Below are 103,735 nucleotides of genomic sequence, written 5' to 3'. Positions count from 1 at the left end.
TGTTCCTGAGCATTAGTGCATGTATATACACAAGTGTGTGTGCACGTGCGGGGGCACAGGACTCGTACTGCCCTGGGCTGTTTCCATGGCTTTGGAACTGCGCTCCAGGAACAGATGGCCACGGACATAAAGCCGCTGGGCGGTTGCCATGGCAAGCAGGGCTGGCCTAGGCCACCCATCAGCAGAGGGAGGGGCGCCCCAACAGAACCATGAGAGGAAGGCAGAGACTGAGTCAGTGTCGCAGGCTCGGGGTGAGGAGATCCCTGCGCTGACCCAACCACACCAAGGCCTGGACCCCGAGAGCCAGCACAAGGCCAGTGCCATGTTGTGGGGGTAGAGGGCAGCTTCCCCAGAATGTGAAGGGGACCCAGCCACACCTCAGCCCTGGAGCAGGAATAGGGTCTGAACCCAGGACCCTCCTACACCCACAGTGGGCAGCTGGGGCCAACACAGGCCAGGAACAGGTCTCACTACCAGCTCCCTCACCCCAGCAAACTCACCCAAACCCTGGTGAGTGACCAGACTCCAGCAAGGCAGCCCAGCTGGAGGACTCGAGGGTATCTTCCACACTGAGTGTGGAGTGCCTTCTGACAGAGACAGGTACAGATTGGGCCCTAAGACAGCACACAGCCAGCAAGGGAGCCAGAGCAGAGCCAGCCCTAGATGAGCCAGAGAAGCTGGGCAGGTAGACCCTGGGCAGAAGTCTGAAGGATGTGCACCAGCCAAAAACCCCACAGTCTACCTGCAATTACCCAGCCAACCAGGGCCCTGAGTGCAGCAGGGCCTCTCAGCTTAGCACAAGGCTCCAATCCCACCTTTCACAGACAGCAGCTTAACCCAAGCTCCAGGTGCTTTCACAGATACACACACAACTGCTCTCTGCCCTCAGATACACACATACACACCTACACAGATACACCCATGCACACATGGGTACATACACAAAAGCACCTTGGTCACCCCAGTTCAACCCCTTTCCCCGGGGGGAAACAGCCCCATCATGCATACACCCACATACCTACACATCTGTGCACAAGGACACATGGATACATGAGATGCTACAGGAGGCCCAACCCCAGCTCCAGACACCTCAACCACTGGCACCACCACAACCCCTTCAGGTCAGAGTGAGGTTATCTGTCACAGATGCAGACATGGTCGCCTAACCCAGTGGCCAAGGAAGACGTTTGGCTATGGGGAACACATTGGCTCCTCAGTCACAGACACCACCTGCTACCAACACATCCACCTCTATATACAAGTGTGTACACACATCTCTATGCATGTCTGCATGTAGGTGTGTGCTTGTGGCTGCGTATCTGCCTGTGTGTGAGAGCACCTCTGAGTGTATGCACTGCTCTGGCCTCTCTGAAGGGGCTGGGCCTGGGGAAGCACAAAACCTCAGGTCAGTCCTTAAGCCCTGCAACAGCCCATGGACCAGGCCCATCTGCTGCCCAGAGAGGCCCCAGCCCTGCCCTATACCCTCTGCTCAGACCACAGAGCCTTCCTCCAGGGGAGCAGGTGCACTCTCATCCCAAGGTTGCTGCAAGGGTTGCCAAAAGATAGAAAACCCTCTGAGCCACAGCTCCCACAAAGGCAGACACCCAGATCCACCCCAAGTGGGGGTTCAGGGCCCCCTAGAGCCTCTGCCTCCAGCAACCTAAGTGGGAAAATTGGCAATGGCAGCTGCAGACCACAGGTGGAGCCTTAATCAGGCTCTGTTCTGACCTCAGCAACCAGGGCTCACGTCCGGGGTTCTCTGGGGCCATTCCCACCAGGGCTCATGGAGCCTTCTGAGCCAAAAGCACCATGTTGCAGCCCTGGGCACAGACATGAGGGACACAGGATGCAGATAGCAATCCTAAGCCTAACCCCATACCTCCCGCCCCCGTTCCTCAGCCCTTGTCTCACTGTAATGAACTTCACCCTTTACCAGCCAGGGACTGACTGGCTCTGCCCCACTGACCCCAGAGCCAGCCCTCAGGAAGCACTGGACCAGTGTAGACAAGGCAGGCGGGAGGATGCTGATGCCCACGCGTCTGGGGAAGCTGAGCTCAGAACAGCACTCTTTTGACAGCAGCTGAGTGGGGAGGGGCCAGGCCGGAAGATGGGAACCCCACACAAAGGCCCCGTCTGTGAGACCAGCCTGCACCTGCCCAGGCACCTGGAGCCCCCTTCGGAGCAGCTCCAGGGGGCTCAGGGAAGAACACGCATGTGTGTGTGCGCTCTGAGGCTTCTGCCAAGTGCAGGCCAAGCTGAGTCCACAGCACTGCCCAAAGATCTGCCAGCACCAGCTCACCATGGGGGGCCCCAGTCCCGCCCCAGTGCCAGAGACTTCCAGCCCCTCTACTCACTTTCTTGGGCCCTGCCTAACCTAGAGTCTCTCCCTGCTGCCCTCAGCAGATCCTGGGAGAAGGTGAGATCTGAAGCTAGCTCTGGAGGAAGAAGGCGGCAGAGGTGGCCAATGCCTGCGTCCTGAGCAGCTGCTGCCCCACCGGGGGAGGGGCATGAGGGGTGGGACTAGGGCATAAGTGCCTTCAGCATCTGCCTCTGCAGCTTGCCACTTGCCCTAATTGCTTTAAAGTTGCATTCATCAGCTAGTTTGAGGGGGGGTGCATCCCACAGCCAGCAGCCCACACCAGCCCTAGCAGACCCCCAAGGCAGGGTTAAAGCCTGGAGGCAGGGCACAGGGAAGAGTACAAACGGGGGGAGCCGCCTTCAGCCACTAGCGCAGCCCCCACCAGAGCCGAGGTTGGGGCTGGTGTGTGCTGCAGGAGAAGACAGCTCTGGCCTCCCAGGACAGGACCCTGTGGGGCTGGTGTGCACAAAGGGCTAGGCACACAGCCTCTCCCACCCCTTTCATCCCATGTCCACCTCCTGACCAGTCCGAGGTCCAGGGTGGCCACCCACACAGAGCTCAGCAACACACAGTACAGGTCTCTGTGTGGTGTGTGAACACATACCATACACAATACACTTACATGTAATGTACACACACACATATGTTCATGTACTACCTGCACATGTGTAAATGCACACATATCACTGCCACATACCATATGCACACATGTAGGTGCACTAGCCCATAAAACATGCGTACTTGGGGTGTATTCCTCACAGGTACACACATGACCTCATTGCTACAGCACACACAACACACAGGTGAGCCTGAACATGCCACTTGCATGCACACATGTGGTCACGAAGACAGCTACATGTTCATGACCATCGACCACACCTCTGTCCCGCTCACTGCAATGGGTGGAGCTCCCTTCTGTCCAGAAAATCTTCCAACTCCAGCCCACCGAAGGCCAGTCTAACAGTAGGGACACATGAAGGCAGGAACTCACACATGAAGGCAGAGGAGGTGGACACGGGATGATTCAGCAGACCATCTCAGTGACAGGGTCAAGGGACTGGGACACCCACATGGACAACAGAAAGCCTGTCTCAGGGGGCAAGGCTCCTGGCCATGTGTTGGGGAACGCCATCTGTCCTTCTCAGGCCAGCCAGGGCAGCATGTGGAAGCAAGACACAGGGTGACCAGCAGAGTCCACAGCTTCAGTAGGGGCCACAGATGGACAGCATGGGTCAGCTGCAACGGCACAGTGCCAGCTCCCAGTGTGGGTACTGATTCGAATCCCAGCTGGCTGTCTCACTTCCAATCTAGCTTCTTGTTAATGACCTGGGAAAGCAGCAGAAGATGCCCAAATCTCTGGGCCTTTGCATCCCACGGGAGACTCATATGGAGCTTCTGATTCCTGGTTGAGACCAGCCCAACTCTGGTTGTCGTGGCCATTTGGAGGGGTGAACCAGTGGATGGAAAGATGGAATATCTCTCTTTCACTCTCTGTCTCTCTCTCTGTAACTCTACCTTCCAAATCCACCAACAAAGAAATTTGTTAAAAAAAAAAAAAGAAGAAGAATATAACACATATAACACAGAAGTGTCCCCACGGCTATTGATGAGAACATTGGCAGGTGCTGGATTTGGTTCAGAAAACGGTTTATGCCGGATTTTACTTCAAGGAATATCACTAGCCTTTTCACAAGGACTCCTCACCCACACGTGCCAGATGAATGAGTAACAGATTGAATGAAAAAATGAAGAAATAAATGACAGAATGGATGTACCTGGCCCAGCAAGCCTCTCACTACCCCAACCTTACCCACAGAGAGCTCATCCCTTAGGACCTGGATGCAGCAGGTCCTAATCCATTGAATCCACTGGTTCTGGGGCCTCTGTGCCACCTTGGTCTGCAGACTACACCTCCTGAGCACAGTGGCCTGAGGGAGATCTTGGCCTGGAGGACAAGGCTGTCTTGGGCAGGCACTGGGGCGGGGCCAGGAGAGGGCCAGGCTAGACAGAACCCTGGGTTCCCCGGCTCACACACCCCACTCCACCCAAACACTGAGGGACACAGCACTGGCCAAGAGCACAGCCTGGGTCCCAGCCTCCACTGGGAGTCCCAAGTCCCACCTTGTACCCCTGGGGCTGTTTAGGGTTCCTGGGCACCCCTCACTTGAATTTGCAGACTCCATGGCTGGCCCAAGACCTCATGGCGCCCTCTGCTGGACATGGCTAGCACCATCCTTACATCCTACTTGTGGGGGCTGGGGGTGACCCCAGGAGATAGCTCCTGGTGAGCGGAGCCCTGAGTGAAGTGATCCCCCAGCGCGCCTGAGAAAACGTCAGATTTCAGAGTTCATTCCCCCACTACGTGACACAGACACTCCTCGAGGATGCAGGCTACACAGTCTGCAGACCCTCACATGGGAGCTTCCCAGGTATTTACATAGCTTTGCATTTTAATTTAAGAGGCAGGCACCCCCACCCAGCCTGCCTGGGACTCCAGGCACCACCCCTGCCACAAGGGTGGACACCGCGGGGAAGTCAGGCCTGGACAGGGGAGCACCTGGACTCGTGGCCTGCAGCGGGACTCAACACAAGCTGCTGCCTAGCCCTTCTGCCTGGCTTCTGTGCACCCAGGACAGAAACCTCACAGTGGTTCTACTGTGTGCCCAGGACAGAGACTTCAAAGTGGTCCTACTGTGTGCCCAGGACAGAGACGCAGAGTGGATCTACTGTGCATCCAGGACAGAGACCCCAGAGTGATCCTACTGTGAGCCCAAGACAGTCAATTCACAGTGGTCCTACTGTACGTCTAGGACAAAGATTTCATAGTGGTCCTGCTATGTACCCAGGACAGAGATCCCAGAGTGGTCCTACTGTGTGCCCAGAGAGCCACAAAGCTCCTCTGAAACCAGCACAGAACCATAATACCAATTTCACTTTTGTCTGGTGTGTGATTTGTGCACACACTTACCCCAGGTTTAATTTGCTCTGAGCAGAAACTCAGGCCTCATTAACTGCTGGTGTGTTGAGAACAAACTGCTACCTTGCATTCTGAGGTCATCATGCTCCTGCAGCTGTCCCTGCCCTTGGCCCTCTTCCTTGGCAGTCATCCTGCCAGCCAGTGCTGTCTCCTTGCTTTGTTCCCACCTGCTTGCACAAAGCTCTCTGCCCTCCTCCTCTGATGACCTCACAGTCCACCTATCCTCTCCACAGAACTTGTGACTGCTCCTTGTGCTAAACTCAGTTTCCAGGATCAGGTGAGTATATTGGGGCAGGCTTCATCAGTCTGGAACTACAATAAGGAAGATCATCTTGGGCCCCTACAGTGGAAACAGGAACAGGAAAAGAGCCAGGGCCCAAGGAGGGTGGTATTCCAGGTGACATCACCTGGATGACTGAGTGAGTGTTGCAGTGATAGGGGTTGGGTAAATGGGTAGTTGGAGTTGGGTGATGAGTGGATGAGACATTGGTGATTGTTGATGGCAGATGGGTGGATGGATGAATGAGGGATGGATGAGAGATGGATGAGAGATGGATGAGAGATGGATGAGGGATGGATGAGAGATGGATGACGAATGGATGAGGGATGGATGATGGATGACGGATGGATGACGGATGGATGAGGGATGGATGACGGATGGATGAGGAATGGATGAGGGATGGATGGGCGATGGATGAGAGATGGATGAGGGATGGATGAGAGATGGATGAGAGATGGATGAGAGATGGATGAGAGATGGATGAGGGATGGATGAGGGATGGATGAGGGATGGATGATGGATGACGGATGGATGAGGAGTGGATGAGGGATGGATGGGCGAGGGATGAGAGATGGATGAGAGATGGATGACGGATGGATGAGAGATGGATGAGAGATGGATGACGAATGGATGAGGGATGGATGAGGGATGGATGAGAGATGGATGAGGGATGGATGAGAGATGGATGACGAATGGATGAGGGATGGATGATGGATGACGGATGGATGAGGAATGGATGAGGGATGGATGGGCGATGGATGAGGGATGGATGAGAGATGGATGAGAGATGGATGAGGGATGGATGAGAGATGGATGAGAGATGGATGAGGGATGGATGACGAATGGATGAGAGATGGATGAGAGATGGATGAGGGATGGATGACGGATGGATGAGGAATGGATGAGGGATGGATGGGCGATGGATGAGAGATGGATGAGGAATGGATGAGAGATGGATGAGAGATGGATGAGAGATGGATGGGTGATGGATGAGAGATGGATGAGAGATGGATGAGGAATGGATGAGGGATGGATGAGGGATGGATGAGAGATGGATGAGGGATGGATGAGAGATGGATGAGGGATGGATGAGAGATGGATGAGAGATGGATGGGCGATGGATGGGTGATGGATGAGAGATGCGTGGATGGAGTGGGTGGATATTCTTTCTCATATCCCAGGACATAACACCAAGATGATAAAGACATTTTGCAGACATGCACAGGTGTAAAGCTGCTCAGGCTCGTGCAGCCAGCAGATGGCGGTGGCACAGGTGTGCTCTGAGCCAAGGTCTCCCCATGTCAAAAATGCATCTCTGATGCCACCTTCCTGGGAGCAGCCTGGCCCAGCCCTCTCACAGCCAGGCTGGGAGTGTGGGGCTGTCAGCTGCTCAGGTGCTCTGGCCACCTCCTCTCCTGCAGCCAGGATAACTTGGGTCCTGCTGTCTCAAGCCGGCATCACCCACACCCTTCTCCCAGGGTCCTGCATGCCCCTCATCTTACCCTCAGAGGCTCCACTCAGGTTGCCCTCTCCCCAGGAAACAGCCCTGAACCCCTCAGGTCTGGGGCCAACCAGTGCTGACTGAGGCCAGAGTTGGGTCTGGATCTAGCCACAGCCTCAGGGACCAAGGCTAGTCACCAAGCAGGTGACCCTAGGAGGAACAACCAGGATCTGAATCCAACCATACCCACTCAGAACTGACCACAGTGTGGGGGCAGTCACTCAGAGCCTGCTCAGCCTGAGGCAACCTAGCTAAGAGACCCCACTCCTGGGAGTCCCACACACCCCATCCCAAGTCTTCTGGCCTGCCTCCTGTCCTACCCACTGCTGACCTGGGGTCAGCACCCCTCTAACCTGTCCACACACTGACCAACCCCTAACTAGCCTCACTTTGCTCTAATCTTTTCCACACTCCAGCCAGGGAGGACATGGAAGCTCAGAGAGCTTGAGTAACTTGCCTTAAGTCACACAGCAAAAACAAAGTAGCTACTGGCCTGTGCAGGCCACAACAGCACAGGTGCCCAGCACAGGACAGCAGGTGGTTGTGGATGTAAGGTGGCCCAAAGGCAGATAGGAGGTGACACTAAACTTGGGCCCACAGTCACTGTGACAATACGTGCTCTATTCCAGGCCCAGGGCAGTTCCCACAGGGTTCAGCTGAATCTGGGGGGCCCTTTTCTCCCAGGGCCCAGCCCTGGGCTGAGATCCCAGAAGCTGAAAGCAAGCTGCAATGGGACTGGCACTGCCTGCCAGGTGACCGGCAAGGGGCGCTCAAGGCAAGGCACCATGCCCTGCCCCCAACCCCCAACTGTGCTGGTGGAGAAGGGCAGGATTGCAGGGCCTCAGAGCTGCCTGGGCCCTGGCGGTCCAGGATAGAGGTGACTTGGTGAGGGTTGGGGTTAAGAAACCTGAGATGTCCCATCTCCTGAGAGTTCTGTTTTTAAACCTCATCCCAGCCCTTTGGACACCACACAACCCAACTTACCATATATACCTGTGCCCCAAACACAGAGGACAGCAGATCATTGTGGAGCTGGGGTCACAAGCAAGGACACTTGAACCCTAGGCAGGCTACTGCACACCTCACCTGACCATACCTGAGTGGGCAGCCAGGGGAGGGGCAAGTGATGGCCGTCTGCAGACCCGAGGGAAGGGAAGTGGCTATGTGTAGACACAACAGCCAGCTGGGGAAAGGAGTTTCAGCATGGCCTGTGTGGGCGAGATGCCATGAACCTGGCTAGGAGCACATGCGTTCACACACGAGTGCAGTGGGACACAGGCCAGGGTACATGTAGCTGCATGGGGACCTGGGGGGCTGGGATCTACAAGTTGCTGCCAGTCCATGTGGATGCTTCCAAGAAAAGAGGATCTGGGAGACTGAGTCCTCCTCACCCTAAACCCTTCAGAACCTTTCCTGCTCCACTCCCTCTGCCCATGTCTATAGGCAGAACCAACCTGAGATCTCCTGAAGCCACATCCATACCCTGGCCTGGGATCTGAGCCTGAAAATCCTGACTAGGACAGCCAGGTCCGCGGGAGCTGGCACATGGTTGTCCACACTCCCCTCCCCCCATGGCTGGCACACCCCCTTCATACTCCCAATACTTAGCGAGTTAGGGTCTTCCCCTCCCTGTCTCACAGCCTTTCTGTCCAGTGGCCAGACAGGGTAAGATACCCACAACCCCCTGTACATCAACCTCACTGACTACCACCCCTTGTGCACCAAGATCACCCAGGATGTGCTCAAGGCCAGCACTTCCTCCAGGAAGCCCCCTGGCACTGAGCTGTGGGGTGGAGGCCTGGGCCAGGGAGCAGGTGGCCCATGCCCTGTGCCTGCAGATGGCACGCCTCCTCATGTGAGGCTGCCTCCTTCCTGTTTGTGTGCAGTCACGCTGCAGTAGCAGCTAAGCTTGAAGCCGGGACCCACCTACTCTCTCTACCCCGCACACCCCCATGCCAGGGGACTCAGCACGGCCACTGCCCCTTCCAAGAGCCACCACTCCTGAGCTGCTTTCTCCATAGGCCCTTGTGGCCCAGCCCAGCTCATTGGGGTGAGAGGACATTCATACAGCAGCAGGGGACCTGGGCAGGAGCCCCTAGACTCCCATGGCCCCCAGCTCCTGCCCTGACCACAGGGAGAGTGGGGTCAGATCCAGGTAGGGGTGAGAGTGGTTCCCAACCTGAGCAGACAGCAGCTAATGACAGCCCCTCCCCACATTCAGGCCAGGAGCCCCCCAGGTATGGGCAAAGCTCATCTGCTGCGAGCAGGTGATACAATAAGACACATACACACACATACACCAAGCACACGCAAGGCTCAGGGTAAGCCCCATGAAGACACCTACAAATGCAGTGGCCCTGGACAGACACCAGTGCCCTCCAGACCCACCACAGGCTTGAGCACACCCTCCCTCAACACACCTATGTGCACAGCAAGGGCAGCAGGCTCTGGGAGAGCCACCTCAGCAAGGGCACCTATCCCAGCACCAGCCCTGCCTGCGTCAGCAGGAGGCCCCACCTCCTTCCCACCAGCCCTGCACCTACCCACCCATCCTCCCCCACACCAGCCAGGCACCTCACTGGGAACTGCAGAGGCAGCAGCGACTGGGCTGCTCCTGGAACCTTCCCCAGCGTGGAGAGCAGCAGAGACCCCCTGCCCAGAACCCAGGCTCTCTCCATGCACCAGGGCTGCAAGTCAGAGCACTGGCCAGTGTGGAACACAGCAGGTGAGGCCCCTGGCCAGCACCAAGGGCAAAGGTCCCCCTGGGTTGTGTCAGGGAGTGACCAGGGATGGTGCAGGGGTGGACAGATCTGTTCCCCTCTTTTCTGAATAGGGGCAGCAGTCAGCTGTCTGCTGGAGCAAGGGTCATGGGAAGGGAGCTGACAGGTGGCACAACCTGGAAAAGGCTGGCATAGGCAGCCCCAGACCCCAGGTATCCCTGGCTTGGCAGGGAACTGCCCCCCTCTACAAGACCCCTCCGGCCATACCCCATGGCTCTTTGTCCTGTTTCCCAGTGTCGTTCCCCAGGTCACACTTCACCATGCAGGTCCCCCGAGACCCCGGGTCCCTGGCTGGCCTCCCCAGGACAACAGCACCAGACCCAACGCCACCTCCCCAAGCCTCTGCCAGATCTGTATGTGCTGTGCTGATAACTCAGCGATCTGCACTATGAGGCTGATGGGCAACACGGCCATCATTCATGTGATCTTAAGAGCACCCAGCATGAAGACCGTGACCAACATGTTCCTCCTGAACCTGGCCGTGGCCAATGGGCTCTTCACACTGGTGCTGCATGTGAACATTGCTGAACACCTGCTGCAGCGCTGACCATTTGGGCAGCTGCTGTGCAAGCTGGTGCTGGCCATCGACCTCTACAACATCTTCTCCAGCGTCTATTTCATGGCTGTCATGAGCATTGACCGCTACCTGGTGGTGCTGGCCACGGTGCACTCCCATGGCCTGCCGTGCCATACCCACCATGGTGCCAAGGTGGCCAGCCTGTGCGTTTGGCTGGCCATGGCCCTCTTGGTGCTGCCTTTCTTCTCCTTCGTCAGCATCTATAGCAACGAGCTGTGGCCTGAGTTTCCCACAGGCCAAGTGAGCCTGGTTCAAGGCCAGCCATATCCATACACTGGTGCTGGGCTTCTTGCTGCCTGTGTGCGCCGTATTGTGCTATACGCCGACCTGCTGTGCTGGCTGTGGGCCATGCAGCTCTACTCAGGGGCCAAGGTGCTGGGCAAGGCCAAGCACAAGGTCATCATCCTGGTCTTTGCTGTGTTGGCCGACTGCCTCCTCTGCTGAATGCCTTTCCACCTGGCCTCAGTCGTGGCTCTCACCATAGATGCGCCGCAGGCCACCCTGGTCATCAGCCAGTCTCAGCTATGCCAACTCCTGCCTCATCCCCTTCCTCTACGTATTCCTATATGACAACTTTCCCAGGGGCTTTCATGTCCTATCCCCTTGCTGGAGGGCCTGAGTTCCTGACTGCTTCCTATCCCCTCAGTAGTGTCCATGTTGCCAGGGGAGCATCCTGCCTCCTCACATCCCACTGTTCCCATTCCCTTTTCCAAGTAAATGCACGTGTTTATTTTACTGGAAAGACAGGGAGTGTATCCACCTGCTGGTACCCTCCTCAAAGGCCACAGCAATCAGCTCTGAGCCAGGTCAAAACCAGGAACCAGGAGCTCCATCCGGGTGGCCCACATCGGGGCGCGTCAGAGCCCAAGCCTGTGGATCTCTGTCCACTGCCTTCCCAGGCACATCACAGGGAGCTGGGTGGGACATGGAGCAGTTGGGACTCACCTCATAAGGACGGCTCCAACCCTGCTCCCTCAAGAGACCTGAGGTCCTCCAGCAGCTGGCTGCCACAGGCTCGGCCTCTGCCATGCCTGTCTTCTGGACAGCCCCTGGGAGGAAAACAGCAACTGAGGATCCACAGGAGGAGCTGATACAACAGGCACCTGAATCAGGCCAGAAATGTATGGAGCAATGCCACTAGACCCCATCTGCCTTGTCACAGAAGCAGGGACCTCTGGAGGGCTGCGTTGGGTTCTACCACCAAGAGCCATGTAGGGAGGGTGTGATGCTGGGCACCTTGGGCAGTAGCCAAGAGTCTGCAGAGGCCAGAACCCCTGGTCCCAGTTGGCAGGAGCTGCTGCTAGGCTCGGGATAGAAAAGGCTCCTGGGCCCAAGCCAGAGCCCATCAGTTGCCAGCTGGGAGGAGCAGGACCCTTTGGCCACATCTGGCTTCCCAGCTGCATCCCTCGGCCTGTCAGCAGCCCAGACTGTGGTGAGCCTGACACCCAAGGAGGGTGCCCACCCCACACACCCCAGCTTGTCAGCCCAGAGTTGCCCCTACCCACCAGCCTTCTGGGGGTCATCTTCCCACGACAGCCCCCTCTACCCCCAAGTGGCTCCTGGGATGGTGCAGGCTCAGCCTGGCTGTGGGCTGAGGCTCTGGTCACCTAGGGGTCTGACAGGGGCCTGCAGGACCTCATGGTGTCTGCAGAAGCCTGAACAGCTGGGCACGCGGACACCGCATGGGGGCTCAAGGCTCCCAGACCAAGCTGTCTGAAGTGGCAGGAGAAAGGGTCCCAGAGGGCACCAGCCACCCTGGCTCCACCTCCGGGTCTGCTGCGGCTCGAGGTCCAGGGGGCTGTGCTTGCTCCAGCCCCCACTCCCACACCTGGGCCGGCAGGACGTGATGTTCCAGCCTCACTCCCTGCTGTTACACCTTCGCTGGAGCTGCCTAATTACCCAGTGGAAAGGCTCAACATGCGAGTATGAGGTGTAGAGCCAGTAGGAGAGCCCTGGGTGTGAGGGGTGAAGAATGAGAGGAAGAGGGTGATGTGTGGAGCATGAGGGGCGGGATGAGGAGTGGGATACGGTGTGGAGAGGAAGGGGGTGAGGTGTAGAGCATGAGGGGAGGAAGTGAGAGGTGGAGAGTGAGGGGCGGGTGAGGAGTGGAGAGTGAGGGGCTGGGTGAGGAGTGGAGAGTGAGGGGCTGGGGTGAGGAGAGTGAGGGGCGGGAGTGAGGAGTGGAGAGTGAGGGGCTGGGGTGAGGAGAGTGAGGGGCGGGAGTGTGGAGTGGAGAGTGAGGGGCTGGGGTGAGAGTGAAGGGCGGGTGAGGAGTGGAGAGTGAGGGGCGGGGGTGAGGAGAGTGAGGGGCGGGGTGAGGAGAGTGAGGGGCGGGGTGAGGAGTGGAGAGTGAGGGGCTGGGTGGGAGGGAGAGTGAGGGGCGGGAGTGGGAGGGAGAGTGAGGGGCGGGAGTGAGGAGTGGAGAGTGAGGGGCTGGGTGAGGAGAGTGAGGGGCGGGTGAGGAGTGGAGAGTGAGGGGCTGGGTGAGGAGTGGAGAGTGAGGGGCTGGGGTGAGGAGAGTGAGGGGCGGGAGTGAGGAGTGGAGAGTGAGGGGCTGGGGTGAGGAGAGTGAGGGGCGGGGTGAGGAGTGGAGAGTGAGGGGCGGGAGTGTGGAGTGGAGAGTGAGGGGCGGGAGTGAGGGGAGAGTGAGGGGCGGGGGTGAGGGGGAGGTGGAGAGTGAGGGGCTGGGTGAGGAGTGGAGAGTGAGGGGCTGGGGTGAGGAGAGTGAGGGGCGGGAGTGAGGAGTGGAGAGTGAGGGGCTGGGGTGAGGAGAGTGAGGGGCGGGAGTGAGGAGTGGAGAGTGAGGGGCGGGAGTGTGGAGTGGAGAGTGAGGGGCGGGAGTGAGGAGAGTGAGGGGCGGGTGAGGAGTGGAGAGTGAGGGGCTGGGTGAGGAGTGGAGAGTGAGGGGCTGGGTGAGGAGAGTGAGGGGCGGGAGTGAGGAGAGTGAGGGGCGGGTGAGGAGTGGAGAGTGAGGGGCTGAGTGAGGAGAGTGAGGGGCGAGGGAGTGAAGTGTGGAGAGTGAGGGGCGGGTGAGGGACTGAGGGAGCAGGGCTGGGTGAATTGAAGAGATGGACCGCGGGGTGAAATGAGGAGTGTGAGGGGCTGACTGGGCTGCGCAAGGGCCGCACACCGACGGGTGCCTTTGCCCTGTGCTGCCAGCAGAGAAGCGCCACTGAGGCCTGCCCCACAGACCCAGATTCCCGCCCCTCAGGAGGCGCCTGTCCACCTGGCCGAGCGGGAAGGCAAGAACCTGGGGCGCAGCGGGGAGTTGGGAGTGGACACAGACCAAGGCCTGGAAGCCTCCGGTGTCACGAAGGTCGGCTGCTATTCTCACCAGGGTCCTCTCTGCTTGAGCCGCTGCCCTGCTGCCCTGCTGCCCTGCGGTCTTCGGGGTTCACGGTGGCGCCTTGGGTGTGGGTGGAGCCTGGGGCGTGGGGTGGCGCCTTGGGTGTGGGTGGAGCCTCGGGCGTGGGTGGGGCCTGGGGCATAGGGGTGGAGCCTCTGGCGTGGGTGGAGCCTCACGTGAAGGGACCCCATCATGGGTAGGACTCAGAAGCTTCCAGCTTCCCCAGGGGGCCCCACCCAGCCCTCAGACATGACCAGTCAACACCTGGACTGAGCTGAGTCGGTAGAAGGGCCCGCAGAGACAGTCAGAAATGCCCGTGAAAAAGAGAGCAGTCGCTGCAGGGGAGGTTTACTGAGGCCCTTCCCCTGCCCAGGGAGCCAAAGCTGGCTGCATGCTGCATGCATGAACGGGGCAAGACACAGACGCCAGCACAGGCACACAGAAGACAGCGCGGGCAGCACCATGCCCACGATCTGCAGCTGAGGCATAGCCAGTCCTTCCTGATCTTTCCAGGGGCCTGAGGTCACCTGGCCAAGGTTTCATTGATGGTAGAGGTCCTTCCCAGGTTGCAAGGGTCAGTGCCTCATTCACAGAGAAGCTTCTGCACGGTCAGCAACTGCTGCCCCAGGGAAAAGGACCCCCAAGGTTCAGCTGGAGCACATCTTTCCCAAGGCCGCTGGTCAGCAGGAAGCTCAAGTTTCACCCGGACACCCCAGGGCCTGGGGCTGAGGCAGTTGACAATAGAGAACCGCATGGAGGATGCTGTACCATCCTACCCTGAGCCAGAGGCACAGCTCCCGGCCTCCACCTGCTGGATCAGCCCTGCCTTTTCCTGCATGCAGCGTTCAGCTCAGTCCCAGAAGAGAGGCCCACTGAGGAGTCACCAGTCAGGCTCCCGAGGACAGGTGGACGTGGGGGACCCTGGACTGAACCACAGGTGGGGGTACACAGGGAGCAGCAGGCTGCACAGGTCAGTAGAAGCTTCTTGCCATGGCTGGCAACCCCTGCAAACATCCTCCCAGGGTGCCAGTAATATGGGTGCAGCCAGATGGGCAAGCTCAGAGGAGTGCCTATATCGGGCCTGCTCAGCAGTCCAGAGGAAAGGCCACAAAGCTGACAGCTGGCAGACAATTCACGACCGACACGTGGAGCACACGACTGTGAGGGGCTATTCCCGCTGCAGGCATGTGCCTGTGCAGCACTTGGCCACCACAGCAGATCACAGGCCAGTAACATGGAGCTGGGAGCATGCACATATATACTATAGAGCTCTCTGCTCCAGAATGGCAGCTTGGTCCAATGGGGTCACAGTGGCAACCTCAACACTGTCCCATGGTGCTGCAAAGTGCCTGGGCCCAAGGTGAAGCCCGTCGGCGGCTCAGGAGTCAACCTAGAGAGCAGTGACCTGTGTGAGCTCTGTGTTGGGTGTGGATGGGCTCTGGGGACTGATGGGCCCCATGGGCAGGTCCACGCCTAGTCATGCGGGCCGTGGCACTGTGTCTGGCGTCTTGCAAGCTAGGGCCACATCCCTGGCAACACTTCGCACACGGTCTGACAACTGCATCTCGCGGCGCAGGGTAGACGCGCAGCAGAACCTGCGGAAGCAGGCTTTGAAGTTCTCGTCCAGGAAGGCATAGAGCACAGGGTTGAGGCAGCTGTTGACATAGCCCAGGGCTGTGCAGAAGCGCAGGGCAGCCACAGCAGCCTCGCTACCCGGCTGCACGCCCAGCCCCTGCACCAGCACGAACACCTGCACTGGTGTCCAGCAGCCCACAAACACAGCCACCACCACCAGCACCAGTCGCGTGATGCGGCGCAGGTTCCGGTCCTTCTCCCGTGAGCCGGAGAGCAGGCGCACACCTCGCAGCCTCCGGATCATGAGGCTGTAGCAGACAGAGATGATGAGCACGGGGATGACGAAGGAGAAGAGGAAGATGCAGACAGCAAACACTGGGCCCCAGTAGTCCTGAGGGGCAGGAATGTCCACCAGACACTCGATCTCTGCCAAAGAGAGGTGGGGTCAGAGGGGGAACCCCTGCACCTCCCCCCTCCCCCAAGCCACCCAGCAACTCCAGGGCACCCTGCTGACCTTCATCCTCCACCTGTGCCGAGCCCATGATGGCAACGGGGACACCAACCACAGAGGCCAAGGCCCAGATGGCCACATTCACAGCCTGGGCTTTGCTGGAGGTGCGAACATCCAGGGCTCGGATGGGATGGCAGATAGCCACATAGCGGTCGACACTCATGGCAGTCAGGGTGAAGGTGCTAGTAAACATGTTGTAGTAGTCGATGGCAATGACGGCCTTGCACACGGCATTGCCGAATGGCCAGAAGCCCAGCAGGATGTCAGTGCCCTGGAAAGGCAGAGTAAGCAGCACCAGGGTGTCTGCCAGGGCCAGGTTGAAAATATAGATGTTGGTGGCTGTCTTCATCTTGGTGTGCCTGCAGGGGCCAGGGTGGCAAGACACGTGTTGCTAGGACAAGGGCAGACACCCACCTTGGCCCCAACCCAGTGCAGTGGCCCCCCAGCCCTCACCCAGAGGTTGGTTCCTGGACCCCACCCACTGTGGTGGCACCACAAGGATGGAGTTGGGGGCCAGAACCACTGTGGCTCCATAGGGGCTCTGCTGAGCACAAAAGAGTCCCAAGCAACAAGACTGGTCTGGGTGGACCAGTGGAGACACAGGCGCCAGCACACCTGACACTGCCTGGGCCAGAAAAAAACTGATTTCCTCCCTGGTAAGACACTAGACTGCCCAAGGACTTCCCCACCAACACCTACCTAGCAATGGAGATGGAAAATGATGACAGGATGGAATGCATGCAGAAGGGGTTTGAGTGGATCCAAGCTCCAGTAATATGGCTGGGACAACTGTACATAGCAAATACTAATAAAATAATTGAATGATAATGCTGGTGTTAAGGGTAGTGACTACTGCAAGGAGGAGGAGGTGGAGGAGCAGGTGGAGGAGATGGAGGAGGTGGAGGAGGACATGGAAGAGGAGGTGGAGGTGGAAAAGGACGTGGAAGAGGAGGTGGAGGTGGAAGACGAGGCTCTGTGTCGAGGGCTAATTTGTTCTCAAGGCTCAGCCCTGGCTTGAGAACCACATGCTGCCGCTCTTGGGGTATCTACCCCTGGCCATCAGATCTGAGTGTCCACCACTACTTCTGGTACCAGCACGACAGGATCTGAACTCGCCTCTGCCTCAGACACCCAATTGGCCACAGCACCTTCCCTTTTCAAACACAGGAAGTGACTCTAAGAGGGTGTGATCCAGAGCAGCCAGAAGTGGTTACACCACATGGACTGGGGATCAGCCCTGGAAGGGGCATTGCTCATTTTCAGGCTGGCATCTCACATACATACACTCACTCATTCACTCACATTAGTGTGTGCACACAGCACACACAAGGGTGACCATGTGGCCTTCTATCATTTTCCACTGGGCTCAGGGGGGGATAGGATTTGCTCAGGAACGCATGGGATGGTGGAGAAGAGAGGCAGGGCCTGAAGATTTCCAGCTCTGTCCTGGTTCCCCAAAGTTCCCGCCCTGATACCTCCACCGGGTCCATGAAGAGGGGCCCCGAGTTCAGGCATTTAACCCAAAATGGTGAGGTGTTTCCATCCTGGTCACCTTCCTTCCATCCTGGATCCCACTGGCTAGAGAACAAAGTCTTCCAATTTGGCATTCAAGCCCCACGCTAACTCTGTGCCCAGGTCACTGGGCATACATCAGGGATCACCACAGTAGGGTCAAGGCTCACCATCGTACACAGTGGCACAGGGCCTGCCCCCCTCCTGATAATCTCCCCAACCAAGGAGTTGGCAACCAGGTCTCAGCTGCAACCCCACCCTCTGGACAAGGCCCGGAGGACTTCACGGTTGGGGGTGGAGGCAGAGCCAACCACCTGCTGGGCTTCCCCTCAACCTACCTGAGGATGACATACATGACGAGGCAGTTTCCCAGGAGCCCACCAACACACACGGCCAGGTAGAGCCCTACGATGGTGGTCTGGAGCCCCAGGGGCAGGAAGGCCCCGTGGCTGGCGTTTGGCAGCAGGTGGGCAGGTGGCAGGCTGTGGTTGGGACCCAGCAGAGATAGGTTGCCCTGCAGGTGGCGGCCATACAGCTCCTCCCAGAATGGAGCTGGGAACAGGGACTCCATCAGCGGCACCTGTGTTGGGGCACAGTACCAATGTCTGCCCAGACAGCACCATCCAACACCACGGCACACACCATGCACAGAGACATGAGACATGCTGACACAGACAGACAGACAGGCATCCCATGCAGTCATGCCAGGGTGCATGTCCAGACATAGCCCACACACGTGAACACACAGGACACACAGCTGCTCATGTGTTCCCTGGCATAGCCCACAAACATGAACACACAACACACACAGGCTGAGCCTCCGCCTGTGCCCTTCTTCCCCTCTCCCAGCGACTAGAACCCTCACCTTGGCAACCTCCTTGGGAGCCAGGAACACAGACCCCACCCCTCAGCTCTGAAGCAAACCAGATGAGGAGACTCCTCCTCACAGGCCCCCGCACGGGTTGGAGACCCTTCCTCGCTGGTCCCTGAATGGGTCTGGATGCGGCTGTGGCGGCTCCTCCTCAGCTGACGCCAGGCGCAGCGACGCAGCAAGGAGTGCGGCAGCCAGGAGTGGGGGAGGGGAGCAGGCTACTGCTCAGGATGGGAGGGGCTGCGCAGGCGGGAAGAGGGGGCCCAGGGAAAGTGGGTCACATGGGGCGGGACAGGGCAGACACAGATCCAGACACAAGACATACACAGCGCACACACACACAACACACATGACAGACATGCATGACACATACCAGACACGCACAGCACACAATAGGTCACAGAGCACATGCTCACAGAGCACACAGAATACACACAACAGCATAACACATGTATATAAGCACATGCAGCAAACACATGACACACAGTGCATACAGCACTCATGTATAAGCACACAGTGCAAACACAGCACACACAGCAACACAGGACATACAGCGCCACGCACAGCACATACAGGACACACAGTGGTCACACAGGACATGCACAGTGCAAATACAGCACACACAGGACACACACAACAGCATGCACAGCACACACATCACCTAGGTGACAGGATCACATCCAGAGGCATGACACTGCCCATCTAGGTGACTGACAAGAGGGCATCTCCCCCAGAGCTGGGCTTCACAGATACCATAATCCTTCACATCCTGGACCATGGTCACTGGCAGTGGTCACTCTGAGCAGAGGACATAAGCCAAGGCCACATGGGCAATGCTCAAGTGCAACAAGATTGTCCTCCCTGCCTGCACGTAGGCGCAGCTCAGACTCTCGCCACCCAGGAAGACCCACAGCTTCCTTAGAGGGGTATGGTTGCCAGGCAACGGAAAGCTGTGTCACTAGGATACTTGGTGAATCAAGCGAGGTTCAGGGTTCAGGTCCCAGCTGCTCTCATCAGCCACTCAGCATCCTCCCTGCAGCCACCACAGTCTAAGAACTCACCCCCACACACAGGGAAGCAGAACACAGGCCACAGCAGGCACAGCAGGCACAAAGTACACCAGGAATGAGGGGATGTCTCGGGGGACAGGACCAACACCAAAGTCTTCATGCTTATGGCCATCAGCTGCCTCCAGCCCAGAGAAGGTCCTGGTGGCACCAAAAGGGCAGACAGAGTGAGACCTTGAGCCCAGGGTGGAGAGGGAGAAGGGGGAAGGATTATGGGGAGGGAGGGAGGGACAGGAAGCAGAGGGGAGAGGTAGCCAGTGCAGTCAGATCAGCCAACAACACAACCCCAGTCCTTGTGCCTGTGAGCACTGCCCGCCCCTGCCCAGTCCCTGTGCCTGTGAGAACTGCCCACCCCTGCCCGGTCCCTGTGGCTGTGAGCACTGCCCACCCTTGCTAGTCCCCAGGAGTGAGGCCTGGTTGCCCCCATCCCAGCATGCATTGTCATGCCAGGTTTTCCTTCCAGCCACAGAACACGGATGTCCCAGGACACACCTGTGTTCCTTTTCTGGGTATAGAACCTGCTCTCCCCCTGCCCCAGTCCCAGTCCTAGCCCGGCCATGATGGTGTCCAATGCAAACCAGTAGAGCCCAGGCAAAACCTTGCAGGTGTGTCGGCCAGTGCAGGAGGCCAGGACCAGGTCCCTGAGTCCAGCCCTGCGCCCAGGAGGAATCCTGGGACCTGGAGGTCAGGCATAAAGGGAAGTCCTGTCTTCACCCAGTCCAACAGAGGGTCCAGGGTCTGACCCAGGACATGTGGCTCAGAAGGCACAGCTGGGGACATGCATGTGTGTGTACACCACATGGCACAACCATCCCAGAGCACGTATGCACTATGGGTAGCCCAAGGAGGCCAGTACAGAACTCTGTGCACCTGGGACATGCCAAGATGGGGCTCTCCAAACTCATGCTGGTGTGCAGACCAGCAAGCGGACTTGGGTGAGGCAAGGTCTCAGGGTGCTGGGCAGAGTTTGGGGCCAATTCCTGAGGCTCCAGCAGAAGAGGCCCGGCATAGTCTTTCCCCCATCCTGTCCCTGTGGAGATAGATAGCCCCTAGATCCCTGCCTGCTTGGCCTATGTGGGAGGTCAAAGGCAGACAGCACACCATATCCCGGGGGAACCCACTGACCGTGGTTTTGACTGACTGAGACCTCAATCTGGCCTGATCACTAGTCATACAGGTGAGAGTGGTAGACTACATCCCAGTCTCTCTTCTCTGTTCTTGGACAAACTGTGCTGAGACTTCCTTGATAAACACCTCTGAGTAGTCAGGCACAGTCCACGTTACCTGCCAGCTGTGTTGCATGTGACCTGTGACATGATCGGAGGATCCAGAGAGCCAGACATGCCTTTTAGCCAATTACAGTACCATTGTTAGGTGGGAGGACTGGGGGTGATGCCCTTCTGCCTTCCTCTTTCTTAGTCTTTATAAGATTGTGTTTGCTTCACAATAAATGAACATGCTCAATCAGACTGTCCCTGGTGGTTTATGCTGCTAAACACTGATTCCTCTCCCCCTCAGTGGTCATGGGGGCCTGCTGGTCAGGAAACTCCTGAGAGATCACCCACCTCAGATGGGGTTATGAGCCTCCAGATTACCTCTCTGTGGCTTACCTCCAGGACTTTAACACGACAAAAGTGGCCCCACAGACTCTAAGGTCCTAGGATGAGGTCCACACGCCAGTGTTGATGGCACACCAGCACCCACAGCACATGTCAGCACCAAGGCACACACCAGCACCCTGCAGCATATTTCCTCTTTTTTCCCCACATTCTCTTTTTCCCTTCCTGTATCTAGGGGAAGGGGAGAGATAAAGAGAAAAGCCACACCCACCCTCCCAACCATCCCAAGGTCCCCAATGTGGTGGGGACTGCTCAGGTGGTTTTGATAGTTCAGCTGTTCTGAATTGATGCCAATCTTGCCATTCCAAGCACGATGAAATCTCTTCAGAATCCACTGGCTGACATAGTCCACCTTAGCGTCTCCACTTGCCCAGTTTTTCACTGCCAACACTTGGCTAGGGTTGTTGATCAGTTTGTTCTGTCCTCTGTTGTGGTACGAGATATCTTCTGCAGGCTCCAATGTACTTCCATATCTTCCATGTGCACCTGGATATGCTGTCCACTGCTCTGAGCCACTGAGGAGGCTCAGCTTTGATTCACGCACTCCACGGTCAGACCATGGAACCTGCAATTCTCATTCCAATTTTATTATATGTGCTGCCGAAGTGAGCACAGAACCTGCAGTTCTCTTCATGGTTGGGGTTCTGAGTCCAGCAGTTCAATTGGGGTTATCCCCAAAGAAACTTTGTTTAAAGTGATCCCAGACCAGATTCTTGTGTGTGCTTGCCAGTACAGGATCCGCCACAGTCCATCACCCCATCAGCTTATGCATATGTTGGTGGTTGTAATTGCTGGGTCAATTCTGCCTCCAGCCTCAACTTCTACACAAACCAATGAGTGATGGAGCCCATCCCAATCCTGCCCACCACACACTTAGCCACGTAAATCCTAATAACCCTCACCAGGCCTGCCCCCTGCCCTGGTTCCCATGCTTGTCACTATGTACAGACACTGGTTCAGTTTGTCAACGGACATTAAAGCCTAGTTCATGGGCACGATAGCATAGCAGTTAAAGTTCTGGCCTTGAACATGCTCGAATTACATATGGGTGCCAGTTCTAATCCAGGTGGCCCCGCTTCCCATCCAGCTCCCTGCTTGTGGCCTGGAAAAGTAGTCGAGGATGGCCCAAAGCTTTGAGACCTTGCACCTGCATGGGAGACCTGGAAGAAGCTCCTGGCTCCTGGCTTTGCATTGGCTCAGCTCCAGCCATTGCGACTACCTGGGAAGTGAACCGTCAGACGAAGATCTTTCTCACCGTCTCTTCTCCTCTCTGTATATCTGACTTTCCAATAAAAATAAATAAATCTTAAAAAAAAAAAAAAGAAAAAGAAAAGATAGGCCTGGCAGCGTGGCTTAGCAGCTAAAAGTCCTCGCCTTGAACGTGCCGGGATCCCATATGGGCAACGGTTCTCATCTAGCTTTCCATCCAGCTTCCTGCCTGTGGCCTGAGAAAGCAGTTGAGGACGACTCAAAGCCTGGGGACCCTGCACCTGGGTGGGAGAGCCAGAAGAGGTTCCTGGTTCCCGGCTTCGGATCGGCATAGCACCGGCCGTTGCAGTCACTTGGGGAGTGAATCATCGGATGGAAGATCTTCCTCTCTGTCTCTCGTCCTCTCTGTATATCTGACTTTCCAATAAAAATAAATCTTAAAAAAGAAAAGAAAACATGAGGGGATTAGAAGCCACTAGAATGCCCCCACCCCAAGTCCCAGGGCCTGGACTTCAGCCCCAGCCCTGCTCCCTGCTCACGTGCACCCAGGACGGCTGCAGTCCATGGGATCCAGGTAGCCTTCTGCCGGACCTGGAGGCATTCCCAGAGTCCAGACCCTGGGGCCCAGCTAGCCTTGTGGAGGATCTCAAGGACTTCCCAGAGCCCAGCTTCAACCTGGCCCAACCCCAGCTGTTTGGGGAATTTGGGGAGTGAATCAGCAGATGGAAGCATTGCTTTTTTTCCAAAGTGAAAATAAAATTTAAAAAAATTTTTAATTAGGGCCCGATGCAATAGCATAGTGGTTCAAGTCCTCACCTTGCACGCACCAGGATCCCATATGGTCACCAGTTCTAATCCAGGTGGCCCCACTTCCCATCCAGCTCCCTGGTTGTGGCCTAGGAAAGCAGTCAAGGATGGCCCAAATCCTTGGGACCCTGCACCCGCATGGGAGACCTGGAAGAGCTCCTGGCTCCTGGCTTCAGATTGGCTCAACTCCAGCTGTTGGGACCGCTTGGGGAGTGAACCATCGGAAGAAAGATCTTCCTCTCTGTCTCTCCTTCTCTCTATACATCTGCCTTTCCAATAAAAATTAGTAAATCGCCACAACCCTCCTTGCCCCTCCCCTGTATCCGGGTCCCCCGTCCAAACAGCACACACAGAGGAGACTCCAGTCCGCACTCAGACCCCAGATTAAGAGATCCAGAGCTCAGAAAAACACGAACTAGGTCTTGGGGTTCCCTAAATCCCTGAGTTCCCAAACCTGTGTTTGAGAAGTGCCCTGACTGAGAGTCACCAAGCATCTCTCCAGCCCCGCCCCCAACCCTAGGCAAACGACCCCGGCTCTGCCCCACCTCTGCCCCACCCCTGCTTAGAGCAGGAGCCCGACTTCCGGTTGCCAGGCGACCACGTCACAAGCCGCAGGAGCTTGGAGGCTCCCAGTCCAGGGAAACTGAGGGTCTGGGGCCGAGAACTCTAAGGGAGGGGTCGGCTGGCTGGCGGCTGCGCGTTTTCCTGCTCCCCCGTGGGTCCCACTCCATCTGCCCACCCCAGATTCAGGTCAGAGAGTGGGAGCGCTCTTGCCCGTATACACACGCGGAAACGTGCAACCCACACGGGCTTACCGCGTGCTGGCGCACACAGTGGAGCCCACCCCGTCCTCCCCTGCAGGCTGGCGTCCGGGACTGGCGCTGCGGGGATCCCCAGCGGCCTCCAGCTCTGAGGCTGACCTGAAACCAGGGGGTTCTCGGCATTTTCTCAGTTCGAACAGCAGCTGGTAGGGCAGGGAGGGGACAGAGATCCGAGACGGCAGGTGGGACCTCAAGTGGGATCGCTGATGGAACGGCAGGTGAGGCTGCAGGTGGGCTGGGGCCGCTGCCAGGGTGCTTGGCAGTGTTGGGGCCATCCCGGGCACCCACGGTGCCTATGCTCCCCTCTGCAGGGCCGAACAATGCAGCGGCGGCGGTCGACGGAGGCCGGAAAAAAGGGTCCAAGGGACCACACCAGGGGGAGCGCACACGCAGCACGGCGCGCCAAGGGGGCACCCTCGACGGAACCCCCCAAGCCCCGCTGGTCCTTGACGCAGGAGAGCTTGGCCGCCATGTCCCCCGCACAGCGCCACCGCCACCTGCTCTTTGGCGACCTGCTGCACGACGTGGGCCTGGCCCCCTCCATCTTCCCCCGCGAGTCAGTGGAGGTGACACACCGTATACCTGATCCGCGCGCCTGGACACAGCCGCTCGAGCCGCCCGGCGAGCCTCAGGACCGGCTCGTCGGCGTCCTCAAGGCGGCAGAGGCCCGCGGACGCGTCCGCGCACTGCGGCTGCGCTACAACCGGCTTCGGGTGAGGCAACGGGACGGCGGGTGGGCGCGGAGCGGGGGGGACGCTGCTCGCGGCCCTCCCTCTGCACCCTGGGTCCGCACACCCTCGCTGAGCGACCTCCGCGCCAGCAGGCCGAGGAGATCCTACTGCTCATCCAGCACCAGCGGTCTGCGCGCGCCGCCATGCGGCTCGAGGTGTTCCTGCCGCCGCAGCTGAAGCCCACGCGGATCCCGGACCCGCTGGACCGTCAGGAGGTGCCCGTGAGCCCAGGGAAAGGCGAAGGGGGCCCCACCAGAATGCACACGCGACCCCAACCTCTGTCCCCACAGCGGCGGCGCGTGGAGACCATCATGGAGGACAAGGCCGAGGGCGGCAACTTCCTGCGGTGATCCCTGCGCACACCCCGCACATAAAGTTCTCTTCTTCGCACATGGTCCGGTCCTTCCGCAGAGCCCCAGAATCCCGCATGCACGGTACCTTCGCAGCCCAAGGTTCCCAGAGTGGCCCCTTATGGCGAAAGGAGATGTGGGGCAGGGGCAGTGCAGCCCCACGATCCTATCCCCCAGAAAGGGTCACTTCCCCAGCAGCCACACGGCCCGTGGTGGGACAGGTATTCCAGACAGGGCAGTGCCCCCACACACACTCAGCAGGGGGCACAGGGCTTACCCCTCTCCCCCCAGCTAGCTAGTGCCCACTCCTCTCCTCAGAGGTCCCAGAATCCCCCCACCCCCTGTGAACCTCTGCTGGACTGAGCTGGGGAAGAGAGGAGAGAGAGTAGGCAGGGAGGGTATGGGCTTGGGTAGGAAACATGGTGGTAGGGGAGGCTGGTCCCTCCCCTCAGACAAGCTCCTGTGATCCGAACACCAACTTCCGCTCTGGGGACTGCTACGTGCCAGTCAACCAACTGCTCATTACCGTTACTTCTCATTTCTTCACCTATAAGACAAGGTCTGGGGCAGTGCCTCCCACCCACCCATGAGTACCCAGGACCCACCACTCTGGAAGCTGGAGGCCAGCAAGAGGTGGCCAGGGTGGCTGCATCAGGGGTCTGCCTGGCACCAGGGTCCTCTTTGTCCCTAGCCAAGGAGAGATCGGCCACTAGGGAAGCTGGGGTAAGGTAAGGGACTGTTCAGTTCCGGGCCCACCATCCTCTGCCCTGCTCACCAGGTCTTGCCTGAGAATTCAAAGGAGTGGTGCGCAGCCTGAGAGGCCAGAGGATGGGAGGTGGGCAGTGGGGGGTGGACGCCAAGTGACCCAAGGGGGAAGGGAAAGCTTGCCCCTATCGTATCAAGTGCCACAGACTGGGGGCTGTGTGTCCTCAGCCTTTGCCCAGCCTCCTGTCCTCATCTATGGCCTCACAGTGCTGTCCTCAAGGCCAGGGAAGTGGCAGCCAATATCCTGTCCTGGGGTGCAGAGCAAGAACCTACCTGGCCTCCTGCGTTCTGGCAGAGCTGCACTTGGGCAGCCTCTCCCTGCCACTCCCGGCCTCTCGTCTGGTCCAATTCTGGCTCTGGCGGTCCAGTTGGTCAGTTGGTCCAGTTGGTCTGCCTTGCTGTTGGACTGGTTGGATGGGGGCCGGAAAGGATGGGCAGCTCTCGCGGCCTGCAGGAAACGTGCTGGGAGCAGCGGTGCGGGTGGAAAACGTCTGTGGGAAGGAAGTAGACTCCCAGAGCCGGCCAGGTCATGCGGAGGCAGACAGGAGCAGTCCGCAGGTGGCAGCGTACACTACTAACCACTTCCAGAGCAGGATCGGGCTCACCCGTACACTGAGTCAAAGCCTGGGCATTCGTGGTTTCACGCTGGGGTCCCTGCAGGAGCCACCGGGAACTCGGCCCGTTCCCCCCCACCCACCCCCCGTCCACGCGACTCCGAGCTCGAGAAAGCCTGCGTCTGCTGCCCCCCCCCCCGTCTGGAAGCGCCCTGGACCCGGGGGCGCCTCTGCTGCCCCGACGCTCTGCCGGCGGCCGCCCTCCTCCGAGCAGACCGGGCTGCACACGGGCCAGAGCCCGTTGTCCACGCGCATCGCGAAGCGGACCACACCACCACGCGGCGCGGGGCCCGCGGGCACACCCCCCGCACGCCACAGCGCCATCTCCCGGGCCACCGGGCCGGCTCGGGGGGCGCGGGGCGGGGCGGGCGGCGCGAGGAAGTCCCGGCCCGCGCTTTGGGGAAGTCCGGCCCGCGCCTGCGCGCTGCGCCCGCGCCCCCTCCCCGCCGCCGGGGCCGGAGCTCGGAGCGCGCAAGGCGGCGGCGCTGGCGGCTCGGGAGCGCGGCCGGTGAGTGTGCGCGCGGCGCCGGGGACGCCGGCCCTGCCCTCCGGCCCGGGCCGGCAGCGCGCGGGCGATCCGCCGCAGCCGGCCACGCGACCCGCGCCTGGGGTGCCGCAGCCACGGGTCCACGTGGACCCCGGGCCGCGGCGGGACGGGCACCCGCCCCGCGCCTGGGGGAGGGGCGCCGCGGCGGGTTCCCTTTTTGTGCAGCTCGCGGGCCGGGGAGCGATTGCCTCAAGGCGGGGGCGGAAGGACCCAGGCTGCCCGGAGGGGAGCGGCTCCACCCGGCCTTACCGCGAGTCGGACGGGAGGCGCAGCGCTCCGGGCCGTGACGGCCGCCCTCGGGACCGCTGCGGGGGACCTTGGCCGCCCAGCCGGAGCGCTGCCGCCGCTGCGGGGCACGCCCCTTCAGTCTCCAGGGTGGGGCCACTCGAACCGGGCCCCCTCCGCCCCCAGCCCTTCTGGGGTCGTGGTGAGTGGGGGTGCCGGGGCGGGGTGGCAGAGTCTGGAGGATACGGCGTCTGCACCCACCCACCCCCGCCTCCCCGCGGGACCCTCCCGGTGATGAGAGCGGACGACTCGCCCCTCCTACTCGCGGCGGGGCAGGAGTCGCGGGTGCAGCGCCGTGGGGAGGGCAGTGGTCGAGCCGAATGCCTGTGCACCCCCTCCCAACACTGGGCCCTCTGCCGAGATTGTCACATTTTCTGGATCTTTTTTTGGTCTGGTCCGGCTCTAGGCCGTCCCCTTCTTCCTTCTGAGGAGCACAGCGGAGCCGCTCTCGCGGGAGCCTGGTCCTTAGGGACTGAGTTGCTGACTGGCTGGGGCGGGGAGTTGGGGCGCTGGGCCCCTCCTGTAGGACAGGGAAGTGGCCACCGCTGGCTGAGAGAACAGGCGACCCCAGCTTTGGCCAACACATACCCGACCCCATTCTGGCCCCCTGAGGTGCCATGCACAGGGAGGGGCCTTCAGTCCTAGGGAAGCTGGGCCCCAAGCTGCTGTCTGCCTTCTACTTCCTTCAGGCCTTGGACTGCGTCCCGCCTGAGCACCACTCCCAGCTCCTGTAGTGTGAACCAGGAGTAGACATGGCTGGAGGGAGGAGGGATTTGGGGTGAAAACCAGAAAAATCAAAAGCAGATCCTGCCTCTTGGCCACATCCCCGCAGCCGGAAGCCAGAGGGGCCCACCTGGTGGAAGGTGGCTCTGCCGAGGGTCTTCAGGGGTCACCTTCCCTGCAGCGACCCCCACCACCTGGCTGGCCCTGTGTGCAGTGGTCTCTCAGCCTGGACATGCTGGGCTAGGAGGCAGGGGAACCAAGGTGCCAGTGCGGTGTGGCGGTCCTGGGGCCGGAATTCCGGCACTTCACTACTCCTCAGCCTACAGCCTTGCCCACTCTCAGGCCTGGCTATCTGGCTGTGGCAAAGATCACCGCTCACCTCTGCACCCTGCGTGGACAAGGGCAGGGGGAGCCATGCTGAATGTTGTCACCCCTTGCACCAGCCCCCTTGGGAGGGGCCCAGGAGCCGGAAACCAAGAAAGAGGAACGCAGGCTTCCGGCTTCCCAAGGCCCCAGCCAACAAGGCGTCCCAGAACCACCTGCGGGGGCCTCATCCGGGGCCCACCTCTGGGGCCCCTCGCCACATGGGGTGCAGGCCACAGGATTGGCCCAGGGTCCCAAGTTTGGCTAAGGACCTGGACCCCTCTTCCCAGGCCCCCAGGCTGTGGTGAGGGCCTAGGAGCTGGTGTCTCGGAGCCCGGGCAGCCGGTGTCTTCCACCCATGCCCACCCCACATGAGGCTGAGAAGCAGGTACCTTGGCCCCTGGGTAGAGGGTCTGCCAGGGGTGATGGGAGCCCCTGGGTGCCCGGGCTGTGTGCTTAAGGGTCACAGGGTCCAGCATGAGGCTTGATGTAGCCCCTTTATCTGCCCCTGTCCCCAGCACACCGGGCCTGAAGAGGCAGCGCAGCCTCCGTCCATGTCTGTCCGCGATGGGGCCTCTGCGGTGGCCCCTAGCCGCAACCCCTGCTGCCTGTGCTGGTGCTGCTGCTGTAGCTGTTCCTGGTAAGTGTCCGGGCTGGGTGAGTGGGACCACCGTCTCACACAGGCCCCCTGGCATCAGGCACACTCATCTGCTCTCTGTATGTACCTGACTACTGTTGGCTGGGGATCCAGGAGCTCAGGCCTGAGTAGGGCTCCAGCCAGGGCAGGGAAGCTGCTGGACTGGATGGTCACCGAGGCCCTGAAGGGAGGCAGCTGCAGCTTGCCAGCCAACCCAGCAGGCATGAGGCAGAGGATGGGGCACAGGCAGATGCCCCTGACACTTGCTACCCCAGGCGTGGTCCATCTCAGAGGTACACGTGGTCCAGGTGCCTGAGAGGCTGGCAGGCCATGGAAGAACCAGCACAGGCCTAAGAGGCTGTCCTGGGTGTCCTCGGTGTCACCTGCTTGTCTACGGCCCCGCAGTGCAGCCCTCGTCTCTGCCTCAGGAACCAGCAGCGGCGGCGAGCCTGGCAGGCCTCCCGGGAGAGCAAGCTACAGCCCCTGCCCAGCTGCGAGGCATGGTGAGTTGTATCTGTGCCTGTACCCAGTGCATGTGTGAGCCCAGTATGTGCACGTGTGTGTGTGTGTGTGTGTGTGTGTGTGTGTGTGTGTGTGTCGGAGTCACTGGGCTTGGGGCCCCTTCCTGAAGTGCCCAGGCCCCACCCACAGTGCTGCCCCGAGCCCAGAGGAGGTGCAGAGCTGGGCACAGTCCTTCGACAAGCTAATGAACAGCCCGGCTGGCCGCAGCGTGTTCCGCGCCTTCCTACGCACCGAGTACAGTGAGGAGAACATGCTCTTCTGGCTGGCCTGCGAGGAACTCAAGGCCGAAGCCGAGCAGCACTTGGTAGACGAGAAGGCACGGCTCATCTATGCCGACTACGTGTCCATCCTGTCTCCAAAGGAGGTGTGTAAGGGATGGGGCAGAGGGCCAGGTCTGACGGGATCCAATGCCCAGGGAGGTAAAGCTGTCTGCTCTGTGTAGTGGGGCTTCTGCCAGGACTGACTGTGGCCCACAGGTAAGCCTGGACTCGCGGGTACGTGAGGGCATCAACAAGCGGATGCAGGAGCCATCGGCCCATACCTTCGACGACGCCCAGCTGCAGATCTATCGGCTCATGCACCGGGACTCTTACCCCCGTTTCCTCAGCTCCCCCACCTACCGCGCCCTGCTGCTGCGTGGAACCCCCCAGCCCTCCTCCGAGACCTAGGCCACCGCCACTGCGCACACCCTGGACCCTGCAGACCCAGCCCTGGTACCCCTACCCAGGGCTCCTGCGCAGTGAGGAGGGCTGGCTGCTGCTGGACAGTCAGCCCTCGCCTCAGCTAGTATGACCCACTGCCCCCAGAGCCTACACTGGGACTTGATGTCTGGCGTCCATGAACTTTAAACCCAAAGGCACAGCCTCACTGTTGGTTGGGAACAAGGAGACATCTTCATCTTTACTTCTGCCTCTGCCCACCACAATCAGATCACATCACCGAAAGCATTCTCAGAGCACAAGGCCCCCATTTGTGTCTACACTGGGGGGCGGGACTCCAGGCTGGGAAGGGGGACCAACCTCACACCCGAGGCTCCCACCCAGAGCTTAAGCCCCTTGGCTGGAGATGGGCAGTTCCCTGGGTAACTAGAGGTGGCCCTGAAAGCAGGTCATAGGCCCACTGAGGGAATGGAGGCCAGCTGTACCAAGAGCATGGGCAAGTAATGCCCTGGCCCTCAGTTGCCCAGCCTCCAGCAGGCAGTAAACACGAGTGCCTCCCTTTGTGTGGCTAGACTACTCTAGCACCCAAATTCACAAAGCCCTGATCTTGGGGACCACCCAGTGCTTCAAAAGGCCCAGCCCACACCTGTGCATAAGCCACAACCAGAAGCTGGGGTAGAGAAGAGAAACGTTTAATACTGAGAAGAAGGGCACATGGAGTAGTTTCTGGGGTTGGCTGAAGCCGCATGGAGGGGAGGACATGGGTAGGTCTGTCAGGGCCAGGGGTGCAGCACCTTGACCTGGAGGCTCAACAGAACTGTAAGGGAGAAGCAAGAAGCACCCTGCAGCGTGCCAGGCCTAACTGGCCCGGCCACCCACAGCCCAGGCCCAGCAGCCTACCTTCCAGCGGTTCCCACACTCATTGCAGACGACAAAGGTGGTCATAGGCTCATCAGAGCTGCGGGTCTGCACCTGTGGGGGTGGGCAAGTGATCCCATACCACCTCAGCCCCAAGCTAGGCCTGCATGGGAGAGGGCCCGTGGCGAATGGGATCCCTGCACGGCAGGGTGCCCAGACCTCACCTGTGTGTAGGTGCAGTTCTTCTTCCGGCATTTGCTGCAGGTGAACAGGTCTGTCTGTGTGCCGCCGGTGCGGGCCATCTGGTGCTCGCGGATGGCCTCCTTCGTCATGGCCTTGCGCATTTCCTTTAGCTCATCACTGGCCATCTCCTGGGGTGAGGGGCCAGGTACTCAGCCCACCCCTCCGCAGGGCAGCCCCCACCCCCTAGGGCTCACCTCCGAGGTCATCACGGCGATCTGCTGGGGCGTGATGGCGCCACACAGCACATTCCGCCGCAGCTCGGGGTTCTTGGCATCTCTGAGGTTGGAGATGCGGCTGCGCACACGGTTCTTGTACTTCATGTCTGTGCTCCCCACGTCCAGGAAGATGCGTGCAGGCACTTAAGGACCTGTCTGAGGCAGGTGCTTCCCCCACCCACCTGCAAGAACGACCATGTTCTACCCATCTGTGGTGGAGGCAGCCAGGGGCCTGAGTGAGCTAAAGGGACCAGCAGGCAGAATCCACCCCTCTACGCACAGGCTCCCTGACCACCCAGATAAAGGCCAATAACTGCTATGGCAAGTCAAATCTCTGCCTACAACACCAGCATTCCGTGTGGGTGCTAGTTCAACTCCTGGCTGTTCTGCTTCCAGTCCTGTTCCCTGTTAACGGCCTGAGAAAGCAACAAAGGACAGTGCAAGCCCTTGGGACCTGCACCTATGTGGGAGACCTGGAACTGGCTCCTGGCTTTAAACTAGCCCAACACTGGGGGAATGAACCAAACAACGGAAGAGTTCTGTCTCTCCCTGTAACTCCAATTTTGAAAATAAATAAATTCCTAGAACAAAAGGACCTGTGGTTACACAAGGAGCTCTGGGCAGCTAGATGAAGGAACCTTGGGGTGCCCAGGCTGTCCTAACTGCCAGAAACCTGGGGTGCAAAAGGATATACTCTTCAATCTGTGCTGACAGGTGCTCGCAGTCTGTCCCCGTGGCCATGTGGTCACCTGCAACAAGTAGCCACAGCCACTGGAGAGGCTCTGCCCCACCCAGGTCTGGGTAGTGGACAGAGGATGGGGCTGCCTCCCCAAAGCAGAGCCAGCAGACTCACTGTCCGACTGCAGGGCAGCAGTCAGCATCTCACGGCACTTGGTGCGCACAGCGTCACAGGTGATGGGCACCGGCGGGAATGTGGTGATCCTCGGGGTGGATGGTGTCCTGGGCATCTCTGGCCTCCTGCGGCTGTGCAGATAGCCCCACCCACACTCCATAAGCCCATCCAGCCTGGCACTGCTGTGGGGTCTGCCCAGTGGCAAGGGTGTCCACCCTCTGGAACCACTATAGGGGAGGTGAGTTGGTGTTGTCCCAGGTCAGGCGCGGGCAGTACAGACATCAGTGAGGGCCAGTAGTTCTCTAGAGAGGTGCATACCATAGATCAAAGTAGCTGATTGTGACCCAAACCCTGCCCATCCATCACTAACACACCTCCAGGCTCTGTGTCACAAGGTCTGGCAGGAGGGACACAGGCCCCAGGACTGCCAGAGTAGGCTGGCCAAGACAGATCCTAGGGAGAGCTAGCATTGACCAGGAGAGGATGCCTCTGAGTGTGCCAGGGTCAGATGCAGCAGTACCTGCTTCCCAGACAATCCACTTCCCAGCGGTTCTACCTGGGATCCACAGCCTCGGAGGCATCCCTGGAGGCGTCCCTGGAGGATGAGGCAGGCAAAGGTGGGCCCCTCCCCCGGTCCCTGGCTTTGCCGTCAGAAGCATCTACAGTTTCCAAAGAGGATAGGTAATGAGAGGAGGGACTGGGGCCCATCCCCAGATCCTATCGCCCAACTCTTTGGAGTCCACCCTCTTGAATCCCAAGCTTTGCGCAGGGCATAGCAACGCCTGCCCTGTGCCCAGATCACGTGGCTCTCGCACAGGTGAGGATGGTGCCTGGGACAGTCTAACAGCTGGCTGTGAAGGTGCCCATCACACCACAGTCTCCCAGAAGCAGCAGCAAGATCCTGCTGCTGCCCCACCCCTGCCCCTGTTCCAGGCCCCGGTCAGCAGCTTCCTGGGTACCTCGGCTTTACCCTTGTCTCGTGTGACCTTCCCCTGCCCATGAGGGTCCTATAGCCTCCTGGCCACCTTCGGTGCCCCCTGTCAGCACAAAACCCTGACCAACTGATGGACACCCCTGACTTCCAGCCCTGAGCAAGGTGGTTGTAGGTCCATGTTTGTCCCTGCCATTCCCAGGTGACCCAGGTGGGGGTATTACTGTGTAGCCCAGCAAGAATCCAGTGTTTCCTAGGCACCCCCAGCCAAGCATTGGGCCTCACTGCCTGACCCGCACCCAGGAGCTTCTTCCAGGATTTGATGAGGGACTTGGCCAGCGTGATGACCTCCACATCCGAGCTCTGCTTCCTCAAGGCGTTGACAGACATCCCAACACGAGTGGCCTAGGAGGCAAGCCACCTGAGTTGGGTGGTGGGGACCCTCACTAGTGTCAGACCCCCGATGGCTCCCCAGTGGCAGGGGACGGGGTAGGACACCTCAACTTCTCCCCTATCCAGCCAAGCCAGGAGCAGGCCAATGCCAACCAAGGCCTGGGGTACCCTACCCAGGAAGTGCCCCAGCCTGGGGCAGGCAGGGCCCTACCTGCAGCAGGTGCAGGGTGACAGGCAAGCCCTTCAGCTCCTTCAGCAGGTCCACAGCGCCCTCCTGGAAGAAGAGATCCTCCCTGAAGGATTCCATGCTCAGTGGACAATCCCACCTCCTCCTGCCCACAGGATGGGGCAGGACAACAGGCTATCACTGCAGGTCACGTGACATCACTTCCCTAACCACAGGAGAGGTCACCTCTGTGTAGGTCAGGAGCCTGGTCCGTGCCTACTACAGAAGACGCCTGCAGCCTCCCTGCATTCCACCGTCACATTGCGGAAACCCCCAACACCCAAGGAGCCCATGACCTCTGCACAGCAGGGTAGCCTGCCACCACGGCCCCTTTCTCCACTCCCCCACCCTGTCTTTCCACGACTGCCTCTGGGGTGCCATGCTGCACCCAAACAGGGGCAAGACCCTTCAAGGCCCCACAGTACCACTGAGCCAGGCCTCTGTGCTCCTGTAAAACTTACACCAAGATGTCCACAGGAGGGGCAGGGACCATCCAGGTCCTGCAGCCCCTCCTCGGCCGGAGGCTGTGCTCCCCCGGGGGTGGCTCTCGGTGGGCTCAGCAACAGGTACGCACACAGCCCCAAACACGGTCCCTCCCCCAAGGCCCCAACCTGGGCGGGTTCCCCACCCACCTCCACCCCAAGGGTAGTGAGAGCCCCGCGGCCCCCACGCAGGGCTTCTCCATACTCCTGCTTTCTGCTTCCAGCCACCCCCACTCATGCGGTCAACCCCAGCCCAGGACCCAGACTCCTCCTGGCGGGGCCTGAATGCCGCCCCCCCGCCCCCACTGCCGAAGCCCATGACTCAGCCCTCTTGGGGCGCTGGCCCGGAGCCGGGCGGGGGGCAGGGGCCTGTCTGTGGAGCCCCTCAACGGGACGCCCGAGCCCCGCCCACCCGTCTCCCGGGAAGCGTCCGCGGGGTCGTGCAGCCGCCAAGGCCGAGGACCGGGCTCCACAGGACAGCAGGCCCGAGCAGGGCGACGGCCGGGCGGCTGAGGGCGGCTAGCTGAAGGAAGTAGGTGCTGCGGCTGCCGTCCTTCCCCTCGGGGCGGGGCGGGGGTCCCGAGGCCCGCGCCCCTCACCGCGCTCTTCTTGGTCACCATCTTTTCCAGCCTGCGGGCTATCCGCGCGATCTCCTCCTCCTTGCCCGTCATCGCTCGGGGCGGAACCCCGCGCCGGCTCGGACCGGACCCCGGCAGCCGCCTCCGCACCCGCCTCAGCCGCCGCCGGCCGACCCTCGGCTCAAACCCCCGGCGCCGTCGCCGCGCGCTGCACCCTGGGACGCGTAGTTAGCGCGCGCTCACGGCCCCGCCCCGCCCCGAGCGCTCACGGCCCCGCCCCCGCCTCGCGCAACAACGGCCCCGCCCCCGCCCCGCCCCGCCCCGCGCGATCACAGTCCCGCTCTCGTTCCGTAAAACCACGGCTCCGCCCCCTCCCCGCCCCACGCCCTCACGGTCCCACCCCGGCCCCGCCCCTCTGCAACCACGGCTCCGCCCCTCCTGCCCACGGCCCCGCCCCGCCCGCTCCGCTGAGGAGGGTCGTCCGGGCGTGGCGGCCGCTCCCGGGGCGCTCTGGTCCCGAACAGCGCCCCGAGCGAGGTCCCCGAGCGCCATTCCCGGAGCGGCCCGAGGCGCTCCCGCGGCAGGTCCGCGCCGCCAGCCTCCCCATTGCGCGGAAGTCCTGAGGGCCGCCGGTCCCCCGAGCCAGGTGTGCGGACGAGCGCGCGGGCCTGGGACCCGTGGAGAGATGGGGACAGCCTCCTGGCCCTGTCTGCACATTTTCTTGGCCAGGCCAGTTGTGGGGTTGGGGTCTGGGCCTCACCGTCCCTGGAGCAGGTGCCTCCCCGCCCCTCCCCTTGAGGCCGCTGCGTGTGACCCCAGCATGAGCGGGATCTGGTGTGAGGATCATCTTGGATCCAGCTTCTGACTTAACGACTTCTCTGTGTATTGATCTGAAAAGTGGAATACTGACAGAGAGAGTGAGTGAGATCTTGTACAAGTTCCCTGGTCCACTCCCCACAGGTCAGGACTGAACAAGGCCCAGTCTAGGATCCAAGACACATGTGGAAGCCGAGCCTTGAGTGAGGAGCCATCTGGCGCCTTCCTAGGCCCCGTAGCAGGAGCTGGATCAAAAGTGGGGCGGGGGTGGGGTGGGGTGGCAGCGATAGTTTCTCTCATTCTGCCCCTGCAGAGGGGCGACCTGGGTCCTTGTCTCCTGGGAATTAGCCCTCAGCCTCAGGGGAGGGGAGAGTTTTGGAAGGAAGGCCCACTCTCAGGAGTGTGGAGGGTACCTGGTCTTCTCCACAGTGTGGGGTTGCGGAAAGAGCAAGGCTGGCCAGTGGGCAGCATGGGCCTGAGTTCTGGGGAGCACATGACCCAGTCCCAGGCAGCAGGGCCCACAGCTGACCCGTAGCTTTACCAGGAGCCTGAGGGGCCACCTGGCCCGACCCCCCACAGGAATGTGCTGCTGTTCTTACTGGTGCTAGAGGCCCCAGGGTGTTGTCCCCACAGTGCCAAGCAGGGTTCCTGGGGGCTTCATGCACCTGCTTCTGGGGTCTCCAGGGAGGCACCAGAGGCGGGAACCCTGGAAAAGGACCCTCTGGGCCCGGCGGCGTGGCCTAGCGGCTAAAGTCCTCGCCTTGAACATGCCGGGATCCCAAATGGGCACCGGTTCTAATCCCAGCTGCTCCACTTCCCATCCAGCTCCCTGCTTGTGGTCTGGGAAAGCAGTGGAGGACAGCCCAAAGCTTTGGGACCCTGCACTTGCATGGGAGACCTGGAAGAAGTTCCTGGCTCCTGGCTTCAGATCGGCATAGCGTCGGCTGTTGCGCTCACTTGGGGAGTGAATCATCGGACGGAACATCTTCCTCTCTGTCTCTCCTCCTCTGTATATCTGACTTTCCAATAAATAAATAAATCTTTAAAAAAAAGAAAAGAAAAAAGAAGAAGAAAAGGACCCTCTGGCTACCAGACAGGAGTGGGCCCAACAGTGGTGGCTGGCCCCTAGCAGAGGTTGTTGAAGGGAAGGAAGGTATGAACAGCACAGGAAAGTCGGGGTGCAGAAGAGGTAAGGGACTACAAAGTGGAACCAGGAGCCCCCTGCCTAGCAGGCCCAGGTCCTGATGGAAGCCAGGGTGGGACATTAGCCCTGTCCTGCAGGCTGATGTGGAGCTGGTGGCCTCTAGGTGGCAGGCGTGAACCAAGGACTGGCCTGGGAGCACAGACCGCGGCTGCTAGAGAAGTTCTGCTAGTCCCCAACAAGAATTTCAGCCCACCAGATAGGCCCAGATGCAGCCAGAGTGAGGATAACATGGTGACCCAGGGAACCGGCCTTCACGGGCGGGGGCTGCAACACGGGCCAGTTCTGACGCTTCCCAGGATCTGCAAAGGTTCCCGATTTCTGCAGCCCTACTCAGATCTGTGACTCCTCAGTCCCTGCATCACAGGGAGGCAGCATCAAGACCCTCCTTGAACACCCAAACACACACATGGAGTCCTGGACACACCGCAGGCATGTGCAGACCCTGCATGCATGCACATGTGGAGACCCGGACATGTCCCAGGCAAGTGTGGATGTCTACACACATGGAGCCCCAGGCATATGCAGACACCTACAGGTGTACACGTGGAGTCCTGGACATGCCCCAGGCATGTGTGGACGTCTACACGCGTGCACACACATGGAGCCCCGAACACACCCCAGGCATGTGTGGATACGCACAGGTGTACACATAGAGTCCCCGGTATGGCTTCAGCCAGGTATCTGCCTCACCCCAGCCCCAAGAATAGCCCAGTACCTGGGGTAAGCCAGGGGGTACCACTCCTCAGTCAAACAGCCAGACTAGGAGTCCCTCCCTCCACCTTCTCTGAGCACCCGTGTGTGGTGACACTGTCATGGAGGCTCTGGGAGGATACACCCCAGTAAAGAGGGCTAATGGGGTGGACAAGGCCCTGGAGGACCAGGAGGAAGACCCAGGACCTAACCCTGGCAGGCTGCCCTCCCCTGCCCTCCATCTGGAAGCATCAGAAATGCAGACCTTTTACTCTTCTGTGTTCCCAGCCCTGCCCTCCTTGGCCGACCATGACCCTTGTTGCCCACATCAATGCTTCCCCTCTGGCTGAGCCAAGGCCATGGTGGTGGGAGCCCCCACCCTCGTTTCCTACAACCCCAGGGGCAGGGAGCTCACAGCCCAGGAGCCCCTGCCCTGCCCCTGGCACTTGGGGAGGTGCAGCTCAGCTTCCTCCAGACCCCACACCATCAGCCTTCCGCCTCAGCTGACCCCTGTCCGGTCTCTTCATGCTGCTTACAACAGACTGGAGGAGACCAGGGTTAGGGTTGAGCAGGAGGCCTCATCGCCTGCCTACAACCCACAGAGGAGTAGAGGACACAGGGGTCCCAAGGATGGGGACAGCCACCTGCTGCGCAGTGACTCCTGGAAAGTCCCCAGCCCCACCCACAGTTCTGGCCTGGGCCCAGCTCCCTCCTCCAGGGCAGTGCTGGGGGTGGGGACAGGGGGACAGGGGGCATCCCCCAGAGGCCAGTGGTGGCCCTGGCAGCAGCTCCAGCTGAGGCTAACAATGCACTTCCCCCCACAATTCCCAGAAATGCTGCCCTCCCAGCCCTCCCTGCCCGCCGGGCTGGCGGCCACACCACCCTCCCCTTCCCCAGGGACCCTGAGCAGCCATCGGGTCAGGGGGCTGTGAGTAAAGCCTGAAGGCCTGGCACACAGCCTAGGTCACTGAGGTGGTGGTTGCCTGGCAGCACCCAGGACACATTCACTCCTGCCATGCATTCCCCCACATGTCCAACCCCCCCCCCGTCCCTACTGGCTCCCTCTGGGTGCTGTCCCAACAGTAGACAGGCAGTGGGGTCCTGACCCAGGCTTCTCTGTCCAGGCCTGCAATCTCAAGCTCTAAGTGCTATGGAGGTGCAGGTCCCCTCCTTAGACATAACACACAGGTGCAGGCTCCTGCCTCTGGCAGGAGGGGCTGCCTGACACCCGGGCTGAGTTGCCAAGGCCAAGGTGGGAGGCAGCCAAGAATGCTCGGCCTCACTGTCTGACAGGGCCAGGCGGAGAGAGGGGGGTGCGTGAGGAGCAAACCCAGGCAAGACAGTCAGGCAGAACCCTGACCCCTAAATGTGCAGACACAGGGACCCCCAAGCAGTCCTCCGTGTCCCCACAGACCCTGGCCCAGGACCTTGAGACCTGCACAGAGGCACCCGGTCGGGGGCAGGGCCAGGGCTGGGGCCAGCAGAACTGGGGCAGGCGCACAGCCAGCGGGGCTGGGCAGCTGGACCGAGGCCTGGCGCCGGCTCAGCCCAGGCTGACTCCCTCCTCAGCCCAACAGCAGGTCAGCCTTCCTTCCTGAGCTGCAGTTTCCTGGCCCCGCCTGGCTGTTGCTGTGGAAACCAGCCCAGCCTCCCCACCCCCAGGCTGGTTCCCATGGAGGGCTCAGCTGGGGAGGCCCACACAGCTTGTTGCACCCGCCAGGATACAACCACTAGGCAGACAACAGCCCCCAGGGTGCACACACAGCCTGGCACCCCAGCTCCCAGCCAGCACCTCCAGCGTTTGGGCACAGCCTCTGAGACCTCACTATGCTGGAACCTTGGAAGCAGCCACAGAGCATTCCCACCACCGGGCACCTGTCCCACACCTGCATTGCTGTGCCATGGACAGCCCCCATCCCCACCTAAGGTACCCAGGGTCAAGGGCCTGGATGCCAGGGATGTTAGGGAGGCCAAGGCGGGCAGCAACGCCCACTGAGGTGGGAACCCCAGGTCCTTGAACCTCTGCAGCCTGATTCCTCCAAGTGCCTCCACTGGTGCCCAGCTTCGTCCGCCACTCTGGGTTCTTAGGACCATAGCCAACTCTGCATCCAGCCCGAACCCTGGTCCAGACACTCCATGCCACTGTCTAGGCCCCTGCCTGCCACCCTCCACCGTGCCATGTCCCAGTACTCATGGCAGGAAGTCAATAGCCAGCTTCCTGGGCAAGCCCTGGTCACTGTGCAGATGTGTGTGCCCACTTCGTTCTGGCTCATCAGGTTGTCCAGTGCTCTCCCCGGAGGCCATGACCCCAACACAGAAACTGAGGGGAACTTGGCCTCTGAGGCCAGACTAGCCCTGAGCAGTGACCCTGGAAGTGTGGGGGGTCAGCTCTGAGGGTCTGGCAGCTGGGGAGTTGGAAACCCCACCCCCGCCTGGCAGGAGGGTCCGGCCCCGCAGGGTGCAGTAATTGGTCCCAGCCTCGAAGCCCCTACAGCCGCCGCCCTGGGCTGCAGGGAGCCTGGGAGGTCTGCGCCAGGCAGCGTCTGGGAGGTCCCACTGCCCCCCGCCCAGTGGAGCTGAGCCAAGCCCCCACCCAGAGCCACCAAGGGGGACTTCCCAGCATCCTTTGCAGCCACCCGGCCCCAAGGCTAGGGGTCTTATCCTAGCCAAGGGGGGGGGGGCGGAGGTGGAGTGAGTAGAGGGCAGGGAGGGTGATGTGGACACCAACACCAACCCCACGCTTGCGGGGCCTTTGTGTCCCTTACACCTCTCTGTCTGGGGGCTGGGGCTTCCCACAAGGCCCCTCCCTCCTGACCAGGCCAGGAAGCAAAGAAGCCCCCCTGGTGGGCAAAGTGGAGCCTCAGGAATCCTGCCCTGCAGAGCACTGTAGACCTTCTTGGTCCTTGAGCCCCCTGCATCCCATTCTGTTCCTCCTGGCAGAGTCCAGGCAGCTCACCTCACACACACACACACACCAGAGGGACAGGCACACACAGACCACACACAGGCGCCGGCATGGATGCCTGCTCCAGCACAGCAGCCCCACCTATGCCAGCCTGGGGCTCCAGGGTCATGGCCACCCTGTCTGCAGTGCCCACCCGCTCACAGCCCCATCTGGACAGTAGGAGCAGCAGACAGGCAGGGGGGCTGCCCAGAGCTGCCTGATCAGCCCAGGCAGATGGGACAGGATAGCTGGACACCTGGGTCCTACGCTCATCGAAGAGGGAGGGAGGACCACTGGTTGGCGCCAGGGGGGCCGGCAGTGGTGGTGGTGGTGGGGAGGTCAGCAAGGACAATGAGGTAATGCCGGATGCTGCCGGCCACTGTGTGCACAGACTGGGCTCCCAGAGGGTGAGGCCAGGTCTCCTTAAAGACCATCAATCTTCCCTAAGGTGGGGGTTACACAAAAGGTCCTACAGGGACCCTTCCCAAGAGCCCAAGTGTCCTCTGCTCCGGGACAGCTGCTGCCCAGGAAACTGCAGCCATGGCCCCTCAGACCCATTTTCTACCCGCCCCCTGCCACACACTCCAAGATCTGGGTCCAAAGGAGCTAGCACCACTGGCAGCCTAGGAACCTAGGAGCCTGGGACATCAGAGAAGGGAGGACCCTGACACTGCCTGGGAGCTCGGGATCTGGTGAGGGGTTGACATCCAGCCAGAATTGGCCTCTGTGCCTGCAGGAGACTGAGCCCCCAGGTTCCCAGAGCTCTGAGGAGCCAGTACACTGACCTGCCTGGATCCCCACCCGGTGCAACTATCCCTGCCTGCGGGAAGACCTCCAGGCTCCAAGCCCCAGGGGAGCTGCTGCCCCGTTTTTCCCACCTCCTTGGCAGTACTGGGACCGCCCAGACTGCATGCCCCTCAGCTGGGTCCCTGGGCTTTGCGGTGGGACAGCAGCAAGTTTTCAGCCCGCAGCCCCACGAGGACCCTCCTTCAAGCCTGCCCGGCCCCCGCTGGCGGCCCTTTGCCACTCGGGGGTCTCCTTCAGAGTTGAGGGGGAAAGCAGGGGTGGGGGTGAGTTCCGAGCGGGGAGATTTCAGCGGAATCAAGCTGGGGCCTGAGAAGAAAGGGAGCCCCCGGGGAGGGGGCGGCCCCAGCCCGTCCGGCCCGCCCGCCCCGCCGCCCATTGGCCCCGCGTGGCTATATTTGAGCGCGCGAGCGGCGCGGGCCACCGCCGTCCCCTCTGCCGTCCCCTCCGCCGCCCACCGCCCGCCGCCCGCGCCGTCCGCGCCCGCAGCAACAGCCGCCGCGCTCCCGCGCTCCGTTCCGCACAGGCCGTGCCCAGCTGGAATGCAGAGATCGCCGCCCGGCTTCGGCGCACACGACGAGCCGCCCGCCCGCCGCGACTGCGCGTGGGCCCCGGGCTCCGGGGCCGCCGCCGAGCCGCGCGGCCTCCCCGCCGTCCCCGCCGCGCCCGCCGCGCCCGCCGCGCCCCGCAGCCCGCCGCGCAGCCCGCCGCGCAGCCCCGAGTCGGGGCGCTATGGCCTCAGCCCTGCGGGCCGCGGGGATCGCCAGGCGGCCGACGAGTCGCGCATTCGCCGGCCCATGAACGCCTTCATGGTGTGGGCCAAGGACGAGCGCAAGCGGCTGGCACAGCAGAACCCGGACCTGCACAACGCGGTGCTCAGCAAGATGTTGGGTGAGCCAGGGCGATGGCCAGGTCGCGGGGTCGGGGCGGGGTCGGGGCGGAGAGCCAGGGCTGCTGGGGCCTGGACGCTGGCTGGGGCGAGGGCAGGCTGGAGCCCCGACGCGGCCGTCGGGGGCCGGCTGATCGGCTTCCGCCACCCGCAGGGAAAGCGTGGAAGGAGCTGAACGCCGCCGAGAAGCGACCCTTCGTGGAGGAGGCGGAGCGGCTGCGTGTACAGCACCTTCGTGATCACCCTAACTACAAGTACCGGCCGCGCCGCAAGAAACAGGCGCGCAAGGCCCGGCGGCTTGAGCCGGGCCTCCTGCTGCCGGGGCTAGCACCTCCGGCGCCGGCGCCGCCTTCGGAGCCCTACCCCACGGGCCACGGCTCAACCCGCGCTTTCCGGGAGCTGCCGCCACTGGGCGCCGAGTTCGAAGGCTTGGGGTTGCCAACGCCCGAGCGCTCGCCGCTGGACGGCCTGGAGCCCGGCGAGGCCGCCTTCTTCCCGCCGCCTGCGGCGCCCGAGGACTGTGCGCTGCGAGCCTTTCGTACGCCTTACCCGCCTGCGGAGCTGCCCCGAGACCCCGGCGCCTGCTACGCCGCGCCCCTGGCCGACTCGCTCAGGACCGCGGCTCCCGGAGCATCTCTCACTGGCCTTTACTACGGAGGCCTGGGCGCACCCGGCCCCTACCCCGGGCCGCTGTCGCCACCGCCCGAGGCGCCGGCGCTGGAGGGCACCGAGCCACTGGGCCCCGCAGCCGATCTGTGGGCCGATGTGGACCTCACTGAGTTCGACCAGTACCTCAACTGCAGCCGGACTCGGCCCGACGCCACCGGGCTTCCTTACCACGTGGCATTGGCCAAGTTGGGCCCCCGCGCCATGTCCTGCCCGGAAGAGAGCGGCCTGATTGCTGCGCTGTCGGACGCCAGCAGTGCTGTCTACTACAGCGCCTGCATCTCAGGCTAGGCCGGCGCGTGGCGCCGGACGCGGGTGGGTTCCCAGGGGCTGCTGCTCAAGCTCCTTAGGCGCACTCCCTTTCCCGCAGTGTACCCTTCAGCTCGGGTTGTATTTTTTACTTTGCCTTCTGCACACCTAATACAGCCTATTTAATTTTGGGTTCAACTTCAGAATCTTCCTTCCTAGAGTGGCAATGTACCCACAGTGGCAACTGAGAGAACTCCACTGGGACAAGGCACATGAGCCTGTGGTTGCTGGGTTGGGGGAAGCACAGTCCCTCAACACCCTCTGCTGCACCCCCACCCCTAGGTTCCTAGTGTGGATCAGACCTCGTGGCTGAGCCCCAGCCCTCTGGTCACCTCTGGGGCTAGCAGGGCTGAGACCAGGGCTGCCCATCCCACAGTTCACTCATCCCAAGATCAGCACTCTGGTCTGTGCCCCCTCTGCTCTTCAGGGGCCAGGAGCCAGCCTGGGGCTTCTTCCTGCCACCAGCTCCCTACTGCACAGCCCTTCCTCAGGTCTCACCTGGGCAAGGTTATATGGCCGCACAAGCACCCCTCTCCGCACACACATACTGCCAGGCCTCGTAGGAAGATATTTTTTACCTCATCTGGCAGGGAGGAATTGTGTCCAACTTACACAGTCCCCATGGGACAGTTGGCACCTCCCTGGGTGTGCAGGGAGGTGTCTGAGCATCCACAGAGTCTACCACCTTGACACATGGCCCAGTTGCCTGGTGCAGCAAGAGAAGGGTTTATTTCCCAGGCAGGGTGATGTTTCCAACGGGGGGTTAGGGGGGAGGCTGCTCCTGGTCTCCCCTCCCCACTCCTGCAGCACAGCCAGGGCACACCTAGGCAGGAGAGCTTTGGGGGCTACCTTCCTCCTGCACCCAACATCCAGACACACACAAGCCCTCACTTCACAGAAGGGCCATCCTCAAGGGCAGAAGCAAAAAGCCCTGTTCCGGCTGAGGTGGGTAGGAGTGGGCGGGGCAGGGCTGAGCCTGCAGGTGCTCTCTTCTGGCAGGGGCAACCTGAAAGGGGCTCTGTCCAATCACAGCAGGCTCCAGAGTGGGGTGGGGTCCCCCCAGGACCTTCTTCCTAGGGCCCTGTCCCTCCTAGGCCCCAGGCTTCACCACAAGGCACTGAGGAATGAGGTCCCATTTCCTTGCTGCTGCTGAGTTAGGAGCAGACCTGGGGGAAAGGTTCCCACACACCCCACTCCCCCACAATAAAGGCTTCTACTCCTCTTCCAGGCCCAGAGCTCAGCCTGGGATGATGCTGAATGAAACTGATCCCACTCCAGGAAAGCCAGGGCTGCAAGCAGGTGCCAAGGACATACACTTTCCACACACACCAGGGACATGCATCTTCCAATCTGTCAGTCAACTGACAGGCTGACTATTCCTATCTTTGAGTTAGTGTAAAACACTCCTGTGAACGCATGTTTCCTGGTGTCCACCACACACTGCTGTGAATATGTGTGTTCCCGTATCCACCACACACACTTCTGTGAACACACATGTTCCTGGTGTGCAGTACATGCACTGCTATGAACACACTGTTCCTGGTGTCCACACACACAGCTGTGAACATGTGTGTTCCTGGTGTCCACCACACACACAGCTGTGAACACAAACTCCATACATTTATGTCCAACACTGAGGCTGAGGAACCCTGAAGGGGAGGGGCTGGAGTGTGCTGACCAGGAATCCTAAACAAGCCTCCCAAGCCACTTGGGCCCCAGGCTGGACCGAATCGAGGTTGTTGTTCTGGCCGAGTGGCTGGACCAAGACCTGAACTCAAGGAGTGTGGGGTGCAGTCATCCTCCTCACCTTTCACTGGGCCCCACTCCCACCTTCACAGCCTGCCCGGGGCCCACAGTACTCTGTAGCCCCGCCTCCATCCCCACGCCCGTCCCGAGCCACTAGCTAGCCATGCCCCCACCCACCCACCACGACCACCCAGGGCTCGGCCCCCACCCCAGAGCCCATGCCCATCCCACCTCCAAACCCTGCGCCCACATCCACGCTCTGCCCCCGCCCACCCGCCCTCGCGAGAAAACAGGAAGCGCCGGCACAGGAGGAAACGCAGGAAGCGCCCGGCCGCGCTTATCACAGGCCACAGCCGCGACCCCTGGCCCAGCGCCCGGCAGGGGCGCCAGGGCCGCCTGAGGCCAGGCCACTCACCTGCTGGGGTGTCCGCAGAGCCGTAATCCACACCTGAACTCCCAGGACAAATTGGGAGATGCCTGGCCGATCCTACAGACTGGCGCCCCCTTACGCATCCCCTACAAAGGCGCGCTTCTCTGGGTGATGGGCAGTGACGTCGCCAGGGGCCAGGACTGAGTGCCTTGGGTTCTCCTGGGGAGGGGCCAGATGGCGCCGCTCCACCTGCCACACAGGACAATATCCCTGCACCTGTGTGCCGCCCCCCCCAACTTCCTGGTGTGGGGACTTGTTTGTGTGCAAAACTGGAGGTACTTGCATACCTGAGGTCCCCATACAAAGCTGGGGCACTCAGGCAGGTGCTTCCTCCCGGGCAGCCCGAGTCTCTGCCTAAGCAGGGCGACTGCGCTCAGCAGGGTTCCAGATGCATGTCAAAGGCGCCTGGGGCGTGGGACCCGGGCTGCTTTCAAAGATGCTGCCCCCAGCGCTGCCCACGCTGAGGCTGCCTCCTGGTTGGGAAGTTGCATGTTGGCCAAGGCCACAGGCTGTCCTGCATGGGCGCAGTTGGGGTGAGAGGACCCTGGCTCCTGGTGCTTTGCTTTATGCATGAAGAGCCTTCCAGCAGGGGAACTCCTGACCCTGGAGACACATGAGCTGGGGTGGGGGAGGGCATGGTGGAGTCAGAGCAGGGCCCAGTTCCGCGTGTGGGACCAGCTCAGTACCTGTCCTGCCTGCATCTGCAGTGGGACTCAGGGGTGTGGGATCCCCAGAGGAGTCACACCCAGGACCCTCAGGCGGCACTAGTATGGGAGCCACACCCAGGGGACAGGGGCTGTCCCTGCTCTAAACCAGGCCCTCTTTGCTTGAACTCCGCCACACTTGGCACCCAGACAGAGCCCCCCCCCCAAATCTGGCAGCCTCCCCTCACTGGATCTCAAGGTGAGGACCCCAGCCCCGCCTCCTGTGCAGCCTCCCTCTCCCAGGCCCCACCTGAAGCTGGCAACCCCAAGTGGGAGGGGTCTTTGCACACTGAGGCCCTCACGGAATTTGCACCGGGGACGCTGTGGGCAGGGAGTGAGGGTCACATCCTAGCGTGAATGGAGCTGACTGGAATCCTGAGTCTATTCTTGGGGCCCTGGGCAAGGCCTGCCCCGCACCCGGATCCCCTCTGCCAGGATAATGGTGACTGGGCTGACAGTTGCGGGTGCAACCACGGGCAACCAGGATAATGGGTGTGGGTGGAGGTGGGGTGGGCACCACCCACGCCATGCTCCCCCCCAACCCGCCCCCCCCCCCAACTTCGGCCTCTCAGGCACCAGGAAATGGCCGGCTGAACTCGAGCCGGGGCTGTTTCCTTTTTCCGGTTGTTTTGCTAAGAATCCACTCAGCGTCCCCCACCCCATTTCCACCTCTTCCCCGGGCCCACGCCGCAGTGGACAGGACGGATGTGTGACGCTCGGCAGGCCCAGCCCTGGCCCTGCTCCCTCCCCTCGTGTTGCCCGCGCCCCCTGCCGGGAAGAGCAGGGCAGCTGCAGGCACGCAGTGAGGATGCTGGGGTGGGTAAGGATGAGGGACAGACGGGCTGGATGACAGATATGCAGGGGTGATACTACGGACCAGCGGTATGGATGATGGGTTAGATATAAACAAACAATGCTAGATGACACATGGACCGAACTTCCAGCCGTTGGTTCACGACTCAAATGCCCACCACAGCCAGGGCTGGCAGAGGCTGTAGCCAGGAACGGAAAATGACCTGTGGGGTTTTCCACACATGTGGCAGAACCCATAGAGCTAAACCAGTTTGCCGCCTCCCAGGGCACGCATTTCGGCAGGGAACTACAATGGACTAGAACCGGGCACGCAGGTGTGGGGTCCCCAGCTGTGTTTAATGAGGCTTTATTGGGCGCCTGGGAGAGGGGCCCAAGGGCTGCTCCAGACTGTGTCGTGGACCCCTTAGTCCTCCACAGGGCGCAGGACGGGTAGGCCAGACTGCGGCGCGCAGCGCAAAGAGCTTCTCCCAGCAGGTGGCAACGGCATCCAGAGCACGCAGCAGGAGCTGCCTTTGGCTGCTGCGGCGCCGCGGGACTCGCACCTGGAGCTGCGGGTGCTGCTGCGGAAGAGGAGGTGGTCGACTAATGGGCAGGGCACCCACGCCTGCCCCATGGAGGACTGGAGCCAGCCCCTAGGCCGGCGAGAGGGCGCTCACTTAAGGACGCACACCTGGCCCAGGAGCCCGCAGTGGCGCCTCATCACGGCTTCCGTGCGCACTGCCACGGTCCATGCCGCTGTCTCCAGGGTACCACGGTGACCCACGGCCACAGCTCCACGCAGGGCCCGGCCCAGAGAAGCAATCGACAGGAGAATGCTGTGCTCCTGGGGAGGTAGGAGAGGGAGTCCGGCTAGGGGCAACAGGGAGGGGTGAGCGTGGGTGTGGGTCAGGGCTGCCTCCATACCTCCTGGTCGCTGCAGGAGGCCCAGGATCGGCCTGGCCTTGAAGCTGGGTTTCTCTGAGTGGCATGGGGGAGCCGGGCACCAGGCTCCCCGCCCCTCCTCACAGCAGCCTGTAGGTCCTCTGCAATGATGGCCCGGTAGTGGTGCAGCAGGTCGGGCACACTGCAGGTATGAGGAGGGGCTCGGCCTGGCTTGGCTCCCAGCAGCGCTAGCAGGAGCGCCCAGAGCGCAGGTGTGGGGCGCACCTGGAGGTGACAGCAGGTCGGGACTCATGCTCACTGTGGGATCTTCCCAGCCCAGGACCCCAGCAGAGGCAGTGCAAGGGAACAGTTCCAGGTGCAGGTTACAGACCTCAAAGTCACACAGCTCCACACAGACTTGTTGGGTGGGAGCTGGGGGCACATGGCACTGACCCGCAGGAAGGAGCAGAGGCGTGATGCCAGTAGATGGAGCTCCCCTCCCCTGCCCTCTAAGACTGCAGGGAGTCTTTCCCAGTACAGCCTTGCCTTGCTCTGCACTCACCCATAGTGGATGCCCATCTGGGCTCCACCTGCCCACAGAAGCCTGGGGAAAAGCCTCCCCGCCCTCCCCCCACCGCAGTGAAAGGGTCAGACAAACCTCACCAAAAGGCAAGGTCCGGAGACACCCCCACCCCAACCCCAGTGACAGGAGTCAGGGGCTATCACACCAGACTGCTCCTACTCCCACCGAAAGGAGGGGAGGGGCTCTGGAGAAGTCCCAGGCTGGGAACTTGATCAAGTGAACCAAGCGAGACAGGACGCAGCTTCCCAGTCCAGCAGCCCCAACCACCACCTCCAGCTGCACCTCAGGGCGTGCCTGTATGTACAGCAAGGGGCAGGGCCTCCTCTGTGGAAGGTCCTGGCCCCTCCAGCCCACGGGGTCGGCACAGCGACAGGTGGGCTGTGGGAGCTGCCGAAAGGCTGTACATCCCCCTCCTTAGGTTCCCAGGAGTCTCTGTCATCACCTCCTATCCCTCCAGGGCCCAACATCCAATTCAGTCTCATCCTAGAACGGGCTCACCCAGAGGGGCCGAGGCCCCTGGAACCAGCTTCCCAGCGGAAACAAGGGCTCACCCCAGAGGAGCAGGGCCCCAGGACCAGCTTCCCAGTGGGAATCAGGGATTTCCCAGAGGGGTCAGGGCCCCCAGAACCAGCCTGGGGGCTTCCCAGTGGGGCAAGGGCATCACCAGTGTGCACACCCCAGCCCATCCCCTCCCCGAGGTCCCTGCCGCTCACCATGGGCCTCTCGGGTCTTGGCCTCCCTCACCCCGAGCCGGCCCTGCGCATCACCTGGGATCTGCAGGGTCCTCCACTGGACAGGCCCAGTGCAACCGGCAGAGCTGCCCTGAGGGATTGTGGGCAGGCAGAGGCAGAGGCGGGAGGCTCCTCTGCACGGGAGGGAGGGAGCTGAGAGAGAAAGCAGAGAGGCCCAGCAGCCCCAGCCCTGCCCCTCTCCCCACCCCTGCACAATCTTGTTAGCCTGACAAGGCCAGTGGCTGCCAGTCCCCAGCTTGTCCCAATGGGTCCCACTGCTGCAGAGGTGCCTGGGGGGGCAGCACAGGGCTCAGCTAATGAGGGAGGGGCTGACAAGGCTGGGGCCAACCTCAGTGGTGAGCTTCAGGTGGTTCTGAGGGAACACAGAGAGCAGCCAGCAGCCCCACCTTGGGGACACATCTCCTCCCATACCAGCTCAAGGGACCATCCCCTCTCCAGTCCTGCACACCCACGGGACCTGTCTGGGATGGACAGTTCTCCAAGAGCCAGGAGGCAGGCTTCTAGTAGAGACCTCAAGACAGATCTCAAGAAGGCTTTGAGGTGAAGCTGACCAGATGGACGCTCAGACGCATGACCAATACCCGTGAGGAAAGCAAAGCAGGAGGGACTCATGGGGTCCCTGCCACTGTGACTGGACAGTGGTGGGCCTCTCAGGCAGCCTTGTGGAAGGTCTGGGCTCTGGGTTCCGGCCTCCAGGGAGGGCTGGCAGGAATGCACACGAGCCCAGCCCAGCACAGCGTCACACAGAGGCTTTTAATGCCACTCCCCTGCCCCCGCCCCACCAGTCAGAAGGTGTTCTTGAGCCGGCTGGCCACCAGCACCAGGATCTCCCCAATCTTCCTTTGCCAGTTGGTGATATCCTTGGACACAGCGCACCACAGCTCACCGTGCCGGGGCTCCGCATTCTCACAGCGCTTCTTCACCTCCTCCTGCTGCTCCTGGGGGGGAGGGGCCACAGGGCACATCAGCCAAGCCTTGGGGACTGCACATCCCTCTCCCTAGCCTGGCCTTGAAACAAGCTGACCCTGAATGCGGTCTGGCCACAGCCTGCAGGGAGGCTGCCCTGGCCCCGTGAGCACGATTCTGCTGCCACCTGGTAGGGCAGCTGCTGCCCCGGCTCTCTGGGAAAGCCACACCCAGCTCAGACCTCAATAGACTCCAGCTCTGCTCCTACCTGTTTCTTTCCTTTTGGAAAAACCTATGTATGTAATGGGGCCAGTGCCACAGTGCAGCGAATTAAGCCTCTGCCTGTAGCATCAGCATCTCAAATGGTATACTTTGAGACTCAACTGCTCTGCTTCCCATGCAGCTCTTTGTTTATAGCCTGGGAAAAGCAGCAGAGGATGGCTCAACTGCTTGGGCCCCTCTGTCCACATGGGAGACCCAGAGGAAACTCCTGGCCCCAGGCTTCAGACCAGCTCAGCTTCAGGCATGTGGAGACCCAGGGAATGAACCAGTGGATCCAAGATCTTTCTTTCTCTGCTGTGACTCTTTCAAATAAGTGAATATTTTTAAAAATAGAAAATACTTTGACATTTTATATATAAAAATATATACAATAGAAAAATATATTAAAAATATAAAAATATATTTAAAAATTTTTTGCTTTTACGTGAAGGGCAGAGACAGGAGACAGAGAGACCTTCCATCTGCACTTCACTCTTTAGATGGGGTACCCTGTGTGAGTGGCAGGTTACACCCTTGGATCTGTCCCCTGATGATCCCAGGATGTATGAGTAGCAAGCAGGAACTGGAAACAGAGCTGGGACTTGAGGCCAGGTACTTGGGGAGTGGACATCCCAAGTGACCTTCATGGCTGTGGATGCCTGCGCACCCCCCCCCCCCCCAACTAAATTCACCAAAGTGTGCAACTATCCCCTGAACCGAATCAGGCACCTGAGTCTGGGTGTGTGTCCAAAGCCTGGTGGGGGAACTAGGCCACTCCTGAAGCTATTTGTGTCCCCCTACCCCAGAGTCATCTCACCTCGGTGCCGTGCTGCAGCTCGAACTTGTAGAAGAAGGCCCAGGCGTCCCCAAGGTCGGAGTCGATCTTCACTGTGCGGTGGAACCACTCTCTGGCCTTGGTGATCTTCCGCTCGCTCCAAAACAGTCTGTTGGGGAAGAAGCATGCTAGGGACCTAGGCCAGCAGCTGGGCCAGGCACAGCCTGCAGTTGCCCCTGACCAGCACTGGAGCTGCTCACAAGTGCTTCCACAGGTGCCTTGCTTACTCACCCTAAGGGCAGCGAGTCAGAGTCCCTTGTCTACTTCATCCCCAGTGCCCCACCACTGCAGCCCACCCTGCTGGTTAGGGTCTGCAGGATTTGAACCCATATGCTCTGGGATAGGATGTGGGGGGTGTCAACTGGAAGCCAAGCCTCTGGGCCAAATGCTGCCACAGAACTTTGCTGAAGAAAACTCAGGTGCACGGTACAGCAGCATTTTCAAATTCAACATGGTGACTCTTTGAACCAAATGGAAGGGGGTCCCTAAAGTCCATGGAAAATGGGGCTCAGAGATGTTGGCTTTGGGGTGACAGCATTCTGGAACCCATGTATGCAAGGGGGCACAAAGTCCACAGAGGGGCGGCATTTCCACCCAGCAGTCTCATGGCTGAGGGTCCCCTAGTGCAGACCCTGGGGACAGCAGTTAGGGTCCCATATGGGAGACCTGGATGCAGGCCTGGCCCCAGCTGTCATGGGCATCCAGGGAGCCCTCTCAGCAGGTATCTCGAACAGGTTTTTAGGAAGTTGAAGAAAATGCACACTAGAAGAAAGATATCATGGGTCTCAATCTTTTGCACCAAAATAAACTTGAGTTCCAGTTTCCACAAACACTAAGGAGATGTCACTGAATGTGGCTGGAGCATGAAGCCAGGATTTGGTCAGGACCCTCTGCTGCAGACGGCCTCCTATCCAACCCAAGTAAGCACAAACATGGTCCTGGGACACATTTCCATCTGGGGCCCAGCACTTAGCCTAGAGGAGCAGGCCAGAGCCCAGGACCAGGGCCACCTCCATCCTCAGCCACCTGTACCCCCATTCCACTACAGGTACCAGGGATCACTGAGACTGATAGCCTGATTGGATTTTAAGCCTTGTGGGTATCCTTAATTGCCCAGTGTTAGATAAACTGTGATTTAAAGAACACAAACCCAGATAGCAGAGAGGGACTTGTTGACTTAAGCAAGGCCTTTTACGAGGGTTTATGGCCGCTCTATCCCTGTAGAGCCCCACGCCAGTGGGAGGGGGCAGGGGCTTGATGAGACTGTCTGGGTAGCTGCACCAAGTTTTAGAGGCACCACCAAAGGAAAGAGGTGGGGGTGGGGCACATGGAGCAGTTCTTTCCAAGCTGCCAACCTCCCTCCTGACCTCAGTCCTTGTCACGCTGCAAGAGTCAGGCTGGCTCCAGGGACCCCTCTGCTGACCTGTCTACTCCTTCTGCCTCCCTGCTCCCTGCTGTCTCTACAGCCCCCAGACACAGTGAGGTGGTACCTACAGGTTCTGGCTTGGCCGCTCCTTGCACTGCCTGCCTACTGGTCACTGTAGGAACAGCTGCCACCCACACAGTCCCTGTAGCCAGGGCCAGACCAAGCCAGGTGAGCCCAGGCAAGGCGGGCAGTGGGGACAGCACATCATGGCTTCAATCCCTTGGGACCCTACTCACTTGGCCACAGCCAGCAGCACATGTGGGTCGTGCTCACACTTCTTCAGGGCATCCACGCTCTTGGTCTTCCTCTGTGGCCTCGCCTCAAGAAAGATGGCTTCAGACCACAGCACACCTGCAGTACAGGCAGTGATACCCCTTGCTGCAACCTCTCACCCTAAAACCCACCCACCTCCAGCACCTTGGCCAGGGTCCACTTGGGGAGCCACACCACAACCTGGGGCTTCAGGCTTTCCCCAGGTAGGGGCCCTCTCACGGGGACATAATTTGGCACCTCACATGCAGCACGGGTTTCCAGCTCCTACTGATTGACCCAGGACCACAGCAGGTGACAGCCCAAGTGAGACCCAGATGGAGCTCCAGGCTCCTGGCTTTCACATGGCTCAGCCCCAGCCATTATGATGATGTAGGAAGTGAGTCAGTGGATGAAAAATCTCCCTCTTAATTTAGCATTTCAAATAAATAAGTAAATAAATGAATCTTTAAAGATGCTAGTAGATTGTAATGGGAAGACGGCTCTCTCAAAACAAGATCAGAGGAAAAACAGGAAGACACTGATCATGTCGCTGCTGGCCAAGCAGGTGGGGAGGCAAATGTGCAGGCAGCCACAGAAAAATTCAGATTCTCCAAGATCCAAACATTCTCATTAAAACCTGCTTTTCAGACTGGGCAGGGGGCCCAGTAGAGTGGCTCAATGGTTAAACCCTTGTCTTGCACATGCTGCGACCCCATATGGGTGCTGGTTCATGCCCTGGCTATTCCACTTCCCTTCCAGCTCCCTGCTTGTGGCCTGAGAAAACAGTGGAGGACGGCCCACAGTCTTGGGAACCTACACCCGTATAGAAGACCCAGAAGAAGCTTCTGGCTCCAGACTGGCTCAGCTGCAGCCATTGTTACCACCTGGAGAGTGGAACCAGCACATGGAAAATCTTTCTCTCTGTAAATCTGCCTTTCTGATAAATTGAAAAGTAAACAAAAAATAAAAAATCTTCAAAAAGACTAGAAAGGAAACGGGAAAAAAAAAAAAAAAAAAAGCCTTGGTGCCATGTGGGATTCCACATCCTGCTGGCTCTGCTCTCGATTCCTGTGATGGCCCAGGGTGGGTGGGGAGACACACAGAGTAAACAGGGTTAGGCCTGCACCTGTCCCCACAAGACACTCACCCGAGTTGGGACACTCTTGCAGCGCCTTGGCCATCAGTGTGTTGGCAATGTTCTTCAGCCCGGCCCGGTATTCCAGCCGCACCGACTCCAGCCTGAGGACACAGCCCGCAGGTGCGTCAAGCCCCTGTGGCCTCCCACAGTCGCAGCTGTGCCCTGCAGCCTGTTCAGATTTTGAAGTTGTCCAGCAGAGAGGGCACCCAGGGCGAGGATACTGGCCAGGAAGGCCCGGGGTGCCCCCGTGGCCACAGTGGTGTCTCCTCACAAACAGCGGCTCACCCCAGGGCCATCAAACCATTGCTGCCCTCAGCCAGGCTATATCTGAACTCACCACAAACCAGGGTTCTTAGGGTTCTTCAGACGAGATTTCTCCAAGATGGCGCGTGCTCGGGTCAGTTGCCCAATCTTCTCCTCCAGCCGGGACAGCAAGAGCCACAGGGGTGTGGAGTGGGGACACTTCTTCAGCTGTGGCCAACAAACTTGAGTCAGAGCAGGTAGCGGGGCACACTGGTTCCAACACACCTGTGGGCATCCCCTTGCATTGTAGAGTTCCCTGGGGCCCTATAGAGCTACTCTGCTCCTGTACAGAGCTGTGTGAGGGCTGAGCAGCGCTATGCTCTGTGTCTGTGCACAGATTTGTGTGGCTGAGGGGTGCCATGCTCACATCAGCCTTCACTGAGGCGCTCCATGCTCTGCACCTGCTAACTGCAGAGGAGGAAAACCCAGCAAGGCTCAATCACTGGAGTCCAGGGGAGGACTGACCACTAGGATTCAGCCCTGCAGTGTCCAGCAGGGTGGTGAGGCCCATGCCAGGAACCCTGGTTCCGTGAGGGCCCAGCAGTGCTCACCCCCTGGGTATAGGCATCCCGGGCCTTCTCAGTCAGCCCCTGCTGCTCCAGCATCTGCCCAGTCATCATCCACAGCTTGGCGAAGTCCTCATAGTGCCGCAGGGCTTCCTCACTCAGCTCCTGGGCAGCTGCTGTGTCCCCCAGCACCCATTCCAACTTCACAGATTTCATAAACACCTGTGGAGAGCGCAGTCATGTGGGATTGAGCCCTTCCACTTTCTCTGCCTTCCTCAGCACACCACAGAGACTGTGCACACCGTATCAGGCCTCCACCCATCTCCCACCTCAGCCACCCCTCCTCCACTCACCCGAGCTGTGGGTGCACTGCTCCGGGCTTTGGCCAGCAGCCTCCTGGCCCGCTCATACTCGTTATTCTCCGACTCTAGCTTCACAGCTGCCAGCCAGATCTCCTCGCTGTTGGGGTTGGCCTGGAAGGCAAGCCGGGAAGTGCCTGGGCCAGGGGCCACCCCAGCTCCTCCCGGGCACAAGAGGCCTTCACAGCACCCAACAAGGATGTGGCCACCAAGCCCTGCACTCTGCTGAAGTCCCAGATGGACCCTCTGCACCCTGTGCTGGCCCTGAACCTGGGTAGGAACCAGGGATGCTCAGGGGTCACCAACACTGCAGCAAGGGCTCCTGGAGGTCAGGACTGGCTCCAGGCAAATCCAAAGAACACTTGGCCACTGCCCTCAAGTCTGTTAGAGCAGACCATGTGCAGTGACCCTGGGCCAGATTTGAGAAGCAGGTAATGGTGTCACCAAGGCCTGAGCAGAAGTCTCAGCCAGACCTGTTTGGCGTCATTGTGCTCACCTGGATCAGGGTCACAGATAGACACTGGGTGAAAACTACCTAACACATTGCGTGGTGGGGACTGAGAGCCACATCCACCATGGGGCTGTCCTCAGCTCACAGGCAGCTCCAACCACTTGCCAAAGTGGATCTTTATGCCCAAAGTCCCCATCAAGGCAGCCCTTCACCCACCTGGAAGGCCAGAGCCAGGATGCTCCTTGCTGCAGGCACGTCCCCTGCCAGCCACTTGGACTTGGCACCCATGAGCCACAGCACCTCTGCCTTGGGACAGTGGGCCACCGCCCTCTGCAGCAAGGCTTCCAGAGACTCCCTGCAAGATGAAGCCAGGCCATGAACAGGGCACCAGGTATGCAGGGCCACAGAGAGGGCACTGGGCACACTGCACCATGGACAAGGAACCGAGCACACTGCGCCATGAGCAGAAGACTGAGTACACAGTGCCAAGGACAGGGTACCGGACACACAGGGCCACGGACAGGGCACTGGGCATGCAGGGCATGGCCTGGGCTCGATTAGCCAGCTGCTGCTCCAAGGTTTGGCATGTCAATGATTGACGAGGCTTTATGATGGGGAGAGCAAGGGGGAACCTTCCTCTGTACATTAGCTCCACGTAAGCCACAGGCCCACAAAGCAGCACATTGTTTAGCAGCAGTGCCTGGCAGACTTCACAGGGGACGCATTTACAGCCGCATGCCCTGGGGCCAGTGATAACTCCAGTCTGGGGACAGAAGAGGCCTTTTCATCTTGGACCAGGGTGCACCCTGGATGCTCCGATAAAGATTACGGCCCCAAGCTGCCCCAGTCTCCAAAGAGGCAGACTCCCTGGAAGAAAGTAGCTCCAGACACAAGTGAGTACAACCCTGCCAGTCCCTGCCTTGCTCAGTGTTCCCCCGCCCTGTGCTTGGCAACAGGACAAAGGGCGCAGACCAGACCATGCTGCAGGAAGTGCCACCTGTAGGATAACCCAGACCCCAGGCCTGCTGCCTCCCCACATCATTCTGCAGATTGGCACATGGTGGCTGCTGGCTTCCTGTCACACCCAAGGGACAAAGACACCACACCTCAGGTCAGGGAGGTCCCAGGTGCCCTGAGCTCCCAATCACAAGCCAGCTGGTGGGAGTGGGCAGTGGAAACTGACCCCAGAAAGATTCAAACAATGCCAGAAATCAAAGCAGTTCAGCATCTCCACTCCACAGGCAGCAGGGACTGAGGACTGAAGAGGGGACAGGCAGGGGGTCTGAGAGGCACACATTTACAACAGAAGCTGTGCTACAGCCAACAGGGCAGACCCAAAATGTTTTTTCAATTAAAAAGACAATTAGCATTGTCATGCCCTCCTCCAAGCACAAGCTCCAGCAAAAACTCATGCCAGCATGGCCTAAATGAGAACCAGGACTGCAAAGTGGTGTGACCCTGCCATCGCCCAGCCAGTGTGTAGGCACCCACTGTGCCAGCTTCTGCCTCTACCGGTGCATACTGTTGTGTGAGAGCAGGTGGAGTGTACACTGCTGTGTGTGAAAGAGTAGGTGGTGTGTACAGTGTGTGAGAGCAGGTGGTGTGTACAGTGTGTGAGAGCAGATGGTGTGTACACTGCTGTGTGCGTGTGAGAGCAGGTGGTGTGTACACTGCTGTGTGTGTGTGAGAGCAGGTGATGTGTACAGTGTGTGAGAGCAGGTGGTGTGTACACTGCTGTGTGTGAGAGCAGGTGGTGTGTACAGTGTGTGAGAGCAGGTGGTGTGTACACTGCTGTGTGTGAGCAGGTGGTGTGTACAGTGTGTGAGAGCAGGTGGTGTGTACACTGCTGTGTGTGTGTGAGAGCAGGTGGTGTGTACACTGCTGTGTGTGTGACAGAGCAGGTGGTGTGTACACTGCTGTGTGAGAGAGCAGGTGGTGTGTACACTGCTGTGTGTGTGAGAGCAGGTGGTGTGTACGCTAATGGTTGTGGACATCCCAGCACAAATCTGGTAGCATGCCATTAGGTCCCTATGTGGGGTGTCCTACCACTTACCTTGTGCCATGGTTCTTCTCAAAGTAGGCTGCCCGCAGCCACACACTCTTCTTGCTGGGAAACACCTGAAGCGCGTAGGCATAGATGGCGCGTGCACACTCCAGAGCGTTGTGGGCCACACACTGAGCAGAAGACACATGCATGAGAAGGCATTCTGGGAGTGACCAGCAGATAGGAGCTCTCTGAATCTCACTTCTGTCCAGAGTAGACTCAGTGCACCATGTCCACAACGAGCCCTCACAGAGCTGTCAGCCCAGCTGGGTGTGCAGGGCGAGCCCCCACATCTATGTCCACACCGAGCCCTCACAGAACTGTCAGCCCAGCTGGGCATGCAGGGCAAGTCCCCCACAGCAGACTCACACTGTCAGCATCCTCCATCCAGGTGTGCTTCCGGTCTTCCTCCTCAATTCCGATCCCAATCACAGCACGCATGACTGCCTGGCAGGTAGCCACGCTCCCTGCCCGGTCACACTCCTCAGCATCCTGGAAGGGGGACACAGATGTGCAATTCAATGGGCTGACCAGCTCCCTCAGGAGATGTTATTTCACACACAGTGGCAATAGGGTTCTTACTCCATATGAACTGATATCCAAACACTTGAGTTCACTGGACTGGAATTCAAGACTGAAACCGACTCAAAGGGACTCACTCTTCACACACACAGTAGACTGAAGTCTAGAGGGCCAGTCTCCGGATCTCCAAGAACATGTTAGCAAGCAGACCAACCAGCGGGAAAGCACTTGTGATTTTGTGGGTGCAGAGAGGGCAACCCAGCACAAGCAGAGCATCCCCGGTGTGGGGGCAACCGCAGGTCTTTGTGCTTGGGAACCCAGTCCAGCTCCCTGCTAATGCACACCCTAAGACATCCTAAAACAGTCATGTGGGGAGAGCCAGTGAGGGTTTAAGCATCTGAGTCCCTGTCACATAGGAGACCCAAATAGAGTTCCTGGCTCCTGGCCTCACACTGCCTGTCACAAAGACTCAGGGGGGTGAAACAATGAATAGAGGAACCAGCGTGGTAACCTAGCAGCTAAAGTCCCTGTGCTGCACGTGCTGGGATCCCATATGGGCCCCACTTCCCATCCTGCTCCCTGCTTGTGGCCTGGGAAAGCAGTCAAAGACAGCCCAAAGCCTTGGGACCCTGCACCCACATGGGAGACCTGAAACAAACTTCTGTCTCCTGCTTTCGGATCAGTTCAGCTCTGACCATAGCAGCCAATTGGGGAGTGAGCCAACAGATGGAAGGTCTGTCTCTATCTCCTTCTATCTATAATCTGGTCTTCCAACAAAAATAAAAGGAAGGAAGGAAGGAAAGGAGGAGAAAAAAAACCTCAATACAGAAATGTTGCACAAGACGTAAACAAACACGTCACTGGAATAAAAAATACCCATGGATTGCAAACGCCTCAGAGGACAGCAGGTGGCAACACTCTGGGGACAGCACTGCAGCGCTGGGGGCAGCCACCACTTGAACTGCAGGCAGTGTACCCCATTCTGGAGTATGTGTTTGAGATCCAGTGGTTTTGTCTCAGAGCCCACTCCTTACCAATGCACTGGCAAGCTGCTGAGAACCGGCTCTGTAAGGCAGACCAGGATATGGGGACGGAACAAGACCCTGAGAGTGGTGGGGAGGGACAGTGGGTCCAGCCCCCCTTAACCTGCACATCCCATATGGGAGTGCCTGATTGAAATTTTGACCCCTCAGCCTCCAATCCAGCTTCCTGCTGGCATACCTCCTGGAAGCAGATGGAACTCCTGGCTCCTGGCTCAGCCATGGCTAGAGTAGGCACTTGTGGAGTAAATCAAGATGGTTCTCTCAGAGTCCACCTGTGATCAAGGAAGACCAGCACAGTACTGGACCCCTCACACACACAGCGACCTCAGAGTGAACCTCAGACCTATACACTTGCATATGCGGGTTAACATAATAAAAAACTTGGGAAACACTACACCTGAAGGTCCCCAAGTTAGAGAAGAGTTCTCAGGTATGACACCTGGTGCAGGATAAACAAAACAAAATTTGACACAGAATTTTGATACACAAAATTAAAAATGTTTGTGCTACAAACTACACAACCAAGAAATCAAAGATGAACTGGGAGTAGTGCTGTAGCAGAGGAAATTAAGCCACTTTCTGCAGCTCAGGCATTCCGTGCTGGCATTGGTTCAAGTCCGGGCTGCCTTGCTGTCAATCCAGCTCTGTTAATGGCCTGACTGTTGGGGCCCCTGCTGCCACACGGGAGACACAGATGAAGCTCTTGGCTTTGCTATGGCTTAGCCTGGGCCACTGCGACTGACTGAGGAGTGAAATGGCAAACAGAAGCTCTCCCCACTTCTCTCTATTCTGCCTTTCAAATAATATTTTTTTTAAAAAAAGAGAGCCCACAAAATAGAAGCAAATCTTCTAAATACCATACCAATTTGAGAAAAAATAAGCAATAAAAACATAAGTGAAAGCACATCCCTTAGGTCTTTCACACAAAATGTCAACCCAGAGGCTACAGCAGCCACATACTGCCGGGAGCCAGGGCAGGGGTCTCCTTGAGGATGACAAGCCGTGTCACCTTGGGGCCATGGTGCACAATTACATTGACTAAAAATGCCCAGAAGGCATCTGGGGGTATGGAAGACCTGGAGTGACTCGACATGCAGCCTCCAGCAGAGTGGCATCTGAGCACATGCCAGTCAAAATTATCCAATCTGATGAAACCCACAAATCCATAAACTCCAGCAGTTCAATGAACCCCAAAGCACAAGAAACAATGCGAGGCCTCACAAGGAATCCAAGACCGGTGACAGGACAAAGCAGTGAGGGAAGGCCTGGGCACAGTGGCCAAGACACGCTTGGGCGTCTGCATTCCACAGCAGAGCACCTGGGCTCAAGGCCTGGCTCCAGTTTCCATTCCAACTCCCTGTTAGTGACATTGTGGGAGGCAGCAGGCAGCAGCTCCCGAACGTGGGTCTAGATAAGCACTCTCTCACTTTGTTACTTAAATTTATAAAAGGAAGCTGGCACGGTGGTATAATGACCTAAGCCTCTGCCTATGGCACTGGAATCCCATATGGGCACTGGTTCATGTCCCAGCAGATCCACTACCATTCTACCTTCTCCCTGCTAATGCCCTGGGATGGCTCAAGGGCTTGGGACCCTGTACCCATGGAAGTTCCTAGCTCGTAGCTTCAGACTGGCCAAACCCCAGCCATGGTGGCTATTTGGGGAGTGAACCAGCAGATATAAGATCTGTCTGTCTTAACTTCTCTCTGTGAACTCAGACTTTCAAATAACAAAAAAATAAACTTGGAGATCATGCCAGGGGCAAATTCAGGGACCCAGTTACAACTGAAGCAGCAGCAGAGCCATGCATGGGAACCCCTGTGACCAGGACACGGCCAGCAGCAGCTACTGGGGAAGTCACAGTGGCAGCAGAAGGCCCTGGCAAAGGGAGGGCACAGCAGAGGTGGGGTCTGAAGTCCACTGAAAGCACAGACTGGCTCTGGTGGTGGTGGGGGGCACACACTCCAACTAGCCACTCTTGACCCAGAGACTCCATGCACTCCTGAAGAGCTGTCTGGATTTGTTGGCTGGGAACAGGGAGGGGAGGGACCTTCCATTGCTGCTTCACTCCCCTGCATGCCTGCAATAGGCAGAGCTGGCCAACAGGAGCCTGGAACACAATCGTCCCTTCCAAAACAGACATGGAGACCCCCAGGATGCCCCAGCAGGAAGCTGGGTGGAAGTGGACTCCATGATGGGGCTGGTGGCCCTGGGGGAGGTGATTTGGTGAGAGAGGTGTCACGGGGCCCAACCTGGATCCACTGCTCACGGTTGATCTCCACGCCATTGGCCCGCAATGAAGTGATGGCTCGGTCGATGATCTTCTCCACCATTTGTGTGTTCCCGTTGGCCTCCTCAAGTTTGGCAGCAGTGACCCAGATGTGCCGGTCTGTGGGGATGTTCTCACGTGCTTTGTTGAGGACCTTGCGGGCATTCTCATAAGTCTCTAGCCTCGCGAGAGCAAGCCAGAGCTGGGCAGAGGGAACGTCACAACAGGAGAGGGAAGCTCAGTGTCCACCCTGGAGGTGGCCTGCAGCGGCTTCACCAACAGAGTTCTTGGTCAAATGTGCCAGACCCTGGATCAAGGCATGCAGCATGCCAGCCTCAAGAGCAGGCAGTGAGTGGATAGAGGTGAGAGGCCACAGTTTCCGAGTGTCCCACCCAGACTGCTGACTCTGCAACTGGCACTCTCAAAGTGGGCAGGGGCTGTTTACTCATGTAAATGAAGTAAGATTAATTCTGTTCAGAGAATTTCACAACAGCCCTTAGGGCTAATGAAAGACATACTTGGCAACAGGAAACCACTGCACAGCACACTAGGAACTGTAGAAATCCCACCCGCTTAGTGGCTTCAAGGCAAACAGCTGACCCCACGTGGGGCCGGCAGAAGCAGAGTACCACCCTCCATCTGGACTGACCAGGCAGGCACACCCAGCCAGGAGCCTTGCACAGCAGCGAGTATCATGCTGCACAGCTCTCACCAGCAGGACCCACTAGTAGGGCTGCAGACCACCAGCTCAGCCACTGTGTTACGGGACGGAGCCTGGGGGCTCACACCACCTTCTCCAACCAGAAACCACAGCCCAGGAAAGCTCACCTCCACGCTGGTGGGACAGCACTCTACTGCCCGGCTCAGCATGATCCTGGCATCCTCCGGCTCCTCCAGCTCCACAGCTGCCTTCCATAAGCGAACTGAGTTTGGCACGTGCTCAAGAGCTGTGGACGGTCACAGCGGAAAGCAGGTCAAAGACTGGGGGGCACCTGGCCTGAGCAATCTGCCACCCCCTGGCTGACACAGGGCACCTTCCATCAGGTGTGGGGCAAATCTCCTGGGGCCATTTTCCCTGGCCAGTATCTCACTGCCCATGTCTGTAAGCGCACTGTTTGCTAGGAATTCCCACTTTCAGATGGGCAACACGGGAAGAGCCCGGCCACTTCCTAACTGGTCAGAGACTGCCCATGGGATGGTCTTCTGCCGGCTCCCACCCAGACAAAGTGGGATGCTTCCAGAAGCCCAGGGTCTGTCTCTTTCTCCTTTGGGGAGACAACACATTCCCCTATTCTTCCCAGGAGGTGCTTTCCCTTCCTTCTCTCTTTTTTTTTTAAGATTTATTTATTTTTATTGCAAAGTCAGATATACAGAGAGAAGGAGATACAGAGAGGAAGATCTTCCATCTGATGATTCACTCCCTAAGTGACCGCAAAGGGTGGTACTGCGCCGATCCAAAGCCAGGAGCCAGGAAATTCCTCCAGGTCTCCCATGCGGGTGCAGGGTCCCAAGGCTTTGGGTCATCCTCAACTGCTTTCCCAGGCCACAAGCAGGAAGCCGGCTGGAAAGCAGGCTGCTGGGATTAAAATGGGCGCCCATATGGGATCCCAGAGCATTCAAGGCAAGGACTGACATATACTCTGTATCTTAGAGACTGGGTGTATTCACCCGCAAGGACATGGGATCAAAGGTCTACACAATGGCTGGTGCTGTGGCCCAGCAAGTTCAGCTGCTACCCTCAAGAACACTTCCAATCGAGTTTCCTGCTAATGTGCCTGGGAGAGAATTGGAGGATGGCCTGAGTGCTTGGGTCCCAACACTCATGGGGAGTCCTGCATGGAGCTGCAGGCTCCTGGCCTTGGCATAGCCCAGCTCTGGCCACCGTGGCCACAAGAAGATCAGAGGATGGATGAGGAGGGATAGGACAAGGGACAAGATTGGACACAGCAAAGGAACAGCTGTCCCCATAATGACCTTACTTCTCATAAATTTGTGAACCAACCTTGGGAGTCGATCTAAGGGTTCACACTGCAAAATGTGCAGCTTACACATATCTCACATGAACTTGACACAGCCTGATCTGTCCAGTGGAGACGGACAAATCCAGGACATGGTCCCCTGTTCCCAAGAGGAAGCAATCCCTTCCCATCTGAGGAAAGGACAGCCTGTTCCAGGATACCACATCTGTCATGATGACCAACTTGGACACCAAAGCAGGCCACAAAAGGCCATCTTGAGGAGCAAGTTAGGAACCTCAGAGCAGTCTGCTCAAGGTCCACCAATCCTGACTCATGAGTCCAGTGACCCTGGCAGAGTCCCATTGCAGCTGCAGGCTCCCAGAGTGAAACAAGCTCATCTGCTGAGAAACAGCTACTGAACACCGGGCTATTGGCCCCTCCGTCAAATCCTTAACCTCCACAAGGCTTCACAGAGCACAGCCCAGAGCTATGCCATCAATTGCTTACTCACTCAACCAATGGACACACAGTCAGGAACAAGTCTAGAGTCACATCCTCACTCACCAGCATGACAGCCGTGGCTGGCCACATGGCAAGAGACAAGGTGGCAGCCTTAGTCCTGAGGACAGAGTGGACACTGTGCAGACAGACCCCAACCCATGGGGATGCAGCTCCCACAGACCCCAGTGCTCGCTCACACACGGTAGTCACGTGTGTGCACACAGGCAGGGAAGTGGAGGATATGGGGCAAAAGCCAAGGTCTCCTGACCTCTAACACACAGAAACTGAAGTAATTAAGGGATTTCCCGCCTTTACCACTGTCCCTGACCAGCACTTATGCTCTGCCTAATTCTACCTGCCATGCTCCTCAAACACACATTAGAAACACTCCCACGAGCACCCTCAACTCCCTCAGGCTATGTGTAAGAGTAAGCCAGGAGCCCAGGACACATTCTAGAGAGTAGAAGCATTGCTCTCACAATCCTGCAGGAAGAAGAAACAACTGCCCCATGGCCATGGGGGGAGAGGGTGTCTCCTCAAACACCCTTCACCTACCAGCCAGGGAGAAACGGGTGGCACGACTGCCTCTTGATAGCTACCAGGACAGTCTGACCAGCACGAGGAGGTCCAGTGTGCAGCCCCCACGGGCCAGCAGGGCCATATAACACTGGCTGGACAGCAGAGAAAGCAGCCCCTATCCACCAAGGACCCACATAGGCCGATATCCACTAAAGACCCACACAGGCCCACATCCGCCAAGGACCTGCTGTGGGCAGACGAGTCCCCATCTGGTTGCCTAACCCACCCTTCCCAGTTCACAGGTGAGGAGGATAGGACCTGCTAACTGCCCCACCCACGCAGAGCCTCACAGCCCAGCCAAAGGCAAGAGGGCTAGGAACTGCTCTCCAGAGCATTCCTCCCGTGAAGGGTCCAAGGGAAGAGGCCACCCAGCCCAGAGCCCACTGACGGTCCTTCTCAGCCCCATGAGAACGAGCGGACACCCTGGGGAAGCACACCTTTCCGAAGGACCCGCTTCTTTGCACGGATGTCAGTCTCCAGCTCTGCAGCTCTGATGTAAATCCTGACAGACTGCGGAAGGTGACGGACGGCCTGGGCCACCACAGCCTTGGCCGTGTCCCCAGGCTGCAGCCGGGCTGCTTCCAGCCAGACATCTTCACTCTGAAGAAAAAAGCAGGCAGCTGTGCAGGCCACAGAGACTAATATGGTTGCCTGAGTCCGAGAGAGGATACACATTCTGGGAGAGGCGCAGGGACAGGGCACAGGCCGTACCTCTGTGCCAGACAGCCCAGCAGAGTTACTCACAGGGCATCCTCTGTGGTCTCCAGCACTACCGTCTACACAACACAGCACTAGGGGGACTTCCTGACACATGTCAGAGCCTGTTTGACCCACCCGCAGGAAGCCAAGCACTCCACAGACCACTCATTTGACTCTGGTCGTCCACCACCAATGAGGGAAGAGGGCCTCAGCTCCAGGTGGCAAGGATCACTTCTCCTGAGTGCCCTCCGGTCGCAACACAAAGAGGCAAGCAGCTCTGGTGGCAGCAGGCACCCTGTGTGGCATGCCCGCATACCTCACCTTAGGGCACATTTCGGTCCCCTTCATAATCAGATTCCGAGCGACTTGCAGCTTTCCTGTGACTTCCTCCAGGCGGGCTGACGCAATCCAGGCTGGTGGGTGATGAGGGTTTGTCTCCCGAACAGATTTGAGCAGGAGCCGGGCCTTCTTGATGTCACTGCAGAATTGTACAGGGTCAGACCCATTTCTCAGACACCTAAACTGTCCAACCTGATGGACTAAAGATTCCACTCAGCACCACTGCAAGACTGATGGAGTAGCAGCTACTGCCTCAGCCTCCCTCGGCCTGAATTGGCTTCCCTCGGCCTGCCCGAGCCTGGCCAGGCTCTGAGACAGAAATTAAACTGCTCCACTACACACCCCTCCAAACACACACGTCATACCTCACATGTCTTCAAGACCCAGGGAGCTCAACATACTCACTTGATGTCACCACCATGGGTTGGGATCATAGAATTCAAGTCTGTCAGGTAGCCTTTGGGGTCGACGACAGTCTGCCCACTCACCGAGTCAGACACCTGAGAGGCCAAGGCGAGAGTCAGCCAGAGGTGATGGGGAGAAGTAACAGGAGAGCTCACAGGGACCCAGGGGCCCTCCCCTGAGCCGGCCCATCCGTGGTGATCAGGAAAGCAACTGGACTTCAACCCAAACACCAGCCTGTGATGATAACAAATACATTTCTTCTACGTGGAAACAAAAGAGCCTGTATAAACATAAAAGGCCGACAAATGAGCAGAACTGGGAAACCATGAAGACCGACGCTTCCTTATTCATGTGTGTATTTGTCATGTACCTGGAAGGCAGAGGGGCTTCTGTCTGCTGGCTCCCACCCCTCATAACCAAAACCCACAATGGCCAGGGCCTGGGCAGGCTGAGGCCAGGAGCCACGAGCCCCACATTGTGGAAAGTGGACCAGAGCCTGTCCCAACTGTCTGAGATGTACTTGCTGAGTCCCTCACCTCAGGCCCCCAAAGGCCCCTCGTTTCAGTTAGCTGGGACACAGTTCACACTCTCCCTAAGGTCATCTCCCTCAACTGAGCACTCAGCCTGGGAAGGGAGCAGAACTGAGGAGCAAGGAAGGAGATGTCACCTGCCAGCAAAGTCCTCCTTATCAACTGTGGTAACCAATGGGGTGACTGACCTCCTAGCCGGCTCATAAAGACCATCGAGCACAAAGGCCAGCTGGTAGTTCATTCCTCACATGTCCACAAAGGACCAGGCAGGGCCAGGTGCAAGCTAGGAACTCAGAGCTCCATCAGCATCTCCCAAAGCACTGAGTAACTGCTCTCTCCAACACACTAGGACGAACTACGCAGGTGAGCATCCCAACTGCTGCGTCAAAAACAGCCCACTTTAGCCACTAGGCCACCACACTGGGCCCTAGTCTGACTTTTTAATAAAAATAATTTTTTTAAAGGGGCCAAACTTGACATGTCTCTACTCTAAAGACAAATAGGGCCCTGCGTCATGGATCAATGGCTAAATCCTCACTTTGAAGTGCCAGAATCCCATATAGGCGCCGGTTTGAATCCCAGCTGTTTCACTTCCCATCCAGCTCCTTGTTTATGGCCTGAGAAAGCAGAAGATGGCCCAAATGGCCCAAAACCTTGGGACCCTGCACCCATGTGAGAGACCCAGAAGAAGCTCCTGGCTTCAGATCAGCTCAGCTCTGACCACTGCAGCCACTTAGGGAGTGAGCCAGCAGATGGAAGATCTTTCTGCTTTTCCTTCCTCTCCATAATTCTAATTCCACTTTTCCAAGAAAAATAAATAAATCTTGGGCCCGGCGGTGAGGCCTAGCAGCTAAAGTCCTCGCGCCGGGATCCCATATGGGCACCAGTTCTAATCCCAGCTGCTCCACTTCCCATCCAGCTCCCTGCTTGTGGTCTGGGAAAGCAGTCGAGGATGGCCCAAAGCCTTGGGACCCTGCACCCGTGTGGGAGACCTGGAAGAAATTCCTGGCTCCTGGCTTCAGATCAGCATAGCATCGGCTGTTGTGCTCACTTGGGGAGTGAATCATCGGACGGAACATCTTCCTCTCTGTCTCTCCCCCTCTCTGTATATCTGACTTCCCAATAAATAAATCTTAAAAACAAAAAGTAGCAGTTGGTGCTATGACATAAAGTGTAAAGCTGCCAGCATCCCTCATGGATGCTGGGTTGAGTCCCGTCTGCTACAATTCCCTTCCAGCTCCTCCTGGTGCACCTGAGAAAGCACATTAGACAGCCCGAGGCCTTGGGCCTCTGCTCCCATGTGAGAGACTTGCAAGGCCCTTTGGCCTGGTCCAGACCCAGCTGGAGTGAATCAGCAGGTGGAAGCTCTCTCTGTCTCTGTAACTCTGTACTTCAAATAAATAAATCCCCCCAAATTAAACAGGTCTATTTAAAAAAAAAAAAAGAGAGAGAGAGAGAGAGAAGTCTTTCAAAGGCAATTCCAAGAACATAAAGGAAGCAAGAAGTCCAGTTAGCAAAATCCTCGCTGCCCCACGGGGGTGCCAACATGTGGCAATGACAGTAGACAGAGGTCCCATGTGGGAGATGACACATGGCGACCAGGGCAGAGTTGACAGCCTCTGGATCCTACCAGCACCAAGGCCCATGCTGGAGGGCGTTTGGTGGCAGATGACCTGGGCAGGCATTCTGCCTGGAACAGTACTGCTCTCCGGAGGAAGGGTCTCCTGATGAAGCACAGAGAACACCCTGGAGGCCCTGCAGAAGTCTCCTTATTGCAGTTCCCCTGGGCCCCTTCCTGATACCCACCACCTCCAGGTCTCTGTTTCCAACAGCTACTGTCCCCAGAGTCGCTAGCCTCCAGCATGCTGGACTGTGTGTCTATTGGGGAAACCACACGCCTGCATGGACAGATTTCCCAACTAAACACCTCTCTGAAACCCCAAAGTACAGAGACTAATACAAAAAGCAAAGGGACTGGAGCTGTCATGCGTGAAGCTACTGCCTGCAGCACGGGCATCTCATATGGGCACCAGCTCCAGTCCCTTCCAGACTAGCTCCCTGTTAATGGTCTGGGAAAGCAGAAGATGGCCCAAGTGGCTGGGCCCCTGCACCTACATGGGGGCCTTGGATGGAATTCTGGCTCCTGACTCTGCCTGAACCAGCCCCAACTGTAGTGGCCACCTGAGAGCGAACCAACTGATGGAAGATCTAACTCTGCCTTTTGAATAAAATGAATTAAAATGCAGATGAAACAGAAGCTGGTTGAGAAGGGAAAGTGCAAGTCTGCCTCTAGACTGACTGGAGCCACAGCAGTGCCCACGGATGGTGTGACCACACAGCCACACGCACCAAACATGAACAGGCATGAAATGGTGCATTCCACTGCAAAAGGCATTAAGAAACGTTTACTGGGACATTCTGAGGCAGGGCCTGAGGGTCCATGTGGGTAACTAGTCAGGGAGAAACAGCAGGACAGCAGGAAGGTCCTGCACAGCCTGACCAAGACCGAGACAGGGTAGACAGGAGACACATGCCCCTAGGACAGCAAACCCCCTGTCCGTTCACTCTAATCCACAAAGGAACAGCACAAGTTTTTTTGTGCTGCTAGAAAGGAAGTGGCTGAATTCTGAATTCATTGCATCTTCTACTTCCAACCTGTGGGAGATTTCCTCACAGATCTCAGAGGCAGTGTAGTGTGCACAACACAGGCCACATGCTGTGGGGATGCCACGCCCCTTACCAGGGAGCCACTCCCACTCCTGGCACACAGGCACTTGGGAGGAGGCAGGCTCCGTAGTTCCTACCACCTGCCTGGCAGACCTGCATTAGCTCAGGGTCTCCCAGGTAGAACCCGGACCAGCCCTGACTGCTGTGGGCACTTCAGGAGGAATTCAGGCAACGGATCTCTCTGCCTTTCCAGTCAAATGAAATAAGCAAGCCCAGCAACTCAACAGAGCTCTATAGGCCCTCACACACACGCCGCCCAGGGAGGCTTCCACAGCGTGCAGGCCTGGGGCAGGGACAGAGAGCAGCCCCCCATCCCACACACACTCTACTCTGATCAGGCAACTGGTGCTGTGAACTTAAGCAAGTCTGCAGTGTCAGAGGCAGCAACGTCCAGAGCAGAGGATCTGTTTCCAGAGCAGGAAGCGAGGACTCCCCCACCGTGGGAGAACACTGTAACACGTGACCAACGCTACACGCTCACATAAGGTAAGATGTAACACATGACCAACACCACTTGTTCACATGATGAGGATCTTACCTCATGACAAGGCATTCCAAGAATGAACTCTCATGTTTCTGAGTTTGTCAGCTTTTTAAAAAACAAACACGCTGGCTTAATAATCAGAAAATTAAAACCCTTCAACACCACATGGAGGCCCTTACCTGGCTCAGCCTCATGTCCATCAGGGTGTTTCTGGCCTGGCCAATCTTCCTCATGTCCAGCTCCCCTGTGCCTGGGGTCATCAGCCCGGGCGTCATGCCGCCAGGGTACGGCGTGTTTAGCCCCCCTGGGTAAGGAGTGTTAAGACCTCCAAATTGCTGTGGGAAAAGGTGATTAAGTCACAGTTGCCATGCAGGAGCACTCAGCCCAGCACTCTGCAGGTCCCACCCTGGTGGCACGCACGGTTTGTCGAGGATCCACTGAAGTATGGTTCTCTCCAGTCTGCAGGTGCTTGGCAAAGAAGCTGTCGGGAACAGGGGTGAGCTTCTCATAACGCGGGCTCCGCTGACGCTTGTTCCTGGCATCGCCAACCTCAGGGATACTCAGCCACTCTTCTTCTGTGACTTCAGCTAACTTCCTCTGCAAACCAGCCAGAGATGTGAATTCTCAGCCAGACCCCAGACTCTCCCAAAGCCCTTAGCACCCATGCACATATGGGGTCCACAGTGAGCCATTCCTCACAGCATTCAGACTCAGCGGTAAAGCGACAGCCACAGGGGCCTGGCACAGTAGCCTAGTGGCTGGGGTCATCGCCTTGAATGCGTTGGGATCCCATATGAGCACCAGTTCTAATCCTAGCAGCTTCATTTTCCATCCAGCTCTCTGCTTGTGGTCTGGGAAAGCAGTCGAGGATGCCCCAAAGCCTTGGGACCCTGCACCCACATGGGAGACCCAGAAGAGGCTCCGGGTTTCTGGCTTCAGATTGGCACAGCTCCAGCCGTTGTGGTCACTTGGGCATTGAATCAACGGATTGAAGATTTCCTTTTGGTCTCTCCTCTTTGTGCATCTGAATTTCCAATAAAAATAACATAAACCTTAAAAAAAAAAAAAATGACAGCCGCACGGTGTGGCATGACCCAGAACAGCCAATACAAGGCGCCCATGGGATGGCCTCTTGGCTTAGCCACCAAGCATGCGACACGGCAGACCCTAGGGGACCACAGTGATGGCTCAAACTGTCGCTTCCACCCGTGGGAAGACCTGAACTGATTGCAGACCACAGCTCAGCTGCTGTGGGAGGAAGTACACACTCCCTCTCTTTCTGCCTCAAATACTCTTGAAGTGCCAGCAGTGCAGTGTAGGGGGCTAAGTTGCCACCCGTGACACCAGCACCCCAGACAGGTGCTGATTCAAGTCCTGGCTGCTCCACTTCCAATCCAGATCCTGGATGATTCTCCTGAGAAAGGAGAAGACAACAGCCCAAGCGCTAAGAACCTTGCACCCCATGGGCCAGCAGAGGCCTTTGCCTTAGCCATTGCAGCTACTTGTGGCCTAAACCAGTAACAGAAAATCAATTAATCTCTTCATTTTTGTCAACTGTACCGAGGGTGACACAATCAATGTTCAGGCTGTCTTCTCTGGGAGCAGTTACTGAAATTCAGTTTGAGGGCCAGAACTATGGCACAGTAAGCTCAGCCTGCAGTGCCAGAATTCCATACAGGCACTGCATTGAGCCCCAGTGACTGTACTTCCCATTCAGCTCCCTGCTAATAGTCAGGGAGGGCAGTGGAGAACGGTCCAAAGCCTAGGTCTCCTGAACCCACATGAGAGACCTGGAGGGAGCTCCTGGCTCCTGGCATCGGATCAGCTCAACTCTGGCCACTGCAGCCATTTTGGGAGTAAACCATTGGATAGAAGATCTTTATCTTTCCTCCTCTGTCTTTCCAATAAAATATAAAGAAATCTTAAAAAAAAAAAAAAGAAGAAGAAGAAGAAGAAGGAAACAGTGTAAATCGGGAAACAAATATCATCAAATGACAGTATCTAAGGGGCGAGAACACCCTGAAGGAGACTGCGCAACCAGGGGCTACGACTGCAACGCCACATCCCACACAGGTGCCAGTCCAGGTCCTGGCAGCTCTGCTTCCACACATCCAATACATACCCACACTGCATGCCCACCTGTGTGTAGCACATCTGTGGGCACATGTCTGTATATTGCACATCTGTATACATGTCTGTGCATAGCACACCTGTGTACATACCTGCCTGTGTACAGCACATGTGTGCACACACACAGGCATCTTTAAACTCTAGTGCAAAGGAGGGTGGGCAGCAGAGTTGCACGGCTACACATCAGGTGGCCTTGCTTTGCTGGTCCCTGGCCTGAGTGACAAAGGCTACTCTATCTACTCACTTTGAGATCTGAGAACTGTTGTTGGATTTTGGGGCGCTCCATACGATACTTCTCAATTTCTTCTTTTTCCCTTTGTTCCCTAGAAAATAAAACAAGTGCATGTGTCAGAAACCTAGACATTGGGAAAAAATATATACATATAGACATTGAGCCAATGTGAGTCCTGGCTGCCCTCTTTCTACCCAACTCCTAATCTGCTGGGAAAAGACGTGGAAGATGATCCCAGGTCTTTGGCCCCTGTACGCACATGGGAGACCCAGATAAAGCTACAGGCTCCTGGCCTCAACCTGGCCCAGGCCCAGCCACTGCAACCATCTAGGGAGTCAACTACACCTGGAAGATCTCTCTCCAAATCAGTTTCTCCTTCTCTCTGTAACTCTGCCTTTAAAATCAGTAAAAGGGCTTGGTGCTGTAGCTCAGTGGCTAAAGTGCTCACCTTGCACGCACCAGGATCCCTTATGAGCGCTGGTTGGTTTGTGTCCCAGCGGCCCCGCTTTCCATCCTGCTCCCTATTTACAGCCTGGGAAAGCAGCAGAGGACAGGCAAAACCCTTAGGACCCTGAACCAGTGGGGAGACCTGGAAGGTGGTCCTGGCTCTCCAGCCGCTGTGGCCACTCGCGGAGTGAACCAAAGGATGGAAGATGTTTCTGTCTCTCCTCTGTGTAAAACTGACTTTCCAATAAAAAAAAATCTTTTAAAAATAAATAAAATCAAGAAAAGTAAAATTAAATAGAAATACAAATGTTGCAGTGGACGCGTGGCCACACTGTAAACACTAGAATCTCACAGTGCCTGTTGCAATCTCAGCTCCAGCTTCTAGTTTCCTGGTAATGAAAACTCTGCAGGCTGGGAGACAGCTCCTATGGTTGGGATCCTGCCACCCTCATGGGAGACCTGGCTGGAGCTCCTGGCTCCCAGCTCAGCGGCCTACTGCAGGTTTTTGAAGAGCAGACCAGAGTTAGGCAGCAAACTCTCTCCACCTGTGTCCTGTTTTTAATCCAAGAAGATGGGCCCGGCACCGTAGCCTAGCGGCTAAAGTCCTCGCCTTGAATGCACCAGGATCCCATATGGGCGCTGGTTCTAATCCTAGCAGCCCCGCTTCCCACCAGCTCCCTGCTTGTGGCCTGGGAAAGCAGTCGAGGATGGCCCAAAGCCTTGGGACCCTGCACTTGAATCAGAGACCCGGCAGAGGATCTGGGCTCCTGGCTTCAGATTGGTGCAGCAACAGCTGTTGCAGTCACTTAGGGAGTGAATCATCAGACTGAAGATATTTCTGTCTCTCCTACCTTCTCTATTTATCTGACTTTGCAATAAATAAATCGTAAATAAATAAATAAATAAAACAAAGAAGACATCCCTGCACACCCAGTGTGAACCAAAATAGCTTTATTGTATGTTTCAGTCAGCCAAGAAGAGTCAGCCTGCACTCTGAGCAAGTGTACTGTATCTTCAGCCATGTTCTCCTCATAACTGCTCTCCCATGCAGGTCTGCTCTCCCATGCAGGCCTGCTCTCCCACAGGTCTGCTCTCCCATGCAGGCCTGCTCTCCCACAGGTCTGCTCTGCTAATTGCCTTTTGTCTCTTGCTGGGCTTTTGCTGTTATGGTTTTCACTTTTATATTTCAGGCCATTAAATTTGCTTTCATTCTGCTCAGAAACAGTATACATGTATTCTCAGAACTAGACGTTCACACCTAGTGCTTCACCTGCCAATGAAAACCCACAGAATAAAAGGAGGGAGGGGCCAGCACCATGGCACTGTTCTCCACACTGGCTGAGTCCCAGCTGCTCCCCTTCCAGCCCCGCCAAAGGTAGCTCATGGCCATGGCTCCTGGTTTGGCGTGGGCTCAGACCCAGGTTCTTGTGGCCATCTGGAGAGTGGACCATTCAGCTTTAGGTCTGTGTCTATTTCTTTTTGTCACTTTGTCTTTCAAATAAACAACCAACCCAAAAAGTTACTTCACATGTAGATGTTTCTCGACTTAGAGCAGGGTTGTGTCCCATAAAGTTCTTGTAAACTGAAGCGATCATAAGTTAATAATACAGTTAGCTTACTGAGCAGCAGACCCCGTTAACGCAGCACCCTGCAACGGACTGGCTGTTTGCCTCGCGGCCCCTGGGAACTACAGTCACCTCTGCTGCCCGGGCAACGGCCGAGATGCAGACCCTCTGGTGCAATCTCTGCCACCTGCTGTGGGAACCTGGAGGGTGAAGCAGCCAATGAAGGCTTCCCTCTCCTCCTTTCACTCACTCTTTGCAAATAAACAAGGAGGAAAACAAACCGAGACGTCAACTGTTACCTTCTCTTTTTTATCCTTACCTTCAGTTTCACAGTACTTTGGGTTTTGTAAGATTTATTTTAATTTGGAAGGCGGAGTCACAGACAAAAGGAAAGAGAGATCTTCCATCTGCTGGTTCACTCCCCAAATGGCCACAACGGCCAAAGCTGAGCTGACCCACAGATCAAGGGTTTGGACCATCTTTCACCTCTTTCCCAAGCCACAAGTAGAGGGCTGGATGGGAAGCGGGGCAGCCAGGACTAGAATCATTGCCATTGCTGATATGGAATTCTGCTGCCACAGACTGAAGCTTGGTCTACTATGCCACAGCACTGACTCCAATTCCTAATATCCTTTGATAAAAACGCATTTTCTCAGGGCCCGGCACCATAGCCTAGCAGCTAAAGTCCTCGCCTTGAACACACCGGGATCCCATATGCATGCCAGTTCTAATTCCGGTAGCCCTACTTCCCATCCAGCTCCCTGCTTGCGGCCTGGGAAAGCAGTCGAGGACGGCCCAAAATCTTGGGACCCTGAACCCGCGTGGGAGACCTGGAGGAAGTTCCTGGCTTCTGGCTTCAGATTGGCGTAGCACCGGCCGTTGCGCTCATTTGGGGAGTGAATCATTGTATGGAAGATCTTCCTCACTTTCTCTCCTCCTCCCTGTATACTTGCCTTTCTAATAAAAATAATTAAGTCTTTAAAAAATAAAAAAAAAGTTAAAAAAAAAAACACATTTCCTCTGTGACAAACAAGCCAGAACTTTCCCCAGCAATATAATTTTCATTTATAGCAGTACCATGTGTTCACCTCATACCAATCTGCCTAAAAAAGAACAAAGCAGTCACCCTGCTGATGGTTCTAAGGAGGGAAAGCTCCACAGGACAGGAGCACCTGGCCAGCCCAACCTGGCGCCCCAGCATCACTGCCCTAAGCCCCCTGCTCATGAAATCTCAAGTGCCTTCCACTGTCATCCACACTCACACAAGCGCATCAACACTGCCATATCCACGTCAAGAGGAAATGATGATGTGCAGGAGCAACCCAAATTCTGCGCAGCTCCAAGGAGCCCCAGGGCCTCATTCTCCACAGCCAGGCACGGAAGAACCACTCTGCTTCTGCAGTGGCCCTCCCAGCCTAGAGTGTGTGTGGAGACCATGGTCCCTGGTGTGTGGATGGCCCTCACCTTCTCTCCTTCCTTCTTTCATCCATTCTCTTGTCCAGAGCTGCATAGATGGCATCTGCCTCCTCATCGTCCTTCTCATAGGGTCCACTGGAGAAAAGGCTGCCAGCATAGCCATTAAACTGGAAGCAAACGACACAAACAAGGCTCAGAGGGGCCACCAAGGTCTCACAGTGTTTGTCTTCTGCTGAATTAACCCCCATCATGACCCTGACTGACCGTGAACAGAGGAAGGACCTCAGGAACCCTGACTGAAGGAGCGTGGACAGGGACAGGGGACGGGCCTATGCTCCATCATGCTCCCTGAGGGACCATGGACGGGGATGGAGGACAGGGGACGGGCCTGTTCTCCGTCACGCTCCCCGAGGACAGGGGACAGGTCAGCTCTGTGGCCTCCAAGAGTGTGGGAGTCATGAAGCAGCCTTGCCGGCACACACTAAAAGGGTGACCAGTGTTGGGGTTCTCGAACCTCAGCCAAGAACACTGGGCAAACTCAACCAAGGTCTCAGGCCCCGGTGCTCACGCACACACCTCATCATAGTTGGTGTCATTGAGGTCCTCGTCGTCGTCATCCGCCGCTTGGTTCTTCTTCATCTGGTCTCCGACGGTCCTCTTGCCAGGCGGCGCGTGGCGGTCATCCACGGGGTCATTGGCATCCCGTGCAGGTCCAATGTCTGAACGGGTGGTAAAACCCGTGGCTCTGCAACAAACCCCAGGTCACCTGCCACTGCTCAGCTGCCAGGGCGGCCCAGCCCTCCACGGGGTGGAGAGTGGGGGGGTGGGGGACGCAGCAGGTGCACACAAGGAGCCCTCGGCAGGGAGCCAGACTTGCGCTGCAGGCTGCAGCTCCCCACCCTACCTGTGCTGCACAGGGATGTGGCGGGGAGACGGCAGGTGCACACACCAGAAAGCTTGTGGCTAAAGACACCTAGACTAATTGCACTCCTCTGTATCCAATTCCCTGGCTAAATTAGGAGTGGAGAGGGGCGGGGAGTATATAAGGAGAGGTGAAGGAGCAATAAAGAGAGACTTGGCAGAGACTTCTACCATCACTGGCCTCCTGTTGGTGCTCCATCCCCAGACCTTCTCTCTGCCCACCTTACTGGCTCTGCTGGTCCAAACAAATGGCGCCCAACATGGGGCACAGCACAAGGGACAATCTGAGGAACCCTTGGACCTATGAAGGTAAGTTTAGTATTAAAAATTTTACAGGGGCATAAGTGATTTCATCCCCAGACCTTCTCCCTGTCCTGGGGCACTAGGGATAATCTGGGGGACCCCGGAAATCCGGAGGTAAGCTTAGAATTAAATATTTTGCAGGGGCATGGGACTGGAGTGATAGTGTAGCGGTTAAAGTTTTTGCCTTGAACGTGCCCAGGATCCCATATGGGTGCCAGTTCTAATCCTGGCAGCTCCACTTCCCATCCAGCTCCCTGACCGTGGCCTGGGAAAGCAATCGAGGATGGCCCAAAGCTTTGGGACCCTGCACCTGTGTGGGAGACCTGGAAGAGGCTCCTAGCTTCGGATTGACTCAGCTCCAGCCATTGCAGCTGCTTGGGGAGTGAGCCATTGGACGGAAGACCTTCCTCTCTGTCTCTCCTCCTCTCTGTATATCTGCCTTTCCAATAAAAATAAAATAAAATAATTAATTAATAAGATTTATTTTATTTTTATAATTAATTTAAAAGATTTATTTTATTTTTATGATAATTAATTAATTTAAAAGATTTATTTTATTTTTATTGGAAAGGCAGCTATACAGAGAGGAGAGACAGAGAGGAAGATCTTCCGTCTGATGATTCACTCCCCAAGTGAGCACAATTGCCGATGCTATGCCAATCCAAAACTAGGAGCCTCTTCCCGGTCTCCCACGTGGATGTAGGGTCCCAAAGCTTTGGGCCGTCCTCGATTGCTTTCCCGGGCCACAGGCAGGAGCTGGATGGGAAGTGGAGCTGCTGGGACTAGAACTGGCGCCCATACGGGATCAAGGGCTTGCAAGGTGAGGACCTTAACCATTGCTCCATCGTGCCGGGCCCAAAAATAAATAAAATCCTAAAAAATCTATATTTTGCAGGGGCATAAGTAAAATTTATCATGGGGCAAGAGCTCGCTAAAGTGCAAATGACTAAGGGAATTGGAGATCTGCTTCAGTCACAAGGCACTGACATTAAGCTTAAGGCCATGCAGAAGTTCACTGAAACTGTCAGCGATGTATCCCCATGGTTTGCTTTCCTTCTAGCCACCTTTTTTACTCTGGTGATTGGTAAAAAGTGCTTTGCCATCCCCTCAAGCAGTGGTGCAACCCTTCCTTGAAAAATTATCTGTTAGAAGGAGGAAGGAGCCACAAGCCAGAGTAAAAAAGGATCAGGAACCCCAAACCAAAGTCTGGAGAAACTGCACAAAGATTTGTGGTCCTCTTCTGAGGAGGAGGAAGGGGAAGAGGATGGAAGTGAGTCGTCCGAGGATCCTCCTCCCATACAGCATGTGCCCATAGAGCGTGTGCTGAGCAAAAATCTCTTGGCCAGGTATAGAGCCCTCTGCGCTGCCTGTGCCATTGGCGCCATCAAATCTGGATGCAGTGGCGAAAGATTTACAGGAGCAATGTCAGGGTCTCTCCCTTCAGTTGAGACAGGGTTAGCTATAGTCCCAGACAAAACACAACTTATTTCTCTGTTTAATTTTTTTTTAAAGATTTATTTTATTTTTATTGGAAAGGCAGATATACAGAGAGGAGAGACAGAGAGGAAGATCTTCCGTCCGATGATTCACTCCCCAAGTGAGCGCAACGGCTGATGCTATGCCGGTCCGAAGCCAGGAGCCTCTTCCGGGTCTCCCACGCGGGTGCAGGGTCCCAAAGCCTTGGGCCATCCTCGAATGCTTTCCCGGGCCACAGGCAGGGAGCTGGAAGGGAAGCGGGGCTGCCGGGGTTAGAACCGGTGCCCATACGGGATCCCGGGCGTGCAAGGTGAGGACCTTAACCACTGCGCCACCGCGCCAGGGCCCCAGAAGCAGCTTTTGTGGTTGCAAAATATGGAAGCGATCTGGGCAATACTTTTGTGCACTTTAAATGTTAATTTTGACAAACCAGGCCTAGCGGCTAAAGTCCTCACCTTGAACGCGCCGGGATCCCATATGCGCGCCGGGATCCCATATGCGCGTCGGTTCTAATCTGGCAGCTCCACTTCCCATCCAGCTCCCTGCTTGTGGCCTGGGAAAGCAGTTGAGGACGGCCCAAAGCCTTGGGACCCTGCACCTGTGTGGGAGACCCGGAAGAGGTTCCTGGTTCCCGGCTTCGGTTTGGCGCAGCACCGGCCACTGGGGCTCACTCGGGGAGTGAATCATCGGATGGAAGATCTTCTCCTGTCTCTCCTCCTCTCTGTATATCTGACTTTGTAATAAAAGTAAATACATCTTTAAAAAATAATAATAATTTTGACAACCACTATCCCAAGGACCCCATTGTACATTTTTAAAAATTTTGCATCCTATTGTTTTTCCACTTGTAATCTCTCTTCAGCCATTGCCAGAAGCATTAACTGTTTTCACTGATGGATCGTCTAATGGTCAGGTAGCTTTTGTAATAGATGCCCAGATTACCACCATCCCCACATCCTTTGTCTCTGCACAGGTTGTGCAATTGGTGGCAATTCTTGCAGCCTTTCAAACATTTTCCACGCAGCTCTTTAATTTGTAATACTGATAGTGGGTACACTGCCCATTCTCTTCCCATGCTGGAGACAGCGGATCAAATTTTTTCCCACTCTGCAGCAGTGTCTCTATTTGCAAAAATTCAAGCCTGTGTTTGGGCCCAGGAAGATAAATTCTTTGTGACTCATATTCGAGCCCAAACAAGTTTGCCTGGGCACTTGACATCAAGATATGTGGCTGCAGATACTGCCACCAAATTGGTGGCCCTAGGCCCTTGAGAAAGCGCAAAAGGCACGTGCTAGGTTTCACTTGAATTCCAACACCTTTCGATTGTACTTTAGTCTGACCAAGGAACAAGCCAGAACCATCATGAAGCAATGCTCAGCGTGCCCTCAACTTTTGCCTGTTCCCCATTATGGCATAAAGCCCAAGGGTTGTTACCCAATCATATCTGGCAAATGGACATGACACACATCCCAGTGTTTGGGATACTAAAGCATGTGCATGTTACTATCAATACTCGCTCTGGATTTATTGTAGCTACTCCTCAGACAGGGGAACAAGTCAGGCACGCTCTAGCCCATTTGCTATGCATGTTTTTCCATCTTGGGAACTCCCAAAGTTATTAAAACTGATAATGGCCCCTACATCAGCAGTAAGTTTTCTGATTTTGCTGCCTCCCACCATATACAACTAATTACAGTCATTCCTTATAATCCTCAAGGTATTGTGGAACACACCAACCATACTATTAAGGATTACCTTATTAAAACAAAAAACGGGAGCCTGGCACGGTGGCCTGGTGGCCAAGGTCCTCACCTTGAGTGTGCCGGGATCCCATATGGGTGCTGGTTCTAATTCTGGCGGCTCCATTTCCCTTCCAGCTCCCTGCTTGTGGCCTGGGAAGGCAGCGGGGGACAGCCCAGGCCCTTGGGACCCTGCACCCATACGGGAGACCTGGAAGAGGTTCCTGCCTCCTGGCTTTAAATCAGCGCAGCACCAACCACTGCGATTATCTGGGGGAATGGGTCATCAGATGGAGGATCTTCCTCTCTCCTGTCCTCCTCTGTGTGTGTCTAACTTTGCAATAGAAATAAATCTTCAAAAAAAAAAAAGGGGGGGGGTGGGAGTTTAGCACTCCCCAAGATCATTTGAACCTTTTGTTATTTACCTTAAATTTTCTAACATTAGATGCTGAAGGATGGTCAGTTGCAGATCGTCACTGGAATTAGTCTCGGGAGCAGAAGCGTTACATGATGGGGAAAGATCCCTTGACCGGTCAGTGGCAAGGCCCAGATCCCGTCCTCATATGGGGGCGAGGATCGGTTTGTGTTTTCCCAGAAAATGAAAATGGCCCATGGTGGATTCCTGAGAGGCTTGTTCGGCAAGCTCCTGTTGCTGAGTCTTGTGTAAGCTCGGAACTGGCCATGGTGATGGCATTTGAGTCAGAAGATCGACGGGACAAGCAAATATATCAGGTCTTTGTTAAGCATTCCCCTTTTTGTCTTCCTCCTATGAGCACCAAGGTCCTGATATTTCCCACCTTTTCTATGTGGCAGCTTTGTGGGGAATGGGCATGCTCTGGCATGCACCCCCTTTCCCTTACTCAGGGAGGCAGTTATTCCCATGGAAATTATTAGTGCAATCACTCCTCTGGATTTGAGGACTTGTTCACGTGGGTGAACCTCAGCTCCTGGATTTTAAGCCCACGTCTGCCTGTGTTATCCCCCTGTGTTTTTCTCTCTTACATGCAGAAAAAAATGCCTCTGAAGTGAATTGCACCGAGGTCAGCTGCACCCTAACAGCGTGTTGGAATGAGAATGGCGATACTGCTGTTGTCATGCAGCTGCCTGGAATCCTGCCTGTGCCTGTCGGGGCTAACAGAGAGGCCTCTGTTGGCCTGATAAGGTATAAAAGAGACTTTGGCATAACATCGACCAGCGTAGCCAGCATTGCCCTGGCATCGGCAGCCACCACCACAGCAGCGGTGACCCTAGGACACCCTACAGCAACTGAGACCATGAACAAGCTTGCGGAACCGACTGCCTGAGCTAGGGAACAACAGAATTTGGGTAAGATGGAACCGGGACTGACCAACCTAAGACAAGGGCTCCGTTGTGCCACGGAGATTCCCAATGACGGGTAAGGCTGATGACCAGAGAGTCCACAACCTAAGACAGGCGCATTCAAGTCGGCTTTAAAATAAAAAGTGGGACCTGTTGTGGGCTAAGGAGTTGATTAGTACTCGTTGAACTGGGCAGGAACAGGAACTGGGCTGGTGGCTAAACACACCTAGACTAATTGGACTCATCTGTATCCAATTCCTTGGCTAAATTAGGACTGGGTGAGGAAAGCAGATAAGGAGGTGAAGGAGCATAAAGGGAGACTTGGCAGAGACTTCTACCATCACTGGTCTCCTGTCGGTGCTTCATCCCTAGATCCTCTCCCTGCCCACGTTACTGGCTCTGCTGGTCGGAGCACCCCTGGTGCACGGGGGTGCCTCGGCAGGGAGCCCACACGCGCGGATGCAGCTCCCCAGCCTCCCCAGCCTGCACGTCCACCTCCCGAAAATCGCTCCCACCACCGACCACCACCGCAAGAGGCCCGTGTCCCAGGCTCACCCGCGGCCCAGCCCCGGCACGTAGCCGAGCGGAGCGGGCATGCCCAGGAACGGCTTCTTCTTCTTGTTCATGGCGCCGCGGTCCCGGGTTCAGGAAAGCAGAAGCCGCCGAGTCTCCGTAGTTCGAGCCTGGAGGCCTCCGCTGCAGAAGGAGTCGCCCCTACTCGCGTCATCCGCGCGCCGGAAGCGGGGCCCGCCGACCTCCGGGGCGGAAGCGCCGGGCGCGCTGCTCCCGCCCACCTGCGGCGGAGGCGGCCAGAGCGTCCCCTGGCGACTGGGCAGGCTAGCGGCCGCGGGTCGCCCTGCCCGAGGGTGTGCGCCTGCGCAGGCGCGTTCCAGGAAACCGCACTGCCACGGGCCCCCGCCACCGCCCGCTGTGCCCCACCAGGGTCCCCGCTGTGCCCCCACGACCCCACAGTCCTGCTGTGCCCCCTATGACCCCCACGGCCCCCAATATACCCCTCATGGCCCCCACAGCCCCTGCTTTGCCCTCATGGCCCCCACAGCCTTGCTGTGCCTGGGCAGCCCAGGCAGCCGCGAGAGCGAGCAGAGGCTGCTGTCCGTGCAGCCGCCCCCTGTGCACAGGCCTGGGCAGGCGGCCGGAGAGGCCCGCTGGACCCGTTGCTAGCCCTTTTGGCCGAGTCAACTTAACTGGTGAATGGGCGCTCCCCTTGTTACTGTACCTTTCAAATAATACACATCTTACCAAGAGTCTGGGAAGCGCAGCGAGGGTAACTAGTGAGAAGCAGCAGACATGGACCTGAGGGACACTGCTGCTAGATGGTCGCAGGAGCTCCATCCAGGAGCAGCCAGGGCGAGAACCAGGGCCAGCCCTCTTTTTTTCTGAAGATGTCTTTCTTTCTTTCTTTCTTTCTTTCTTTCTTTCTTTCTTTCTTTCTTTCTTTCTTTCTTTCTCTCTCTCTCTCTCTCTCTCTCTCTCTCTTTCTTTCTTTCTTTCTTTCTTTCTTTCTTTCAAGTCGGATATACAGAGAGGAAGATCTTCCATACAATGATTCACTCCCCAAGTGACCGCAATGGCCAGTGCTGTGCTTATCCGAAGCCAGGAGCCAGGAACTTCCTCCAGGTCTCCCATGCAGGTGCAGGGTCCCAAAGCTTTGGGCCGTCCTTGACTGCTTTCCCAGGCCACAAGCAGGGAGCTGGATGGGAAGTGGGGATTACATCTGGTGCCCAAATGGGATCCTGGAGTGTTCGAGGCAAGGGCTTTAGCTGGTAGGCCACCGTGCTGGGCAGATGTGTTTCTTTAAGAGACAGCCCCACCGGCAGGGAGAGAGCTCCCACCTACTGCTGTTCCCAAGTCCAGGGAAGCAGGTCTCCCTCCAAGTGGCATGAACCACAAAACCCAAGCACCTGAAGCCCCAGCACTGCAGGAGCAGGAAGCTGGAATTGGTGCTGGACAGCAGGTGGGGAGTCCTTCCTCCCCCTGTGCCTGTGTCCAGGTGCTCAGCTCAGCCCATACAAGCCTGGGGAAGGCTAAGCAGCAGGCTGCATCTTCACAACCAGCCCAGGTATACCCTGACCCCTCTGCAATATACCCCCTACTTCCACCGGGGATCCTGCAACAGGAACATCCCCCATTCCAGAGCACCCCCACAACTGCAGAGGATTGAGGGGGCTGTCTAGGAGTTAAGGGAGGGTCTGGCCAGTTTTCCTGGGCAGCAGGTGCCCACCTGAGGGCGGGGTGGACATGAGTCCATGAGGCATGGGTAGTGGAGGGCGGCTCCGCGGCCCCTGGCCCGCACCCAGCAAAGAGTGCAACGGCCTCCCCCAGTCCCTCCACACACAGTAGGCCCGGGGACACAGCGATGTCCGCGGAGCCTGTCCAGGTGCGCACTGAGCCCGTGGCCCTGATACACACGCCAGGCACACGCGGACCCGCGCGCGCCTCCCCAGCTCCGAGTCCGGCGCGCGCGGCGCTCAGAGCCCGCGGCAGGTGCCTCGCCGCGCAGACTCGCGGGCCGGACCGGCTCGGCGGGGCGGCCGGGCGGGGCGGGGCGGGGCGGTGCGCGCTCCCCGCCGGCCACACCGGCCGCCTGCGCGGCCAGGGGCGTTCGCGGGCGGCGCCGCGGGCCCCATGTTCGGCGAGCTGAGGACCAAGCGAAGCCCCCCGCGAGGCCGCGCCGGGGCTGTGCGCGCGGGCTTCGGGGAGCACCGGGATGTGGACGGTGAGCGGGACCGGGTCGGGACCGGGTCGGGGCCGGGCGCAGGCAGGCGGGAGGTGCGGTCCGCTGGCGGCGGGCGGGGCGGGGGGGGGGGTCCCTTGGTCTGACCGTGTCCCCCAGGCCTTTGTGCTGCGCCGCAGGGCGCAGCACGCCCGCTGCACGCCCGCAGCTTGGGGTGCGCCCGGCACGCTCCAGTCTCACACTCGGGGTCACCTTTCCTTCGCGGAGGGAAACCACGTCTCAGCCCTTGCGGTGGAGCTGAAAGGGGGACCGTAGCAACAGCTAGGTTCCCCCGGCCCCTCCCTTCTGGAATAGGGATGTTGAGGCTAGGGGAGGAGGCTGAGTGTGGGCAGGAAATGGGCGGGTCCCGGGCAGGTGCGGCAGGGGCAGAAGCGTGGGACTGGTTCCCTGAAGCACAGTGTGCCCCGCCCCGCCTCCCAAGAGCCCCAGGCCCTGATACCTGTCTGCAGGTTATTCCCACGCACTGCAGGCTCCCCTGGACTCCGTTATGGAGTCTGTGATCTGTGTGGTTCACAGCCTCAGGAACCTTATAGGAGTGGAAGGCTGGGGGCAAAGTGTGGGCCCTCCGCCCAGGGCGAGCAGGGGGTAGACCTGTGGGTGGGTGAGGGTGGGGCTCTTTGATTCCTGCCTTAGATGGGAGCGGTTCCTGCAGGGGCAGGCAGGAGAGCCTCCGGTAGCAGCTATGCCCCAGTGAGGCCCTTCATTGGGTGCTGTCCTGAGCCCAGCTTGTTCTTGAGGCTTTGGTAAGGACAGTGAGAGCCATATGAGGCCAGGGAGCAGGGACCCCATGTCTCGGATGGCTGCAGGCAGGGGCATTTTCTGAGGGTCTGCCCAGAGGCAGGTCGTGACCCAGAGAGCCCTGTGCCCAGCTCTCACACCTCTCCTACCTGAGGACTCGGGAACCTTTGCTTGGGGTACAGAGCAGACAGGGAGGGGGCACATGAGACTTGAGAATGCCCTGAGCAGGTGTTCTGTGTGCAGCCACTGCGCACTTCAGCTTCTGCCGGACCCTCCTGGAGCACACGGTGTCGGCAGAAAGCATCCCCCGCCACCTGCCTCGGGCACCAGGCACCAGCCTCACGTGGCACCATGACTCACGCAGCCAGAGACCCATCAAGCTCCTACAGCAACCTGGCACAGAGGTCCCCCAGGTACCCACACCCCCCCACTGCTGCCCTCATACGTGCCATGCCTCCCCTCTGCTCACTGCCCTCCTGTGCACAGGGTCAGCTGTGCCTGGACCACTGCGGCCTGTACCATACCAGCCCCTTGCCGGGTGGCCTGACACGACCTGTGGTGCTGTGGAGTCAGCAAGAGGTGTGCAAGTGGCTCAAGAAGTCTTGTCCGCATAACTACCTCGTCTACGTGGAAGCCTTCTCCCAGCACGCCATCACTGGTACAGTGGGGGAAGGGGACAGGGAGGGGCAGGACCCGCACACCCAGCCTGTCTCTCCCATGCCCACTCTCCATCTGTCACCTCTACTTCTCTTGGCCTCCCCATGTCTCAGCTGGCACCCTCTCCCCACAGGACGGGCCTTGCTGCGGCTGAATGCAGAGAAGCTGCAACGCATGGGGCTGGCACAGGAGGCCCAAAGGCAGGAGGTGCTGCAGCAGGTGCTGCGTCTGCAGGTGCGTGAGGAGGGACGGAGCCTGCAGCTCCTCAGCCAAGGTCAGTGGCCTGGGCCGGGCTGTGACTGGGCACAGGGTGCATGGGACGGCCTCTTGGTGGGGCCCGGGAATGGGACCATGCCCCTCCCCACCCCATCTGCCCCACAGCTTCCTTTGGGAACATGTCCTAGCTGCTGCTGAGGCTCGGACCCCAGACCCCAGCACTGTGACCAAGGCCTGTGGCCAAGGATGGCTCAGCTCCCCCTGGACGCTGCAGGATGCTCAGTGGACTGGAGGGGACTCTGGGTGGGCTGGGGCCCCTCCTTCTGGCACCTGAACCCTGGCTCCCTAGTGCTCCTGACCACTTGAGGGGCAGCTGGCTAGGGCCAGGGTGGGTTTGGACAGCCCCTAGTCGGCTAGGTTCCTGCTGCATCAGGAAGCTGGCCTGTTTGCTGCCCACAGGGGATGCACTGTCTCCACACCCTTAGCTCCTTGCCCTTCCCCATCCTTGCCCAGGGCCCAACAGGCCCAGCACATAGTCAGGCTTACACTCCATCTCCGATTGCTCATGGGATCTGAGGCCAGCTGAGTCCAAACCGGCAAAGCCTCCAAGCTGAGAGGAGCCTGTCCAGGGAGCCCCCTCCCCAGGGCCTGAGGGGAATCTCGCACTTAGCGCCTTCCCACCCAAGCTCTAGCCAGCACATCTTCCCCCAAGGTGATGTGGTCTTACCAGAGAGACTGGGGAGGGCCATGCTCCCCTCCCCCAGGCAGTCCCACCCTCGTGTTCCTCTGGGACCCAGCCACAGTCAACCCAGTCCCCTCTGTGGCCCTGAGCTGGCCTCAGGGTGCGAACCTGGCTACCACAGGTCCCCTTGGCACCTCCATTCTGTGCCTCCCATGGGGAGCTCCCCACCGCAGTACCCATGCTGTCAGCGCACCCCAGGACTCTCCTTGGCTCCCTCCTGTCCTGCCTACACCCCTCTCCTGCCCTTCCCCTTTGTGTTCACTTTTTATACTGTGACAAAGGAGAAGAAAGAAAACAAATAAATGCGGTTCTCAGTGCCTGGGCCCCGGCTGTGGGAGCAGTGGGCGTGGGCCACTAGGGGGCAGCTGTGCTGCATTGTACAGGGGCTGCCTGGGACCCCAGGAGTTCCCCAGGCTGGGAGGGCCAAGGGCTGCAGTCCAGGGAACTGGGTGGTTTCAGAGACCTGGTCTCAGTAAGTGGGAGGTGGAGGGGCGGCCCCCTCCTGGGCTGCAGGAAGACCCTTCCTAGCCGCCTGTGGCCTCTGGTATCCACCTGAGGGTCCCAGCTCCCATCTTCTCAGTGGGCAGTCAGCAAGATGCGGCTCCAAGTAAGGCATCATCTGCAGGGCCAGGGCCTCACCCACAGATGCACACAGAGTCTGGGCAGACATGCAGCCTGGGACATGCTGGGGCAGGGAGGGGATGCACAGGGCAGGAGGGGAAAGCTCACCTGGGATTCACCCCAACTGTCTGCCACACACAGGTTCTTCCCCCAAACCCAGCTTATCCCTGGGGCTGTGGGATGGAAGGACACTGTGAGCCCTGCCCCAAAGCCTTGAGCAAGGTCTGTCTGCAAACCACATCACCTCCACGGAGTCCTGAAGGGCTTGCACTAACACAACAGTGGCACCCCCACACACAATCATCTGGGGGCCTGGCGGGCAGCACAGGGGTCTCCCCCAAAGCAACAGGCTCTGGAGCTGGGCCTCCTCCCCACTCTGATTCATCCTTTCCCAAGCCCCCTCACCCTAGGCTGACCCCAGCTCTATCTGCAGAACCCAGCCCCCAATGCCAGGAGGGTTTGGGTTGGGGGTCCAGGATCCCAACCCCGAGCCTCGGGACCCTGGCAGGGTCTACAGGAGCCAGTGGGTAGTAGTCCTGGAGCACGGTGGCCTTCCTGCCGCACCAGCCCCAGCTCAATCCGTGTGCACTGACCCTAGCGTGCCTCAGTTTACCGCGCGGCCTCTGCTCACGGCGGAGGCTGTGGATCCCCTAGCATCGCCCCCACACACACCCGGGCTCGGCTCCCGGAGGGCCGGCCAAGCTGCCCCCTCCCCGGCTCCGCGTGTGGCGGGAATACCGCGAGAGTTCGCCCCCTCCCCCCGCAGTAAAACTGTCAAAGGTGGGAGGGGCGGAGCGCGCATGTGCGCAGCGCGGCGCGCAGCCTGCACCGCCCGGACCCCGCGCCCCGCGCCCCCGGCCCCGGCCCGGCCCGGCCCCGGCCCAGCTGGGAGCCGCAGGTAAGCGCCGGCCGCCCTCCCTCGGCCCGGCCCGGCCCGGCCGGCGCCCCCGCCCCGCAGGCCGCGCCGCCGCCGCTGCCGCCGCCGCGCACGGACCCCGCGCGCGCCCCGCGCCCCGCGCCGGCGCCGTCTTCCCGCCTCCTCCTCCTCGGAAAAAGTCGCCATTTTGGTTCACTGCCTTCGCCCCCCCACCCCCCCGCACCGCCATCGGGCCTTCCGGGGCCACCGCCGAGGCCCGCGCCCGCGCAGGTGACAGGTGGGTGTCAAGCTCGGCCCCGGCGCGCTGGCGCGGCCGCCCTCGTCGCCGGGAGCGCCGCGACCCCGCTGGGCCGCCGCTGGCCTTGGCTTCCCCCTCCGCTGCCGGCGCCCAGGCCCCGGCGGAGGGAGGGTCGGCCGGGCTCTGAGACACCCTCTCGGGGCCAGGAGCACGAGCGGGGGCTCGGTCGTGTCCGCGCCTCGGGCCTTGGGGGTCAGTGGGGACTCAGCGACCCAGGCCGGCGCTGTCTGCCGGCCTCCTTCCAACTGAGACCTGAGAGAAGTTGAGGGGCAGAGGGCTCTCGCTCCGCCCGTGGCTGCGGGCAGTGCCTGACTCGGCCCTCGCCCTGCCGTGGGGCCCTTGTGAATTAAGCCTTTCGGGGCTCCCAGCCCTGCCTCCCACCCCCAGCAGTGTCCCTGTGGAGGACAGGGCAGGTCACTGGCCAGCGGCCTGGTGTGACTTGAACTCAGCTGATGGGCAGGGGGCCCTGCGCCCCTGGAGGGAAGTCTCCCTAGGGGTGGGGGTAAATAGGGGGATGGTGGCAGGGCTTGGCTGGCACCAGGCCCTCACACCCTCCTGCCGGTGCCTGCCGGTGGGTGTTGCCTGGGCAGGGCGGCTGGCTGTGCCCCAACCCTGGTGTGCCCTGAGAAGCCCTTCCCCCACCGAGAAGCCCACCTCCTGCATGGGATAACCAGCAGCCAGTAGGTCGCATGAGCCTCACCCGACTGCTTCTGACGTGCCCTGCAGAGATGACCGAGCCCTTTTGCGTTGGGAGTGGCCGACGGCTACACGGGTCCAGCAGGAGTGGGCCTGGGAAGGAAGGCAGCAAGAAGGAGGTCCGCCTGGCCATGTTGCAGGACCCGCCGAAGCTGGGTGAGGGAGGGCCTGGGCTGGCTGGCTGGCAGTGAGGGGTGGGGGCTGTGAAGGGCTTGCCCTAGGTCTTGGTGCTTCTGCGGGAACAAGCCTTCCCTTCCCCCACCCCCAGTGCCAGCCTCTAGCCTGCGTGTGCCCCGTACTACAGGGATGCCGGTGGCCCGTGGGGGACAGACTGTGCCAGGGCAGGCCTCACTCTGCTTTGACCCCGGGAGTCCAGCCTGCGACAGGACAGAAGGGAAGAAGAAGGGGCGGCCGAAAGCTGAGAACCAGGCCCTGCGAGATATTCCTGTGAGCTCCCTGAGGCCTGGGCAGGGGCTGGGGCTGGGGTGGCCACTGCCCGCATTGGCTCTGGTCCCAGGATGTGACCATGCGGCCCCTGTGGATCCAGTGTGTGGCCCCCAGAAAAGGTCTGGTTGTGGCCGCTGCACTCTCCCTGTCCTGCAGGCTTGGGGAGGGCCCTGAGCCTGGGGCCGGGGTGGGCAGAGGCCTGGGTGGGGGAGGGATCGGTAGCCTGGCCTTTCCCCATGCCCAGCTGTCCCTGATGAACCAGTGGAAGGATGAGTTCAAGGCTCACTCCAGGGTGAAATGTCCCAACTCAGGATGCTGGCTGGAGTTCCCCAGCATCTACGGGCTCAAGTACCACTACCAGCGTTGTCGAGGGGTAAGCGCCTGCGGGTCTGGGAACACAGCCGGGCGGAGGCCGCAGGGACCCTGTCCCACACCTGCCCGTCCTGCCCAGGGCGCCATCTCGGACAGGTTGGCCTTTCCCTGCCCCTTCTGTGAGGCCGCCTTCACCTCCAAGACCCAGCTGGAGAAGCATCGGATCTGGAACCACATGGACCGACCCTTGCCTGCCCCCAAGCCTGGGCCTGTCAGCCGGCCCGTGGGGGTCAGCCCACCTGTCACTGGCAGCAAACCTGTTGGCATCAGCAAGCCAGTCACAGTCAGCAGGCCTGTGCCGGTCAGCAAACCCATCACAGTCAGCAGGCCCATGCCAGTCAGTAGGCCCATGCCGGTCAGCAGGCCTGTGCCGGTCACCAAGCTTGTGCCGGTCTCCAAACATGTGCCGCTCACCAAGCCCGTGCCAGTCAGCCGGCCCATTGTGGTCACCAAACCTGTGCCAGTCAGCAGGCCCATTGCCATCAGCAGACACACTCCACCCTGCAAAATGGTGTTGCTGACCAAGTCTGAGAACCGAGCGCCCCGGGCTATGGGGAGGAGCAGTGGTAAGAAAAGGTACGGGGCTCCCTGTGTGGCGGGAGGGCAAGGCCACAACCACGTCCTCCTGGGCCTTACCTGCCTGCTCCTGACAGGGCTGCCGAGGACCTGGACGCCTGCCCCATCCCGCCCAAGCAGGTGAGACCAGAGAATGGCGAGTGTGGCCCATCCACCACTGGCCAATGCACCACCTTCCAGCTGGTGCCAGAGCCCGGAGAGAGCCCCCTGAGGCCAGGCAGCCGCCCTTTAATGGACGAGGAGGACTCTGAGCGCACCAAGCACAGTAAGGGAGACCCAACCCCGTGGCTGGTATCTGGGAGGGACTTTTGCTGTGGCTTCAGTGACTGGGATTCTGGTCTCCCTGTCCAAATCAGGGAGGAAGCAGAAAACACCCAGGAAGTTCACCGGGGAGCAGCCCTCCATCTCAGGCACCTTCGGCCTCAAAGGTAAGGCCCCAGCCACTTGGGCAGTTTGTGGGTCTAGCCCAGTCCCATTCACACTTCTGTATACCGGCGCCCCAACCTTCCCTGTACACAGGTACCCAGGTCTCACCCACACCCTCCCCTACATATAGGTGTCCCAACCTCACCCACACCCTCCCCTGCACACAGGTGTCCCGGCCTCACCAACACCCTCCCCTGCACACAGGTGTCCCGGCTTCACCCACAGCCTCCCCTACACATAGGTGTCCCAACCTCACCCACACCCTCCTCTGCACACAGGTGTCCCGGCCTCACCCACACCCTCCCCTGCACACAGGTGTCCCGGCCTCACCCACACCCTCCCCTGCACACAGGTGTCCCGGCCTCACCCACACCCTCCCCTGCACACAGGTGTCCCGGCCTCACCCACACCCTCCCCTGCACACAGGTGTCCTGGCCTCACCCACACCCTCCCCTGCACACAGGACTAGCCAAGGCAGAGGACAAGACCCGAGGTCATCGCTCCAAGAAGCAGGAGTACACCAGCCCTGAGGATGGGCGGAAAAAGGCTGCAGCCTCTCCTACTGCCATCAGCAAGGAGGTGCCAGCTGCTGTGGCCCATTCAGCCCCAGGTAATGGCTGGGCAGGCGAGCACCTGGCTGTGGATCTGAACTCTGGCTGGGCTTCTAGAAACCCCTGAGTCTCCGGCCCTGCCCCTAGGTGGCTCTGAGGAGCAGTGGCAGCGTGCCATTCATGAGCGAGGGGCTGTTGTCTGCCCCACCTGTGGCGTGGTCACGCGAAAGACCTTGGCTGGGCTTAAGAGACACATGGAGGTGTGCCAACAGGTGAGCTGCCCAGGCCCAGGATTGGGGGGTGGGGGGACCCTGGAGGCCCTGGCTGGGTGCTGAAGTCCTCGTGTGCAGCTGCAGGACGCACTCAAATGCCAGCATTGCCGCAAGCAGTTCAAATCCAAGGCCGGCCTCAACTACCACACCATGGCCGAGCATAGTGCCAAGGTACTGCCCCTCCCTATGGCCCCCACACACCCCGAGGCAGGAGCAGGGCCCAGCTGACCTCCCTGGCTGGCCTTGTCTGCAGCCCTGCGATGCTGACACCTCCCCCGGGGGAGAGCAGGAGGAGCGGGAGCGGCTGCGCAAGGTCCTGAAGCAGATGGGGCGGCTGCGCTGCTCCCGGGAGGTCAGTGCCATCCCAGGGACCAAGACTTGGGGTTGTGGGGGCATGCTGACCTCTGACCCTGACCCCAACCCCCAGGGCTGCGGGGCCGCCTTCTCCAGCCTCATGGGCTACCAGTACCACCAGCGGCGCTGTGGGAAGCCGCCCTGTGAGGTGGACAGCCCCTCCTTTCCCTGCGCCCACTGCGGCAAGACCTACCGCTCCAAGGCTGGCCACGACTACCACGTGCGCTCCGAGCACACGGCCCCGGTGAGCTCCCACGCCAGACAGATGCCTCCATGGGGTCCGTGTCCCCTTCCAGCTTGGTGGGTCACGGTGTCCTTTGGGGTCCCCATCTTTTGAATCCCTGCACCTCGTGCTGACCTGGCCCTGAGCTGTGTTTCTTACTGTCCTGCCTGCAGCCCCCCGAGGAGCCCACAGAGAAGACCCTTGAGGCTGAGGACCTGCTGGGTGTGGAGCGGACCCCGAGTGGCCGCATCCGCCGCACGTCGGCCCAGGTGGCCGTGTTTCACCTACAGGAGATTGCAGAGGACGAGCTGGCCCGGGACTGGACCAAGCGGCGTATGAAGGAAGACCTTGTCCCTGAGACAGCACGGGTGAGCCGCTGGACAGGCACCATGGTGCTGTGGCTACGCCAGACAGGGTAGGCTGTGAGTGCTATGGCTATTCCAGGCACCAAGGTACTGTGGGGCTGGGAACCGCTGGCCAGGTGCCTTGGGCTGTGGGCTGTGAGCTGCTGGCTGGGTCCTGTGGCTGTTCTGTGGGCTGTGAGCAACTGGCCAGACACCATAGCCACGCTGTACATCATGACTATGTCTGCCAGGCCCCAGTCTCACTGTCACGGGCCTGACTTTGCAGCTCAACTACACACGGCCCGGTCTCCCCACGCTGAACCCGCAACTGCTGGAAGCATGGAAGAGCCAGGTCAAGGAGAAAGGACATGTCAACTGCCCCAATGATGTGAGCACGGGCGGGAGGGCATGGCACCTCAGAGACCCTGGGGCAGGAGCAGAGTGACCACTGGACAATCCCCGGCTGAGGGCACCACAGGGTCCTCAGATGGAGACCTATGCAGACATGGGAGGCTTTGACTTCTTGCCCCCAGGGCCTTGGGTAGAGGAGGGTGGGGTACCCTCAGCCCTCCCCCACGCTGCCTCCCTCCCACAGTGCTGTGAAGCCATCTACTCCAGCGTGTCTGGCCTCAAGGCCCACCTGGCTAGCTGCGGCAAGGTCAGTTGTGGGGCTCCCCATGGCCAGGTGGAGTGTCTGGGATCCCGAGTATGAGTGGCCCTTGGGGTCACGCCCAGTCCCTGTCTGTGGCTCCTGGGCTCTGGCTGTGAGGGTCAGGAGGGAGGTGGTACCCCCTGCCTCGGTGGTTGCCCCCCCCATCCTGTTGGGGGGAAGGCGCATGGCTGACTGCTGTGTTGCAGGGAGACCACCTGGTAGGAAAGTACCATTGCCTGTTGTGCCCCAAAGAGTTTGGCAGCGAGAGCGGCGTCAAGTACCACATCCTGAAGACCCATGCGGAGGTCCGCTCCTGCTGGGTGGGTGGGGGCTGCAGCTGTGGGTGGGGCTCCCACTCCCATCCTCACCACTACCTTCCTTCCCCTAGAACTGGTTCCGGACTTCGGCAGACACACTCCCCAGACACAGGAGCCGGGACCCTGAGGTGCCGGAGAGGGAGAAGAGAAGGAGTGTATCAGGTGGCAAGAGGCGGGGCCGCAAGCCCAAGGCCCCGCCCCCCGAGGGGTCCACACCCAAGGCCCCAGCCCTGTGCAGGGAGAACTGGTTTCCAGGAGGCAGAGACAGGGGGCCCCGGGGCTCCGCTGGCCGCAAGGTGGCTGGCAAGACACCCGAGAAATGAGCTTGGTGGGGGTGGGCTGGCCACTAGGCCCCCTCTGGCCAGGCAAGGGTCACCAGTGTCCTTCCTGTAGATGCTCTGGTGTCCTGAGATCTGGACCTCAGGGCTGTCCCTGCTCCTTCGCGTCCTGCTGGGTCCCGAGCCTGGCTCTGGGGCTCTGGCACTGTGATGTCAGCTCAGCTACCTCCCCAGATCGCACATATGGCTGATCAGACGGCTGACCGCCCCTGCCCTCTCTTTGGGGTGTCTATCTCTCCAGGCTCTGGCCTGCGAGGGGTCAAGGCCGGACACTGGACGCTGCTTCCACCATAAGGTTCAGAAGCCAGACTGGGGCTGAGGGGTGCCAGAGCCTGCTGTGCCCTGCAGGCCATATGGGGAGCACTGGGCCTGGGGTCTTCTGGAGTCCTGGGCACATGGAGAAGGGCTGCTATGGGAGAAGCCCCTCCCACACCTTGCCAGAACCTTTCCCTTGGGGTCTGGGAGGCTGGTCAATGAGAGGACAGGGCAGCCTGGGACCCTAGAAGAGCTGGGGTCAGGCAGAGTGGGGGGGCCATGCCAGGGGACACTCAGAAGGCAGGGTCAGGAGCGAGGTCAGGTTCCTGGGGCGGGAGGGGGACGAGGACTCAGCCTGGATATGTGGATTTGGGTATTTGCCTGTGCGTGTTTCCCGGGTGTAGTGGAAGCCAGTCTTGTTGCTGTCATAAGTAACAACCATCCTTTTTTTTTTTTTTTTAATTGTTTTTGATACAAAAATTCAACAATCTGACATTTTGGTGCTAAGGGTTTCCTGGTGCCGGCAGGCTGGGGCTCGGCCACTCAAAAGAGGCAGTGGCTACTGGGCGCCCCTGGCCCCAGGTGCAGCCGGGCTAGGCAGGGAGCAGGTCCCGGCCGGTGGCTCCCATCTGACGCCCTGGGGCCCGGGCAGCGGCGGGGCGGGGCCTCTCAGGTAGTGGGCGCTGGGTGGGGAGAGGGCTCCAGGGAAACGCGACGTTAGCACTTTAACCCCTGCTCGTCTCTAGGGCGCCGGGTCGCCGCCCCTCCGGCTCCCTCTCCGGGGCGGGCGTGAGTCTGCGGAGTCACCAGGGCGGGGGTGCAAGGCCTCCCTGCAGCCCCGATCCCGGCCGATCTACCTCGAGCCCCGGGGCCGGCTGGGGGGCCAGCACCCCCAGTCCAGCTCGGATGCACTTTACGGCCCCGCGGAGGCGGGCGCTCAGTGCGCAGGTGCGGTGCGAGGCCCACGCGTGCGTGCGCGTCCTGGCGGCAGCCGGCGTCCCGTCTGTACCGGACACGACTGTACCGAATAAACATTGACTTTTCCCAGCGCTTCGTGCAGCTGAGTTAAGGGGCGGGCTTTCCGGCCGGTGCGCGCCCGCGCAGCCTTGTGGGGTTCGTAGTCCGCGCGGGCGGAGGAGAGGCTGGGCCGCATGGCTGCGCCCCCGACCCCCGCGAACACCACCACGCCGCCACCGCGCGCCAGGGACGCGGACGACAGCGAGGGCCGGTAGGCGCCGGGGTTTGCCATACTCGGATCGCCGGCTGGGGCCGGGCTCCGGGCCGAGTCTGAGGGCCGGGATGTCCCGGAGCCCCCCCCCCCGCCTCCTTTTATGGAGTGGGGGGCGCGCGGAGAGCCCCGGGGCCATCTGGGCGCCGTTCCTGGCGGCCCTTCTCCCCGAGGGCACGCGTGGCTCTGGGTCCGCTCTACCCCCTGTCCCCACCTGGCGCCGCTGACTTCCGGGAAGGCTGGGGCCACAGACGGTGAGGGTCGTCCGGAAGCTTCTGGGCAGGCGGGGATGCAGAGCTCACCCCGCCTTGGGGCTTCTCAGGTCCTGCAGCTCACGGCCAGTTCCGGGTGGTGGTCCCTGGACCGCATTCCCTCTCGTTGTTCTGATGGCTCAGTGACGACTCGGCCAGAGCAGGGGGACCTGGGTTGGTCCTGACCACTCATGGCACTTTAGGGCTCTGCGACTTCTGTCCCCATGTTCACTCGTTCTCCCGCGAAATAAAGGGTGTGAGTGGCACAACAGCCTGACCGCTAACCTGTGGGAAGAAACTGTCTCTGCTGTTAGTCCCCTTCTCCACCCCTTCCTATACCCGACTTAAATACTGCAGGTGTGGTCGACACCCTGCTGAGTGGCGATGGGTGGTCTCTGGCATGCCTCCCCTGGTGAGTCAGGACCTGGGAGTGGGGGTCCTCACATTGAAGACACTTCGGTTGGTTGCATTCCTCATCCCCCACAGCCGTGTGCAGGGGTTTGGTCAGCTGGGCTGAGCAGCTAAGGTCTCATGTGCCACTCAGACATTGCTGGCCAACCCCAAACCCCTCTCCAACCTGAGGCCTCTGCGTCCCAGGTCCTGGCTAGCTGAGTGGGATCAGGCAGGAAGTCCAGGCGATGCAGACTTAGGAGGAGCAGTGGACCCCAGGGGTGCCCAGCCACAGTCCTTGGCCCCCCTTATCTCACACGCCACCACCGCCACCACCGCCTGACCTCCTTCTCACCTCAAAAAAGTGGTTGGAGCTGTTTCCCGTGGGGTGGGGGTGGGCCGTCTCAGCTGCAGGCCCAGTGAGAGGAGCAGGGATGGGGGTGGGGCACCCTGGGCCCCAGGGTAGAGTTTCAGATTTGTTTGTGCCTGCAGGAGGCACCAAGGGACAGGGTGGGGCACCCCCTTCGCTATGACATTCAGGTCACCTAGGCAGCCTGCAACTCAGCTTGTCCTGCTCTGTCCACTAGGAGGGTTAGGAGCCTAGGAGGTGTGTCCGGCCTAGGTGGTCGCAGGGGTCTGGGGCAGGCAGCTGAGGCTCCTGTCCATCTGTCTTGCTGAGCCAGGCAAAGCTGGTGCTATTAACATTAGGCGCAGGCCCAGCAGTGATCCTCTTAGGCGCGTGTCTGGCAGATCCCTGAGCCTCTCCGGCTTCAAACCCAACCTGCTGCCCTTCAGCCATGGAGGGCCGGCGAGGGGCATCTGAGTATCTAGGTGGCCCCAGGGGGCTGCTGAGGGTCTGAGAGGGCGCACACACCTGTGCCAGCCATGAACAGCCCCCCAACTTACCCTGGCATCAGGATCTCTGGGTGTTGGGCCCTAGGAGCAGAAAGCAGGTGAGTAGTGGCAGTGGGGCCCACTACTGGGGAGGTCCCTGGTCTGTGCTGGCTGGTGGGCATGGGTTTGGGGAGCAGTTGGGTCGCTGGGGGCCTTGTGGTCAGGAGCACCCTTGTCCTGAGGGGAGGGGAGGCTCCTAAGATGTGGGAGAACGTGGCACAGCCAGAGGTGCCTGATTGAGGTAGAGCCCACCCTGGCCTGCTGTGGGTGGTCAGCACAATGAGGGAATGACCAGTGACCATCAGGGGAGCCCCCAGGGAAGGAGAGCCTTCATCAGGGAGCCCTAGGCCAACCCTGCCCTTCCAGCCAGCTTTAGCCTGGTGCATGGGTAAGGCGGGGAGATACCACCCTGTCCCAGCCCTGATAAGGGGAATCCTGCCCCCAGGGAGGGACAGCTGGGTCCTCTGTGCTGGAGCTCCTTTGCTACTGAGATCCTGCTTCCCAGTGGGCTGAGGCAGCTTGGAGTTTTCTCGTCCTGATGAGAGTAGCAAGCCCATGGTCATGGACTCGCCCATAGGGCCCTCTGTTCTAGGGGGCAGCATAGGCCACACCTGAGGCTTGGAACCCACTTAGACCCCCTGCCTGCCCCCACTTCAGCATGGCATGGTGCTGATCCTGGAGCCGCTCACCCATGCTCATTGGGCCAGGCTGTTGTTTGTGCTGGTCCCTGTTGGGCCACGTTTGAGCTGCAGGGGGAAGCAGTGGCCATTGTGCCCTGGCTGAGTGTCGTCCTCATGCAGTGGCTGGTACTCATGGTGGTAGATGAGTGGGGCACGTCCTGCTGGCTCCCTTGCTGCTAGGGCCCTGCTCGGTGTTGTGGCAGCACCCTGTGCCCTGGTGGAACATCAGACTGAAGCTTCTCTTGGATTTGTGGGTAGCCTAGGTAGGGACACTGGAGGAGTCCATCTCGGGTGTCCTAGTCTGGGTGCCATCCCGTGTCCACATACTGTGGTCAGATGTTGCCTGGGGTTGGTGGGGCAGTGGGGGGGATGCAGCCCCAGGGAGCTCTTGCCCAACCTAGCTGCTCCCCAGGGTAGAAGCTGGGGCCTTTCCTGCTGAAGCCCCCACTGTGTGACCGTAGGACCTCAGGCCAGGCTGCCTGTGGACTGGCTGGACACGGCAGCTGTGTCTGCAGGGGTTTGATCAGGCCAGCCAGACGTGGGGCCAGGCTGGGCTTATCCCTTTGTGCAGCAGCAATGCCGAATCCCTGGACAGACTGCTGCCACCTGTGGGAGCTGGCCGCTCACCTCGGAAGCGTACTACCAGCCAGTGCAAGTCAGAGCCACCGCTACTGCGCACCAGCAAGAGGACCATCTACACAGCCGGCCGGCCACCTTGGTACAATGAGCATGGCACTCAGTCCAAGGAAGCTTTTGCCATCGGTGGGTGCTGGGTTCTGGCACTGGGGTGGGCACATCCTGTGGCTGGGTGCTCATGGGTGCCCCCCTCTGGCCTACAGGCCTGGGAGGAGGCAGCGCCTCTGGAAAGACCACAGTGGCCAGGATGATCATTGAGGCCCTGGATGTGCCCTGGGTGGTACTGCTGTCCATGGACTCCTTCTACAAGGTCAGAGCGCCCTGCACCCCAGGCAGGGCATGTTGCCCACAGCCCCTGCTGTGCACCAGCTGCCCCTGAGCACTGCATGTAGCACTAGCCTCCCCCACAGGTGCTGACCCAGCAGCAGCAGGAGCAGGCTGCCCGCAATGACTTCAACTTCGACCACCCTGATGCTTTTGACTTTGACCTCATCATCTCCACGCTCAAGAAGCTCAAGCAGGGCAAGAGCGTCAAGGTGCCTGTCTACGACTTCACCACACACAGCCGCAAGAAGGACTGGGTAGGCTGCGGGCAGAGGGGGAGGGGCTGCGGGCTGGGCACTGGAGCCTGCAGCTCTGGATCCCCCAGCTCTGGATCCCCCTTGCAGAAGACTCTGTATGGCGCCAATGTCATCATCTTTGAGGGCATCATGGCCTTCGCAGACAAGACGCTGCTGGAGGTGAGGGCCTGCACCCACATGCCCAGGGCTGCCCCTCTTGCCTTGCCCTTCCTGGGACTGACCTGGCCACTCCCTCAGACTCCCCAGTGGGGTTTGTGCTGCTACTGCTCATCCCTGGGAGTTCCGGGTGGGCCTCAGCCAGCTTAGTCTTGTGGACTGTGGTCAAGACCTAGTGGCAGGGTCACCAGGACCTTCAGGCAGGAGTGGCTGCCAGGACCCCGTGCAGGTGCAACCTGTGGCTGCTCCTGGCGTGAATTGTGTCCCTGCATTACTGCTCCCACCCTCGCCAGGCTCCTGGCCATGGGCTCCCCACGTTCAGGTCTCCACTGGCCCACTTGGCAGCACCTGCTCTGGTGTGTGTGGGCAGCTGCTGACCTGCTGTCCTTCAGCTCCTGGACATGAAGATCTTTGTGGACACTGACTCAGACATTCGCCTTGTGCGGCGGCTGCGCCGTGATATTGGGGAGCGGGGCCGTGACATTGAGGGTGTTATCAAGCAATACAATAAGTTTGTAAAGCCAGCCTTTGACCAGTACATCCAGCCTACCATGCGCCTGGCTGACATCGTGGTGCCCAGAGGTGAGGGGGGCTGCCATGGGGGAGGGGTGGCCTGGCCCAGCCCTACCCCACCAGGTCCCCACATCTGACCATGCCAGACCGCACAACATCCTGGTCATGCCCCATCCTATCTGACCCCTGTCCTCTGCAGCCAGCTTGACCCCTAGCTCTCACATCCAACCATGCTCTCCACATCTGGTCACGCCCCCATAGCTGGCCATGCTCACTCTGCCAGTTTGAGCATGCCTTGCTCTGAGCATGCCCTGATTTTGTTCCAACCTGCCCAGGGAGCGGGAACGCAGTGGCCATCGACCTGATAGTGCAGCACGTGCACAGCCAGCTGGAAGAGGTGAGCCCTGAGGCTGCCCAGCTCCTAGGCTCCTGCCCCCTGTGCTGTCCAGCTCCTTAGCCATTGCTTGCCCTGCCTCCTGTGCTGCTCAGTTCCTCAGCCCCTGCTGCCTGCCTTGCTCCTTAGCCCCTGTGCTGCCCGACCCAAGGCTATCCAGCTCCTCGACCACTGTTCACCCTGCTCCATGCCCTACTCCCCGTACTGCCCAGCTCCTCAGCCCCTGCTTCCTGTGCTGCCCCCACCAGGTCACTGCAGGGGGCCGGAGTTTCTGGTCTGACTCTGTAGGAAAAGCACATGGGTAATGAGGGACCCACCAGCCTAGGATGGGCAGTGGCTCCTCATGGTGGGTTGTTCAGCCAGAGGCCCCACGGTACTCTAGGGTTAAGGCCTGTGGAGCAGAGCCGGGGGTGGGGGCATCTTTGCCCCCCACCCCCGGTGTGGATCCTGGCCCAGGTGGTCTCAGGTGAACGGCCCAGAGTCACTTGCCTCCCTGCACGGCTTTTGCCTTCCTGGGTGGAGATAGCTGACCGCCTGCCCTGGTCACTGATGCCTTGCCTGTTCCCTTGTGTCTCCGCACGTTGCTGCCACAGCGTGAGCTCAGTGTCAGGTAAGACCCCCCCCCGACACACCCGTCTGCAGACGTGGAGGCATTTCCAGCGGTGGGCAGGGTGCCCAGGGTATGCAACACAGCTAGGCTAGGTCACTGCCCTGGTCCCACAGTCCCTGTGCCAGGCAGACCTAGCTGCAGCCCAGAGGGGATGACCTCTTGGAGTTAGTCCCAGGGTTGTGGCCACTGGTGTGTTCTCTGCAACCACATCTGCCTCAGCTCAAGGTTTGGGGCACCTTGACTGCCTGTGCCCAGCACCCCTTGGGTTGGAAGGGGAGTGGTGCCGCTGCTCGGCTGTACCTGCACTGTCTCAGCACCAGGGCACACCCTTCTCCTGGACCCCTGTGGAGCTCCCGAAACCCTGGAAGTGCCTCCACCTGCCTCCTGTCCCTGCACGTCTGCTTGGCTCTCACCTGGTCTCTCAGCCAAGGCTTCTAGGGCGCCAAACTTGAGAAAACGCCCCTATGTGCTGAGCCCCGGCCAGCAAGGAAGCGGCAGCTGCGCCTCCAGCTCCTAGAAGCCTCGCTGGTGGGCAGGGCGGGGCCAGGCTAGGGCAGTGGGCACTCCTATCTCAGCTGCCAGCTGCAGACGTGCCCACTCTGCTGAGTGGTCTTCTCTCTGTTCTCTCTTCACCATACCCCTGTGTCCTGCCCTGCTCCTCCCTGAACTGCCTGCACCTGGCGAGCAGAGGAAGCTGCGTTGGGATCTGTGAGCAGAGCGCTCTGGTTGTGCCTGCTGTGTGCCACTTCCCTGCCCCGCACCTGCCCTGCACTGCCCTGTGCCTACCCCGCTACCTCCAGGCAGTGCAGCGGGCAACACTGAGCCGTTCCCTAAGGCTGGTGGGCGCTGTGTGTCCTGTCCCCGCACCTGTCCCCTCTGCTTCCTCTGCCTGTGTGCCCCACCCTGCACTCCTGGCACCTCACCACGGCTGTGCCCAATTGGAGTCCCAGCCACACTCCAGCACCTTGCACATGGCTGTGTTCCAGGGCTGCGCTGGCCTCGGCGCACCAGTACCACCCACTACCCCGCACACTGAGTGTTCTGGAGAGCTCGCCACAGGTGCGGGGCATGCATACCATCATCAGGTGAGACCCTGCGGGCACTCCCACATCCCCCAGCCCTGCCCACTGAACCCTAAGCCTGGCCGCTGTCCCTGCCCACAGGGACAAGGAGACCAGCCGTGACGAGTTCATCTTCTACTCCAAGCGGCTCATGCGCCTGCTCATTGAGCACGCGCTGTCCTTCCTGCCCTTCCAGGTATGGGGCCTGTGGGAGGCAGGGGCTGCAGGGGCATTGGGCAACTGTATGGGAGAGGAATGGCAGCCACAGGGAGTGGAGTGCTGTGTCACCTTTGCTCACCTGCACCCGCTGCCCACAGGATTGTGTGGTGCAGACCCCACAAGGGCAGGACTACGCTGGCAAGTGCTATGCAGGGAAGCAGGTAGGTGTGGGCCTGAGGAGGGTGGGGGGGGGCAGGGCGGGGCCAACTCAGCACCTGTGCACCCCACAGATCACAGGCGTATCCATTCTGCGGGCGGGTGAGACCATGGAGCCTGCACTGCGTGCTGTGTGCAAAGATGTGCGCATTGGCACCATCCTCATCCAGACCAACCCACTCACCGGGGAGCCTGAGGTGCCAGTGGGGATGGGATTGAGGGTGGGGTGCCATCCGCATCTAAACCAACCCACTCACAGTTGGGGGGTCACAGGGAAGCCCTTGGTGTAGCGGGGATGGGGACACTGCAAACACTGAACCCACGACTGCCCACAGCTGCACTACCTGCGGCTGCCCAAGGACATCAGTGATGACCACGTGATCCTGATGGACTGCACTGTGTCCACGGGTGCTGCAGCCATGATGGCGGTGCGTGTGCTCCTGGTGAGTAGCATATGGAGCAGGGTTGGCCCACTGTGCTGTGCCATGCCCACTGTGCTGTGCCCACCGTGTGACCACTTTGCCCACAGGATCATGACGTGCCTGAGGACAAGATCTTCCTGCTGTCGCTGCTCATGGCGGAGATGGGCGTCCACTCAGTGGCCTATGCCTTCCCCAGCGTGCGCATCATCACCACGGCTGTGGACAAGCGTGTCAATGACCTGTTCCGGATCATTCCTGGCATCGGTGAGGCCCAGGTCCCCAGCCCTGCAGCCTGGGGAACCCTGGGACTTCCTCAGCAGCTCCTTTTCTCTCAGGGAACTTCGGCGACCGCTACTTCGGCACAGACGCAGCCCCGGATGGCAGCGACGAGGAAGAAGTGGCCTCGGTGGGCTGACCCACCTGCCCCCTGACTATCCTTGTCTGGGCCAGGTGAAAGCTCAGCCTAGTGTTATGGCTGTCCCCAATGCAGTGTGCCTGGTGTGTTTTACAAAACCAATAAAAGTTCCAGGGATGCAAACATGTGAGGTGGCCAGGTACCAGGGCGGCACAAACTCAACCCCCACTTCTGGCTCTGAACCACAGCAGGTATGGGGGCACACAGCTCAGTGGTGCCAAGTCTGGCCAGGGGACAGCTGATCACTGTCTTATGCACTTACCATGTGCCATTAAGGGACCTGGAGGGAACTTTGGGTGATGGCTGTGGAATAGCCAGGGCCTCCAGGGGGCAGCTGCGTGTTTGATAATCAGGCACTCTCCTCTGCCCCTGCCACACACAATGCAAGGTCAACACTGCATTGGGCAGACAGGTTGGGCATGGGGTCAGGCACCCCAGTCTCTATCGTTGGTCCAGCTCAGACATCCCTGGGTGAAGGCCAGGCCATGGGTGACAAAGGCAGAAAGCATGACCAAAAGGCAGCTGGCCCTAGAACTCGTGGTCAGCAGTGTCCCATGAGCACAGCCTCCCTGTGTCCACCCAGGCCCCACCCTGTGTTCTTCTGGGTCCTGAGATGGGAGTAAGTTATCCCAGGGCTTCCAGCCAGGCTTCTCCAGAGGAAGAGTTGAGCAGCACCCAGGTCATGTTCGGTTCTTGGCTTGGTCCCAGGTGAGGCGTCCACCCTGGGTACTCCCTAGAGGGGGTGAAGTGCCACCCTCTGGGCCATGCAAGAGAAGGGGTGAATGCCTGCTGGGCTGGGCCAGGACACCCCAGCAGCTGGCAAGGTGTGGACAGTACACACAGCCCCCTGGCCTCTTCTTCCACTTCCACAGTCCCAGGGCTGTAGGGGTGAAGCCTGGCTTGGGAGTCCTGGACTGTGCCTTTAGCACTGCCAGCTGAGCATGCTGTCCCTGGCCACTCAAGTCATCAGCCCCAAAGGGTCACCTGTCCACCCATATAGCATGGGACAGTGATGGGCCATCAAGGCGTGGATCCCTCAGGCCCAGGAGGGACAGCAGGCTACTGTCCTGTGTTGGGACAGAGGAGCCTCTTGGCCAGGGAGGCGATTCTTGGCTTGGCACCCGGAGCAGCATGCATGAAGTTGAGGATGCTGCTCAGGCCAAGGTGGGCAGCAAGTGCCCAACAGGGTTAGGGGAGGCAGCGACCTGGAGGTGCCAGAGCTGTAGGGGGGATGGAGCAGGTGGGTTCAGCCAAGCCTGGGTTCCAGGGGCCGGCAGGCAGCCACTTGCCTGGGGGGCTGGGGACACCTGCCAGGCAC

At 59.1% G+C, this 103,735-nt stretch overlaps 11 protein-coding genes across 22 annotated transcripts; 7 read left to right on the top strand and 4 right to left on the bottom strand.

Annotated features, from left to right (window-relative positions):
* Window positions 1-10,285: 10,285 nt before the first annotated feature.
* On the top strand, window positions 10,286-11,093 carry NPBWR2 (neuropeptides B and W receptor 2). The gene is given in 4 exon segments (XM_040988188.1): window positions 10,286-10,686; window positions 10,688-10,782; window positions 10,785-10,986; window positions 10,988-11,093. Coding segments are annotated over 4 exon segments (804 nt in total).
* A 2,855-nt stretch (window positions 11,094-13,948) lies between these two features.
* OPRL1 (opioid related nociceptin receptor 1) lies at window positions 13,949-26,366 on the bottom strand. The gene is made up of 4 exons (XM_040988324.1): window positions 25,932-26,366; window positions 17,757-17,998; window positions 15,910-16,265; window positions 13,949-15,821 (listed from the first exon to the last, which is right to left on the bottom strand). Exons 2-4 carry the CDS (start codon window positions 17,987-17,989, stop codon window positions 15,298-15,300), a joined length of 1,113 nt encoding a protein of 370 aa, XP_040844258.1. The 5' UTR covers window positions 17,990-17,998; window positions 25,932-26,366; the 3' UTR covers window positions 13,949-15,297.
* LKAAEAR1 (LKAAEAR motif containing 1) lies at window positions 23,577-25,914 on the top strand. Its single transcript, XM_040988326.1, is given in 5 exon segments — window positions 23,577-24,030; window positions 24,124-24,525; window positions 24,636-24,828; window positions 24,831-24,977; window positions 25,448-25,914. Coding segments are annotated over 5 exon segments (891 nt in total). The 5' UTR covers window positions 23,577-24,018; the 3' UTR covers window positions 25,585-25,914.
* A 358-nt stretch (window positions 26,367-26,724) lies between the features above and the next one.
* RGS19 (regulator of G protein signaling 19) lies at window positions 26,725-30,252 on the top strand. 5 transcript variants are annotated; one of them, XM_040988329.1, is made up of 6 exons: window positions 26,725-26,780; window positions 28,481-28,578; window positions 28,709-28,830; window positions 29,256-29,330; window positions 29,479-29,713; window positions 29,826-30,252. In XM_040988329.1, the coding sequence occupies exons 2-6, from the start codon at window positions 28,549-28,551 to the stop codon at window positions 30,015-30,017; spliced, it is 654 nt and encodes a 217-aa protein (XP_040844263.1). In that variant the 5' UTR covers window positions 26,725-26,780; window positions 28,481-28,548; the 3' UTR covers window positions 30,018-30,252. The 5 variants fall into 5 exon arrangements, with proteins under 5 accessions (XP_040844263.1, XP_040844265.1, XP_040844262.1 ...); XM_040988328.1 differs by lacking the exon at window positions 26,725-26,780 and adding an exon at window positions 26,962-27,246; XM_040988331.1 differs by lacking the exon at window positions 28,481-28,578 and having other exon boundaries at window positions 26,726-26,780.
* Window positions 30,253-30,679: 427 nt separating this feature from the next.
* TCEA2 (transcription elongation factor A2) lies at window positions 30,680-34,965 on the bottom strand. The gene is made up of 10 exons (XM_040988325.1): window positions 34,809-34,965; window positions 33,713-33,775; window positions 33,408-33,513; window positions 32,734-32,836; window positions 32,178-32,308; window positions 32,017-32,073; window positions 31,304-31,458; window positions 31,091-31,237; window positions 30,909-30,980; window positions 30,680-30,825 (listed from the first exon to the last, which is right to left on the bottom strand). The coding sequence occupies exons 1-10, from the start codon at window positions 34,878-34,880 to the stop codon at window positions 30,817-30,819; spliced, it is 915 nt and encodes a 304-aa protein (XP_040844259.1). The 5' UTR covers window positions 34,881-34,965; the 3' UTR covers window positions 30,680-30,816.
* Window positions 34,966-41,740: 6,775 nt separating this feature from the next.
* On the top strand, window positions 41,741-43,117 carry SOX18 (SRY-box transcription factor 18). The gene is made up of 2 exons (XM_040988169.1): window positions 41,741-42,136; window positions 42,289-43,117. Exons 1-2 carry the CDS (start codon window positions 41,788-41,790, stop codon window positions 43,089-43,091), a joined length of 1,152 nt encoding a protein of 383 aa, XP_040844103.1. The 5' UTR covers window positions 41,741-41,787; the 3' UTR covers window positions 43,092-43,117.
* A 4,020-nt stretch (window positions 43,118-47,137) lies between these two features.
* On the bottom strand, window positions 47,138-48,652 carry CUNH20orf204 (chromosome unknown C20orf204 homolog). The gene is made up of 4 exons (XM_040988186.1): window positions 48,551-48,652; window positions 47,706-47,948; window positions 47,473-47,625; window positions 47,138-47,362 (listed from the first exon to the last, which is right to left on the bottom strand). Exons 1-4 carry the CDS (start codon window positions 48,650-48,652, stop codon window positions 47,138-47,140), a joined length of 723 nt encoding a protein of 240 aa, XP_040844120.1.
* A 1,080-nt stretch (window positions 48,653-49,732) lies between these two features.
* PRPF6 (pre-mRNA processing factor 6) lies at window positions 49,733-81,806 on the bottom strand. 2 transcript variants are annotated; one of them, XM_040988322.1, is made up of 21 exons: window positions 81,640-81,805; window positions 75,902-76,070; window positions 75,374-75,492; window positions 71,910-71,988; window positions 69,956-70,132; window positions 69,715-69,870; window positions 65,795-65,889; window positions 65,372-65,528; window positions 64,789-64,951; window positions 62,142-62,260; window positions 61,297-61,515; window positions 57,849-57,971; window positions 57,489-57,610; window positions 55,652-55,790; window positions 54,979-55,098; window positions 54,671-54,847; window positions 54,154-54,287; window positions 53,826-53,917; window positions 52,663-52,777; window positions 50,983-51,109; window positions 49,733-49,936 (listed from the first exon to the last, which is right to left on the bottom strand). In XM_040988322.1, exons 1-21 carry the CDS (start codon window positions 81,708-81,710, stop codon window positions 49,784-49,786), a joined length of 2,826 nt encoding a protein of 941 aa, XP_040844256.1. In that variant the 5' UTR covers window positions 81,711-81,805; the 3' UTR covers window positions 49,733-49,783. The 2 variants fall into 2 exon arrangements, with proteins under 2 accessions (XP_040844256.1, XP_040844257.1); XM_040988323.1 differs by lacking the exon at window positions 54,979-55,098 and having other exon boundaries at window positions 81,640-81,806.
* A 1,856-nt stretch (window positions 81,807-83,662) lies between these two features.
* On the top strand, window positions 83,663-86,470 carry SAMD10 (sterile alpha motif domain containing 10). The gene is made up of 5 exons (XM_040988168.1): window positions 83,663-83,821; window positions 84,821-84,990; window positions 85,064-85,235; window positions 85,368-85,508; window positions 85,616-86,470. The coding sequence occupies exons 1-5, from the start codon at window positions 83,731-83,733 to the stop codon at window positions 85,636-85,638; spliced, it is 597 nt and encodes a 198-aa protein (XP_040844102.1). The 5' UTR covers window positions 83,663-83,730; the 3' UTR covers window positions 85,639-86,470.
* Window positions 86,471-87,846: 1,376 nt separating this feature from the next.
* Window positions 87,847-94,858, top strand: ZNF512B (zinc finger protein 512B). 3 transcript variants are annotated; one of them, XM_040988315.1, is made up of 17 exons: window positions 87,847-87,967; window positions 88,715-88,840; window positions 88,989-89,131; window positions 89,376-89,504; window positions 89,583-90,079; window positions 90,157-90,344; window positions 90,436-90,507; window positions 90,969-91,115; window positions 91,204-91,328; window positions 91,407-91,499; window positions 91,582-91,680; window positions 91,756-91,926; window positions 92,079-92,273; window positions 92,536-92,637; window positions 92,845-92,907; window positions 93,108-93,206; window positions 93,290-94,858. In XM_040988315.1, the coding sequence occupies exons 2-17, from the start codon at window positions 88,717-88,719 to the stop codon at window positions 93,539-93,541; spliced, it is 2,499 nt and encodes an 832-aa protein (XP_040844249.1). In that variant the 5' UTR covers window positions 87,847-87,967; window positions 88,715-88,716; the 3' UTR covers window positions 93,542-94,858. The 3 variants fall into 3 exon arrangements, with proteins under 3 accessions (XP_040844249.1, XP_040844248.1, XP_040844250.1); XM_040988314.1 differs by having other exon boundaries at window positions 88,953-89,131; XM_040988316.1 differs by lacking the exons at window positions 92,845-92,907; window positions 93,108-93,206; window positions 93,290-94,858 and having other exon boundaries at window positions 88,953-89,131; window positions 91,756-91,982; window positions 92,536-92,626.
* An 18-nt stretch (window positions 94,859-94,876) lies between these two features.
* On the top strand, window positions 94,877-102,538 carry UCKL1 (uridine-cytidine kinase 1 like 1). 5 transcript variants are annotated; one of them, XM_040988317.1, is made up of 15 exons: window positions 94,877-95,039; window positions 97,826-98,016; window positions 98,094-98,200; window positions 98,301-98,471; window positions 98,559-98,630; window positions 99,020-99,209; window positions 99,476-99,537; window positions 100,128-100,144; window positions 101,131-101,229; window positions 101,308-101,401; window positions 101,523-101,585; window positions 101,655-101,777; window positions 101,916-102,023; window positions 102,110-102,266; window positions 102,338-102,538. In XM_040988317.1, the coding sequence occupies exons 1-15, from the start codon at window positions 94,963-94,965 to the stop codon at window positions 102,415-102,417; spliced, it is 1,611 nt and encodes a 536-aa protein (XP_040844251.1). In that variant the 5' UTR covers window positions 94,877-94,962; the 3' UTR covers window positions 102,418-102,538. The 5 variants fall into 5 exon arrangements, with proteins under 5 accessions (XP_040844251.1, XP_040844255.1, XP_040844254.1 ...); XM_040988320.1 differs by lacking the exons at window positions 94,877-95,039; window positions 100,128-100,144 and adding exons at window positions 95,047-96,633; window positions 100,833-100,852 and having other exon boundaries at window positions 97,829-98,016; XM_040988319.1 differs by lacking the exon at window positions 94,877-95,039 and adding an exon at window positions 95,047-96,633 and having other exon boundaries at window positions 97,829-98,016.
* Window positions 102,539-103,735: the final 1,197 nt, after the last annotated feature.

This window comes from Ochotona curzoniae, unplaced genomic scaffold, assembly GCF_017591425.1.
Source record: "Ochotona curzoniae isolate NIBS_2020 unplaced genomic scaffold, NIBS_Ocur_1.0 contig_48, whole genome shotgun sequence".
Classification (NCBI taxonomy): Eukaryota; Metazoa; Chordata; class Mammalia; order Lagomorpha; family Ochotonidae; genus Ochotona; species Ochotona curzoniae.
Note: the sequence above shows the minus strand (reverse complement) of the source record. Positions and strands in the feature narration are given on the sequence as shown.

Bases quoted from the DNA above. Each gene is read 5' to 3' on its own strand.
- CUNH20orf204 (XM_040988186.1), bottom strand. From the start codon at position 48,652: ATGTACAGCCTTTCGGCAGCTCCCACAGCCCACCTGTCGCTGTGCCGA. The intron at 47,949-48,550 runs GTACATACAGGC...TGTCACCTCCAG, and splicing joins AGGAGGCCCTGCCCCTTGCT to GTGCGCCCCACACCTGCGCT. The intron at 47,626-47,705 runs GTATGGAGGCAG...CTACCTCCCCAG, and splicing joins CCTCCTGCAGCGACCAGGAG to GAGCACAGCATTCTCCTGTC.
- OPRL1 (XM_040988324.1), bottom strand. From the start codon at position 17,989: ATGGAGTCCCTGTTCCCAGCTCCATTCTGGGAGGAGCTGTATGGCCGC. The intron at 16,266-17,756 runs GTAGGTTGAGGG...TGGCCCCTGCAG, and splicing joins GTCATGTATGTCATCCTCAG to GCACACCAAGATGAAGACAG. The intron at 15,822-15,909 runs GTCAGCAGGGTG...TCTCTTTGGCAG, and splicing joins GGCACAGGTGGAGGATGAAG to AGATCGAGTGTCTGGTGGAC.
- TCEA2 (XM_040988325.1), bottom strand. From the start codon at position 34,880: ATGACGGGCAAGGAGGAGGAGATCGCGCGGATAGCCCGCAGGCTGGAA. The intron at 31,459-32,016 runs ATATCCTTTTGC...AAGTGCCTGCAC, and splicing joins GTCAGCACAGATTGAAGAGT to GCATCTTCCTGGACGTGGGG. The intron at 30,981-31,090 runs GTGAGGTCTGGG...CCACCCCCACAG, and splicing joins AGAACTGCACCTACACACAG to GTGCAGACCCGCAGCTCTGA.
- UCKL1 (XM_040988317.1), top strand. From the start codon at position 94,963: ATGGCTGCGCCCCCGACCCCCGCGAACACCACCACGCCGCCACCGCGC. The intron at 98,631-99,019 runs GTGAGGGCCTGC...GCTGTCCTTCAG, and splicing joins CAGACAAGACGCTGCTGGAG to CTCCTGGACATGAAGATCTT. The intron at 99,210-99,475 runs GTGAGGGGGGCT...CAACCTGCCCAG, and splicing joins TGACATCGTGGTGCCCAGAG to GGAGCGGGAACGCAGTGGCC.
- PRPF6 (XM_040988322.1), bottom strand. From the start codon at position 81,710: ATGAACAAGAAGAAGAAGCCGTTCCTGGGCATGCCCGCTCCGCTCGGC. The intron at 62,261-64,788 runs GTGTGCTTCCCC...GACCGTCCACAG, and splicing joins GAAGCGGGTCCTTCGGAAAG to CTCTTGAGCACGTGCCAAAC. The intron at 49,937-50,982 runs GTGAGATGACTC...CCTCCCCCCCAG, and splicing joins AGCTGCAGCACGGCACCGAG to GAGCAGCAGGAGGAGGTGAA.
- RGS19 (XM_040988329.1), top strand. From the start codon at position 28,549: ATGCCCACCCCACATGAGGCTGAGAAGCAG. The intron at 29,331-29,478 runs GTGAGTTGTATC...CCCCACCCACAG, and splicing joins CTGCCCAGCTGCGAGGCATG to TGCTGCCCCGAGCCCAGAGG. The intron at 29,714-29,825 runs GTGTGTAAGGGA...TGTGGCCCACAG, and splicing joins CCATCCTGTCTCCAAAGGAG to GTAAGCCTGGACTCGCGGGT.
- SOX18 (XM_040988169.1), top strand. From the start codon at position 41,788: ATGCAGAGATCGCCGCCCGGCTTCGGCGCACACGACGAGCCGCCCGCC. The intron at 42,137-42,288 runs GTGAGCCAGGGC...CGCCACCCGCAG, and splicing joins GGTGCTCAGCAAGATGTTGG to GGAAAGCGTGGAAGGAGCTG.
- ZNF512B (XM_040988314.1), top strand. From the start codon at position 88,717: ATGACCGAGCCCTTTTGCGTTGGGAGTGGCCGACGGCTACACGGGTCC. The intron at 89,505-89,582 runs GTAAGCGCCTGC...CGTCCTGCCCAG, and splicing joins ACTACCAGCGTTGTCGAGGG to GGCGCCATCTCGGACAGGTT. The intron at 91,329-91,406 runs GTGAGCTGCCCA...CCTCGTGTGCAG, and splicing joins ACATGGAGGTGTGCCAACAG to CTGCAGGACGCACTCAAATG.
- SAMD10 (XM_040988168.1), top strand. From the start codon at position 83,731: ATGTTCGGCGAGCTGAGGACCAAGCGAAGCCCCCCGCGAGGCCGCGCC. The intron at 84,991-85,063 runs GTACCCACACCC...TCCTGTGCACAG, and splicing joins CTGGCACAGAGGTCCCCCAG to GGTCAGCTGTGCCTGGACCA. The intron at 85,509-85,615 runs GTCAGTGGCCTG...TCTGCCCCACAG, and splicing joins CCTGCAGCTCCTCAGCCAAG to CTTCCTTTGGGAACATGTCC.